The sequence below is a fragment of the Daktulosphaira vitifoliae genome, unplaced genomic scaffold (genome assembly GCF_025091365.1).
Source record: "Daktulosphaira vitifoliae isolate Bord-2020 unplaced genomic scaffold, ASM2509136v1 Scaffold_3, whole genome shotgun sequence".
Classification (NCBI taxonomy): Eukaryota; Metazoa; Arthropoda; class Insecta; order Hemiptera; family Phylloxeridae; genus Daktulosphaira; species Daktulosphaira vitifoliae.
The window spans coordinates 28621709-28765887 of record NW_026099574.1 but is presented as its reverse complement, the minus strand read 5'-3'; the positions used below and the strand labels follow the sequence as shown (position 1 = coordinate 28765887).

The following is a 144179-nucleotide window of genomic DNA, read 5'->3' as shown; positions in this document are numbered from 1 at the left end:
CCAGATAGACCAAGTTGTGGTGGTTGAAAAACTCAAACATAGTGTACAAGATGTAAAAAGCTACAGAGGGATGAGTAGTCATTCAGATCATTTTCTAGTCAAGGTAAAACTGCATATAAAACTACCCACAAAATGGAATCAAAAAAGAAAAACTTAAAACTATTTAAGTTTTAAAATTTAAAACATAAATTAAAGGAGGAATAGATAGCTTATGAATATAGAAAAAAATTAAAAGACAAGATGAACAACAACTTATACCTATAATATCAAGAACATTTGTCATAATTAAGAAAAACGATAAAAGATGTTACAGTCAAAAGACCAACAATAGTTCAATGAAAACTGTAAGAAAGAGATAAAGCAAAGTCCTTGGTGGTTATGGAGAGTAGTATAGAAAATAAAAAAATACTAGCCCAGGAACAAAGAAAAATGAAAAGAATAATAAGAAGAGAAAAAAGAGTGTGAGAACAACAACGGATCATAACGATGGAAGAATCTTACAAAGATTCTGTCGGCGAACAGAGAGGCAGGTAGTTCGGACCGGTTGACCAACTGCCTAGCGTTACAGAAGGGATCGGTACTACCTACCAGGCTGAAGGGTAATGAGGGTTGCTTGTAGTCTCAACGACGGTCAGTTTTCAGAACCAAGTAGAAGAAGAAGGACGCAGCTGATATTCCACTTTCTTATATTACATATTTATTTAGTTATTTTTGTTGAAAATTATTTTCTTAAATAAAGCAAATTTGTGTTTGATCATTAACTATAAGTAAGTTTGTTTTTATTTTATTGCATAGAATAAATTTGTCTACAATAGACAAATTTATACATAACACAATATTATTTAGAGTAACATTTAGAGCAATTCTAAATAAGTTAACTGCATAAGTTCACCTGCGCACAGCTACATTAGGCATAATTCACATAATCAGAAAGAAATAATTAGAGTATGGTGCCTTAACTATATTTTAATTATTTCTGTTTTATAGTCATCGTTGCCGGCGCACTGCGGTGGTCGATTGACGTCTAGGGCACTCGTGCAAGGCGGTACTCTACTCTTATGTGTCGATGGTACTCTGCGGGTACCACGACATGTTAAGGGCTATTTGCACAATATTCACAGATTCAGCTACACGACGTAACGCATATAGTATTACTGGTTAACCAGCGTAGGTTACTCATGCAGTTAGGTTATAACAACATTTGATATATATTACACATGGTAGAGCTTCATACTCTGTTTTTATTACTTGTGATAACAGTCCATTCACGATTATTAACAGATTCTAAAATATTTTTTAGAAAATCTAACGATATAAGAAAACCATATAAACGAAAAGTGTCAATAATGAAAAATGAGAATAATGAACTGATAACAGGCGAACAAGCCATTACTGAAGAATTCAAAAGAGTTTTCCAAGAAATGTTGGACCAACCAGAAGTAGAGGACCAAGGGTAGAATAACTCTGTACTTACAATTGTAAAACAATACCCATGCATACCAGGAAAGGAAGAAAATAAAGAAGCAATAGAAATGCTAAAGAAGCTAAAGTTCTAGGTGAAGACATGATAGGAGCCGAACTTATAAAAAAGGAAGGGGAAATAATTAAAAAAATATGGAAACAAGAACAGATACCAAAAGAATGGAAGGTAGCAGTAATATACTCCATATTTAAAAAAGGGGATCCAGAAGACTGTCATAATTATAGGTGTATATCGTTACTCAATGCGGCTTATAAAATATTATCAAATGTTATCTTAAATAGATTAAAACCATATACGAAAGAAATAGTAAGTGAATACCAATGCGGCTTTAAACTAGGAAAATATACAGTTGATCACGCACTAAGACAGCTAATAGAAAAACATTACGAGTATAATAAGCCATTACACTTACTGTTTATAGATTTTAAGCAGGTATACGATTCTATCAAGAGAAAATCACTGTGGAAAAGCATGGAACAGTTCGTTATACCAGCGAAATCAGTCACAAAAACAGAAATTTTGATATTGAAAATTATTGTTTCGAAAAAGTAGAAAGCTTTAAATATCTGGGAGTGGATAAAAGTAGTCACAATAAATACCACGAAGAAATAAACCTGAGATTAAAATATGGAAACAGATGTTATTGCGCGTCACAAAAACCTTCAAGTCCAATATATTATCAAAAAAATTAAAAAATCAGATTATACAAGGTATTAATTAGACCAATAATTTTATACGCGAAACGTAGCCAATGTCAAATGAGAACGAAAGAGAACTAGTATTTCTAGAAAGGAGATTCATACGACGCATTTTTGGTCCCCAAAAAATAATCAAACAAGTGAATAGGAAATAAGATCCAATAATGAAATTAAAGACCTGTTAGGAGAAGAGGACATTATACAAAAATTTAAAGGAAGAAAAATGAGCTGGCTTGGATACGTACGGAGATCGAATGGCATAATGAAGGATGCGCTAAATTGAAAACCAAAAGGCCAGAGACTATTGGGCAGACCGAAGGAAATGTGGATAGACATGCCCAACCAGAATTTTAGGATACTTGAAAACCCGGAAGAAATAGCAAATGAACGAGAGGAATCTCGAAACATCTGATCTGAGCGTAGAGGATGTGGGAGATCGTATCAAGTGGAAATTTAGGATAAGAGTGGCCGGCCCCAAGTGGTAGGGATTAAGGCAAAGAAGAAGAATATTGATGAACAATTTTGTTGTGGAGTAGGCAATGTAATAAAGTGCCATGTCTCTGTAAAATAACGAGTACATATCCTTAGGTCAATCTCAAAACCTAAAACAACCTTTAAAGTATCATAAAAATTAAGTTTTTTACATTCTTAAGTTATGAAATTATAAATAAAAGTAACATATAATGTACACTAATAATGATTATATAACAATATGATAACCTGAAGCAGACTGGAAAGGGACAAAATGCTTTTTGGGCCTCTATGATTAACACAATCTGGCTTGTATAACTGATTTTAAACCATTTTTTTTTTATGGAACATTGAAAATATTTGCTATATATCTAGAACATCACAATTATTGTGGCTCTGAGCCAATAGCCTTTTAGTCCACCAATAATACTGCAATATCATCTTATAATGTATATTCCTAATATAACAGATATGCAAGTTATATTTACTATAATTTCAAATATCGGATTTTTTAAATATAAATTAAACTTAAGTTAATTAAAATTATGGCTTTTTACTATCGATTTAATGTAATTATAATGCTGCCCTCGACAATACTTTTCCAAGTAAGCCTAATAAAAATGGCCTAAATCTCTTATCATAAATATTGCATTAATGTATTAGTGCAAAATACTATAATACTTAATCAAAAATTAGTATATTGTTAAGTTAGATTTATTGTCTAACAAATTACTATCCTTCTCAAATTTCTTAAAAAATAAAAAGAGTATATCATCGACCATCTCATGCTACTTGAATAAAAATATACCATAGCTTTTACACGACAAATATTTTATATCACAAATAACTTCGATTTCAGAGTTTAATATTTTAATGTAATTTTTACTATATATATAATAGTGTAATATACGTAGTTCCCGTATTGTTTATAACAAATTGTCTTAGTAATCAATCAAATAACTTTATTGTCTATCAATTTTCAGTTTTTTTAAAGTAAATTAATTTTTTATAAAAAATGTTTCCATAATCAAACTAAATAAATTAAAAAAAAAAAAAATTAATAAATAAGAACACATTATATTATTTAAAGATATAGAATAAATATTAATAGTTATTTGTAGAAAAAAATTTCCTATATCAAAACGCTATAATTTTAGTAAAAATCAAATAATTTTAGTAAAACTTTATACTACAACATTAAAATAAAAATAAACATCAAGTATCAAACAAAAAAAAATATTACTAATGTTATTACGAATAATATGCCATGCTCATTTTTATAAGTGGAATGTATACAGCTAATCATCAACATCAAGACAAAGCATTTCATTTATTAAATCGTTGTTTACGCCTGATAAAATAAAACTTAAATGTTTCAAAAATGTATCAACAATTTTATACAAGCGATAAGTATTATCTACAATAATAAATTCATCCTCATTATCGATAAGACTTGGCTTTTCAACTAATACAATATTCTTAACATTTTGATACAACTTATTCAGATCATCAAAATCAATAGAATTTGTTTCCAATGTTTTAGTTGCATTACATTCGTTTCCGAACATTAGACATAACTCTTTAAGCTGTATTTTTATTGTATTTATCTGGAAGTATTTTTGTTCACAAAATGTATACACATCAGAAGAAAAATAATTTTTTAAATTATTAAAATAATTATTTTTAGAATAACCAGTTAAATTTGTAAATAAAATAACCTTTTGTTTAATTTTATAGTTTGCATCTAATACAAAATCTTGCATACCGTCTTCAGTCATGAATTCGTTTCTTTTATTGGCTATTTTGTCACAAATCATTAAAATATGAGTCGCCATCAGCCGAGAGAATATAATATTCATTTGAGCATAAAATTGAGTGTGCAATATTTTTATACTTTCAAATCTATTTAATATTTTTTTGACACCTCTGGCTTCTTCCATTGATGTTTTGATCATGTTAATAGCATTTCCCCATTCTATATTGTTTCCATAATTGTTCTGTAAATAACCTACAGCATCATTTAGGTATATATTTAGATCATCATTATAACATAAGTATAAATTATTTCTATAAATTTTATGACTATTTTTTGAAATAATAGAAGACTCGTCATATATAGAGAAAGCATCTATAACTTCATTGAAAATTTCTCTCTCGATATCATAAACTTCTGTTAAATTTGTAATTGAACCTGAATTTAATTTTATATATTTATCATGCAACAAATGTTTTGGATTAGTGATGTCATGTATGCTTTCTACACTGCAAGTCATAGTTGATTTTTTAAGTTCTTGATGTATCAGATCTCTCGCTTTCTTTAAATCTGGTAAGGCTTTAGCATCAAAACTGTATGGTGATTCACAGTAAAACATTGCAAACATCCAAATATCCAAAAGATTTTTCAATCCCAAGTTATAAAGTATTCTTAACATATCGTAAACAGTTTTCCAAATTCTTGCTTCAATAAACATCATTATCAGTGGTTTATCATACCTTTTAAATTTTAGTTCAATGTAATTTATTTCTATTTCAGTCACTAATATTACAGAAAAACTCATTATTTTAATTCCACATTCTAAATCTTTTACTCTAGCTACAATTGCTTGTTTTAGTAAATTATTTCGTGTCAATTTTATTAAATTTTTTGGTGATGTTGCAATTTTTTTAAGGTGGTCTATTTTTGGAATTCCAAAATCAAATTGCATTAAATTATCATACACTATTTCCAAATTTTTTTCGTCACGCAAGTATTCTACGATAATGCTTTGACCAATATGAAGAAATATTAAAAGTGGTATGAAACAAATTATAGTCATATCGATAAATTTTCTTTACATTATTATGAAGTGTAATTTTATTTGCTGTTGTCTTAGATACTTAGATACTTATATAAAACGTTATATTTACATACAATTTATCGGATTTTAGTATTTTACTAAAAAGCAAATTTTAAACTGTTATCGAGTTATAAATTTGAACTACTCATTTAAAACTATATTTTATTTAACATGTGTTCCCAAGCGCTTAGATTTATACAGACTGTTATTTTAAGATAGGTGTTTATTTTAAAATATTTATTCTATTTATTTCTTTAGTTTAAAGTTCAATTATGATGTTTTATGACTACTTTTCATATATTTATTAAGAGGATAGTTGTTAAAAAGAATAATTTGAAATAATTTGTTTTTAATTATTATTACTGCCAGAAATTATATTCATTTATGGATTTTGTCAAGTAGTTCTGAACTTATTTTCTGTCCGTACAAATTGCTATTATTTGTCTAGAAATTTTAGTAATATGTTGTTACCGTGGTTATAGTTTAGGTATATTAAGGGGATTAATGTTACATTTTTATCTTAACTGCATATGAATTTGACACGGTACTGTATATTTTGCGATACGTTTAATACATAGTCACCTCGTCTCTTCCATCAGCCGCCTTATTACATCGCGAGTCCAGCCTGATTAGAGTACCTCCGCTATCTAACTAGGGTGCAAAGTCTATCTACTAGAGTGCGGACGACCACCAAGCATCGGTGGTGAACGCTCTGTCTTGCTTTTGGACATCCTACGTAAATGATCTGTATCCGTCAATGACACGTCGTACACTGACACATTTTTTTTATATCTAATATAAAAATACTTATTTATATTTTTCTTTTTTTTCTTCTGTTTAATTTTAAATAAATATATATATATTTGAGACGTCATTGTGCATTATTGTTACTTCAATTATATTTTTAATTTTTATTGACACTAAAATTATTCTAAAAACAAAATGTTATATTTGTATATATTCACATACATACGCACACACACACATATATATCTAAAAATCCCATATTAAACTGTATTTATAATAATCAAATATAATAAACACAGGAATAAACAACTCTAATTAAATTGTTTTTTTAAAAATGGGAATTTAATGAGAAACTATCTGACTATAGTATTTTTAAATTTAAAATTATAATTTTTGATGACTATTAGTTCAACTCAATTAAAAACCGGTTCTTTTGACTTATTATCAAATATGGTTCAGTGAGAGCTGAGAATTTCTATGGACAGACAAAAAACGCATAACATCACAACACTAATAACTTCTTAGTTTTGCATGGAAACTATAAAAATAAAACCCTGCTCAATAGGGTCGTGGCACAGTAGGGACGTGATATAGTTGGGTCCAGTATAGATGATATCCGACAGTGATTAAAATCACTATCATAAATAATTCTTCGATGCAAATTTGTAGATTATCATTAATTTTAAGAAATTGGTTGATTATTCTTAAAGAAAAATTAACTCCTATTACTATCATTAGTCCCTATTAGTAGTTGCTTTATAAGTATAATTTATGAATAAATATCTATTGAAGCAATTAAACGTAGTATGAAATAAATATTTAATAATTTAATATCTTTTCGGAGAATGACGCAAAACTTATTATAAGAAAAAGAGTTCTGAATATTTCAATTGTATCATCTATTTAAACACCAAGAGTTATAAAGAAATTATTAATATTTCTTTTGAAATGATTTATTACAATAAAAAAATAATTAAAAACGCAAAAAAATTATTTTTAAATTATTACAGATTTAGATTTTTAATATTTTAAAAATAATCAGTGCATAATATAATTTTTAATCTATTTTTTGGTATTTTGAAGTTGATTATTTTAAAGGTTATAATATAAAAAAAAAAATAAACGGTAGCACAGTGGGGTCGCGGCATAGTGGAGACATTGCATAGTAGGGTCCAGTATAGATTTAATCTGACAGTGATTAAAATCACTATCATAAGAAACGCTTCGATGCAAATCTGTAGATAGTGTTTAATTTTAAAAAATTGATGGATAATTGCAAAAGCAACATCAACTTCTATTAAAATAAAATACAAAACCCATAATTATCATACAAAAATAGTATATTTTTCAATATGGTAGCCATTTGCGTATAGAAGATAGATTGTCGGGACAAATTTTTTTTTTTCATTTGATAGTATATAACATAACCTTTGATTTGATATATGTTTAAAGGACGCAGTATTTCCGGAACATTTTCAAAAGTTCAGTTGAAAAAGATATGTTTTTTACAATATTTTAAGTTTTGAACGCCCCTTATATAAGGGGAAATTGTCCAATTTTAATAAAAAGTATGGCAAATGAAAAATTTACTTATAATGTATTTAGAAAAAAAAAATTTGTGCTGATATATACATTTTTCAAAAAGTTAGAGCATTTTTAAGTTGAAAATTTAAAATCGAAAATCGAAAATTTTAACACAAAAATAGTGTTTTTTTAACTACGGCAGCCGTTTAAATGTAGAAAAAAAAGTGTCGGGACAAATTTTTTTTTTTCATTTTGTAGTACATAAAATAAGCTTTAATTTGATATATGTTTAAAGGACGCAGTATTTCCGGAACATTTTCAAAAATTAAGTTGAAAAAATTAATTTTTGTAAAAAAGTTGCCATTTTAAATCCCCCCCAATGAGCAGGTTAAGTGATAGATTTTCAAAAAAATGATATCAAATGAAAGGTAAATATCTAAGGTTTTAGTATAAAAAAAAATTATGTTGATTTGTTGATTTTTCAAAAAGTTATGGAAGTTTTAAGAAAAAAAAGTGAAAAAATTTCGAAAATTAGCGATTTTTAAATTTGTAATTTTTTTGGATATTTCCCCCATTTGCGGGGAACGAGGGAATTTTTTTCAATTTTTAAGGGTAATGTCTTCAACTAGATACGATTTGTGATCTTTTGACGTATTTTTGAAAGAAATCGGTCCAGTGAGAGCTGAGAAAAAGTGGCAACAGACATAAAAAAAAAAAAAAACACATCATAGTAAAATTAATACCTTCTCCGCTTCGCATCGAAGCTAAAAGTTGAATTTGTTATCATAACTTTTAACTCAACTTCAAGTTTGAAATTTACATTATTAAATTGAAAATTTTTAGGGAATAAAAAAATAGTATTGTTAAGATTAATAAGCTGTCAGAAAATTGTATAATTACTATATTTTAAGAAGTCTTAGAAATGCATATAATTTTAGAAGCCTTAGAAATGTACATATTTAAGAAGCCTTAGAAATAGAAAATATAATAAGATTGTCTTAGATATACACTATCTAATTTAGTGAATGCAAATGTGTGAAATTATAATGACTTAAGGAGTCAGAGGTTTTTTTCATACCTTTGAATGTATTTAAACAGTATTGTACAAACGTTACCTCAAATCATATTTAACTATTATCGGTTTGATATTAACATTTTCCATTATCATTTTATACTAATCTTATTATATCATAATATTATATATACTATATTACATATCATATATATATCAGTATACCATTATCATAATTATTATATATAAGAAGTTTTTGTTAGTAATAGTCAAATTTTTGAAGTGATAGAGTGCCCTTATTGTGAAACTACTGTTGAACTAACATTTAAAATATTGGCCTTCGAAAGCGCCATTAAATATGTGTAAGATGTGTAAAATTGTATAAAAATGTGTAAATATATATAAAAATATATAACCTAATTTATCTAATTCTAACCAAAGTTTACTTATCTGCAATATGAAGAATGAAAAATGTGTTACACACTTGTGCTAACGGATATAGTTTTAAAATAAAAAAATCAAATTTGTATGATATTATTCTAATATAAATTATGAAAAAATCCTCTCAAAGAAAATTTATAGTGTTTACTGTTTGTTTCAATTAATTGAATTTTTTTATTGTTATGTTTTTAAAAAGGTGTTTAGTATAAATATCAATTATGATTGTATTGTTAAAATTTTTGTGTCACATTATCTGTACATAAAACTATATATATATATATACGACATACTATATATATATATATGTTAACTGTATTTATAGTTTTGTTGATTTATCAGTTATTAATTACTTTTAGCATACCTTTAATTTATAAGTGTATAAGTATAAGTTTTTTTTTTTTTTAATGGATTAATATCAAATTTAATTAAAGTAGTTCAAAGTTATAAGGATTTTATCATTAAAAACTGTGGAAATGACGTAGGTATTACTATTTCCATGATTTAACATTTCTCATGCATACTCCTCATCCATCAAGGTATAAAAATGTTAATAACTTCTAAACTACTGTTCACAAAGTTATTATCAATCCATTGTTACCCACCAATTCTTTGTCTAATAAATCCTCTTATATAAGTTAGTCAAATATGTAATATTATTGTCTTTGAAAAAATAAAACTGACACCCCTATAATTTATAAAGGATAATTCTAAAAACGGTAATACAGCGGCACAGTGTGGATATGGCATAGTTGGGATAAGTATATATGATATCTGAAAGTGATTAAAATCATTATCATAAGAAACACTTTGATGCAAATCTGTTGATAGTGTTTAAGTCTAAAAAAATGGTGGATAATTACAAAAGCAACACCAACTCCTTTTTCCTTAATTATATCCTGATTAGTAGTTTTTTGAATAAAAATAAAATATATGTATAAATATTTGTTATAGCAATTAAATTAGTATGAAATTGACATTTAATAAATTAGTATTGTAATTTTTACGGAGAAATTATAAACAATTATAAAGTAGTTATTACTTTTATGGTAAACGTATATATAAGTCGAATGTCTTAATGCAAAAAAAATTGTTTTTTATTCATAAATAAATTCACTGGTCTACAAGGAATTTTCATCCGAGATCAAGATATACTTTCCTAAACCTATTTTTGTGCGAAATTTGCAATTGCAGTGTCACATATGGCCTAAATAATAACAAAATCCTTCTAATTAATATAACAAATATTTATATTTTATTTTTAGGTTATATATAAATAAACAATAAAGATATTTAAATTAAAAATAAGTTGAAAAAGTTATATTTTCTATATGAATTTTTAAGTTTTGAACCCTCTGTATATAAGAAAATGATATGATTAAAAAAAAAAGTATTTTGAATGAGAGAAGTATATAATTATTATTTCTCATAAAAAAATTGTATTGATTCATATACTATTCAATAAGTTATAGCATTATAATTTTAAAAATTCAAAATATAAAATCGAGAATTTCAACACAAAAATAGCATACAGTAGCCATTTACACTGTGAAGACAAAATAAAGTCCGACAATTTTTTATTTCCATAATAAAGTATATTGCATATGCTTTTATTTAAGATATATATTAAAGTGACAGTATTTCCGGAACTATTTCAAAAGTTAAGTTGAAAAAATTAATCTTTTGTAAAAAAGTTGTCATTTTAAATCCCCCCCTGTAGGCAGGTAAAGGATCAAATTTATAAAAAAAAAAATATACCAAATGATAGCTAAATACCTCATGTATTTAAATAAAAAAACATTATATTGATTTGATCATTTTTAAAAAAGTTTTAAGTAAAAAAAAATAGAAAAAATGTAGAAAATTAGCGATTTTTAAATTTGTAACTTGTTTGGAGATTTCCTCCATATAATGATATCTGACAGTGATTAAAATCACTATCATAAAAAACGCTTCGATGCAAATCATAAGATAATGTTTAATTTTAAAAAATTGGTGAATTATTCCAAAAGCTATTTTATCTGCTATTTCCTTATTCATATCTTGATTAAGATAAAGTATGTCGAATGAAAGAGGGATATAAATATTATTTCTCATAAAAAAATTGTATTGATCCATACACTATTCAATAAGTTATAGCATTATAAATTTAAAAATATAAAATCGAGAATTTCCACACAAAAATAGTGTATGATACAGAACGCCTTTAGAAGGATCTAGTTGACCAGTTGTTACAAAGATCATTGGTTATATTATTTCGTGGGACAGCTGTTCACCTGCGTCTTGCTTTACTCACCCCCTTGCCCACCCAGCACGGCAAATCGATGCCTCCGTGTCGGTTTTCATCCGTGTACAGTTCATTGTCGTAAGTCAGTCAATCAATTGTTTTTGTGTCATAATTTTTCTGTAACAAGTGCTTCGCTTGAATGGTAAATTGTTCGACCATTGTACGCCGTTATTCTTTTATTTGTTTATTGTACTCTTGTGCTCAAAGTTTACATGCCCTTGCATGCCACTAGTGATTGGGCCCTGACCATCACTAAATATCTTCATTGGCTTAGTCGCTTTTTCGCGGTCTGTTCTCATCTGCCATTACGTACTTGGATTTACACTCTGACTGGTCATACTCAGATGTTCGACACCATTACCACAAGATCTCATACAGTTCACTCATCATTATCAACAACTTCATCTGTTCAGCTGATTTTATATTATTTTTAATGTTATTTATTGTTTGTTTTAATTGATATTAACTATTTTGTTTTATGGCGCTTCGCCGGCCACTAGTATTTAAGAGCCCCCCGTTACCCCTTAAATTTAAGATACTCTCTGAGGAATTTCTAATATATGTGTTCATTTGTGATTTAAATATTGTCTACTCTCGTTACTTATTGGATATATCGTTAGCCGTCATCCTTTAGGTGATCCACTCCCGCATCAATAATAACGATTTAAACAGGCTTAGCGTAAAACGGCATTTTAGAGCGATGAACAACTAGCCGTCCTACGGTCTAACTGCCTCGTACTAAACAAATAGCATTCGGTAACTATTTTCACCGTTAAGACAAAATAAAGTCCGAAATTTTTTTTTTCCATAATAAAGTATATTATATTATCTTTAATTTAAGATATATACAAAAGTGTCAGAGTTTCCGGAACACTTTCAAAAGTTAAGTTGAAAAAGTTGCAATTTTAAATCCCCCCTTTGGGCAGGTAAAAGGTCAAATTTATAAAAAAAATATACAAAATGATAGGTATCTATATAAAACAACATTATATTGATTTGATCATTTTTAAAAATGTTATGGCAGTTTTAAGAATAAAAAATTTAAAAAATTTCGAAAATTAGCCATTTTTAAATTTGTAATTTTTTTGGAGGTTTCTTCCATTTACGGGGAACGATAGAATTTTTTTTAATTTTTCAGGATAATGTCTTCGACTAGATACGATTTGTGATCTTTTGACTTATCATTGAAAGAAATCGTTTGGGTGAGATTTGAGAAAAAGTGGAAACAGATACAAAAAAAAACATCATAGTAAAACCAATATCTTCTTCGCTTCGCATCGAAGCTAAAAGTGAAAAAAATAACAAAATTTCCCCAAGTTACGAGCCACGATGGAATTTTTTTCAATTTTTAAGGGTAATGTTTTCAATTAGATACGATTTGTGATCTTTTGACATTTCGCTATGCTACTACTATGCTGGGTTTTTTAAATTTGTAACTTGTTTGGAGATTTCTTCCATTTACGAGGAATGAGAGAAATTATTTCAATTTTTGAGGGTAATGTCTTTGACTAGATACGATATATAATCTTTTATTGAACGTATTGTCCATCAAACTCAGTCCAGCGAGAGATGAGATTGAGCCTTCACAGGCACAAAAAAAAAACCCCAGCACAGGGTGGTCGCGGCACAGTGGTGACGTGGCATAGTTGGGTTAAGTATAATGATATGATAGTATTACGATACTTATAAATCTTTTACATGTATTCATTTTCATTGTAATATTTAGTGGTTTATTAGTAATGCAAGTGGGGATGCCCAAACATAACTTGATTATTAATTATATATTAATATTGTTGTTATATACAAATCCTCTTTTTTTTGGTTTCTATAACTAATAAAGTTATAGGACATTCTTTTACATTCCCTAAGTTAGTCAGGCCAACCGCGATTTTAGGAGTCTGTTTAGGAGAACATTGGTATCCAAAGCGTAGTTTGTTTAAATTCGGAGTAAATAATCCATTAGTCCTTATACTATTGAAGCGTAATTTAAATTAATATACTGAAATCAATTAAGTGCAATTTTGGGCCCAGTGAGCTTTAGCTACTTTAATGTCCTAGCACATATGATAAGTGTGTTTCTTTTCTGTTTTGGCCATACCTCCATGCTATAGATCAATATATTTATTCATTTTTAGCTAAGTTATTTTGTTATTAAAAATTAGATTTAATAATAATTCTAAGTATCGTAAGATTAATGGTTAATTCTGGTTATTAGAAGTAAGTATAAATAGAGTGATTGCGTGCGCAGATTATTTATTATTATATTATATTTAAGATTAGTTGTATTTTTAAACCTTATATTTATTTTCAATTTGTCTTATTTTTTTCACGGGTAATTTTATAACCGTTTAGGACGACTGATTATTAGAATACAATAGTGCTACAATAGTGGTTATACATTTCTTAAATGTATTGCATTTTATTATATTATTAATAGTGCTGCTAATAGCTGATTAATATTTCTACAGCGGTACATTGATGAGTGTGTGATTTAAATAAGCACAGCAATATAATATAATTTATTTTTTTTAATTATTGTTCGCGTGTTAATATTCATAAACTTAAAATATAAAAAAAATTATAAATAATATATATAAAAAGTTATTTTCTATTACTTCTTATTAGATTTGATTTAATTTTTAAGTAGTTATTGATGAACAATTTTGTTTGGAGTAGGCATGAAGAAAGTAGAGCAGAGATGAGAATGCGTAGATGGATGAGTGGAGTGACTAGAGAAGATAAGATAAAAAATGAGCATATAAGAGGGAGTATAGGTGTAGCGTCAATCATGGATAAGATGAGAGAAAATAGAATTAGATGGTTTGGTCATGTTATGAGAAGAGAAGAATCGGAAGCCGTAAGAACAGTTATAGAAATGAATGTTGAAGGAAGAAGAGTTAGAGGAAGACCAAAAAAGAGATGAAGAGATGTTATTGAATGCGATATGAGGACATCTGATCTGAGCGTAGAGGATGTGGGAGATCGTGTCAAGTGGAAATTTAGGATAAGACTGGCCGACCCCAAGTGGTAGGGATTAAGGCAAAGAAGAAGAATATTGATGAACAATTTTGTTGTGGAGTAGGCAATGTAATAAAGTGCCATGTCTCTGTAAAATAACGAGTACATATCCTTAGGTCAATCTCAAAACCTAAAACAACCTTTAAAGTATCATAAAAATTAAGTTTTTTACATTCTTAAGTTATGAAATTATAAATAAAAGTAACATATAATGTACACTAATAATGATTATATAACAATATGATAACCTGAAGCAGACTGGAAAGGGACAAAATGCTTTTTGGGCCTCTATGATTAACACAATCTGGCTTGTATAACTGATTTTAAACCATTTTTTTTTTATGGAACATTGAAAATATTTGCTATATATCTAGAACATCACAATTATTGTGGCTCTGAGCCAATAGCCTTTTAGTCCACCAATAATACTGCAATATCATCTTATAATGTATATTCCTAATATAACAGATATGCAAGTTATATTTACTATAATTTCAAATATCGGATTTTTTAAATATAAATTAAACTTAAGTTAATTAAAATTATGGCTTTTTACTATCGATTTAATGTAATTATAATGCTGCCCTCGACAATACTTTTCCAAGTAAGCCTAATAAAAATGGCCTAAATCTCTTATCATAAATATTGCATTAATGTATTAGTGCAAAATACTATAATACTTAATCAAAAATTAGTATATTGTTAAGTTAGATTTATTGTCTAACAAATTACTATCCTTCTCAAATTTCTTAAAAAATAAAAAGAGTATATCATCGACCATCTCATGCTACTTGAATAAAAATATACCATAGCTTTTACACGACAAATATTTTATATCACAAATAACTTCGATTTCAGAGTTTAATATTTTAATGTAATTTTTACTATATATATAATAGTGTAATATACGTAGTTCCCGTATTGTTTATAACAAATTGTCTTAGTAATCAATCAAATAACTTTATTGTCTATCAATTTTCAGTTTTTTTAAAGTAAATTAATTTTTTATAAAAAATGTTTCCATAATCAAACTAAATAAATTAAAAAAAAAAAAAATTAATAAATAAGAACACATTATATTATTTAAAGATATAGAATAAATATTAATAGTTATTTGTAGAAAAAAATTTCCTATATCAAAACGCTATAATTTTAGTAAAAATCAAATAATTTTAGTAAAACTTTATACTACAACATTAAAATAAAAATAAACATCAAGTATCAAACAAAAAAAAATATTACTAATGTTATTACGAATAATATGCCATGCTCATTTTTATAAGTGGAATGTATACAGCTAATCATCAACATCAAGACATAGCATTTCATTTATTAAATCGTTGTCTACGCCTGATAAAATAAAACTTAAATGTTTCAAAAATATATCAACAATTTTATACAAGCGATAAGTATTATCTACAAAAATAAATTCATCCTCATTATCGATAAGACTTGTCTTTTCTACTAATTCAATATTCTTAACATTTTGATACAACTTATTCAGATTCATCAAAATCAATAGAATTTGTTTCCAATGTTTTAGTTGCATTACATTCGTTTCCGAACATTAGACATAACTCTTTAAGCTGTATTTTTATTGTATTTATCTGGAAGTATTTTTGTTCACAAAATGTATACACATCAGAAGAAAAATAGTTTTTTAAATTATTAAAATAATTATTTTTAGAATAACCAGTTAAATTTGTAAATAAAATAATCTTTTGTTTAATTTTATAGTTTGCATCTAATACAAAATCTTGCATACCGTCTTCAGTCATGAATTCGTTTCTTTTATTAGCTATTTTGTCACAAATCATTAAAATATGAGTCGCCATCAGCCGAGAGAATATAATATTCATTTGAGCATAAAATTGAGTGTGCAATATTTTTATACTTTCAAATCTATTTAATATTTTTTTGACACTTCTGGCTTCTTCCATTGATGTCTTGATCATGTTAATAGCATTTCCCCATTCTATATTGTTTCCATAATTGTTCTGTAAATAACCTACAGCATCATTTAGGTATATATTTAGAACATCATTATAACATAAATATAAATTATTTCTATAAATTTTATGACTATTTTTTGAAATGATAGAAGACTCGTCATACATAGACAAAGCATTTATAACTTCATTGCAAATATCTCTCTCCATATGATAAACTTCTGTAAAATTTGTAATTGAACCTGAATTTAATTTTATGTATTTATCATGCATCAAATGTTGTGGATTTGTAATGTCATGTATGCTTTCTACACTGCAAGTCATAGTTGATTTTTTAAGTTTTTGATATATCAGATCTCTCGCTTTCTTTAAATCTTGTAAGGCATTATCAACAGTCCTGTATGGGGCTTCACAGAAAATCATTGCAAACATCCAAATATCCAAGAGATTTTTCAATCCCAAATTATAAAGTATTCTTAACATTTTGTAAGTAGTTTGACAAAATCTTGGTACATAATGCAACCGTATTACATCCATTCTATTTTTTAGTTCAATGTAATTTATTTCTATTTCAGTCACTAATATTACAGACAAACTCATTATTTTAATTCCACATTCTAAATCTTTTACTCTAGCTACAATTGCTTGTTTTAGTAAATTATTTCGTGTCAATTTTATTAAATTTTTTGGTGATGTTGCAATTTTTTTAAGGTGATCTATTTGTGGAATTCCAAAATCAAATTGCATTAAATTATTATACACTATTTCCAAATTTTTTTCGTCACGCAAGTATTCTACGATAATGCTTTTACCAATATGAAGACATATTAAAAGTGTTATGAAACAAAATATAGTCATATCGATAAATTTTCTTTACGTTAATATGAAGTTTAATTTTACTTACTGTTGTCTTAGATACTTATATAAAACGTTATATTTACATGCAATTCAGATTTAGTATTTTACTAAAAAGCAAATTTTAACTGTTATCGAGTTATAAATTTGAATTACCTATTTAAAACTATATTTTATTTAACATGTATTTATAAAATTATAACTTGTTATTAATTTTATAACTATTACTAATAGCCTTTTACTAATTTTTAATGTAAATACAAATAATGTGTTACATACCAGTAAGTATGTGTTTTTGAAATGAAAATTTGATAAATAATGTTAATTGTGATACTATAAAATACCAAATAAAAATGGCATAATAAATAATAAAAAAATTATGTCATATATAATATATTATAAGTAATATATTATTTATTAATTTAACTTTATACCATTTTACTGAATAATGTAAGTAAAATAATATTTCTATAATAGGTCGCTATGTGAGTTTATCGAATATAAGAATTTTAATAACACAAAATAATGTTTTTATGTATTTTAAAGTGTACTATAAATAAATTTAAATATAATATAATAATAATTGAATATAAACTAAAACTATTTTTTCTAGATAGTTGAAACAATGTTAAGTATCTGACATTCCATCATATTATGTGTTATTTATTAATTAATGGTTACACTATAAAATTTAAGATATTGGAAATTAAACACTTTGTATCATTAGCACGTAATTTTATCAATAAATGCTATGGTATAAACATATATATTATTTTATTTTAATATATCAACGTGTACATTACATTATATATCTATGTTTAAATTAAATCTAAGTAAAATCTAATAAACAAATAAAATAATGTTTTTGACAAGTTTTATAACATCATCCGGAATTGTGATGCTAAAACTAATAATACTTAGATTATAAACATACTTTTTGAACTTTCATATTTTGATAACTGTTTATTGAAAACGTTATTCGGAGATAATTAAACATTATGTTTTTGTAAGCTAATCCAACGATTTATAATGTAAATTTATTAAAAAGCCTATGTATAAGAGCAAGGTCTATGTTAAGAGCTAGTCGTGCTTTTTGATCCCTGAGTTGTATAGATCTAACTGTGTGTTATTCTAATAACTAGCAGTTACATATATTAGATTCAAAGATTGGATTCGACACTTTTTTGAATCATAAAAATGTAAATCAGCTAAACTAATATACATTTATGAATCCCTTGTAAAGTAACTAATATTTCACAAGAGATTCTTAAAAAATTAATTTCCATTAAATTAATTTCATAAAAAATTACAATGAATAGTAATTGTTATTAATGCATAACAATGATTAGCAAATTAAAAAATTGTACATTTTTTGACTTGACTTTATGCATTACTTGTAAATTAAATAATTTTCTTGTATAATTTAGTTTTTACAACGAAAAAAAATTGTTCTTTATTTAGTTAATTTATAATAGAGTATTATATTAATTTACATAATTTTTTTATTTATAGGTATAACTTAAATATTTTATACAAAATATAAAAATAAGTTAACAATTTATTGAAGGTTCTTATTTGCATAAATATTAAAATAACTAATTCTCAATAGTCTATTAGATTTACCACCAATTTTAGGAAAATCTATGGCATGTTTAAAAAATACATGAAAATATGATTTTTAATAAATAAAATATAATTATTATATTTATTATATTATTATAAATATAATTATTATATTATTATAAATATAATAAAACATGTAGTTTTTACTAGTTATAGTATAAACTACAAATTTTAAAATTCATAATTTTTTTTTTTTTTTAATTAATTTTTAATAAATTAAATTTTTAATTTATTTTAATAGTATATTAAAGATTTTTAAAAAATTTAAAATAGCTGCGACAAATTTAACCTGTTATTTTGAGCTTTTAAACTTAACTTAAAAAAATTAGACTAAACTTTTACATTAAAGTTAAATCAATAATCTTATATGAATATTAAAATTATTATTTTATTTGTTGTGTAATAATAAACCGACATAGTGTTTGATATGACAAAAAAAAAATTATCTCTAAATATCGAAAAAATTACTATTTTTGGTTATATAATATAATACTTTTCTATAATATTTATATTTAAATTAAGTAAATCTATATTTCACCAATTTTTTTTTACCTTGAACACGGTGGAATAATTTGAATTTGGTGAATGCAAATATAAACAGTTATTAGAACTAGATAAGTTTACATGAAACCAAATCTCAAAAGAAAATAGAAAAGGTTCAGATCTCCCCACGGGATTTATTGAAAATTGCAGGGACATATATTTTATGCTTCAAGACTTATGATGGTAAATGAGTAACAATATGAAACATACAGAGTGTTCAGTAAGTCAGGAAACGGGTATCTTGTTCTCATTGTTTGTAACAATGAGAACAAGATACCCGTTTCCTGACTTACTGAACACCCTGTATAATATTTTAGTGTAACAAGAATATATTTATGACGTCATTGTATATTTATAAGAAAAAGTGTAATCATTATGAAGTTGAAATTTATCAAAAGAAAATTAATTTGTTAAAACAGTAATAAACAATATATATATATATATATGTGTGTTATATGTATAAAAAATACTTGTGTTTAAATTTTAAAATATTTAACTCTAAAAGCCACAAAAATACGTATACATGATATTTTAGTATTTTTTTTTTTTAGTTGAATATTTTTATTTTTTAATTTTAAAAAGTATTAGTCAAGAGTAATCAATTCTTATTATATAAAAAGACCATAATTATTTAAACAAAAAAAAATGTATGGCATAATATTTGTTCAAAAAATGTACTTAATTATTACAAACTAGTGGAAATAACGTCATATTGTTTGTCTTCATTGCAAAACCGTCTACTTATATCGATATTTTGAGACTTTTTTTTTAAGAAATACTTATTCACATTATAATAGATTTTGGAATAATTAATTTCTATTACTTCTTAAGATAATATAGGTTTAAAACCTTATTTTTATTGTTAACTGTACGAAAATAGCGTATTCTTTTTTATCTCTAGAATAATTTCGTAAAATCGAGATACGCATTTATGTCATGCAGCGTACGCTATACTCTCCAAGTCCACAATATTTAATTATAATAATAATATTTCAAAAATTAGTCGATCTGTTAAAGAAATGTTTTTATCATGTTTAGAATTTTATTAAAAAGAGGTATTTAACAAAAAGTAAAATATGCATTGTCGTTAAATTAATAAAAGGGAAATTAAATTAACGTATAATTTTTATAACTCCGTTAAGCTAAAAAAATATAATTTAGTAATTAATGAATGACAATTGATCATTTTTCTCGTATAGTTATTCAATTTGTATATTATTTTACCAAACTAAAATTACATTGTATTGTTCGTAAGCTTTGTGTTGTTCTGTTTAATATAATGCGAGTTGAAGAAATAACGCTAACAGATGTCATACTCTTATTATATTCTAATATTATAATGTAGATTTTGTGAAAAAAAATAAAACAAAATTTAACTTTTTAACAAACAAACGTGAAAAAAATTATTTTCCGCATTTCAATTTGGAGGCGTTTAAATGCAAATTTGCTTGTTGTCGTTACGACAAGGTAACTCAAAAAATATGTAATGATAATAAACTAGTGGAAATATTTTGTCTGAAGTCTGTAGGATCCATTGTGAATCAGTTCACGAAAGTTCAGAATTTAACTTAGAAGTAAGCTGTGAGAGTGGGGAAGTTGACAACATTTGAATACTGCTATCAAGTACCCGTACTCCTGAGATGAATACTGTGAGGATAAAGAAAATATACAAGAAGGTGGGGTATCAAAAAAAAAAAAAACGTGCTTGGATCTTGATAAAAAGTTGGCACCAGTTTTTTTTCACGGACGTCACGTCTACACAACACATTGCTTATACAACTGGTATTTCTTCGTTCTTTCCGCATTCTCTTCGAAGGTAAAGAAAAAAAGAAAATAAAACGCTTGGATTATTTTTTCGTCCTTTTTGTGTACCTTTTGGCAGTCGGAGAGTATCATATTAAACCATTTTCACACGCTATGGGAATTCGTATCCATAGTATACAGTTGAAATTGATCACTTTGTTTGATTTTTTTCTTACCCATGAACCCATATTTCATTGACACTGTTACAAACTATTAAGATAAAATTACCATGAATATACAATGTTACTACATATGTTTGTTGAATGTCACGATAAGTACTAGCAAACGTATGTTTCTCAAATTTTATGGATGAAAAAAGATTAAATAATTTCCTAAGAAACAGATTTAATATTTTCAAAGATTTGATTAAAGGAAAAAAAATTTATAGAAAAAAAAATTTTAAAGATTTTTGTTAAATTGAATGTTTTAATTTAAAACGCACTCGCAAAAGATGCGATTAAAGGGCTAGTAATTTAAATTAAAGTAAAATAACTTATATTATACTTAACATTAAAACAAGAGTCTTCGTCATCGGCTCAGTACCTCTTTGAGTTATTAGGTTTGATTGTTTTAATATTAGATACTCGATTTCTCTTAAAGTAATAATTATGTTAAACAAATTATTTTTGGTATCTTTCGAATTAATAATTATTAAGTATTTTTTTAAATTTATCTCTTTAGCTTATAAGGGTTTGAACTTTTTTTAAATGGCAACATATATATTTAGCTAGATCATAAAAAAAATGATTGGTCGAAAACAACTATTTATCCATTAATTCGGAAGTTATAACTATTTTTAAACATACAATGGTGGTTTTTATCATTATTCTGTCGCACTCTTTATCTACTCTATACTTTAAGATGTTAATATCTTTCAGAATACTAGTTCAAAAGTTGTTATTAACCAGTCATTTTCTTAATAAAATCATACTTTTATTTAAGAGGTAGTAAATATGTATGTTGCAATTAAAAAAAATAAAGTTGATACCCTTATAAGTTATAAGGAATGATATAATAACATACTTAATTATTAATAAATCGAAAAATGTATAAGATTAGGCTTCGCCTAGCTGGGGTCCTACAAACCTCACGTACCTTCGGCACGTAAGCCTCTTTGGACCATCCTTGTAAGTAGGCCGATGATTCCAGTAGGAGACCCGGCTACGTCTGGCACAATAAGTGTTTTACAGGAAAAATATCACATCGGAAACAATGTAACAAAAATATGTATATGCTATAGAATATTTTTTGCTAAAAATTGCGATGATCATCAAAATGAAAGGTCATTAGGTCCATATTTCTTAGAAGTCACCTATAAAAATATTGATAGCGTTGGTTAAAGGAAAGCAATAACCCATGTCCCTGTTAACTACGCCCTTGACATACGCAATAATTATTAATATTCTAATTATAATAATTGTATTAATATTATAGAATAATTAAAAAAACCTAAAAACATATTTCAAAAAAATCGACAGAAGGAATCTGTACAATTAAGAAAATAAACATAATATATAAAAATAACAAACATAATATCAAAACAAAAATATAGTTAATAATCTGACCCAATCAATTCATATATGACAACAATAACATATCGCACCCCTAGATTTAAACTGTTGTAACTCAAAAAACCTCTTTTTTCACAATTCAAGAAAAACTGATGTGAAACTTGCATGCTGTCATTCAGTAAACTGTCTTCTAGCGCTTTCTATTGGAAACCAAACAAGATATAGTTACTACGGTTTTATTCTCATGCGGGTAATAGAATCAGAAATCCTAAAATGAACATTATCTCAAAAATCGCATTTTTGAGTTACAACAGTTTAGATCTAGGGGTGCGATATATTAAAAATTAATGTTATGCCACCGACTCGAAAACACTTCTAGGTGGGGACACTCAGTATCTTCGCCTGTTATGGACACGACTTGACTAACTAAAATTTAATGACAATACTCTTTGACAGAACAAATGTAAATTTTATTATTACTAAACACAATATTACATAAATTAATCTACCATTACTACACAATTATATATTTAAATTCCTTATATGCAACCTGGTTACTTCGTTTATTCGTATACTAGGACCAGACACGTTCTCCACAACATGAACCCGCGGATGGGCATCCAAAATTTCTTTTTGCTATTGAATTGGCGATCACGGAACTTAGCTGTGGGCTCTCAAGTTGAGGCGCTCCACTGTCCGTCATAGGATCGTTCTTAATAGCATAAGCGCCAAAACCAGACTCGCCGTACACACTCAACGAGCAAAAAAACTCGATCGCGTGAACCGGTGGTACGCAAGTGGCGCCATATCCGATCGGCGGACAAACAATTAATTCAATAAAAAAATTAACATCGGCATGAAAATTCAATTTCCACAATTTAAAGAACACGATATACATATGCGCAGAAATGAGTCAATACTCTTATTAAAACCTTGCTTGTGGACAAACATTTTCCGACCTTCGCCAATAATTATTCCAGAGTACCATGACAAAGTACTTTCGTTGGAAAAAAAATGTTCAAAAATCTAAGTACCCAAATTAATTTTCCCAGAATAACGCTTTTTTCTTTGTTTTATTATAATAATGAAATTAATAATTACTATATAGAATATTCTTAATATAATTATTATTTTAAAAGAAAACGAATGACTAATATTAAAAGAATTATCCTATACAACAATGACTCCTAGTAAATTTATCATGATAAATTTTATTCACTTCCAGTATTTATTAAATGCACATAATTAATTAAAGACTCCTATAAAAATACTTCACAGGGGTGCAATAATTATTAACAACAGTTAATGTATTGAAGGTAATTCCCAAACCCAATAGCTAGAAAGGTTTGCCCCACCCCTAAATTCTTAAGACAACCTAATTTTTTTACTGAAAATGGATTAAGAATTATAAGCAAAAAAAAAAATCAGGTCATAAAAAAAATGAATCATACATTTCTATGCGAATTTAAAAATACTTTTTAACCATCATCCTGAAAAAGATATTCTATATATGCACCTTCTACACCACATTATACCATAATATTAATAAATATATCTATTACATAACATATAACATATAAGAAAATTAATTACTGTATTGTTTACATTATTAATTATTTTGAATAGGTCTAAAAATAAATAGATAATACACTTTAATTCCCCAAAATAAGTTATTTAAAATAATGCTTCTAGTTTTTAGAATTTTTCTAGTAACAGTTGCCACAGAATCTATTTTCCATTGACAAAACTAAATTAAAATTAAAATATTTGGTAGGATTGCATGTTTTACAATATTTTGTTTTGTTACTGATAAAAAATATCCAAAGAGTTTACTGGCACCTCTTGGCCACCATCCCGACTTCCTGTATTTAATTTATGCCTTCGATTACAAAATATGATAATACTTCACAAATTTCGTTAATTTTTTTATTTGTAAGAAAGACACTTTATTTTGAAAAAATAAAAGTTTTATTAAAAATAATATATTACATTAAAATAATTATTATCTAATTAAATTTTTTCAGCTTAGTATTATAACAATTCAGTGTCATAAATAATTATTAAAGAAAAGTTAGAACAAAAAACAAAGCCAACTACAAGTAGTGTTCCTGTGAGAATACCTTAAGTTTAATTTTAAAAATATTAAAATAATATTTTATGCATTATTCTGTTAAAAATAATAAAAGCCAACGACACGTAGTGTTCCCAAGCGGTCACCCATCCAAGTACTAACTACGCCCGACGTTGCTTAACTTCAGTGATCGGACGAGAACTGGTGTATTCAACGTGGTATGGTCGTTGGCGAAAGCTTTTAAAGTTTTAACAAAATATAAATGTAGTTAAACCGTAACTTGGAGACTTTCTTTAGGTAAGCGAATAAAAAAAAATACAGGACCAATAGAATTTTAAAGACCAGTAGCTCATAAATAACGAGGGAAACCGTAGAGTGGCGAATGTTGACAAAAATAAAAATTTTTAAATTAATTATAAGATCATGATGATTGTGATATTTTATTTATTTATAAAATATATGGATATATTTTATGATATAATGTTATAACTTCTAAAAAACATTAATATTTGTTAATTAAGTTGGTAAAATTATTTAGGTTGTTTTAAAAATAAAAAAGTTAACATGTTAAAAAATTTATTTTAGATATCATTAAACAAATTAATATATTGATATAACTTTATTAACTATAAATTATCGATTTCTCATCAACAACTGGGTGTAACTTTAAGTACTTAAATCACCGCTAAATGTATTAACTAATGTTTTATGTATTTCAGTAGTATATTTATATAAGATTAATATAATGTAATCAATGTTTTATAAATTAATATTTGAGACAATTAAATTTTTTGCCTGAAAGGGGTCGGCCTGACCTAAAATTATTTTTGTGAGAATATCGTAAGTTTAATTAAAAGAATATTAAAATAATATTTTATGCATTATTCTGTTTAAAATAAAAAAAGCCAACGACACGTAGTGTTCCCAAGCGGTCACCCATCCAAGTACTAACTACGCCCGACGTTGCTTAACTTCAGTGATCGGACGAGAACTGGTGTATTCAACGTGGTATGGTCGTTGGCGAAAGCTTTTAAAGTTTTAACAAAATATAAATGTAGTTAAACCGTAACTTGGAGACTTTCTTTAGGTAAGCGAATAAAAAAAAATACAGGACCAATAGAATTTTAAAGACCAGTAGCTCATAAATAACGAGGGAAACCGTAGAGTGGCGAATGTTGACAAAAATAAAAATTTTTAAATTAATTATAAGATCATGATGATTGTGATATTTTATTTATTTATAAAATATATGGATATATTTTATGATATAATGTTATAACTTCTAAAAAACATTAATATTTGTTAATTAAGTTGGTAAAATTATTTAGGTTGTTTTAAAAATAAAAAAGTTAACATGTTAAAAAATTTATTTTAGATATCATTAAACAAATTAATATATTGATATAACTTTATTAACTATAAATTATCGATTTCTCATCAACAACTGGGTGTAACTTTAAGTACTTAAATCACCGCTAAATGTATTAACTAATGTTTTATGTATTTCAGTAGTATATTTATATAAGATTAATATAATGTAATCAATGTTTTATAAATTAATATTTGAGACAATTAAATTTTTTGCCTGAAAGGGGTCGGCCTGACCTAAAATTATTTTTGTGAGAATATCGTAAGTTTAATTAAAAGAATATTAAAATAATATTTTATGCATTATTCTGTTTAAAATAAAAAAAGCCAACGACACGTAGTGTTCCCAAGCGGTCACCCATCCAAGTACTAACTACGCTCGACGTTGCTTAACTTCAGTGATCGGACGAGAACTGGTGTATTCAACGTGGTATGGTCGTTGGCAAAGGAAAAAAGTTTTAAAAAAATGTTAACTGATCAAAATTATATAAGTATTTTATTATTAATTTATTTTGTGGACATAATTGTTTTATTATGTAAAAATTCATTTTTCTTCTAGTGATCTATCTCTTATTAAATGTAATAAATATCTTAAAAATTTTAAGAAATGTTATTAAATTAGTCACTTGTAAATAGAATATTGTTTTTATAAACAGTATGATTTATAAACAATGTTAACTAATAAAGTATGATATATATATATATATCTTTTTTTTAATTCTAATTAATTTTACAAATTATATGAAATGAAAATACAACGTGTATAATATAAGTGATAAGATCATAGTAATAAATATTCTTACAGAAGTCAATCGCCAATTAAAACATATTTATATAGAAAAAACTACACTACATTCATATTTTGTTAAAACTTTAAATGCTTTCGCCAACGACCATACCACGTTGAATACACCAGTTCTCGTCCGATCACTGAAGTTAAGCAACGTCGGGCGTAGTTAGTACTTGGATGGGTGACCGCTTGGGAACACTACGTGTCGTTGGCTTTGTTTTTTGTTCTATTTTTTAATAGTTATTTACTACACTGAACCGTTATAGTTTTAAATTATAATGTTTATTGTTGAAAATTGTTTTATTTATTTAAAAATTTTTATTGCGAGTGATTTTGTGTTTTAATATGTAGCTCAATGATTTATCATATGTAATAAAATGTTTAAGTGCATTTGTTAAATANTAGTTCAATGATTTATCATATGTAATAAAATGTTTAAGTGCAATTGTTAAATGCATCAGTAAAATTTTGATTCATATTTTCACCACTGCAAAGTTAAAATGTTTACTCAACCAACGTTATAATATACCCACTTTGTTTGAATATGTTGTAAATTCTTGAAATTTGTTTATTTTAAAATGTTGAAAATGTTTTATTTTTTTATTATTAAAAACAATAATAAATTTTCTTTTCGGTAGTTAGTAACACTTATCATGTGTATGATAATTTTGATTAGAAAGTTATTCTAATTTGTATGATAAATATGAGGTTTATGAAATCAGCGGTATTTACTACAAAATGGTTTTCTTTTAATGATTGATGTATTAGAATTTTTTTTAGAGTCTAAAATTACGGTTTTTTAATTTTTTTACTTTGAAATTACCAAAAAATAAAATTACTCACATAAAAATTTTCTAGAAATTCCTAATACAAATTATGACGTCAAGTCACAAAATAAAATTTTATGCATTTTCTACCAATAACAACTTGTTTTGAAAGCCTATAGTACAATATGGTTGAGAACTTTTTAATAATTTAATGTTTTAAATTATGTACATTTAAATTATTGTTACCATTAAAATAGTAACATTCATAGTTCAATGTCATTAAGTCATTTTATAGTTTAATTTTTTCTGATCATCTTCTCTCATTGGCCTAAGTATTTGAGGTACATTCTTTTATTTTATAGAATTAAGTCTTTTTTTGTTGGATTTTTTTTTAAATTTATATGATACGTTAATATAATTTTCCAACTAGTACATAAAATATGATGTACCTATTTTGGTGGATTATGAGGGTCACAATCCCCAGGTATCTGCCACTAGGACTACAGCGGTTCTAGGAATTCATAAAATGCGACGAGTAGTAATCAGTAGTATTCTAAACAATCATTACAAAAAAATCCTTGACTCATTGCAATCCGCGATCAGCTGTTTTAATGTTGGCAGCTACCTCAGTACCCACTTACTAACATATCGCAACATAATGTCAACTGCCAATGAATGTATTTGTTTTACTACGCAGTAGAAGTTATAATTTTATTTTAAAATCGCTCATTATATGTGTTTTAAATATGTTCAAAAGTTTTTAGACAATTTGATTAAAACATATTGCAACTAGATTTCATATTGAAAATGAATGCACCATTAAAATGTGAGTATAAGAAATTAATAAATTAAATTTGAATTATGTAATATGATATGATACGTAAAATAACAATGCAAGCAATATAAAATAATATATAATACAAAAACAAGTATGTATTTGTATGAGATATATTATTATATAATTGTATTTTTTTTTAACCAAAAATTATTAGTCTGGCAAAACAATACAATACTCATATGTTTTGTTAAGGAAAATGTTTTCGATTACTTTGCGTGAACTTTTACAAATTAATAATAAAAATATACTCGAATTAAAACATTGTACTTTTGTGTTTATCAAATTCACTATTCCGAATATATTAGAAAATGTCTTGCAATTCCATTGAAGACCAGTAAGTTTTCTTCGGCCTTCATAACTAAATAAGTTTATTCTTAATTAAAAAATCTTGATGATCGATTCAATTCTAAAAAGAATCATTCGCAACTTTCAATAAAACATTCTGTAGTACTTTTTACATAGTACGATTAGGTTTATTTATCGATTTATGTGAAAAGAAATAAAATGTTAAAGAAATCATTATTGGGAAATAAATATTCAAAATAAAGTATAATTTAAATTTTAAACTGATTTAACTTTTTTTTAGTAATATGTATAATTCACACAACAGTTAAGTTTAAAAAAAATATTCAAAAATGTCTTCTTTTTTGTAATTTTATTAATCATTAACTTAAATTTCTATTAAATAATAGGTGGACAGACTTACTAAAATTATTAAAAATTACAATTTTTTTTTAATCCCGGAAAAAATTTTCCGGGTTAAAATTAACTGAATCAATATAAAAATCACATGTCAAAAGCGGTGAGATGTTATATTATAATTTAAATTATATATTTTAAAATATTTTATATACAAAAAATATTAATTACAATAATATTAATAATTAAATGTAATGAGTAATTATTTACGAATCTTCAATACATTTCAAATTTAGTACTATCTTCAGTACATTTCTTTATGTTCCCATCATTTTATTTTTTTTATCTCTAAAAATTACTAAATTTGACATTATTAACGCGGTAATATTTAGGATGTGAGTAAAAAATCTTTTGATTAATAACAAATTCATCTGCTATGTTAAAAAATACTTTGGTCGGTGAAATTCTAAAAAAGTATTTCAATTTTAAGATTTTAAATTTATCTTTTATATGACAAATATCGAAAATGTTATCATTGACTACTCTTCAAAGATTTGTTAGCTATAATACCTTTAGTAGATTTAGAAAAACGGTTTCGTTTTATTTTCTATATGATTAGAATATTATTATCCTTTTTAAGATAGAATTTTTTTAAAAAATAAATGATCAAAAATTAATATAAACTTCTTTTTATGATTTATTTTTCTAATAAATAATAATTACCTAAGAATTACATAGCATATACTGCATAGCATTTAGGTAATTTTGAAAAGTATAAAAAAAAATTTTTAATTTTATGATTATATGTAATAAGATATAGGCTAAACTTTTAGTAGTTAGACCAGCTATAATTACTTACTTTTTCTTAATAAAAATAAAAATTTCTTTTTACGAGATTGTGAATTGTTTTAAAAAAATATTAAAATGTATATGTATTTCAGACGCTTTGATTACTGGTGATGTATTGGAAACCACCATAGGCGTAACAGGGTTGACAATTGCAGCTGCCGCTACAGGATGGGGCATTCCGTCAATGGCAGCCACAGGTGCAGTTATTAGTGCTTACAAAGTACTGAAACTCTTATTAAGAATTCGCAGGAGATTAGTATGATAAGCTTTTCATAAATTATTGGAGTAAAATATTCAATTTAACCGTATTTATTTAAAAACAACTAATACTTGTATATAACTAAATGATTTGCGTGAGTAATATTTCGTAAAGTATGTGTATAATTGAAAAACAAATGTTTGTTAATTTAAGTAATGATCTTTTATACTGAATTAATTTTGTAAATATCGTTACTGCTTATATTAAAGATCTTAAATTGAAGAATTAATATTGTGTTTTTCTATTCAGTCTGGATTTATCTATTGAGCATTTAAATTAGATAGGCGTGAATAAGTTAATACAGAAGAAAAATAAATAGTTCTTGATTTAAAAGGTGGTTTCGGTAGAAACTTTAACATACGCTATCTTTTCCTAGTTAGAATAACTATGTTCATTGTATATATATATGTGTGATTTGATTTTTAATTTAATCATGAAATTATCATAATTAATACTTAATTTACTTTTCTTTATTTATGAAATATGACATACAAAATTATGTTCAAGATAAATATTTTAAAATCAACATTGAATATTTACCAGAATATTCATGCTAAAATTGTATAGATATTTAATTATTTATCACTTAACATTATAACATGGTTAAAAAAAAAAGCCTTTCTTTCTAATTTAAATATTTTCGCTAGAACTTTTATATTCCAAGACAAAATTTATAATTTACAAAATGATCATTGAAGAAGATCTTGAATACTAGTCAAAAACCTAAAACAATTTTATAAATTAATTTTTTTATTATAAATAAACATTGTTTAAACGTTTTCAAACAAATATTAACAAAATGAATTTTTCGAATTTATTATTTATTAAGTCTTACTATAATAAAACAAAGTTACGTATTAGTTGTTTTTAAACTGTAATCACAAATCACCATCAAACAACAAAAAGTCATATCGAACCACTTAATGTTTACCGAGTAGACGTCACACATAGTTTAATGTGTTGTAAGTGTATGTTAACTTTTCGAAATGCACAACTTTCTATTGTCTTTAAGATTATGTGTACTTTCTGCGAAACAGTGTCATGCATTACAGGCAATGTGTTAATTAAACTTCCAACTAGCGACCAATAGTTGTAACTACCTCTAAATTTCGACATTATCAATCATGTAAGTCAGCAATTAATCAACCACCATACCTTTTGATATCAGTCCTAACCCCTAAAATAATGTACTAAGAGTTTGTTTACCAACGACGGCAAAACTTCCGGCCTTATTTGATCACAGAAATAAGTATAACCATATAGGTATAATGAATTTAGCTGTTAGAGTATATACACCGAATGTATATAATGCAGTGGCAATATCAAATAAAAAAAGTTAAGTATTATGCTGAAAAAACGTGTCTGGAACTGAAAAAAGGAATAAATAAAGGTTTCGACAAGGTTTTAAGTTATGGTAGAATTCTGTTAGTATAAATATACGAGTTGCGAGAGAGAAGACTATGAGATGGACTGGTGCAAGAAGAAAGAGCATCGATTCACATTGAAACGTTTTCTTTTAGGCGTTCATTCGCAAGGCGTCTGTAAATCCCACAGACGTCTACAAGCTAAGAGGTAATAATTCAAGATAAACTGGTTGACATTTTATTGAGCACCGATGCCACCACCGAACCACTTACGTCTACACGCAAAGCGCGACTGTGCGTAAGACAGAAAGAATAAAAAGGTACTAGAAAGATTTTCTGTCTCCCGTGTATAAATTTTACACTAGTGGTAGAACCAATATTGCTTTATATATTTTTTAGTAAAATTAGCGAGTAAAAAATTGAGAGTGAAGTAAAAATGATACGGCTAGTATATAATTAATAATATCCTACTAATTAAGACCGTATTTACGGCGGTTTAAAGAGTACGGACAAATACCGAACTTTGTTTAAAATAATAATGTGTATTATACATAATTTGTATACTAAATCCAATGTGACCTTTTACATGTATACATATATTGTGTAATTAGTTAATTTTTTAAATTATATAAAAATATAATAATAAAACGGTGGAATTAGTATGAAAAAAAAAATGATTACTATTTTGCCGAAATCTTAATTTTTTTTAAGCAATAAACAATGAAGTTCAAAAAGAAACATAAAATACTACGTCTCCAATTAAACAGCATTTTCGTCATTTTTAACTTCAAACAAATATTTGCATTTTTTAATACTAAAATAATAATATTTGATTGACTCTTAAAATAAATCTAAATTTCTATCTCTTATGACAGAAAATTATTTTTACATTGCGTTTTATAGTTGAAATTGCATTAATATTTATACAAATAGCATATAAAATCATTTTATTGTTCAGTATAACCATTGAAAAATTTAAATTATTGCTCCGAGATTCCCGTGACTTATTATCGTTTTTATTTTTTAGAATTGTCATTGTGGTCAAAGTAGTATACTATCCGAGTATCTAGCGGCTAAACTTTCAGTATTGCTCTAGTACAAAATAGATATAAATCCAGCTGTTATTGTGAGATAGAGAAAAAATTGCCCTCCAAATAATTTTGCCTATCCGACACCACGTTGACACTGTAGTCGGGTACCCTAAACGATTAGCAAAGCAATATTATATTCTCTTTGTCATTCCTATTTTAAACCCGTGTCCTTATTTTGATAAATAACAGTATGCAGATATTTTTAATACTTTTTAAGGTAGGCATACGTTTTATTCAAAGCAATATTTTTACGAAAATCGTTTTATGTGTATTTCATCGTTTGTATTAAAATGCTCTTCTTTGTATATTTTTTAAACGTGTTAAATATTTGTTTGTATGTCAACAACTAATATACTTTGTTATTAATGTGGAGAATGTGTAGATATTTTTACATCGATAAAAACCATAATAATCTTTTAGACATATGTATTGATATATTACAACACTAGAATTGAAAAAAAAAAATTGACAACGCCATTGTTTAGCTTTTTTAAATTATTTTTACTCCAAATATCACTTTTTGTTAACATGTAAGTTCGAATAGGACGAGAACGTGAACAAATTCTTAGTAAATTGCCAATAAATGATGAGAATATCATAAATTTATTGGCAGTTAACTTAGAATCTACAAATGTTTAGCGTATTATAGGACAAAAAACATTGAGTTAAAATATAAAAAAAACCATATTATTGTTTAACAAGATTGGTATATAATTATATTATTCGGATTGCCGATCGCTGCAGTGTTATCTCGTAAGTTTCGGTTTGAAAAATCAAATCAGCGTCTAGTCGACTGTATAATACAATGTGACTACGAATAACAATGCATAGGTATTATGTTACATGATTTTGTTAACCTACGCGTACAACAACGTATGTTTGATGAAAAACTTTATAATTTGTATATGTTGTTGTATTGTGATTGTTTTGAATGGGCTATCGAAGCTTAATGGATTATATTTTAATAGATTTCCCGTCAACACACAATTTCAGCTACGAAATGATGCATTGAAGATATTTTTATAATAATGTATTGTTTTGTGTCTGATCGTATAATTACTCTAATTAGTCGGATTTTAATGAATAATATGTTATAATTGGACGAAATTATTTCTTGTGGCAGTTGTGGCATAAGCATATAAATTCACGACTAACGAGAAAAACATTAATGCGCTCCTTCCAATTCGATTGAAAAAAAAATCAGTATCTTGAAAAGACAGAATGACCCTATAGATTTAAAGAACTTAGGGCCCTTAAGTCTACATTAGTGTAGCAGAATTCCTCACATTCTTCTACTTACGTCATTTTATAGCAGTTATTAACGTCAAACCGTAGAAAACCCTCAACATTTTAAACATACTCTGACCTCCATTCCCGAAATAACATTTTTTCGTGTGGCTCAAAATTCTAGTATTTATATCATAAGAATAATTACTACCCTCCAAATCCATATTTATTTAAAACACTAAAGATAAGGCATTTAGTTATATTAAAAATACCCTAAAAAAATCTTTGCCGAGGCCAAATTTTTAGTTAACAGTAAATAAAAGGATTTTTTTTTATTTACTTAAATATTTGTTATTTATTTTAAACGCAAAATATTTGATACGTTATTTTAAAAAATGTTGAGATTTTGAATTGAAAATGCAATTGACCTATATTTCTGTTAGTAAAAATTTAATTTTCAAGTCTTTATTATCGCTGAAATGTTATAGCTTAATTATAATATATTGTTTTTAGAACTGTATTACAAGATGAAATTTTTTACTTAAATGAAAATAAAATAAAGCATTCGTGTTTTTTTATAAATCAAAATAAATGAATAAAATTATTATAATGTATTGTTTATGTAACAAACGAGAACTACTAAAAATGTTTTTGTCCACCAAAGTCATTAAGGTTTTTTAAACTTTTTTCGCGTTCTGTTTTTTAATCGACCGTATTAAAGTAGTTTATTTTCAACTCTGTGTAAAAATTATGTATTTACTTGCAATTTATTTGAAAAACGTATTAAAACTTTACCAAACTTTCATTTACATACAACGACGATTTATTTCGTGAAAAAACTCTTAAAATATTAATTATACCACCCAAAGAAGTAACATTGGTGTTTTTATTTACCGGCGAAGTAGATTAATTTATTTCAACCAATTCACGCTGAAGTGTATACGACTGTCATATAATATGTGACGTTTGTATACAAATGCATGTGTTGATTGGTGTGCGGTAGTTTACTCACATTATGAGTAAGAAGTTGTACGGGTTATAATAATAACTTGGCTTCCGATAAACTAAGACGGTGTAATTGTATTAAGTAAAAAGTGCACGTCTTTCTTTTGCGCTTGCTAACAACTTGTAATTTGTAATTGAATTGTAAGATTACCCGAGGTCAATAAAGCTTCCGGTAAACATTTATACAAACTAGTGGGTTAAGTAAGAGGAGGAATAACTTTAGTCAATATTTTCCGTGAATACAGTAAAAGTCAGAAAATGCCATATTACCCACCAACAACAGTCTAACAATGGAAACAAGAACACGTGTAAGAGTATCTAGCCTTTCTTTGTTATTTGATTTATGTTTCTCCAGAAGAATTATACGTTCAATAAAATGTTATTTGAGTGAGAGTTGTTCTTCTGTTATAAAGTGGTCGATTCTATAAATCTATTTGTTGTTTTAAATTTGGTTCCGAACAGGAGTCCGGAACTCTATCGTGTTTTTATTTTTGAGAACTACTACAAGTTATACGGGCTAATTTGTACAAAATTAAACTTAAAACGAACCATTCTTCATGATCATAAACCTGCTTTAGTGATAAATAATGTATTTTCTTTAGGTTAGAGATTATTAGGCAGTATATTGTGATGTTTTTTTATGAGACCGCCCCGGACATTTTCTTACATAATTCTTAGAAGTTGATGCGTCAATCTTTACCAACTATTCATAGTGATTTATTTTTTGTTGGAAGCGTTTATAAGATTTTTAAGTCTCCGACTGATCCATTAATTTATAAAATATTCGTGATACAAAATTTTAAGTGGGTTTTTTAGTTCTAAATCGCACTAGATTTTTTTATTTTATATCGAGAATGATTAACGTTTTAAAAATAAAGAAACTGTTCACGGTCAGATAGATTTAAACTCATACTAAAATATATTTTCAAAGTTATAAAACATTTTTACTTTATTTTATTTAAAATAAACTTTTACACTGAGATTTTATTTTTAAAAAAGTTATCAGCATCCTATTTTTATAGTAGACATGAATATAGCAAACATAAAAATAAAATAATATAAATAATAATAATATAAAATATACAATATTTATAGTGACACATAATCTGAATTAGGCTTGTGCTGAGGAGGGTGATGAGCGATATGTCTCCCCTCTTGGGAGCAGCCGCTACTCAAAATAATATGGTGACTGAATTTGGTAGATTTTAGTTAAATTTGTATCAGTATAATTTAATTATATAAGCTAAAGTTTCTTGGTTTTCACTGATTTCGTTAATTTATTGTATGATCAAACGTATAATTAATAGACAATAATATGTGTATAAAAATTTGTGGTGTATTTGCAGGAGACTAGTAGGGCAGTTGCCTCCTCTCCGAATGACTATTCTGAAAGTATATTTTGCTTATATATATTTTTTATAATATAAGATGAATAAATATAATATTTGTAAAATTTTTTTACTTATCAACCACGCAAAAATTGTTATCAAATTATACTTAAAATGCTTTTTGTATTTAACTTTAATTTGAAGTTTGCCCCTTAATCCTAAAATCCTGGATACGCCACTGAATATAATTGTATATTATATATGCGATGTAGATAAAATAACTAAACATATAGATAGACCTGGTAGAAACACAGTTTCTTAAAAATGTGACACCATATCCATATTTTGATAAAATCTCCTCTGTTTAAAAATTGAGGTCACGGATTAATTTTATCTTTTATTCAGTTGTTTTTTTTTTTTAATAAAATAGTATAAAAGATTCCGTTATTATTTGTTAAATTTTTAATCGTTTATTTTTAATTATTTTGCATGTTCTCTTAAGTAACATGAAATTTAGGTCACCATGGAACCAAACTAAACTAACCACATAGTAATCTGCAATCGGAAATTATGTCCCAACATCAAAAATAGCAGAAAGAATATCAATCTTTAGCAAAAAAAAAGATTTTTTCGACGAACATACAAATCATTTATTTAGTAAACGTGCCCCCACAACAAATTCTCTGAAATTATTCCTTATAAATGAGTTTTCCATTAGACCGAGAAAAATCGCATGAATAGATACGTCTTTGTGCACAAGTATCATAAATATATGTTTATAAAATCAATTCACTATATTTACTCTATAGAATTTTGTTCATTTCAAAATGATTTTCTTTTCGGTTTTTGTGTTTATCCCAACAATTTATGATTCACTACTGTTATACTTGAGCAAAATACTTTTTAAAATCTTATCTAACCTAATACATTTATTATTGAATTTAAATCATTATATAGTCTTCAATATTTCACAATTTTGAGGAATTTACATTACAGTGTCCATTATTTTGGTCACTTTTTTTTTAATTGTCCTGTGGCTTGAAAAAATCACAAAAATATGAAACTTGCATCAATTCACAAAGAATTTTATGAATTTTAAGTAGAGTAATCAGAATTTAATTTAAACGGTAATTCACGAGACTAAATTTATCAAAATGTCACCAGTTTTAAACAAAATTTAATTTAATTTACCTTAAATTATCCTAACATCATACAAATTACTATTAAATAAATATTTTACACGTATTATCTATTAATTAAATATATTATTTTATAAAGGATTTATATATATATGTTCCTTGTATAACAACACTAAACGAGTTAATAAGACAATTATACAATCAAAGGGGTGCATGATTACACTAATAAAGATAACAATGGAATTACTAAAGAGCATAAAACTTACTATAAGTTTATGATTAATACTTTACTACACATCAATGATTGTCAAGAGTAATATATTTTTTTATTTTATTTTAGTAATTTAAAAACTTAATTGAAACAAAAATTTAACTTTAATTTGAATTAAATTTAGTTTAAGTTAAAAATTTAATGATACACAAATTTAAATTTAATGTGTTAATTGACAAAAGTTTTGAATATTCTGAAAACTTTTTTTTTTTTTTAATATATGAAAAACATACCTTTGTTTCACCCGGTTAAATTTGAAGATTTGACTACCCAGAAGTCATGATAAACTAATGTTTAAATTTAACGTATAACTTTCCTTATTCTGGCATACATTTACAATAATAATTATTAACATCTAACACAAACATGGTCTTTTGGTTGATTATAGTGTTTTCTTAAATGTTAAGTCTTTGTGTCGTGGATAGTGTATAAGCTGATACATGTCCTTAATTTTTACGCACCGTCTAGTTTCTAAACTATTTCACGTACATAACAATAAAGATAAGTGACTGGTTAATTCATTGCTGCTTAAAGTTTTCTGTTTAAGTTGGCGAACAGCAAGGTATAATGATTAACTTACTCTTTATTTCTAAGTAATGAATTGTAAAAGTATTTGAAATATTTCAAATAGTTATCAAATAATTATATTTGTCACATTAATTGGATTTTAAATGAATAATTTTAATGATAGAACTAACCGAATATATTTTAAAAACTAAAAATTGCGTTATACTTATGTAATAGTTACATCGGTCGCATAACTTAACAAGTCCATACTATGATATCGTTTGGCTTAGGTGAATAATAGTGCATCCTTATAGCGTTTCAATAAAATTTTACCGATAGTAATAATGAAAGAAATTATGTTGTTCAATATTGTTTATGTCATATCAAGTTTATTTATTAAAAATAAAACTTAGTTTTTTTTTATAATCGACGTTGTCAGACTAAACACTAAGCGATAGAAATAATTTTTCAATTTAAAATATAATACTTGAGTCGTTGAATGCTGATGTAAAACTATTATCTCGAAATAAGAGTTTAGACCGTAATTAGATGGTATGACCTCAGAAAAAACCGTTGCCTGTATAATAATATAAACTAGAGGAAAATAATTTTTGAAGTGTTAGAGAAAGAGATACACAAGACCGTTGAAGACGGAACACAAGAGATAAAGAGTGTTATGATTATACTAATTTAAAAGAAATTAATTAATAAAAAAAACAAATTAAACTAACAGGAACCAAAAAACCTTGTTTACAAATTAAAGGGAACAGAGAAAAAGAAAATAAACATGAAAGACATACATCGACAACTTTTGTAATTGAAGGTCTTCGGGTATTCACCGACCATCGTCCACAGCAGTACGGCTAAGTACAGCAAGTATGCGTCCCAAGTAATAGACTAGTTTTAAATAGTTGAACTCAATTTGCAACCCCAATCAGGGTTATCAAAAAAATGATTTTTTATTCTTTTTATATTTATTATTAGACTATGTTAAAATCATATTTTTTATAATTTTTAATTTCTTCAAATTTTTCACAAAAATAATTAATTGATCGATAATAACTTTACAACGAATACTTACTGAGTTACAAGCATTTCAATTCATGGAATACGCACAGTGTTGAGTAGCAACTTAACTTGAATTACAAATTACAATAACGAAACTACTTAATATGTCGTGACATAAAATGTAATTAAAAAGGGTGACGTTGAGTTACCAAACTTTTAATTATTAGATTTATGAATCTAATAATGAGATAGTAGGTTAGAAGAAGCGAAATAAAAGACTCGAGAGAGAGTTTAACTTGGGCTGTCCCCATTAGATTCTATTTATTTGTATTAGAATCACTATTTATTTATATTAATATTTATAGTGTTACCGTTATAATAATTTATTTATTATTTTCTATTGAATTCACAACCATTTCAATGTATTTTTTTTTAAGTGATTTATTTACATAAGGGTAATATTAGATTGGCCCTCTGTTATATATAAAGTAAAAACAATATATGTATTTTTTGTTTGCGAGACGCCCCAATTTTATTTATTACTATAAGCAACAAAATTTGAAGTTTTGTTGTGATTTCCTTGCAACAAGAGCGTTGAAAATTCAAGAATAGGAATAGGGTAGTTTTTTATTCATATTTAAAAAACAACATATTTTTAAAAAAAACCTAATTTGTTGATCTAAACATGTTTTATAATAAATGTATTTAAATAATTCCTTATAAGTTCTTTATTTTTTAATCGCTTTATACGACCAATTGAACGCGATTGCGATCCCCTCTAATAGGAAGTTTCTTAACTCTGTAAGTTCTTTATTTGACGTGTAAAATTCAAAATTATACAATAATTTACGCATTTAACAAACTATACAAATGTCTTTTTACCTGTTATTTTTGTATTTTACATATGAGTGATTTTATAATGAAAAGTGTTTTACAAAATATATTAAATATAAACAAAAGTATCTTGTAAAATTTTTAATTGACTCACCTTTATTTTTTAATAGGAATTTCTTCTCAGGAGTTGACATTAGTTATAAGAAATAAAAATGAAATTTGTATTATTTATATTGATTTTTTTTTATAGCATTAGTATTGATGATAAAAAAAAAAAGGGTAATTAAAAAAATATTTTCAATTAAATTATATAACAGTATAATGGTCAGTTAATGATAATAATTTTATTTGTTTACCAATGTTTGTAATATTTTCTTTGTACATTCGATATACGTTTTCTGTATTTCATGTGCAGTCCGTAGCATTGAACGCAAACAGCTCAACTATTGGCAACTCAACATAAGTATTAAATATAGAACGAAAAAATGAATGGGTATCATTTTGTCACTTTACACGTAATCTTTAGAATCGGGATGGAATATCATATAATCTTACCAATTAACTTCCAGGAAGTTACACGTTAGATCTCTGGCAATAGCTATGCAAATTTGTTGAAGCGAAGAAGAAACTTTTTTAACATTATTACGTGAAAAATCACAGATCGTTTGTATCTCCTTTAGGATTTAACCCGCTTTCCTACAACTCCTTGGGTGGGCGTGCAAAAACATTACACTTTGTTTTGTGTTTCATTTATTTTTTCCCAGATCGTCGTCGGTTTAATAAAAATAACCGAAATGTACTCAATCTATCAACGGCCGACAGCGCCATAACACAGTAAACGAATACACTATCTCATATACATTGTGCAGTATACGTATTCTATTAACCCGCGGCGACGGTGAGGTTCAATTTCGAAGTACCGATATACTATGAGTTTAGGAAAAAACTGAAATTGCAAAATCCTTTTTTAAACGCACAGTGAGCAATATTGTTGATCCCACAAATAAGAAAAAGCCAAAAAAAAAGAAGGCTACCAAAATATATTAAACGTAAATAGGTAAAATATTTAATAACTTATGATATATGATGCGAAACGTTAAATTTAATTTTCACTTTCTAAATTGGGTTGACATATTAATTGAATACATATATTTTCAACCTCAGTTATTTTGATTCGACAATATATATATATTTAACATTACATAATTTTATAAATTCACCATATGTTAATGAAGGATTGAAGTTTTTCCATTCTTAAAGTAAACTAAATATATAATAAAAATTGATTACTTGTGACTAATATAATTTAAAATGTTAATTTAAAACTAAAAAAACCCCAAAAATTACTGAAAAATTGCGGACCCGTTTTTCGGAAACAATGTTACCGTTATCAACGCTAAACACATACTGACACACGAACCGAAAAAAATTCCCTTACTTACCTCTAGGGACCTTATCACTTAGTGAGATTATCTCTAAGCGATGTTATCACCTAGTCGATTGTCACATTTTGCCAGTTTACACAAGTAAAACAATGCATTTCTAATCTCAAAAAATTTAATTATATTTATTTTTAAATACTTCTATTGCTTCCCTCATAATAAGTTCTTTGTAATTGTTTACGATTTCAATTAGTTTTATGGTTTTAATGGAATCGTTATGTGCCAATAAATGTTCAGCAACATGAGATTTAAACATGACCCCTATGTTTCTTTTTGTTTGTCCTACGTAACATTTAGTACAACTTTCACGTTGAGTTTTATAAATGCCTAATTTTCCCCTTCTTCTAGTTTTTTAGTGAATTAATATTTCAAATATATTTTTAATTATAAATAAGCTAAATAAGTTATTAAAACGAGATGATAACAAATTTAATAATAAAAAAATATATATTGTAAAATAATAACAAAGGTTGTCAGAGTTATTCATAACTTTTCAGAACTTCTTTTTAGCAAATTTCTAAGTCTTATACTGGGTTGATATGTTTTTCAAATTGAAGGGCTCGATGCAACAACCATATAAATCCAATTTCTGCGGAAAATAATTTTGTTATCAATTTTGAACAGATATGATTTTCCTGTAGAATTCATTACAGAAGCTATTTCTATTTTCCTATTATTTGTAAAGATATTTAATTTAAAAAAAAAACATTTTACTATCGCTTTTAAGGAAAATTTTTTTATAAAATTGTTTCACCCGAAAAATTAAATTAAATGGACTTACTTGGTTAATGCACCAAGCCCTTCAATTACAGGAAAAGAGATTAAACAATGTAATGTACTTTCATTAAGTACGTTTGTTTGTCAAAAGTTATCAATTTATAATAGATTTGATGTGATATAATATACCATATTGGTAATAAGAAAAAACTAATTAAAATAGTTTATATTAATACCTTAATTACTCACTATCTTACTGTCTATTGGTCAATTCAGTCAATTTGTTTCGATAGGCATCGCTATATGCAGATTAAGTGTTTCTCCCGGGAAACCATCCGCTGGTCCATCGAGATATACGATCCGATCGATAGAGTCTGACAGAGGCGATAAATTTTTAAAGAAACAGCTGTATACAGTTGCAATGAAAAATAGAGAGAGAAAGTAAATACACGTTGCACAAAGAACATTATATACGACTACGTGTAGTATGTTTATCCGTCTAGCTCAATACCTTTACTGACTTTTCACTGACTCATCTTACACCCACTTAAGCATACATTTCTCCAAATGTTTGATAACATGTTGTTATACTATGTGTCCACTGTAGACCCTCGGTAAACTCTTTCTCTATACAGGGTGATCCGTTTATCATAAACCACTCAATTACTCGCAAAGTATAAACAAGTTTGTAAATTTTGTTTCGTTTCTTTTAGTTAAATATTGTTTTTGAATTATTAGTCATACAAACTTTTGAAGTTCATATCTTATACCTTATAATAATGTCAAATTTATACTTTTTAATTGCAACGCCTATTTTGCATTTAATACAATTGTTTAAGTGTTTTTTAATCGCTTTTCAATTTTTAATACAACATCATCCGTTTATTAAATGCAATACTTAGATATAAAAGTTTTCAAACATTTTAAATACATATATAATATACGATAATTCCTCGAATGAACTCAAAAAGTACTAAATAGTTAATAGATCGAGAAAAATATATAACTAAAAGTAACCAAAAAAATGTTTTAAAAATTATTTATATTCTATGTTTAATTAAGTGGCTCATATAAACGGTTTACCCTGTAATTTAACCCAAATTTGCTGGGAATTAGTTGTTTCGATGGTTTAGCTTTTAATCTTACAAGTACTATAATAAACAAATTGGACAACACAATTGAAGTATAATTTTGGCAAAGATTTTGAACTACTCTCATTAAATAATAGTTTGTTTATTGTTAGATATAAATTTCATTCAGCTTTGAAAATTAAGCCGTTCAATTATTTGTTCTTATTACAAACTTTATTTTAGTTCATTAATATACCAAAAATAGTGAACGAAAAAATGGTTGTTCAGATTATGTAATATTATGAATTATCTGAGACAAAAGGATAAAAACAAAAAATTAAACTTTTTTCATCAATATTTTACATATACATTTTATTTTGAATAGTTCTATCATCTTATAAATAAAAAAAAATCAATCATATTTAAAAACATAAATGACTTATTTACAAATTTTATGATGCTACTTTACATTTATTTACATGATTTAAATGCAACATAAAATAACAATGTTTTACAAAGATATATAAATCGTTACTCTAAAAGTCAAGTGGAAAATATTTAAAAAAATAGAGCAAGATAATTGATATGCTTATAAAATATTGTCTTAAAATCCAACTAGAATAGGAATAGTTAAGGGAAAACGCTGAACTGGAAAAGTTGTTATCGGTCGGAAATGATAACAAAATTAAATCTGATGATGTGTTTTCTTCATAAATGCCTAAAAAAAATACACAAAGAAAATGAAATAATTCATAAAATTGACATGAAAATTAATCACCAATAATAATAATTAGATTATCATTTAAATAAAATATAATGATGAACAAGGGTTGGAACATTTGAGATTTTTAGGAACCAATTCTAAAGATATTCATAAAATAAAAAATAGGAGGTTCCGGTTCTATTAGAGTTCATAAACTTTTATTTTTTAAGGGATTCTGTTAAGAACTGGTTATAAAAGGGTACTGCCCAATAGGTGATCATATAAATAACCTTATTGTTATATACAGAGTTATATTTAGAAGTAATCATATTTATTCTTGACGGCCTAATTGAGGTAACTGTATATTATTACATATAAAGTCCTATATACATACAATTATTTTTCACTAAGAATTTTTTGGTTGCGTCTATAATAAAGCAATTTTTTAGGAAAGTTATATTTTTAGTCTTTGAACAACAAATGAACATGAGCCAAAGAAATGCAAAAGGCATTAAGAATCAGTATAGTCTTTTTTTGACTCGAATGTTTTTTCAAAAATATTTGATGTCATGCGACTTTCAACAAGTAAAAATTGATTATTTTTCCATCATAAATAATAATAATATTTATTTTCAATAAATATTATTTCTACCATTATGATTTCTACCGCTAAATATTATTGTAATAATAACATAATTTTTATTTTAAAATGGTAACGCGTTATTCATATAGATTATGGTAACATAGTTTATAATTGAACCTTTAAAAGAACCGTGTTTTTGTAGGGTTCCGTACTTCAAAGGACTCTATATAAAAAATAATTTGAGGTTCCAGTTGGGGATTCTTCATTATCTTCATCAGAAATTGTTTTGAACCGATTCTTTTTTGAAAGGTTCCAACCACTGATGACGATATTATCGCCATAATGTAAATTAATTGATTACAAATTGTATAATATAATTTAATTAAAATAATTAGAATTTGATTACAAAATATTATGATGATATGCGCAACGAATAATGATGTTGCGGGTGCAACATAGAGCTGTGCGTGTTTGCCACTACAATAAGACTGTGTACACTATACGTTGTGAATATCACTACTATCGGTCGATCAATTGTTACATCTATTTAAACACTTAATTAATAATAATCTGTTGATAAAAATGATCGTTTTTGTTAAAATTTATATTGAGAAAAGTTTATTTTGTTTTATAGAAACAGACATATAATTTAGTGAAACGAAAAAAATATTAACTTTTATGTAACTGCATCAATTGCGGCTAATTGGTAAATATAATTATCAGTTTTTTTCTTATTGTCGTTAATATAAATAATTTAAATTGAGTAGTATACATGTTGTTACATAAATTAAAATTTTTTTAAGGTATCAAAAATACATTAATTGTGGTCCATTGCTACTGCGAATTAGTAAATTTGTTCTAGTAAATTTTGATACGTACCAATTCAACTTACGATATTTATAATGATTTTAGTTACCAAAATTGTATTTATCTTATTATATTTGTTGTGTTATTATTATTATTATTTTGTTATTATTATTTATTCGTTATTGTCGTAGTCCGTGTATTATTATTTAGGATTAGGTAGCAGCCTTTGTATTTAAGATTAGCTGTTAAATTACACAAAAAAAAAAAAAAACTTAAAAGAAAATCCAAGAATTAGTCTACGCAAATTTAATTCGATTGATAAATAATTTATCAATCGAATAATTATTATTTATTCGTAAAATTTACTATCAATCTATTTTACACTACATACATTTTTAATTATACTTAATTTATTATAATAAGAAAAATGACTTTAATAAGATAGAGTAGTAGACTGCTAAAATATTGCATAACGATAAAAAAAAAACATAGGTCTAATATTCAACTAGTTAATTTTTGTTTGTGTATTATTAATTAAATAATCTAAGTCTAATCAGTTATCAAATATTTAAACTTCAGAGTGATTTAATTAGTTTAATTAAATATTTTTCTTTAATTCCTGTTCGACAGACCATATTAATTATAAGAGAAATAAAACTTAAATTCAAATACCTCATCTAATCATTTGCCTCAAAATCAAACCTTTTGAGATACAGCTTTATTTGTTGTGCATATCAATGTTTACATTTAAAATGGATTTATTTTACAAAATTGTTTTAATAAAAATAAAACTCTATTATCTAATTAACTAAATAATTGATTTAACCAGATAAAATAATTTTTTTTAGTGATAAATCAAGAATAGACGGATAGTATTTTAAACGTACCTTTTTCAATTTCATTATCAATGTCAATATCTTCAAAACTTATCATAGGTTTAGATGGCATTGGGATCTCTATTAAACAAAACATAATATTTAACATAATTACCATAATAAAAAAGATAATTACTCAAACTCAAGCATATAAATATAATTTTATCAAATTTCTAATTAATTTTTAGGTTCAAAAGGTTCTATGAAAACATTTTAATTTGGGCAATAAGTACATAAAATATATATTATTGTTTTGGCCCATTTTTATGGAGTCTAAAATTGTATAAATTATTATGAAAAGTTGTGCATATAACTAACAAAATAAAATGCTCATTGCTCGAAAATGAAAATTAATGTCACTTAATGTGTAGAATATCATATCTACGTGTTAAAATGTAATTTTCCTTAACTTTGAAAATTATAAAAATATAATATTTATTTAAATATATATATATATGTTACATAAAAGCTTCATTTTGTCAATAATAACTAAATTTACATAAAAAATATCTAAGTTTTTCTTAGTAAATTGAAAAGGAATATAAATTTAAAGAACTTATTTTTCAATTCTTCCTTTAATTTAAATTATGCTTGGGTTATTGTAAACAAATATTCATAATCAGTATCAGTTATACAAATTAACTATTGAGATTAATCGTCTGTAAGAGCTAATTAGTTTGACTATGTAATCCAACTATTTTGATGTCTCTCTTTATGTAAACAATATCATTTACTCATCTTTATTAATTCATTTATTAAAGACCATTGTTAATTGAATTACAGTATTCAATTTAATAAATTTGTTCATTACACAATACAGTATAGAACTTGCCGATCGATGCTAATCGAAAATAAAACTATGGACAAACACAAACATATATATTTACCATAGCTTTTAAAACTTCTATTTATTTATTAATATTTTAATTATCTATTTATGTTTTTATTTGCCATTTTTATTGTTATTCCTCAGACATATATCTTTTTAAATTATAAATTCCTGAAATTATAAGCTAAAATAATAGGAGTTAATATAAAAGTATTTAAAATTTATAAATATGCTATGTCACTACGTAATATGGTAAATAATATAATAATATATTTATAAGAACTAATATTAATCATTAAAATATTACTTTATACATCAAACATTATTATAACCGTAAATTATTTTTGAGGTAATACATAGCAAATATTGGACATAAACATTTATCAAATAACTTTTTAGTATAATTGTTACAGCAATATGGTGTTGCACCGAGTATGTAGAACTTGTAGAGTCCAAAAATAAATTAGAACAATTGGAAAATAAAATTATGAAATGTGAAAATGTAAAATGGAATGAATGTAGCTTCTTGTAAAGAAGATATAAAATAAACGTACTTAAACGAAACTACAGTGTTTGTTACACATTTGTTCATGTTTTTAGGACTAAAATTTATTGCTAAGTAAAAAACAAATTATTTTCGTGTAGAAATAGATTTAAGATGTACTCATTTTGTACACAATTTTTCAACATATTATAATGATCAGCATAAAAAATAAACATTTAAATGCCATACCTATGCCATAATATTTTAAGATTATTTTTAAGTTAAAATATCTAAATTCTGTACAAAATTAGCGAAACTGCAAGCATTCTTTAAAAAAATCATATCGGATATTATTTATGTAATTAATTAATGTATAAATCTAGCAGGTAATTATTTTTCACATTACTTTGTAATTAATTATAGTTTAACGTCTACTAGCATTTTTGTTGAAAATAAGTACACACAGTATGTAAAAATTAAAATTGACTTTTGTCATAACGATTGAAATCCTGCGAAATTTTCGCTTTCTCAAACTCACATCAAGGATAAATAAATAAAATATATCACATAGAATATGTCAGTTATGAACAAAATTAAGTACACAAACAAGTTCCCTAGTAACTATCTAAGCATTTTTTAGAATTCCATAAAGTTTTGAACCCTAGTTATGATAAATATATATACTTTTTTTTTGTTTTTAGTAACGCACTTACCTTAACTAACCATAACCAAAAGTGAAGTATCAATAATTGAAAACTAAAAAACTAATACATTTGATTTTGTCAAATTATTCTCGTTTTAGCTTTAAAATTTTATGGAAAATAGAAATGTATTATAATTTTCTATTAGTTTAAACTTTAATATTTTTGCAGTTTTTTTAAATGAATTTTTTATTAAAATATTGGAACGTATTATTTTAATGAAAAATAAAATGCATAAACCTATAAACCTATATATTAAATATTAGTTTTTCATGTAATAGGTAATTCAATTTCCAAAAGTCGATATTAGAAAATCACGAAAAACCTATTAAATATAATAATAACTTCCGTAAAACTATTTCTTAACATGTAAAACAGTATAATTTCATATATTTTTAATAAAAATATAATTAATGTTAATATTAATATTATTTAACTATATACAAATTGTATATCAATATTATTAATCAGTATTTTTTTTTAATTTTAAAAACTTACGATCAAGCTTGATGAATCCATCGGTTTCTCCAAGTGAGTTTTTTGCCACACACTTATAAGATCCAAAATCTTGTGGAGACAGTTTTCTAATTTTCAAAATCATGTATTTATTGTATCCATTGTCAGTAGAAACTGCCTCGTATTTTTCCCCTGAAACAGTCATATCTACTTTTGTTCAGTTTTTCACAAAATCACTTATTTGAACTTACCTGAAACAATCATATCCCCTTTTTCGGTCGTCCAAAAATTAATGGACGTTGGAAATGCTTCTGTGTGACATTCCAGTTTAATATCCTGGCCAATATATCCTCCAACTAATTGATTTGATATTGTCAACATTGGCGGAACTGTAATAAAATTCATTCAAAATATGTTTATAAATATTCAAAATTTTGATAAAAAAACACATTTATTCAAATACGTTAGGAAAAATGATATAAATANATAAAATTCATTCAAAATATGTTTATAAATATTCAAAATTTTGGTAAAAAAACACATTTATTCAAATACGTTAGGAAAAATGATATAAATATTAAAAAAATAGCAACAGAGTTGGTGAAAAAAACTCATCCAAAAAAATCCACTGGGCTAAATCCAGACAATTTTTTTAAAAATCCGTACTGTTAATTTGTAAATTTCATTAATCATAAAACAAATTTCTTCTGAAAAACTGTTTTCTTTTTTTATAAAAAATTATGCTTTTTATTTTTATTTTAATCAATATTTAAAAGTATAAAAATAAAAAATACAATATTTTAATTCCGATAGGGGGGCGTAGAGGATATTGTGATATTTTAATTTTGTTATTATTTGTTTGTGTCGGTCAATATAAAAAATTATTATTTGTATCATAAATATATTTATTATTGAAGACGGATTTTTTATAAAAGTAAAAACCTGCTAAAATGATCCGGGTAATAGGTTGATACAAAACCCGGTTGGTGTTTTAGATAAATCCCTAAAAAAACCGTGACGCCTTGGTCAAAGAAAAGCAAGGTTTTTTTCCAACCCTGCATAGTAAACTCAATGTTATAAAATTGATGTACTTACATTGGACTTTGAGCGTGACTCTTTTGCTAATGGACGGAGGTACACCGTTAGATGCTATACATAAATATGCGCCCATATGTAATCGGCTAACTCTTGTTATGTGAAAAACTTCACCATCGACAAAGTTAACTGAAACATTACAAAGGAAAAAATATTGAGAATTTTTTAAAGTATTAAATTATATTATTATATTAAATTAAAAATAAATTTCTTATAATTTTTCGATGATAGCTCATTAATTCATTAATTTATTTATCGTAGAACAATAATTATTTATTCAAATATACAATAAATTATTTATCGCCTTGCTATAATTCATTTTTATATTATTTTTATGACAGACTAAACTTTGAATTAAATTAACACCTTTTGTCACTTCTATTTTTGGAACAGCACCCACATAAATATGTTCTATCAATTCGAATACGATAATAATAACAATGTACTGTAGTCGAGCAATATGTCAATCAATGCGTGAAAATCCAATACATAAGTGATATCGTTATCATTTTGTTTGTCAGCACATCGATTTCATTCGGGACGTACCAATTTTTCATTGGCCAATAACAACGAATAAAATTATATTATTATTGATCAATGAAATGGTGTCATTTTACAAGATAATACTGATACCGTTTTTTATCAAATAATTTTACCTAGTTCGAATTTATTTTTTATAAAGAGCGTTGAGGCACCTTAATTGGACTCCATTATTATTATAAACTTAAATGTTTGCGTTACCTAAAAGCTAAAAAATAAAAAAATTCTTTACTCATTTGAACTTTTTTTAGATTTTTATTAGGTTAATTTTGACGACGATTGACCTACGTGATGAACTGATTGGATACCATAATTTCTATATTCATAACAATTGTGATTTTTTTAATACTTTTTTCAGGGTTTTAACGCCTATTCATTGAATCATCAAAATTCGTACAATGTTTTAAATACTGTGTATAAAATTAGATACACTAAATATTCAAATATCAAATTCTTGTAGAATGATGACTAAATATAACTAATAAAACTTTTGTACATTGAATTATTCTTCTACACATTTTTAATAATTTTATGATTATTAACGTAGGATACGGTAGCTGTAAATTTACATTTTTAAAATGGTACACCGTTTTAATACAAAATCAGTTTCCTACTTTTTCCAACTCATAATTACTTCCATTTTTCTTTAAAGACTAAACGGGTGTAGTATAACATTTAAAACGTAATAAAATATGTAAATATCTTGGTTGAGAAGTTTTGTTTTTCTTTAACTGCTTTTTACATTGCCTTTAGCTAGAAGGTAGTTGGAATAATGAATATTCAAATTTATGTTAAATGAAGTATAATACAGGTATTTTTATACTCATTGATATATCTATGAATGTTGATTTTTAATATTTAAATTAAATTTTTAATAGTCTGAAATATTCTTCAATTATCATTAAAAACGATTTTATATCAACTGTATGTATTATAAATGCTTACTTATAACTTATACAGTGTAATTAAAAGTGCAAAAATAATTATTTTTAAATTACTCGAGATATTAAAAATAGTTTTATGATCATTATTTTACATATTCTAAAAAATAAAATAAAATAAATAAGTCGTATACATTTATACAACTTAACCAAAATACGTATTTATTTCACTGTCTTGCATTACATTTTGAATCATTAAAAAATGTTTCTTAATTATAAAAAACGACGTGTATAATAAAGAAATATTTAAACATGATCAAAGTATATTTTATATGCCTGTAATGTGTATACGCATAAGTAGGAGGGGTTGCTTTTGCTAATTAGCTAAAAATTAATTCCTTATTGTTTAGTTAAAATTGTATTTAATAATAATATATTTTAATTTCGACAGTTATAGTTGAAAAAATTACATTTCCTACATTGATAGGAAAAAATAAATGTAGATAATGTTATACATAATTATTTATTTATAAATAAATAAAAAGAAGGTTGTGTACACTACTTTACAAGAAACGAAAAAAATTAATTTTTGTCTTTAAGACTTAAGCACCACAAAATTCAAAACATAATTGTACATCGTAACATGTAAAACGAAATAACATGTTAATGAAGAAGTAAAATGTAATAAATCATTGAATTAATAAGCAAACAATTAATACATACGAAATAACTATAATTTCATTATTAAAATTATGTCATAAAATAAAAGTTTATAGTCATTATTTTATTTTTGAATATGAGTGGTTCATATTTTTCAGTACTAAATAAGTTGTTAAAAATTGTCACTTTTATGTAACGTTTTCATTGAATGACGACCTTTTAATACAGAGTAACACTAAAATCATCTATAAAAAAATTAAATGTTTTTTAAGTTTATTATTTTAATTAGAATTTTTAATAGAGCGATGGAAGATTAATTATTTATTTGATAATACTTAGAACCTTTAATATATGAATATACACATAATGTATATTGGACAAATTACTAGATTTATTATTGTGAGAGCTTTCAATAAAAACTTCAACAATTATATTTCAAAGTTCATAGGCACTATATTTTATTATATTTAGGATTATAAAATTTCATGAAATTTATTATTGTGAATTATTTTATTTTAATGAAAAATATAATTTGTTAAATGTTTATATTAACTACTGAATGTATAAAGTTTGAATTTATTAAATGGTTATGTGTTAAAGTGCATATAACTCAATAAGTACTTATTCTAAAGTTGTTATAATCAACTCATCAAATAATTTTCTAAGAAAAGGACTAAAAAAAAGATGTTTTAAAATGTTGAAAGTTAGAAGTAAAAAAATATTGTGTTTAGAAACATATTTATTCTTATAGGAGACAATGAATAAAATATGCTTTTAATAGTAAAATTGTCCCAAATTGTTTAAATTATTTTTTTTAAATTACAAAAAATAATTGCTGGATATAAGTTATTAAAAATGTCAGAACATGGTTGAACACCTATTCAGTGTTTATGTTTCCCCATTTATATAACTTAAATTTTGCATTAAATCTATAAAATTAAATTATTTGAATCTATTGTGATACTGCGAAATTCATAGAACAGAACAAATCTGATGATTGTTCATAGTTGCAATATTTATAAATTGTTAACAATGGCCAAGCTATGATCATTTACGATATCCATTTTATTAACAAATACTAATTTCAGTTAAATTATCATTATAATTTACCTCTCTCGCAGAAGTATGGTCATATATAAGCATAAGTAATATATAAGCCTGAAACTCAACTGATTTCATTCGAAAAAACGTGGCACAATAACATATTAAAACTAAAAAGTCACCAGTACTATCTATATATATAACTCTAAGTAGGAAAGAAATATTTTTCAAATTTTCAATTTGAAATATTTTACGAAGAGTGAAATTTTCAATTCTAAAATATTTTAAATTTAAAACCCTAATTTTATTTTTATGTATAGATGCTTAGTAGTTTTTATACTATTTTCATTGATTAAGTAAAAAACTAGTGTTGAAAATATGAATCAAAATTTTACTGATGCATTTAACAATTGCACTTAAACATTTTATTACATATGATAAATCATTGAACTACATATTAAAACACAAAATCACTCGCAATAAAAAATTTTAAATAAATAAAACAATTTTCAACAATAAACTTTATAATTTAAAACCATAACGGTTCAGTGTTGTAAATAACTATTAAAAAATAGTTAAAACAAAAAACAAAGCCAATGACACGTAGTGTTCCCAAGCGGTCACCCATCCAAGTACTAACTACGCCCGACGTTGCTTAACGTCAGTGATCGGACGAGAACTGGTGTATTCAACGTGGTATGGTCGTTGGCGAGAGCTCATAATGTTTTAACGAAATATGAATGTACTGTAGTTTATTTCTATCTAAATATGTTTTAATTAATATTATAAATTATATGCAATGAAAATACAACGTGTATAATATAAGTAATAAGATCATAGTAATAAATATTCTTACAGAAGTCAATCACCAATTAAAACATATTTATATAGAAAAAAACTACACTACATTCATATTTTGTTAAAACTTTATTAGCTCTTGCCAACGACCATACCACGTTGAATACACCAGTTCTCGTCCGATCACTGAAGTTAAGCAACGTCGGGCGTAGTTAGTACTTGGATGGGTGACCGCTTGGGAACACTACGTGTTGTTGGCTATTTTTATTTTAAACAGAATAATGCATAAAATATTATTTTAATATTCTTTTAATTTAACTTACGATATTCTCACAAAAATAATTTTAGGTCAGGCCGACCCCTTTCAGGCAAAAAATTTAATTGTCTCAAATATTAATTTATAAAACATTGATTACATTATATTAATCTCATATAAATATACTACTGAAATACATAAAACATTAGTTAATACATTTAGCGGTGATTTAAGTACTTAAAGTTACACCCAGTTGTTGATGAGAAATCGATAATTTATAGTTAATAAGTTTATTTCAATATATTAATTTGTTTAATGATATCTAAAATAAATTTTTTAACATGTTAGCTTTTTTATTTTTAAAACAACCTAAATAATTTTACCAACTTAATTAACAAATATTAATGTTTTTTAGAAGTTATAACATCATATCATAAAAAATATTCATATATTTTATAAATAAATAAAATATCACAATCATCATGATCTTGTAATTAATTTAAAAATTTTAGATATGTCAGATATAATAGATATGGTATAACATTATTTTTGTCAACATTCGCCACTCTACGGTTTCCCTCTTTATTTATGAGTTGCTGGTCTTTAAAATTCTATTGGTCCTGTATTTTTTTTTTATTCGCTTACCTAAAGAAAGTCTCCAAGTTACGGTTTAACATGTAGGGTAACTTATTGATTACTTCAAAGTTTCTTTTATTGTTCAATATATTTATCATGGCAGTTTTAAAGTTGCCGTTAAATGACAAAGCTGGAGGCGATGATAAGGATTGGGGTATTTGACTTGAGTGTTCTTAAAAAGTTTAAAATTTGTTGCAAGGTTTGGTGATACAATGGACAAACATTTAGATGTTTTTATTTACGAACTGAAGAGTTTTATGTTTAGCTCAAATAATCATATTGAAAAAATCAATTAAGTTTCAAAAATGTTTATAGTACTGTGAAAATCTTTACAAATATTTTCATAATTTATCTGTAATACGAAACATAAGAGTTTAATTTCCAAGATTAAACTTAATTATTAAAAAATGTGTATATTCACAAGCACTAGAGAATATACAGAATTGTGTACGATTTACAATGCATTTGATATGTATTCATTTATTATTGACTAAGAAAATGATATTTTTCTTAGCTTTCGAAGTTGTGCACCCTCTTTAATATTTTATTGTAGGAACTTTATAACAACAAGTATACACTTAGATTCTTTGTTGGTAGTGACTCCATTTTTAAAAATCGTATTTTATCTTATCAAATAAAAAAGTTAAAACTTTATCAACATGTATGTATGATTTACCGTTATTCAAATAAAATGTAATTTATATTCGAATAACGGGAAATCATACATCATTATTTATTATTTTATATATGAACTTAAATTAAAATTCATGGCGCAATCATTTTCGTCGAAGATCAAAAATTTGGTTGCAGAGGTCATATTTTAGTAACATAATATTCTCCAGAAAACACGAAAAATATATATGATATACGAAATTACCCGCTGCGACTCATATATTTACCAAAGTAAGTATAAACAGGTGGGAAGTGCTTGTGAAGTTTATACGAGTAATATATGTATAAGGAAAGGATACGTAGGTCAGTGAATGTCTCCAGAGAGTTAGACGTACTATGGCATTCTGCAGAACAATGTGCCCGGGGGCTTTAGCAAAAATCTGTCCAGTCGAATATCTACCTTATCATGTACATGCGAGTACAGAACATCCGTTTCATTACTGCACGCAATAGACTATGTTGGTAAACTGACAATAGTTCAGCGGAATGTAGGTGGGCAATAGAAAAGGAAAACCGGATAAATTACACAGCTTTTCGATCGACGGACAAGTATTGAATGTATTTTGTGTACAGAACTTGGTTTTGTTTTCCCGAGCGGCCATCCGTCCGGATGTAATATATAAATTGCTTAGGGCAAACGGAATATTTCTACGATTGGCACGGAGGTGTGTCAAATTAAACTACAGTCAGTATGATGGACATACACACAATAAATGACCAGAAAATATATCTTATTAAGCTGTGACATTATTGGCAACTGTGGCCGATCAAAATGGGTGTTGATCACGTGAGTTATTAAGTATACAGTGATTATAATCACAAGCCTACACACTCTCTGCATAGAGTAATAAAAGTTACCATGACAAGTGTAAATCGATACGACCATAAGTGCATGTAAAAAAAGCTGGTTGGTCACCATGAGATACTGACGATACGGTCAATTAATGTTATACATTACTAAACAGCATGTGGGACGAATCCCTTGAGTTTACCACACGGCAACATTTTACTTAGGACCATTAGGCAATCCTATAATAGTGGCACAAATAAACCCTAAGTTCTAAGGTGAATAGTAAAGGCTGGAAGTTTTTTGATTTTCTAAGAGAATTCTTATTAGAAAAAAAGATAATATCTGATAATGATAATTATTCACAATAATTATATAGATAACATATCCTTCATTTTCGATATAGTCAAAAAATAAAATTTTAAGTTATTATATTCAAATGAAAAGCTAAGACTTATATTACACGAATAAATATTATTTTTAAACACGAAAAACTAAAATTTAAGTGAAAATTTTATTAATTAAATTTAAAGTAAAAAGAATTTGATAAATGAGTAACGCAAATGTTATGTTTACTATTAATATTACAGGGATTCCTAAATATTTATTCATTTGATGTCCTACACTAAAAAATAATTTTATACATTTTTAATAAATGCAATTTTTCTAAATAATATTACTATTTCCGATTGCAAGTCAGTTAATGTTGTTAATGTAACTAAAAAATTATTGAAATATAAATTCATGCTAAATCACTGAACAAAATTTAAAAATTTTTTGTAACATAAATAAATAAAATTGAATAAAATGATGTAAAACGGCATTAAAACAATAAACAAAAGTAATTCTTCAAAAATAATTGTTGATTCAATAACAATTATAAAAATTGTTATTAGTGCAATATCCTTTGAATATTTATCATTAATTTAAATTTATATTAATAGAATGTTAAATTATATGCTTGAAAAATTCTTCCCGTATTTGAATTTATATTATGACATCCAACTATTTCGTAAATTGCAAAAAAAGAGTTTTTCTGGTGCGCACAATTACAACACACGTATGTAAACTAAAAGAATTATAATTTTTCATCATAAAGCGCTCACGGCGAATAGATAGTACGTATGGAAAGCAATTCATTTTGCAGTAATCTTGAAACTCTGCAGTCGGTGACAGTAGAAAAAGGTAAAGAATAAGGTTTTATTTATGACCTTAAATAAACAACGGCGGTTTGACGTTATGGTTTATTAGGTAAGTTTTTATTGAATGTATGTAATCCAACGAAATTTTTAAATGAAAAAATATTCACATTATTTTACAAAAATAAAATGTTTTAGAAAACAGTTGATAGATGCGTTTTGTTGATGTAAAATGTGAAAAAGTGATTCTAGTATAACTTTTTAACTTTTGTAATAATTCAATTTAAACGAAAATTATATCCCGAGAAATTATTTATTATACATTGATTATATTATTCTCTAATATTCAAAGAATGTTACTCGATTTAGAAAGTGAACTATGTATTTAATTGCTCAAAACACTAAAAAACAACAATAAAAATTAAGCACTTTACTTAGAGTAAGTTGGCGTAAGAAGACGAGGTTAAGTTTCTAAGATTTTTCTTGACTTCAGTGAATGGATTTTAAATTTGAAATTTGTATAATACTGTAATTATGCATTATAGAATATTTAAGAAAGATAGTTGAAAAATTACCTTAGAGTACTAATGCCTAAAATTTTGATGTTCAAAAATTACATTAAATATGAATTTCTCACCATAATTAAAATTAACGTGGTTGTACATGTGTGTTAGTACTATTGAATAACAATGTATATCACAAAAGAATGTGTTGCTGTTTGATAAAAATATAGAACATTAACAAAATTCATGTTTTCCAATCTAAGTGTCTTCGCCGTATACTCAACGTCCCTCCTTACATATCATATAAAACAATCCGTAATGACCTCTAACTCCTTACCGTAAAATAAACTATCTTTAAATACAAAAAATTCCACAACCGACTTCAAAATCATTCAAATCCTATCATCCCAAAAAATTCCAGATAATCCTCCGGATCGCCAAGATCTTGGAGTAGGGATCTACTTCAATTATAAAATTAATTATATTATAATAACTTTTTAATTTACTAAATTACTAAGTCAGTTGGAGTTCCACCACTGGGTGGAATATCCACAAATTATTGTTTTTTTTTCCAAAGTTACATATGTACAATAATTTTTTTTTATCATAAGTACTTATTGTATATTTTATACAGACTCTATCTTTTTTCTACAATTAAAAACATAAATTTATTAATTAAAATTGCCTTAAACTATAAGTATGTAAGGTCAAGACATAATAATAGTAATAAATATAAGATATAATACAAAAAAATTACTTCAAGATAATATCTTATTTATACTCAACTTAACATTTTAAAGGTAGTAAAAATATACTTTATAACTTACGTTGGATACATTTTGTTCAGTAAATTATTATATCTTATTTAATTTTTTGTATGCACGATCACAAAACTATTTTTTTGTCTGTAACAATTTCATTTTTTTATTCCAAAAAGCCTCTGTATTATTTCAATTAGTACTACTGGTCTGCTATGCTTTTATCCATTTTTTTAGACGTGATCGTTACACTTGATTGCATTTAGTTCCTCTTTTTATACTCTTATTTCCTTGACTTTGTTAACAAAGAAAGAAAACAGATTTCGACTATCTATTGCCAAATCAATTAGTCTAAGTGGCATGTCTTCTATTTCAAAATAAAATATGGTGTTCTTTTTTTTTATGACTAGTCCACTAATATGAAGTAAAAATCTAATTACATTTTATGATTTTACTAAAATATCCACTGATATATGTTTGATACTATGAAAATTGAATTTTTATTAAATACAAACAAAACATAATTTTAAAAGCCTTTAAAAAGTTTATAAATAAAATAATTAATGCATTTTCGTGTTAGTGTAGTGAAACGATATGTTTTAGTAAATTAATCGCGTTAACTGTACTAAATTATATGATTAATATTTGACGAAATCGACTGGTTCATTTAATTTTCTAGGAATCGCTTACTCTTATGATTAATATGTTGTCTTTAATTCTTGGTAACTATTAAACATAGTTGTTGATATAGGCTGAATAACGCGCACCTAACGAAATTCATCGAGAAGTAATCTTGCAATTATTATTTTGATTTCGATGGTTACCGTACACTCAAACATAAAGCTTTATACTTCCCACCTTGTTATTGCGAAATATTACCATAGTACTTTCACACGAATTAAACACATGCACAGCTGTAATACGTGTAATCGTATATTTATTTTAAACGCGTGTAATCGTACCTGTTTCTCCGTTATAATTAATATCGTCTCCGTCCTCTCGTCGCCACATAACATACGGCTCCGGATACCCGGCCGCTTTGCATACTAAAGTAGCATTACTCGCCTCGCGTACTACCATGTCTGTGCTCGTCTCCTTGTCTACAATACTCGGAGGAACTGTAAAAAATATAAAAATATTTATCTGTTAATAATAAATTACAATATTAATGCCAGCTATTTTCACTAAACGATAACAATACGTACCAACAACTTGTAAGTATCCTTGTCTACTGCGCATGGGATCGGTGTTTACCTGACACATGTACCATCCTCGATCTTCTTCTTGAACGTCCTTGATGTGCAAATACCACGACCGATGGTCATTGTATGACAGAGTTAGTCTTGGATTTTGACTAATGACATTGTGGTGGATAGTTAGTATAGTTTGAGTGTCGACTCGAACCCACGCNATCCAAGTACTAACTACGCCCGACGTTGCTTAACTTCAGTGATCGGACGAGAACTGGTGTATTCAACGTGGTATGGTCGTTGGAGAGAGCTCATAATGTTTTAACGAAATATCACCTAAAAACATAATTGAAAAAATAAAAATCATTATTATTTGAAATGTGCACCTAATAAAATTGACTGTTTAAAAATAAAGGTACACATAAAACATTTTTAAGATGCAACATACAAAATTCCTATCTGTAAATAAAACTTCTAATGGCAATAAATATTTATCAAGATCATATAAACTAAAAATTATCTCAGTGCTTTAGTTCTTGTAATCTTTAATATTATGGTGCAATTAAATTTATATGTTATCATGGCTAATAGGGAAAACTGAACTAATAAATAAACTTAACAACATTTTTATCTAATATCATTAGTCACGTTCTTTGATAATTCTAAAATATTTTACTCTCAATTTTTTATCTATTTGAATGTTTTACATTTAAAAAAATGGAACCAAAATTCAGGATTCAAAGAAACTTGTGTACAACAGTGAAAGTTCATTATCAACTAATAACTAATACTTAATAAATATTTTACATCACTAATAAAATAAGAAAATTTGATATACCTCATCTTCATTTGATATTTAGTGAAATTTAAATTAGTTATCAAATTTATTAACTTTACTTTCGTGTAAATGCTCAAATTTTAATACTTTTTATTAATTAAAAACTTTTATCTATCTGTACTTCGAATACAATTTTATTAATACAATGAAATTTCCTTTCATCGGACCCTCTATTAGGCAAAACCCTTTTTTAAACAAAAAAATCTATGATACTGTTTTTTTTTATAGATTAAAATTAAACCCTGTTATACGGAAACATCCCCTTAATGGAAAAAGGTTGGTCTGCAGCGTTTTCGTTGAAAGGACGTTTCATTGTTACATTTTGTACATTTCAATAAAGCAATTTTAAAAGTTTATGAAATGTCACAATTGTTTTTCCCTATTCTACGAAAAATAATACATAATTAACTGATTCTATTTCAGGTTTTGTTTAATTTAGTAAATAAATATTTTTTGATAAATATTACTAGTTTTACAGGAACAAAAACCCTCGGAATAGCTCGTTTCTTCAATTTAAATTTAGATAAAATACTCTGTTAGAAAAATATGTTTCAATTTTATGTTCCCATATTTACCTTAAATTCTCGTAAGTTATCCACAACACAAGCCAGCAAAGCATCTCGTCCCACACTCACCGTGACATTGGGTATCGGTTCAGCGAACCTAGGCATTAAAGGATCTAAAAAATAATAGAAAGCAAAATATTTTGAACATTGTTCTGATTTGGAAATACTACTATTTTATATTGTAAGATATTTTAATAAAGCTAATAAATTATATTACTTTTATTTTTTTTTTTTTATAAAAATGTAATTCAATGAAAAATATTAAAGGATATTCTTCCAAAATAATATTTAATTTTATACTTATTTGCACTTATAATACTAATGAATATTACGTAATGAATAAAAATATTGATAATTAATGAATACAAGACTATATGATGTAAAAACTGTAAGACAGTACAAAAAGTACAAAAAATAAGACCATTATTTAAACCATTACACGATTTAAAATTAAAAGTTATTTAAAATAAATCTTAACCTTAGGTGAATGTTGGAGAAAATACCCATTTATATTTGGTTTATAAGTGATACGTTATTGAAAATATGTACGGATTGCCTATACTTTAAAATATTTTTTTATGAAAACTACTCCATATAAATTTAATATAAAAACAATAAATATGTAATCATTGTATTTAAACTTTGATATAATAAGTTATTACTAATAAAATATGTCAATTAATAATTAAACATAAATGACAATGAATATAATGAGATATATTTTTATTATTATTCGAAAAATTATGAGATTTTCAGGGATGATAGGAAATGTATATAGTCATATGACTTTGAATTATTGGACCTATTACATCATATTAGTTTTTTCTCGTTAAGTGAAAAAACTAACAAAGAGAGCAATATAATAAACTAAATAGTGAGCTATTTTTTTTTTAAATGTAAGTTGTCAATTTTTATATTTTGGACAATAATAAACGAAGCTAAAAAAAATTGTATTTATTATTGATTCAAAGCCGTTATTTAACAATTTTAATTTGTACATATATTACAAAAACATTTCTATAATACCATTTTTATTACATAGTTCTATAATACAATTATTCAAATAAGTTTATTTTTATATGATTCAAGTCAAATTATCGTTTAAATTTCTACATAAATAAATGGTGACCAAGTGTTCTATAAATGAAAATTCGCATTCGGTAAAAAATAATAGTTTTTCAAGAACGGTCATAATATTTTACAAAATAAAATAAAACATGGGAGCACACACCTGATACATGAAACTTTTTTAGAGGATTTTTGGCTTAAAGGCCAATTTAATTCGCAGTCGACACGTCCAAGCCTTTTGATACAAAGATGATAATAATTATAAAAATAATAATTAAAGTTAAAAAGAAAGAAAAAACAATAGCCAATGCCGTGGAACATTTTTAACACTTATTCACAAAATGTAAAAATAAGAATACATTTAAAACTAAAATCAATTTTTGGTTTTCCCAAAAAACACTAATGAGAATTTTTAGATGCAGATTTAAATTATTCCATATTGTAAGTATAATTTTATACTATATAACCGTAGTTCTATGTAGTTGTAAAATATGTTATACATTAAATGTGTCATGTTATGAACGTAAAAATAAAAGTTATTTTATTAATAGCTTATGATCAATGTACTGAAGCTTTAGATCAGTGGAAAAATTAAAATTTTTTTTTTTTTAATATATCTCTGTTTTAACAAAAATATATTTTTGATTACTATTATTAATGTAATAATATTTTATTGTTAAAGCTTTAAAATAACGAGAAATGCTTTTTAATTTTCATTAAAACTTCAAATTAAATAAAAAAAGTCTATAGCTATATTGTTAGTATAGATACACATTCAAATTGTAAACAATGGACATAAAACTACAGATTTGTTAAATTATAACCGGTATTTTTTTTTATGAATTTATTTTTTCTTGTGCTTTTTAAATTAAAAATAATAATAAATATTAATGATAATTTTTTCCTAGTTGACAAGTGTATTCATTTCTTATAATGAAATTATATTTCCAAACAGTTTGCAATCTTTCGCCTTCTTCTAAATAATCCTCATCAACCTTCTTGACGTTTGATGATTTCTTTTTTTTCTGCAGTTTTTGTTAACTTTTTTCATTAAACCTTGGTCAGCAAAACTTAAGGTGAAATAAATTGTCAAAAGAAACTCCTGGATTAAATTCACCGGGTTAGCTTAATCCATAAAACGAATGAATTTTTGCGAAAAAAATCATAGTGATAAAGTCAAAGTTTAAATCATATTTTTTGAAAACCAAGCTGTCAGAAAATTCATTAAACAAATTCCAATATTAAAATTAATTGCGTATACTATAATGCAATTAGTTTTAGTGTACTTTCCGTGTATAACTGTCACGTACAGGTTCATATGAACTCAGTTCCGAATTTAAGGACAAACCACATAATTTAAAGTAATTTTATAGTCTGTAATCGTTGTAAAAAGTTTTTCATTTATTTCACGTAAGTTAAATATTATTGAAGTTATTTAACTGATAAATGATATGTGTTACCTATTATGTATTTTATTAGGACCTAAAATTATTTTATCAGAATTTCAAAACTTATTTTATAAGCGTTGAATGATGTGTTATTTAAAAGATGTGATTTGTAGCTATTTAGAATTGCATTTGACAACAATGTACTATGTTACAACTCGGTTTTTTTATGTTTGGACAATAGATTTTGCGTTTATCGTTTAATGGGACACTATAAAATGGCAGGACATTGATATTATAATTGTTATTATTCGTACAATAAAACGATGGAATAACCAAACCGATTATCTTATTGGCGATCATAGTTGGCTTGTTGTTCTGGGTGAGGAAAATCATGAAGACAGAATAAGTGTTAGTCTAGAGAAATGCATTCATGCCAAATGACTTGTATGCGCCAAGAATAACTAAAGATGATATGACAATATAAATGAAAAGTACTGAATCAAACGACAATAGACGTTCAATGCAGTAAAAGCAAAATTATATTGTATTATATAATAACACTGAGAAAGCAAAAATATTGAAAAAGTCGAAAATTTATTTTAAATATTAAAATCTTTGCCACTTTCGTGAGTCTTTTATATTAAATATAAAAGACTATAAGTAATTCTATATAATTAGAAAAAAAATTTAATTATATTAGATAGACTTGATATAATATACAATAGTTTTGTATTTATAATATTGTATACCTTTTATGAAAAGATATAACATAATAAAAAGTAAAATGAGATTATTCATAAATTAAAATTCTCCATTTTTCTTTCATATATCTCTTAAAACTATTTTTTGTATAAATAACTTCTTGAGAAAAGAATTATGAAGATTTAATTATTTTAAGCAATTAGATTTGATTAATTAAACCGATCAAACTTATATTACTATATTTTCAATTATAATTGTAAATATATCATATAAATTAATCATTACTAAATACTATTTAAGTCAAGAATACTAAAAATAGGGATATTAATATCAACAACGCATTTATTTTAAATTTTGATTAATCTACAGTCATTGAAAAGTAAATAGGGATACTTTCCTATCAATTAATTAATCAGATTAAAAAAAATCTACAAAAATTAATTATCATTCGAATAAATACAGTAACAAAAACAAATAGCTGTGTTCCCAATAACTATTAAAATAAATTTTTTAAATTAAATTTGTTTAATCTGTATGCATATATATTTAAGCAGAGCATTTATTCATTTAAATCAATCACAGGTAAAGCAATACGTCAACCACACAAAATCCTGGTAGCTAAATGTGGCGAGGACGAAAAAAATATAAAGAATAGGCTACGTGGAGGGTAAATTGAGAGGAGGAGACTTGATGTCGCGCCGGTACATACGACAGGCGTCACCGGTCATTAATCATCCAAAGCGGAAGTTACGATCTCATAGTTTTATCTTTTATGCAACTAAAGTCATACAGCCGTTGTTGTGTCAAAATTCAGAAAAAGTAATAATATTATACATCGACAGACAGGCGGCCCAGGTGGACAAAAAAAAAATATTTATAAAAAAAATTCCCGACGTGACGGGAGTACTTTATCTATAATTTGAATATTTCTTTTTTTTATAATATCATTGCAAACTTTTTTTGGCGTTTAAAAAATACTTCAATGAATGGCTTATCCAATTATATAGAAAACTTTTCACAGTTACAGTAGTTATTTATAATTTTCACCTTAACTTATACAAAATCGTCTATGATCATCTTAAAAAAATGCAAAAACCATGTTTATTTTTGAAATAAAATTTTCCATTTCTTTAAAAAAAACTTTTAATAATTTGTTATAATATCTGATAATAAAGAGGTAAAGCTTAATTAACCGTTTAATTAACGGTATCACAAAAAGTACCTTCTCAACTTAACATCAAATGTAAAACTAATAGTTGGTGTATTATACTATTATAGTAGTTGAATAATTATTTAAAGTAAAACTTTCATACTTTTAAGTAGTTTATTAATAAATTATATTTGGGAATATATTGTATTATAATCAGAATAACAAACATATAAAAACGTAATTAATATTACTCTGAATATTAAATACATTAAAAGCTTGTAACAGATTTTGTGAAGACCAAGCACTAACACGTTAAAGTTAAAATTTAGAAATTTAGTTACTTTATCTTATTAACTAGAACGAAAAATTATAGAAAATAATCATATGAACTCAGAACAATATGTAACTATAGTTATGCAACTACACTTATATATAGGTGATATATATAATATACAAGTTGATTCATTCAAGATAAGACACTCGTTTACTCAGTAACTATTGAAAATTAAAAATTTTTGGTAAGAAAAATATTGTTTGATTCAAAAAACACTACAATAATATGTAGTAAAAACATAATATTTTTCATCCCTTCAAGGTTAAAAAACATTAAGTTCAGTTTTTTAAATGAGAACACATATTTTGAATTTAATAAAATGTTTGAGTTTTTAATTTAATAGTAAATGGCATTTGAAGTTTCAATATAACTTTATTCGTTTATTAGATATAAACATTTAAAGTTTCAAATTTTTGAGTTAATATACATGTATAATACACTAGGGATTACAAATACAGGTAGCTAATTGGTTTCTATGACATTGCTGTTACAGTCATGGATTTTTTATTATCAATTATGATTATGATTAGATATAATTTCTGTAATGTCAATTAGTGTATTTATTAACTCACAACAATGTGCCTTACTACCATTGATAATAACAATGCAGTGTATCTGCTAATATCTATGTCATAAAAAACCAATTTGCTACCTGTATTTGTAATCCCTAGTGTATTAGACATGTATATTAACTCAAAAATTTGAAACTTTAAGTGTTTATATCTAATTAACGAATAAAGTTATATCAAAAAAGTCAAATGTCATTTGTTATTAAATTAAAATCTCAAACATTTTATTAAATTCAAAATATGTGTTCTCATTTAAAAAATTCAACTTAATGTTTTTTAACCTTAAATGGATGAAAAATATCATGTTTTTACTACATATTATTATAGTGTTTTTTGAATCAAACAATATTTTTCTTACCAAAAATTTTAAACGTTCAATAGTTACTCAGTAAACGAGTGTCTTATCCTTAATGAATCACCTGTATAGGTGGTCAATAAGTGAGGAAACGGGTTCTTATTGTTCTCATTTTTTATAACAATTGACCTGTTTCCTGACTTACTGAACACCCTGTATATTACAATTTTAAACATATTTAATAAATTTGTCAACATACGATAGAAAAAAACTTTATAATTTAACCTTTTACCGTTGTCATTAAAACTAGTAATACTAATAAAATCCTAGTAAAATCAACAAATTTATTGTTAATATATACAACCGATAATAATTTTTTGTTAGTTAAACAAAAATATTTATTAGGATAAAAAATTGATCAAGGAATCAAATATTTTGTTCAAGTTACAATAGTATATTCGATTTAGCATTTAAAAAAAATGTAAGCTATATTTTTTTTATCTTAGAAACACAAATGAATTTTACAGTAATTATTATTAAGTGTTTTTAATTACGACGAGAATATAATCAATACTTGTAAAAATAACAAATGTAATTAATTATGACAAAGAACTAAACAAAACCTTCAAGTAAAAAAATGTATAAATAAATATAAAGTAATTATAATTTGATGCACACTGCTACTTAGTATTAAACTGAGCTTAATGAAAATTTTATCGTTTTTTCTAATATAAATCATAGTATTCAATACTATTGTCTTCTATACATATCATACATTATTAGTATCATACAATGTCTTTACATAATAATTATTATAATAAAAACAAATATTTCTGTAATACTAAAAATTATTATAAGACTTTCCAAATTTTTTTAGTAACTTAAAAGTATTAAATCTACTAAGGAGCTTATAAAGATATTTTTTCTCGAAAGTCAAAGTAAATGTTAATAAATCTTTCATGCTTTGTAATTCATAAAAATATGGTCTTTGTTCTATTTGTAAATGCTATTTCACAGAATAAATGTTAACTTATTGCAAATCCGCTGACATAAGTTAACACTATTAAAAGTCCCGGTGGATAATTTTAACGTATACTAAGAGTACCGTTAAAGGGCCACCGAATACTTCTTGTCTACAAAAATACCCACACGTGTTATCCTCTTTTCCTAGACATTGATTTATTACCAGCTATATTTTAATTATCCACGACAAATCTCGTGCATAAATTACACTACTAGAGTTATATAAGTTATTTTGCACACACCTACATAAAAACAGTTAATCTGTTAATTTAATTGTTGATGAAAACAATAATAATTTACCTACATGATAATACTTGAACAATTTGTGATATAATCTTTTATTTTTTTTTAATTAAAATAATTGTGTTCAATTTTAATGTACAATATCAAATATAAAATTCTTTAATATTTTCATGATGTACGGTCTAAATTTTCTTGTGTAATTATCGTCGAACTAATATTATTGAACATACATTTATTAAAAAGTAAATAATAATTATAACCTACGATTAATAAATTGATATAACATTGATGATTTTTTTTTTTAAGAGAGCGAAAAGAGTGATAAAAAGTAAAAAATAACAATTAAAGAAAATTTCTTTTGAAAAACTGTGATTACAAGGATTTTTAGTGCTTGTACGAATAAACTAATCCCTAGAGACATAAAAGTATAATTTTACTACTTTATAATCATTATACTAACTTTTTTGCTAATTGGTCTGTGGTTTACTAAAGTATAAAGACCAAAAATTTTAAATCATGTTCTTTTATTTAGTCACTTTTTCTCATTTTCTCAAAGTTGTGACATCTTTGGTAAAAGCAATATTTTTATCTAGATTTTTTTAAGGAAATATTTTATTATTTTTTGAATTGAAACTTTAGCTATAGCACAACTATTGTTTTAAGAGTTTATTTATTGATACTAAATAATATTTACTATTAAATGGTACCAACTGCTACAATACAGAGAAATAAATATCAGAATAGAACACCACTATAATAATGGTGTCATGAAAGAATGGTGTCATCAAAATAAATTTTATTTAGAATATATCCTTGTTTTAAGATTAAAAATAAACTACTTCAGCTTATCTCAGATTCATCTATTTTAAAAAAGTACTCAAACATTTATAAACTATATACTTATTAATAAATGAAATTTTGACATTGTTAAAAATGTTTTGATATATTTATTATGATCAAAATATTAGGTATTTTTAAAGTAATAAATGACACGTGGCCACGAAAAAAACACAAAATTTATTTTGGTGATAATACTCAAGTGAATAAATTAAAAAAGTTGTTTAATTAAAATTGACCATATTTATAATGAACTTCATGCTAGTCTTACACTTCTCTATAATCTGCGCAAAAGATTTATTGAGTTTCTGTACAATCTGACTCAGAATAAAAGGTACATAGATCATTCTATTAATAAAGATTCAATAAAATTTGTTTTCTAATTTTCTTTTTAACGTCAATATAAAAAATAAATAAGTTATAGTGAGTGAAAAAAATATAAATTTCTTAATATCTTAAAAGTAATTTGAATCCAGAAGAAATTTTTAGTGATAATTCACTGTTCTGTTAAAGTGAAAGCTATTCTTTAATATAGGGATACTTTTTTTTTATAAAATATTTTTGTTTTGGGGGGACATTGCTCCTTGTATCGACGTCTGTGTATGAAACAATAGTAATAAAATATACTGATAATATAAAATATATTTATAAATATTTAAAAAATTGAAGAAAATTTTACTCCTGCTTTAACAAATTCTAATTTACAATTTTTTTGTTTAAAACAAAATTTGTCAGATGTTATTATTTATATAACTTACATTTGTCAATTATTATTTTGTTTAACTTTATTTTACTGGCGCTTTCCGAACAAAAGATGATTTGAACAATGAGATCTATTTAATAGAATAAAATATTTGAAAAGTAACTTAGAAAAGTATTCAATCAACAAATTTGTATATGTCATATTTACTTTATTTATTGCGCAATATAAAAATATAAAATTTCTAATTTACCAAGTGTTTCATTTAAACTCACGGTTAAGAATATATACTTAGAATTAGAAATACATAAACATACACATATATCATAATTTACGTGTACTTTAAAAATTCAGAATTTAAAAATTAAGTTATATATAAAAATAGTTTTTGTTCGAAAATTGTCTATAATTTTCTAAAATAAGTTTATACATAAATATACCCACCTCAGAAGTACAGCAAAACGAAAAACACCTAGTATGAGATTTAAATTGTGTAAAACTGTTCTCGGAAATAGGGAAAACACAAATTTTACCAATTAATAACAGCATCATAAGAAGCCTTAAGATATTATTAACTAATATGTATAAAGATAGAATATTCTAATTACTAGAATAAAACCATGATTATTTATTAAAATACTTACAATGTTACCATAGTAATTTAATTAATTGATTTTTTATTTTGCAACTAAAATAATAAATTGAATAATATAACATATATAATAATTATATTGAATCGTTATATATTACTTATACAATAATATATAAAACAATTACAAAAATGTAGTTTGAAACAACAAAAAATTATCATTAAATTATTTGATTTTGAGAGGATTTTTACTGATTCTTTAATGCTGAATTTTACATGTTACACTAATATCCTTATATAACATTTCATTTTCGTAAAAGTGTTGATTCTTGAGAACTAATTCCATAATACTTTATAGTCATTTTTCAGAGAAAGCAAATCATTCATTGTGATATTATTTAAATCAATAACTTATATCAATTTGATTTTGTGAATAAAAAAAAAGAATTAAGTTTTTTTTAACATATTATTAAACGATGAAAGTTTTCAATAATTTTTAAATTTACAGTAGCTCTTCTACTAAAATGAAATAGTTTTGAAATTAATTATTTACTAACTAAATATAATAAAATATATAATATCATTCGATTGAGTATTATATATTCATTACTAGAAGTGATGTCAATCCATGCCTAGTCATCCAGAAGTACGAAAACCTCATTATTTTCTTAAATTTTCAGGGCCTATTCTTTATGCTATAATTAGATTATAACAATTTTTTATTTTATGATCTTTCCACTTTTATGGCTATTTCAATGTAAAAAAAGTTTAAAATAGCCAGAACGTTAAAAAACACACAGGTTATTCAATATTGACTTAATCGAATTAAAATTTTACACTTAATTATAATCTTATTATAACTTAAAGTTTACATAAAAAAAAAATTATGTGAAATTCTAAATTTTAATGACTTTCTAGAAATGGCGTTTTTTTTTGTGAAAACTGGCGTTTTTGAGCTCAATTAAAACTATTAAGAAGTTATTATTTTATATTGATTTTCAAATGTGGTATTGTTAGTGTATAAACTATGTTTCAACTAAATTTCAAATATTTAAAAAAATTTTCTTGGGATTTACAAAATTAGAATTTTTATAAAAATACACATATTTTAGGTGTATTATTTCTGTTGGAGGACCTAATTTCAACAATTTTTTTCTTCAAAATTTTTTTTAAATTGTTTAGTTATATTTTTGCAAAATACACCATAAAAATTTCAATATACTTTTGAATGAGAGTGATAAGTAATAATTTCCTTATCTAATTTCTTATTATGGTATTAATGCAAAGTTTGAATACGTATTTCATTGTTTAATACCGTAAAATAATACATGAAAATTCAAATTTTCACAAACTTCAAAACGCTACAGAATATTTACTACTGAATATTAATAAGATATTTTTTTACTAAAATTTTTCTTAAATTCTACTCTACAAAATAGCTATCTTAGATTTTTTTTTTACATTTTATTTAAAATTTAAAAATAATTAATATTTTTAATAAAATGTAAAAAAATTAATTATTGAGATATAGCTATAGACCTAACGTATAACTATTATTTAAAAAAAAAATCAGCTAAAAATATTAACTGGATCAAAAGTTATTTAAGTTGTCAGTGAGTGGTGGGCCACCCTGTATACAGGATGTTCAGTTTATCATAAACCACTCAATTATATCAAAATAATTACAATATTAAACAAAATTTTTATTTCTTTTAGTTGTAGCTTTCCATATGATAAAGCCAAATAAGTATTAATCTTTACAGCTTTGATACATACAATATGATATAACCTCAATTGAATAATGAAATCCTAAACAGAAATATCTTTGGACCAATCTACTGATAGAATCACGTTATCTTTGCGTAAAAGAATCATTCCCATCTTCATTTCTCTTAGTGTATACAATTATTTACTTGCCGTATTGAACTCTACGTGACTATTTGCCGTCGTTATATTGTTGTTAGTATAACGGTAGCCAAACCTATTGTGTAATCCCAATGTATAAATACTGTCATTCCTCTTTCTCTTGCGTCTGTTTTACAGCAGTAACGTCGGCGGTGCTATGTGTTAAATTATTACTTAATTAAACCGTTATCTCTGAAAGGTAGTTATGGTGGCCCAAAGTAGATATTCATTGGGCTCGAGGGTCGGAAGCGGAAGAATCGACTTAAGTCTTAAGGGACCAGAAGCTCAGAGTGTGTGACGGTTAAAAGGAGGTTGGCAACGAGGGGATTTCGCAAAGGTAAAATATACCAGCACTTCCCCTTACATCATCCAAGTCTTACTAGATTTATCGTATTTTAAGTTCTCTCCACTTCTCCATTTCTCACACGTTCAACATTTGTTCGGCCTTCTTAAACACTCATAAAGTTTTTCGGACATCTTAAATTTACCACAATTCGCAACTTAAACTTGTAATTTGTCTATTTTATATGATCAGTTGACCATGAAATTAAAAAACCATATTGTCTAAAATATGAAACGACATACTTCCAAAAACATATTACACTCAATATAACAAAAAGTTAGCCCTCTAAGTACCACACATCAAAAAGTTGAACAATTTTTAAAGTTTTTCTATTTATTTATATCCGTAGCATTTGATTTTAAAAATTATCTGAGTAAGATTAAATATTTCTTAGTGCTACTATACAAAACTAGTAAAACTTTTGTATTCAATATATATCAACGTATAATTTTCTTTAGTTTTTTGATTATTAAATTGAGATTTCTAAATCTCCCAAATTTAAACACCCGCATCAACGATTATACTCTTTATTATACTATACATAATAAAAATGAAAAACTTAAAATATAAATTAAATATACCACACTTACCATGAAGTGATTGACTAACAGAATTAGCTAATTGTTCGTTATCTTTGAAAGGATGCATTTGAGTGAGTGTTCCATCTAAAATCAAAAGAATATATTAATTATGACGTTATGATAAATAAGATTTATTAATGTTATAAACAATTATTTTATTTGGATATCAAATATTGACTTAAATTTAATGATAATACAAGATCGACGTATTTTAATTTTTATATATAAAAAGCTGTTTATATATAAAATCATGATTTTATCAGTTATATAACGTCATATAATCAATTAAGATTAAGTAAAATAAAAACCTAACTTTTATAGATATTATTTTCCAAATATTTACTACCATACGTCTAAGTAGGTATTTGATTTAAAGTAGTGAACAAACAATATCACAAGAATAAGTAAACAGTAAATACAAAAATCAAATTCATATAAATATTCAAATTCTAGTACTTGACTAGCAGATAAAACATACAAAAAAAAATGTATACCTAATAATTAGAGAACTATTGATGATGTAACTGTCATTGTTAGGGTGATACACCTCAGGAAGTAGAGTTAAAGGAATAATAAAACAAAAAGGAGTTTATGTTGTATAATAATGATCACAGGAATAATTTTGAGAAAACTTTTTAACAAATTTAAAGTAATTTTTTTTTAATTATTACTAACTCGATTGGAGTTTGTTTTCAATCAAAAAATAAAGTGACTGAAATAACTGTTCAGAAAAGTACAAAAATATGATTTATTCTATTACATCCAAGTACTAATTTTGCATACACAATACGCCTCACAAACACTATTAAACAATTTTTTTCGTATTCTGAACACAAATGTAAAATATCAAAATTATTATAATCAATATAAAGATTTATCAGTATTAAATGATAAAATATAGATTTTTAACTCATTTTCAATAAAGCAAATGTATTTTCAAAACGACTAGTATGGGTTTAAAAAAAAAAATCATTTTTTTAAACCCATACTAGTGTGTGCTATCACACTACGCGTTTTGCGTTGATAATAGTAACATAGTTCCCGAAAACGTATCCTCGAATTTTCAGTAATTTTTGTGGCTTGTTTAGTTAAAGGTTTTTTAGTTTTAATTTAATATTATTGATATAATTTTAATTTTAAGTAATATTAGCTACAAGTTATTAATTTTTATTATATTTGTATGATATTATTGATGAAATTGTAACGAGTATATTTTATTTAAATACAATTAAATTTTTTCAAAATTACTTGTATTGGAATTAATATAACTAGAAAATTTGTTTGTGCCAACTAATATGGCCGCCAGGGATCGACGGTTGGTCATAGAAAATGTGCCGGAAATCGTGTGAAAAAAAGAGACACGGTACTGGATTAGAATCTCGTGACCCAAGGCGTCATAGAGATAAACTTTACCACTAGGCCACCATGCACTTATCATTCAGATCTCGATATACTTTTATATAAATTGATAACGTGATGTGCGGCTGAGGGAAACATGGTACCGTGTCACGACTCAATAAAATAGCAATACTAAGCTACCTTGAGCATTTAGTTTTGAAACGAACCACATTTTATAAACATTTATTATCAACGTCTTCCTAAAATTGATCTCGGCGCATTCAAACACTAGTAATAGACAATTCAAAATGTATGCAACGACTACGCACTTCGTAGAAGATATAGTTATAATTACCAAAACTATGGTATGATTTAAAAACTTAACATTTCTCTACAATAAAATTGATAAATTTACTTGAAGTTGATAAATGATAAAGTACAGTCACTAAAGAGTTCTTTTTGATTTTGTAAGTAATATTACATCAGCATCTTCATAGCGAATTTTTCTAATCGTTTTAACGTATTCATTTAATAATAACATGAGATTTTTATGTAATCAATTTACTTCATTTTTCCATGTAGTATATTCACTTGTATATAAACAGTATGTAACTCGACGTTTATTACAATACTTCGATCAAATTTTAATGTATTATGCATCACGCATACACTTGTTTACCATTATTATCTGCTGTACGTGTACAGTATAAATATGATAGTCGGTGTGGTCTATTTCACACGCGCTTTCAATAACTATCAACACTATGTGGCTCTATCTATTGCGGATCAGATAAACTTATACATAGAAATATTAGTATAAACTTTTATGAAATATGTACGCACCTATCGCGGTAAAAGAAAACCGGTAAATATATTCGTTCGCCATCTCCATCGTATTGATATGTTAAAGTAAACCCATAATAATAATAATATGATCAAATGTATTCTGTTATATTATGTGAACGCACTTAGAGTATACACATTATATCCGCCTTAGCAATGTACTGCATAATACATACATTATTACTTGTTGTTACAATGGTCTCCTAATGGAATACGTACACCAAATCTAACCAAAAACCCTGTCTACAGTCTATCGACGGGGGTCTAAAAAAAGCTCGTGGAGTTCCTATGGAACATCATTCGTCAATCGGTCGTGGTAAAAATCAGTAGCTGATGAGGAAAAACAATGTATTAAATGGAAAAAGAGGAGACGACGTCAACAAAAAATACGGATCGAACATTAACGTGACCAGAAATCAGTGGAAGTAATGATTTAAAGTAAAAAAAAAAGTTAACATTGTTACAACAAGGGGAATAGATTTGTTGGAAATCTGTATTCTTACCAAATAATGTACTTAAGTTGAGTGCACTTATGCCGTAAGAATATATAAATTTAATATCGCATCAGTGTACATAGATGTGCGCACGAACTTATGAAGACGTAATGCAGTTATGATAATAAGTTTACATACAGATAAAATTAAAGCTAAGAAGTGTTTAATTTTTACAATGCTTAACTGTAAAATTGTTTACCTAGCGTTTCGGAGAAAAACTGGGAATATTTTACATATATTAAAATGAATCATTAAACAGATAGTGAAAAAACATGAATAGATTTACTTTAAACAGAGTATAACGAATTTTCTACGTTAAACACTTAATACCTTAATCACAATAGACTTTAATTATATGTATGGTTGTATAGCAAGAGATTGTTAAAAAAATGAACACGCATAAGTTCAATCAATTGACAATTATTAATTTTGTTTTGAATTAAAATTGAACCCAGCCTTAAAAATAAACCAAAATGACATCATTCCTATTATATTTTAACAAAATAGTAGCGCCGAGTCCTATGACTATCAGTCCAGCTGAACAACTGTAAAAGCTATAAAACTGAGCACTAAATAACACAGGACAACAAATAATAAAACATTTTTATTGTTAACAATTTTTATATCAATTCGATAATAATTTTGACGCTAATACCGAATCTGGCTTCAGTTTTTTTCTATCACTAGTTATTCATCTAGTTTTTGAGATCATTACTAATTAGTAGTCGAACGATAATTACACAGTAAAATAGTCATACAAAATATAAATTTTAAAACTATCCTAAAATTATTTTTTGATGTTTAATAAGAATTGTGCAAAATTTGGATTGTTAATCAAGCCTAACCGATTTTTAAATAGTTGAAAGTTCAGTTTCAGTGTCATTTTTCAAAAAAACCTGAACTTTCAAATATAACTTTTTTTGTATAACTTACAGTTATAAAACTTTAACTAACAAATAAATAATTTTATTTTGAAGTAATATAATTAATAATAATTAAGAAAAAAGATTTAAAGTGATTTTCTGAATATGTATGCTTTAATATTTAAATTATACTTTATCTTTATAAAAATAATTCATTATTTTTCGTTAAATTTATTTAATTGTATAAAAGATTTTACGTATAACAATTATTGTCATACGCAAATTCTAAATACATTATCACATTTATTAATTAAAAAACTATAAGATTGTGTTGTAACAATACTCAATGAATTCAAAATAAAATTATCTATTTGTTGGTTAAAGTTTCATAATTATAAGTTTAACTAAAAAAAAATTATACTCGAAAATTCAGTTTTTTACTAATTACTACTAACAAGTAACTAGTAATTATCTTAAAAACTAGGTATGATGTACAATAACAAAATTTACCGTCTTGAGATGGTAGACAAAAGTGAAAACTGCTACAAATAAATATTGATTGTTGGTTCAATTTTCTACTTTTGGCAACTTCTTAATTTGCAATCCCTTGTTTTTATAAAAAATAATTAAACTAATATTTTTTTCGTGTCAGCCTAACATTCGTATAATTAAATTTGCATTATTTTTAAGAAAAATAAAATTTATTTCAAGCAAACAAGAATGTATTTTACAAACATGTTTAACGTGTTGAATTATGTATTTTAACTGCGTTTTAAAATAATGATATCTAAGCATAAAGGTTTTGGTAAACCCTGAGTACATAGAAAAAAAAAGATCATTGAATAATAGTTTTCAAACATTTTCTAATCTATTATTATGCTGCATTTAAAAAATTCTAAATTCACACCTTGGTTAGACAAATTTTATATTTTAATAGTGTCAAGTACTACAATTTGTCTGACTTTTGATAAAAACTACAACATTTTACAGTTAATAAACTCCATTACAGTGTAGACAATTTTTTTGTATTTTGAATAAATAAAATAATAAAAACAGGAATTACAATGTTTTTATATTAATATTAATATGATACGAGATATTATTTTTTATGATTTTATATAAAAATTTTATCTAATATTTTACTATAAGTTGGCATACATATATAAATTAATTTAAAAAATATAATAACTAACAATAAATCTATATCACTGTTATCATCTTAAAATAATTATATATAAATAAAAATGTCAAAATCAATATATTAATAACTATTTACAGTCATAGACAATGTTTTAGTATAAAATAACTTTTTGAACTTTGTCTTATTTTTCCTCAATGTCACAAATATATTTAATAACACCTATCATAATAGATGACTCAGAATTTAAGACATTATTATTTTAATAATATAGAAAAATATTATTTGACCTTTTTGTTCCCTAAACATAAATCCTTTGTATGTGATGATTTATTCTAGCTTTTGAGCCATTCTATGAGGGTGAAAAGAGTACTTCATTAGCTAATAGTTTGTGGGAACTGTTATTTTTTATAGTTGGTTTTTTTACCGAACTTTTTCGATTGGGGTACTATTTTACTACCGACTCGAGAGAAAATGATTCTGTTATGCATAATATACTACTGCACGTGTCAGGTAAATATGTATGTCCATGAGTCAAGTGTATTTTAAAATACATTATTCACTGTTTTTACTTAATAAAATGTAAAAACCTTATGTAATCATACGATTTAGATAAATATGTAAAAACAAAATATAATCTAAGTTAAAATTAAAGGAACACAAAAGACATAGCACCACTTGAAAAGACAACTGACACAAACTACAAGTGTAATTTTAAATTTAACATATAACACTAGATATTGTTACTTAATAAGTTCATCAATAATTTGTTTTAGCTAATACTAGGAAAAAATTAATTTTTAATTTTAAGTATTTTAAATTAAAACGAGTTCTTCTTGAAATAAATGTTAATAAATACATTCTCTCGACTGTAATATAACTGAGTGTCTGAAAGAGTTTCAAAATAGATCATAACTAAGATATATTTTTTTTCTAGAATTTTTCAAAACCATTAAAACACATTATCGATATCTGTTTTACCTATCCAAAGAACATTAGTCTAAGTGGATCAAATATACAAAGGTGACGCTCTAAAAGCTTTTTCAAATTGTGACTTAATAAATCATGTATAGTTTTTTACGTATAGTAAAAATGGTTTCAAAATATAATGATTTCTATGCACACTTCACTTCACTCATTTTTTTAATGCGTTTACGCTACACATGTCTGAATATAAAATAAATATCAATACATTATTATTTTTTGCAGCGATGCTTAAATTTTGTATCAAATTNAAATCATGTATAGTTTTTTACGTATAGTAAAAATGGTTTCAAAATATAATGATTTCTATGCACACTTCACTTCACTCATTTTTTTAATGCGTTTACGCTACACATGTCTGAATATAAAATAAATATCAATACATTATTATTTTTTGCAGCGATGCTTAAATTTTGTATCAAATTTTAAGTTAAAAAAAAACCCAGCACAGTGGGATCGCGGCATAGTTGGAGGACGTGACATAGTTGGGTCAAGTATAATGATATCTGACAATGATTAAAATCATTATCATAAAAAACGCTTTGATGCAAATCTATAGATAATGTTTAATTTTAAAAAATGAATGGATTATTCCAAAAGCTACATGATCTATTTCCTTGTTTATATCCTGATTACAAATTTTATGATTTATAAGTGTAATATATGAATGAAAAAAGAATATAAATAGTACTTATCTTAAACAAATTATAATGATCCCTACATTTTTCAAAAATTATAGCGTTATAAAGTTAAAAATATAAAAAAGAATTTTTAAAATCGTATTTTTTTATTAACTTTGATGTTCGTTTTCATCATGAAAACAAACTAAAGTCTGAAATTTTTCTTTTTTATATTAAATTATATTACATAAGTTTTAATTTAATATATATATATATATATAAGTCTCAGTATTTTCGGAACACTTTCAAAAATTAAGTGGAAATAAGATCTACTTTCTATTTAAATTTTTAAGTTATGAAACCCCCTATTCAAGGGAAATAGTCAGGTTTGAAAAAAATTATTCCCCCATTTGCTGGGAACGAGGGATATTTTTTCAATTTTTGAGAGTAATGTCTTCAACTAGATACGATTTGTGATCTTATGACGTATCGTTGAAAGAAAACAGTTCGTTGAGAGTTGAGAAAAGTGGTAACAGCACAAAAAAAACACATCATAGTAAAATTTGTATCGAAGCTACAGTAAACAGTAATTGTATAATTTCCTGACTGCATATTAATCATAACAATACCATTTTTTTAATTCACATAAACATTTTTATTTAATGATATCAATTTCAAATTTGTAAGTTGAGTTAAATAAAAATATGATTTAAAAATTCAACATTTTTTTATTATAAAGTTTCACAAAAATCAACTTTAAAGGATTAAAAATGATGGGTTAAAAATTATATTTTGCACGGATTATTTTTAACATATTATAAATCAATAAAAATTTTAAAACAATAATTGTTTTAAAATTTTTAAATATGTTTTAAAAATAACCAAAAAAGAAATTATTTCTTTTTTGGTTATTATTTTTTTATATTTAAATAATTGTTTTTCACTAATTCCTAATAATATCAACATAAAAATATAACTAGAGATGATAGAAAAAATATAATTGCAGATTTGAAATCGGCACAAAAATTTATTAGAAAATTTTATTCTAGTCTCCGATTAAAATTCCTTGTATTTATTCATAATTAATAAATAATCTATTAGACATCATTTATAATAATTATTATTATATTCATAGTAATAATATATTTATATTTATTATAATAATTTAAATATCTTGATTAATTTTAAAAAATAACCTGTAACCACAATTTCAAAATAATAATTATAATGAATTTTGTACAACTATTATTCAAAACATTTTTTTGTTACATAAATTATTGTAATTTTGAGTGTTTAAGAAATAAATAACGTACAAATAAAGCAAATAAAACTATTTTTAGCAGCTAAAATATTTTAAAATACTCTGCACTAGTCGGTCACGTACAGTATTGTGTCTAAATTGGATACATCGAAAACGTATTTTTTAAAAAATAAAACGTATATAGAGATTTTAGAGGTAGTTTACAATAAGCTAAAATTTTATAAAGTATTCAGGAGAATATTTTACTGATCGTATACTCCCAAATTTTATTGGCTAAATTAGTTTGAAATATAATTATAATCTATAAAAGTCAAAGTAATTCATTAATAAATACATATTTTTAAATTTATATTTATAAATATATTATATTTTACAATAATACAAAAAATTGATCTAATTTATAAATGCACTGACCAAATAATGGTCACTAAATTTTTTAGATATAGATAAGGCAAAATAAGTTTAAATAATATTTTATTGCTCTTTTAACTAATTATTACTAGTGAAATATTATTTTTAAGTTTATATGTTATATTTATCCTAAAGTGAAGATATAGAGTTCTTCATTTATGTTTAAAATAGCTTTTCTAGATTTTTTATCTCCAAAATAGATATTATTCATCGTTGTCTTAAAGTCATAAATCTTTATTATGACAATATCCAAAAAATCAAAAAAATCAATGATTTTGACTTTAGTGTTAATAACATTACTCTATTCAAACGTTACTGAAAATTTTTTTTGAAAAGAAAATGTTATTTATAATTATATTTGAACTTATAATTATATTTTTGGCTAACTGAATGAACTTAAAAAATATAAAAGCATTTTTTTAAATTTCTTGTTTTATATTAATGGTATTGAATTATTCTTTTATATTTATTAAAAAAAATATGGTCTCCAATTGATAATTTGGAACATTCTATATTTAAATTTTGTTACACTCATCAATATCTTTCTAGTTTATTGTCCTCTTATTTTTTTGCATTTGCTAAGCATTTTATATAAATCATATATTCAATTTTCAATACTGCGGCAGATTTAAAACATTTAGCCGGGTCATTCGCCGTATATTACCTGTGTATTCGAGTTCTTTTGCAGACATTGGCATTTTAGATTTTATAAAGAAGTAAAATGGTAACAAATCATGCAGAACTCGATTTTTTATGGTCATAGCTATATTTATAGTAAACAAAATAAACATTTTGATGTATATTTTAATACAAATGACTAGTTTTCTTTCGCTCTACCAATCTGAACAGTCGCTCACGCTACTTTTTGGTAGGGAAATATATTATTCTGACAATAATAAAAACAATAGTCCTAGAAAAACATAGAAAAAATGTTTTCCTTTCATCAAAAAATGAAAGGAAAATGTACAGTAATAAAGAAAAAATTATCAAAAAATTACATCTTCATTCATCTCTTTTTCTTAGTCTTGTTCATTACGTAAGAGCTGTCTATCGCATACATTACGTTATCATGAAATTTGTAACCAACTTTAAGGCGAAGTTATGGTTTAATATGATTTATCCTTTAAAAAACAATGTATTACAAAAAAAGTCTGATGTCACTAATATTTTCTTTTGGAATGATCTATTTTTTTCAAATTTATTTATGGTATTGCATCAAATATGGCATACAGTTAACATATTTTCAAACTAGTTATTTCAACTGCACTTTTAAAAAAAATGTCCGAATTTTTACATACATATATTGAAAGTTTATAACGCATACAATGTAAGAGAAAAATTGGATAAGTAGTATATATAATAGATATAAATGCTATATTTGTGTACGAATTTTCAATACTATATGTCAAAATTGCATTACTTGTATGTAAAATAAAATGAATATTAATAATATACTGACGTATGGAATTTTCGGTTTATTTCTTACAGTGTGTATTTGACAGATAAAAGAGAAAAATAATAATATTTTGTAATTTTCTCAGATTATAAAATAATATAATACATATTTTTGTAATTTGAGAAAACCTTAATTTCAATTTCAAAACGTAACATAAAAGTTCAAAATTAAATGAATTAGAGAAATAAACATATTCATATTATTAAAATCATAAATTGAAAATGGAATTTCCGAGCTAACTCAGTGTCTTAATTTTAATAGTTAAATAATACTCTTATCAATATTGTTCACTACAAATTTTCACTATTCTATCTCATAATTTAAGTAATTTTCATTTAACTATCTTAATCAAGTATTTTTTTTTTTTTGGTTTCAATATATCTATTTAATTTTGCTCAAATTGAATAAATTTTAGTATAGACATAAGTATATCAATAAACCAACGGAAATTGATACTATTCCAATCATCTATATTAGAGTTTTATTAATGAAACAATTATAGAAATAATTCATTAATTAAGGAAATAAATCATACTTTTCGCACCAGATTTTCAATAGTCATTCATTTAATGTCGAAATTCATCTTATCAAAAATTAATTTACTAAAAAATTCAAATAGCAAATGGCAAGATTATTTTTGAATATATAGCATATTTTATTAATATTATTTTGAAAATTTCACATAGAATACTATAATGTAAAACCATTAATCTAAAAATCTATACACAAAATATATTGGGTTTAGATTTTTGAATAAAACAAACACCTTGTAAATAAATGTTATAAAAAACCAGGTTGATGTACTGAAATCCTTTTTGCTTTAGTTACCATATGTACATACTAATATTAGACATTGGCATCATAGTACATGATTGATGTCTACATATTCTCCTCGACAAACCACTTGCTACAATATTGCCCAAAACAAATAGTAATATTGTTTTTGAAACAACAAAAAAATATAAACATACTTTATCCATAACTTATTGTTTTAAACAGCGGCTACTTTTGAAATCACTTAAACCTAATTTATTACCACAACTAAAATTATAAATTAAAAATAATTAGCAAAACACAGTTTAAACAATTGAAAAGTATCAAGATAGAAATACCCAAATCTATATCAATATTTTTGTAAAGTACAATTCACTTGGCATAATTTTGATTAGAAAATTTAATGGAAGCAAAATATTAAATAATGAAATAGTGAAAAAAAGAATAAGGATATTTATTAAAATAAAATACATGTATAACACTGTTTTATTTTATGAGTCCTATACAAATTACAAAAGGCAGAAAAATCGACGGGACTAAACATTTGTTAGGTTTTAAAGTCGATATTAAATATATAATATTATTAAAATACTATCCAATCAATTGGTTCTACAAATAACCGTCAAGATCTGATAAAATGAATTGTGTATAAACTAGTTGGATTTTATCACAACGGCCTTTTGCATTCATTATATTAAACTTATACAAACGTTTATAAGTAATTTAATCGAATATACACGGCCAATAGGAATCTGAAAACACTATTTAATATTTAATTTATATTTGTAAATATACGTATTTGTGTTCTTTAGTATCGCTTCTGACTAACGTAGAACGGACTTAACTGTCATCGAGTAAGTATTTTTTGTCTTCCCTCGTTTCGATAAACAAACGTCATAATCGTCTTACGTTTCCCCTAGATGTTTACATTTTCTATATTACATTTTCAAATTGTCTTTCCTATAAGTACGGTATAACTGAGATTACTAGTAAACTGATAGCGATAGATGATGAAATATGACATATAAGGCTTATAATATTTTTAATTTTTATTAAAATACTCCCCTCGATGAGACTAAGAAAACATCTTATATATCTTATATAATAATAAAACAATCTTGACGATGTATGGACTCTAACATGTGCCCGAAAGTATAAACTCAAAAATAGTTTTTCTAAAAAAAACATCACCTAGTTGTAAAATACAATCTCACAGATATTAAAATTAAATGCATTTTTGTACTATGTGCACTTAATGCTACTAAATAATGTACGAATTAAGGATAACATTAAACAATTAGTTGCAATGAAAAATATTCTTTGACCCTTATATTATTGTATTCCAATGAGATATTTTTAGTTAGTTCTACACAATAATTGAAAAAATACGAAAACAATATAATTTTTATATAATTTTATTAAATAGTTTTTAATGAAATCAATGAATAAACTCCTAGTATCATCTTGAACAACCCATTTCAATGTTAAGTTAATGATTATAACAATCTATAGACTGTTATAAAATTTTATTTCTTGTATCGATTTGTAATTATTAGATTATATATAGTTAATCTACTATAAATATTATAATTATCAGTTCGGTGTTTTTTTATTTATGCATTTTTATGTATAGAATTTTCAAAATAAAATGATACAGTACATATTACAAGCTAATTGATGTATTACATGAACTTTTATTTATAATATGTTAAAAAAATGTCTTCTATGTTAAGTTTTGAAATCTCGACACCTGTATACATGTTTTTTTATGAAAAATAATTCAAATTACAAAATATTATACAGTTAAAATTTTCAGTCTAGAATTCAATTTATTTTAATCTTAAATTCCTTATACTTTACAAGACTATAATTTCTCAAATTACTCAGCCCAATGGATTCAGAATGGTAATGTGGTTTGTGACGGCTGTTAAAAACAAAATATTCTATTTTAATGTGACAAACTGTACAGATAAATCATTTATTATACTCATATTGTTATTCGAATGGAAAAGTTTAAAAATGATACCAAACGAAAACTAAAACGATTACTTCCATCTCAGTTTTTCTGTAAAACGAACAGGTTATTTAAAGGAATTGTCTTAGAACAAATTTTTCTATATACTATGAAATTTAGACCTACAAGATTATATCCGTAGTATTTTGTCAAAAGTGGTTAAAATATTATAAAGTTCACATTAAGAGCATAAACAGAATTCAATTAAACATCTGTCTCCAATACCGTAAAAATTGATAAGCGTGAGTCACAAGCATTACAATACATCTTGTGCACGTCTTAAATTCAATAAATGCCTTGGATAGAGATAATCATCTCCAGTGTTGTAGTAAAAATAGTATCATAATATGCTTCACCTAAACTTTAGACGGAAGATTATTTTCTATAAAATAAAAGTTATAGTTATATATTTCAATCCAAATGATTTTAAAAAAATTATTTGCTCAAAGAAATAGATATAATTTCACTCTTCTTAAATGTGTTATTTTACTTCAATATTTTTCTAACTGAAAAAAATTTAATTTTCCTGTTTCAAAGAGATTGTTTCGTATTAACTGTAACATTGAGAATTTTTTAACAGTTAAATTATGTCAATATGAACTAACTAAATGTATTAAATGCAAATATATATTTACAATTTATATTATATTATATATATGATTACAATAATTTAACAATTTATATGATGACTTGGTAATGGGCCAATTTAAATAGTGTATTTATGAAATAAGAATATATCTTTTCACAATTATTACGAACGAAAGCATCAGCTCCGTATTATATTATTCATTATATAGTGTTAAACAATAAATTTTATTGATTATGCAAACAGTTCACACAAAATACAATCATGACATCCCCCAAAATAAACAATATAAATTTTGAAAACCATTTTATTATTATTATTCAATAAACTATGGACCCACACATTTCATTGAATAGAATTTTTGTGGGAATTAGTGCATATATTTTTACACAACACATAACATGACGATTTTATTACTAAAATACGTTTTTTATTAATTAACGAAAAAAGTATTTTTAGTTTTTAAAACAAAAAAATACCTCATACAGTTATTACAAACTATAAAATAGCTTTCAAATGATAATTGCATTATAATTAATTTAATGAAACATTCAGTTATTGAAACTGTCATACTTAAATAAACCATTCAAATCTTCTTAATGGAAATATAAATGTAATATCAGACACAAGATACAACAAATAATTGCTATTATATTTCGTTTATAGCTGAAGTATGGAAGTATGTAATTAAAAACATTATCAACGTCTAGACGTATTCAATAAAGAATATTGAATGTTATAATTATGTATACAATTTTAATTTATACTAATATTGTGTTTTATATTTATTGTAAATATGAATAATTATTATCATTTTGTTAAGTTTTAAACTATTTTATCAATACAATGACAGTCCAATTCATCTATAATGTACAACTAATGCTTAACAGTTAAATCTTCTTTTATTTTCCTATCATATTAATACTTATCATAATTAATTCTTCTGTAAGATTGAATTTTATTCCATATCTTAAATTCTTAAATCTTAGATTCTTATTTTTACAATTATAAAAATATTTATGTCAAATTTTCATTTATATGCACTTAATTCTAATCTTGAATAGTTAAATTTACATTAGAAACATACTAAATGAGAAATTGCTATTCACTAAGTAAATTTTAAAAATAAATAACATTTAATAAATGTATTTATAAATGACATTTATAAATACAATCAGTCAGAACTGATAATGTAGAAAACATGCTTTACCCTCAGTTTAAACGAGACCATTTTGGTGTTATCTGTCTGACTGCTATTAAGGGTGCGCGTCATTCACCCCACAGTGTCTCACTCTAAACAAAATTTCATCTACAAGAAAAGAACTATCGACAAATATTTTTGCACAGTGATTCATCCGTGATTATGGGAACATGTACAAACGTATACACTGAAATGTGTGACAGTGGAGGGTAGAGAATACGAAGGGAGAGAGACGTCGCCGTCATCGTCGTTTTAATGCTCGTCTTGGCGTCTGTCTGCGTAGTTTTCCACCCTATATAACTTTATACGATCTCGACCTCTACCCCAATGTAGCCGACGACCAGCCTCCGATCTCTCTTAACTACCGCCACTATTTATAGCCGACGAGTTTTAAACAAAAAAAATTATTTAGCTAAGTCCAACTCCACCAACGCATCTTTTTGTATTAAAAAAAAAAAAACGGTTCAAATATTTTATAAAAGTATTGTAAAGAACAAGGAGGAGGATACAAAAGATAAAATATAAAATTTTGAATTGATAATAACTATATAATAATCAACTAAATGGATAAATTAAATTAAGCTCTATAATTTAGCTAGTGGCAAAAAATGTTCATATTTCATTTAATCAAAATTTAATTAAACTTATTAAATAATATTTTATTTCTGGATATCAAGAAAAAAGTTTTGTCAGAATATATTCTATATAGAATAATTGTTTTGAACTGTTTACTTTTTAGTTAATAATCTAAGCTTACCTAAGAGATACCTAAATGTTTTGTATTTTTGAGACGTTAAACGCATTATTAAAATTATTATTAAAACCTAAAATATTTTATCAGAAAAAGAACAACAAATCAAAATTAATTTACTATTTTTTCGAAAACAATTAATTATAATTTTCAAAGAAATTTTCAATAAAATTTAAACTTATATGATTATAACCATAGAACATTATAAAGTATACTAAATTAGTTTAACAAAACTTTTATAATTCTTATTGCCTCGCAACCATAAACTCACAAAATCTATAAATTTAAGTCTACAAATTTGAACACAAATCTATTCAACCTCTTAAATTAAGCGACTATTCACTTGAAAACATTAGCTTAAGATTTAGGTTATTGAATGTATTTAAACCTTAATAAATAACTATTTATTTTGATCATAAACTATTATTATTATTATTATAAAAATGTTTTATTAATTAAAGACAAAAAATTATGTTAATATAAGAATTTGACTACTTTGTATCCTGTAAAACACGTTAAAGATAAATAAATTAATAAGCTATGATATTTTAAATTATTTATGAAATTTTGGCGTAAACGTTTTAAAGTCTTTAATAATTATGATTGTTTAAAAACTTAATAAAAAAATAAGAACGCTAAATTTAACGCGTTTTTTTAATGTTCACTTTACTTTGTACCAACCTACTAAATTATGATAACTATATTTATTTTTAATTTCAAAAAAAAAAATTAAGTTAAATACTCACTATTTGTTACTCAGCAAAGCTAATCTGCATTATGTTTTATATTTTCATATTAATTATGCCATTTTGTCTTATTTACATGATTACTATTTAATTTATATTTTTCATTATAGTTCCGAAAATATTTTATTTTCTATAATATATAGTAGTATTTATGATATGCCCGTTATATTTATTAATTTATTATTTAATAAATAAATATTATTATTAAAAGTATTAAAAATTATATTTTGAATCATATTCCTATAATTTTAATTAAATTATAACACACACGTTAAATATCTTCATGGTTAATATAAAAAAAGAAATATACAGAAATGTTTGATATTTGCATTCAGCACGGTATATTTATTGAACACTAGAAATGTAAACTAGGATTGTGTTGTTGTCGATTTTTCAATTTAAGGCAGTAAAATGACCTGAACAAAATACAACCCAAATTATTACTTCATGTGGCTTGCCAAGTATTGCAATGATTATAAATAAAAAATGTTAACTTTTGTTGCCCTGTTCAAATAGAATGAAAATGCAAATTTTGAATTAGAAACAAATTTATACAGTCAACATTTTTTCATTTTTGGAATGATAAAATTTAAAATTATACAATATTATTCAAACATTGCTAATCAAACAAAGTAAGTATTTAGTGATATTGTAGTACTATTTATATAAAAAGTTCGTCATCTCATGATGAAATATTTTAACGCAATGTTTTTAAACGTAATTTTATTAGACATTATTTTTGAAAATAATTACGCGTCTTTTAAACTTTAAACGAAATCATTTCAGTGAATTGGCAAAATAACTTAGATAAAAAAATAAAAGTTCCATACAACTATATGATAACTATGTTTTTAAGAACGGTCTATTGAAAATCATGGAATTGGCGATAAAAACTTTTCATTCTCAGGCGACAAATTATTAACAGAAATGTGTTTTTTATTTATGGAAAGTAATTAAACAGTATCAATATCTATACATGCTGATTTTTTAATTTAATTATTTGTTTTTGAAAGCAAAATCATAATTATAGATACATTATACAAAATCCCAGAAAGATTAAAACACTAAAATTAAAAGTAAATAGCAGTGAAGAGTTTGCGTAAAATTCGCTTATGGAAACTCAAAGATACAATCAGTAACGTATTTGAAAAATACACCTACTGTTTGGTTGTAAATTTACAATACACATTGCTGGTTAGTTGTAGACAGTAAACGGGGAAATTGATGATTTGTTAGTACCCCTCAGTTGACATGTAAATACGATCGTTTTCAAATACTACGGGGAGAGGATAATGCGATTTTGGGTTAATTGTCGCGAAAGACTAAGCCACCACAACGCCCTTCACATCCATAGCACTCAAACATCGCCAATGCGACGCGGCGGCTAAATTATTACCCTTATGTCGCCTGACGACAGCGCCTCCATGTTTGACGTCTTTTGTAATGTTCATTTTCAAACTATTCATTAATAATGCCGACTTAAAAGTATTTATATTCCTATATTTTTGTTTCCAATATAGTTAGCTACCAATATCTAAGTGGTATGTGTAGAACTTTTATTACTATGATAAAAGTTAAATTTATGTTGTATTTATTGAGTTATTTAATGTATATGATACAGCAGTAATGAAATTGCTATGGTTAAAAATGGCTTCTCTTTGCTGTGCTAAGTATAAACCACAAGACTTACTTATAATGTATAGGTAACACTTATTAATTACATGCCCTAAGATATTATACTATTATGCGTGCCTAAAACTTCTCGTGGGAAATAAATTTTAAAAAATTGATTATTTTTTCAATTTTAAATGAAAATGACACTTGATAATATAGTGATGAAAGATTTTGAAATAAGAATAACGTTGTGTTAATATGTTTTAAAATAAGTTTTAACTTCTTACAAAAAAGCAAGAGTACGATAAATAAAAACGTGTTTACATATAGATTATGAAATCGATGTAAACGAGAACTTATAAGGGCTCTGTCAAAAACACCCTGACATTGTAATATATGTTTTGTATTTTTATTATTTGTGTCACTGATTATTATTTCATTTAGGGGCAGAAATGTTAAATAAGTTTATGATTTTATATTATATTCTTCCGATCAAATTTATCAGAAATCTTTAAGATAAATGCATTTATATGACCAATAAAATAGTTTTGAACTATAAACTGTTTAAGTACTAACGACTGTTATAAAACTGTTGAAGAACTTTGATATTGATGATATTAAAAAATCAATTTTCAATTTTTGTGAGAGAAAATAAAAATATAATTTTTAACTTCATTCTTTTAAAGTCTTGTTATTTTGAAAAATAATGTAATTCTTTTAGAGATTCTTTGTTGTCTTAATAACATTTTTTCATTAAATAACATGTTATTTAAAATTGGTGAAAATAATAATAACAATTAAATATAATCTAAGAAATGTGATTTCATATTTTTCAAAAATATTATATTATATTGTTATAACTTGAACATTTGATTAATTATCTATTCCCTTTATTAAAACGAAGGGAGCCATTGTTAATATTAAAGTCTACTATTATAACGTACAATATGAACATTACTGGTATATGTTATTCTTTATTTCACCCCAATATATAACAGTATTATCAAGTCTTTAAGACTATTTTATTTGTAATACTTAAATTGGCGTATTTATTATTTTTTTGCTTTAAACGCAATTATAGTAATGCAAAAACTGAAAGGTCAAATGTTGCAATATTTATGAATATATGCTAAAATTACAATGACTTTTTTAACAATTTTCGAAAATCGTCGAATAAAATAAAAGGTGGTATAAAAATAAATTATCACGGTATGTTTAGATGATTCTAATTCATGTACCTAGAAATGATTTTAACAGAAAACGATGAAATAGTAAAGAAAATAGAAGCAAGAATTCAGTCCAGAAACAAATGCTTTTTCGAAAAAGCGAAACTGTTTGGTGCTCGATCTTCGTCAAGGAAATTATAAGTACAATTATATACTACCTTGGTAAGACTAATTGTAACGTATGGAGAAGAGACTTAGGCATTTCGAAAAACTGATGAGTGTAAATTCTTTGCTTTTGAAAGGAAAATCCTGAGAACAATTTTCGGATCTGTGGAAGACAGTTTGCAATGACTAGTGGACAAGGTAGAATGAAGAATTAGGTTCACAATACCAAAAACTGAACATCGTTTTAGTAATCAAAAATAAGAGGCTACAATGGACAGGCACGATTAGAGAAGCCAAAACCCATTCATCCGAATAATGCTAGAGAATAATCCGACATGTAAAAAACTCATTGGAAGACCTAAAATGAGGTGGGAATATTTAGTTAAGAATGACGTGGAAGAACTAGGAAGAGCCACAAATGGGAAAGCGCGAACATCTGATGGATAGAAGACTGGATATATGGCAGGTTAGACCTAGAGGTCAGTAATACCCAGAAGAAATAATATGTTTAGACAGCAAAGGCTTTTATGATCAAATAATCGAATTCAAACTGCTGATTTCTATATCACGTTCTAGTATTATATGCGATCAATAAACGAAACACTTCAAGATAAATAGATTTTAATAACTTCATAATTTAAATCCTAGCATCGTGTCTAGTTATTCAATTGACGTTTCATCAATGATCTCAACATTCTTCCTATCACTTGACAAAGTTCGCCAAAATGTTCGCATTTCCGCTACTTCTGGTTTTATTCGTACTAAATATGCACGATAAGCTGACTATATATTTGCACATGAAAATAATAAAGTGCAGGCTACAATTTAACAATTATAGTTAAGACTATTAATCGATTGATTAAACATAACATTGTAATACAATAACAATGAAATTAATACTAATTATAACATATCCTAACCTTTTGTACACAGGGTACCTAATTAACTAGAACTCATGCAATAAAATTAAAAATATAAATCTTAATAACACTTTGTCTTTTCAAATGCTTATAGTATCTTACGTTCTATAATGAAAAAATGAAAATATATATGTCTAATCAGATGAAAATAAGAATCTAACTAAAAAATGACTGGTAGATAACAACTTTTGAACTAGTATTTTAAAAGAATTAGCATTTTTATACCATGGTACGAAGTAGTACGATTCACAAATGCTTAGAGATAAAAATAAACAGACGCGAGTTCACCTCCAGTTATTACTTAAAATTATTAATAAATTCTTTACTTTATATTAAAGTGTTAATAATTTCCAATACTAATTTAAAAATAGTTAATGAACAGTCATTTTCTTATTTAAACATATACATATCGCATGTTTCCATTTAAAAAACAAAAGTTGACACAATTTTAAAGGGGTAGGGGCGGAATTGGGAGAAATTTTTTTTTTAATTATAGAACGTAGGATACTATCAGTTTGTAAAAAAAAAAATTACATTATGGTTTATAGATATTATTAGTTAGTCTATAATTAAAGTTTAGTTATTTCAAGTTATTGCATGACTCATAATTGAAACAATCATCCTGTATGTATCGATTTCGTCAAATATTTTACGTGATTCGTTATTTAACTAATAATTAAAAACAAAAAAGTGATATTTATCACGCTAAATGAAGTTTTTTTTAAATTTGAACTCAAGAAGGAACCAAAAGAGTAACCTCAAAAAGAAATAACATTTCATTGGATAATATTATTTGACATAATTTACAGAAAATGGATGAATATAAATTGAATGCAACTAATGGAACATTAGACATACTTGAATAATAGTAGCAGCATAATTTCTAGTCCAGTCCCAAGAAACAGGATAAAGTAAACGCATAGGTATTCCCTCATTAACGTCATCAGCTGAAACAAAAGGTAAAGCACATATGGTTGTGCCCTGGCGTTCCGGATGCAACGGATTATTGTACCATAGTTCTTCAACTAATCTATCCATAAGTCGATAACGACACAATCGACTGTGTCCAATTGCATCAACCTCGATGGCCTCAATAAGAACCTTTACTAAAGCAGGATATAAAGTTGGTTGCAAGAGTTCAATAATTGGATGAATTTTATTCTCTTCCATTTTTATATGATATTAATAAAAAATAATCATTTTTATTGTTTTTGTGTTGCATAGAGATGCGGTATATTATAATAAACATAACTCACGCAGTAATATAATAAATTTTATTATATAACTATGTATTTTTGAGTATTAATAGTATCGCTGTATTGTTTAATGAACTTATTACATGTTATATTAAAGCTATTCATTAAAATTTTATTTGTCGAATAATTTTAAATACATCATATTGAGCATAAAGTAAATTTTATTTTAATCTGAACATCAGTATTTATCTAGTAATGCTGTTTACAAAATGTAAAATAAGTAAAGAAATATTGATAATTCAAGTGAATATATATCAGCTAATTAGCGTATGGTTGTTAAAACATTCGAGTCTGTAGCCTTCTGTTTTTTGGTATTACCAATATTATTTATTTATTATTCAAAAATGTGTAAATCTTGCAAAAAAAAATCTAGGATATATGTCACTAGGGTTACATTTTAAACATATTACCCAAAATATCTAGTCTTGTTGAAAAGCAACAAGCCAAATGTTTTGGCGATATCGCAGAAAGGTCATATATGTTTTATTATAGAATAAACGTGAGGTGTTCGGTTTTTTTAACTTATTTATTTTATTACCATTTTTTACCCTGGATTTCTATCAAACTTATAGACTCGTTTATGCGTCTTTCAATGTAAGTTAGTGAATTAATAGTGACAAGGTGGATTATATGATTGGTTGCCATCACGCAGTAGTTGCACACAAGACATCATGCAAACACATAATTTTCCAAACGAATATAAGCGAACCGTGTCATGTGTTTTAAAGCAATATATTATATTTAAAATTATTCTCAGTGTTTTCCTAGTGCTTAATGGAAGCATTTAAAAGTTGAAATAATAACTGTAATCACATTTAGATAACTTAATATTTTCAAGTAAAATAAATTGTGTACATACATAGTCTAAACTAATGCATTAGTACTAATATAATATAACATGTTATACAATAATACACTATAATATTTATGTATGTTAATAATTAATATTAATAAACATATTTTTATATTAAAGTTCTACAAAAATATTTTTAAAAAGAAGTAATTACACTGAATTCTTAAGAATTTAATAAAAAAAATTTCTAATTTTAAAATTCAAAATTGACATTTGTTAATATTTTATTCTAAATAATACTCCATGTTCACCTTGATTAATTTACAGTAGAATAGCAAGTAATTTCAGGCAAATTATTATACTAATTTGCGACTAATAGTTTTGCAATAAATAATTCATAGAAATTTATAGAAAAATTTTAAACAAAAAGAAAACAAAGCATTTTGTTTTTAAACCTAACAAGTTATTTAGATAGAACGTTAAAATTAAATTTTTTTTGCATGCGCGCTGTCATATGACTTGTAAGCTCTTTTTTACGAGTACCTAGTCGATGGACATAGTTATAACACGCATGGCAGAGAATAAAAAAACAAAAGAAGATATTGCACCCATTTTAAGGAACGATATGGCTAAATAATAAATAAATCACCTCTATCGTCTCATGCATTAAATGGAACTACTTTCTTTTAATATATTATACTACCAAAAAGACTTTTAAAGGAAAAAACGATGTAGCCTTTTATTTTTATTACTATTGTTTTTACTTTGTTATATTTTGTTTGACGTTAATACAAACCAGAGTTTTTTAAGTAAAGACGTGGAAAGAAAATTTACGTCTTGGTAAAAAGATCGTAAAATTTTAACGAGTTGACGTGAAACGGGTTAAATTTGGCTACCTCAAATTGCTTTTATAAAAATAATATGAAATAAACACAAACATCACGTGAAAATAATTATCGTCATACTATTTTATCTTCTTAGTGAAATCATTGAGCAAAAAAAATATTTTATAAATTAATCATGATTCTATACTTATTAACACATAATAAAATACATAAATTATTAACTACTGTACATAACATAGAAAAATATCAAGGAGATATTGAAGCTTGATTATAAATTCAATTAATTCAAACTATTTTCTCACAAATAAACTTTTTAATTTTAGACCATAAGTTAGTTATGTAAGTTAAAATTATTATAATTCTTTCAGTTAATGTTTTAATAAATATATTATACTTGTAACAATTACTCTTGTATTTTTGCATTCACAAATTTATTTTTTTAATAAAAAACTTCAATTCTAGATACTTAAATTACTGAATTAAAATTGTTTACAAGTAAAACTCATTATAATAAAAGATCCTCAATAAAAAACATACTTTTCTATTTTTAAGAAAATTATTTTCTTAAAAATGGAAAATTATTATCATCATTGAATTTTTTAGGATTAAGTAAAAATAAATGTTTTTGCAATCAAATATTCTTGTTTCACTAGTAATATATATATATTGAAACTTACCGATATCAATGATTCGACAGCCAATAACAAAGATACAAAATACATTAATAACCATCGCTTTCATTTCTGATATCCAATCAACAGTATAAAACAACTGAAACTATAAATAATACATAAAATAACAAAGTATAATATCAATAATTCAAAGTCGTATAACTTTTTAAGTATTTAAAACATTACTTGGGAGGGGTAAGGTAAGTCAATCTCCTATCACTAAAAGATATAGTGAAATAAATATATGTTGGAGTAGATTAACATTATCACCCCCATTCAATTAAGACACTTGAAACGATTAAATAAGACATATAGTAAGATTTATACAATAAAAATTGATAATTTGTGGCTAACATTATTTAAAATTAATAATATGTTTCAATTAATATTTTAAATATATTTTTATTTATAATGGTAAGATTTATATAGACAGAAATGACTTAAATAATTCACCAAAAAGTTTAAAAAAAGTTTTGTTTTTATTATGACAATAATTTTTTCTTAGTTACTCTTATATAAAATTTAATAACAGTGTTATTAAGGGGCACCTTGGGCATTACTAATTTAAATTTGTTAAATTTCCATTTATCTTTAAAACATAGTAAAAATTCATAATTTAATTTATTTTAAATTGTCATTTTATAATAAAATGTATTTTTCATATTTTATTTTTTTTTGATAATTTTTAATTTGACACTTAATGGTCAATTTACAAACTTAATTTTGAAAATTTTATAATAAGTACAGTTAATTTTTCTCTATTATTAGTTATCACGTTTTAATTTTTAGATAAATTAATAAATAAATTATATCTTTTTAATAATAACTTTTTTTAATTATAAGACCTCATTTTAGAACTGACATAATTTTTAATAAAATACAATTTATTTAATTTTAAGTTATAGAATAAAAAAAAAATTACGAAAATATTAAATGAAAAATTAAAAGGCATAAATCTAGTATAATCTGATATGATGCCACTGTTGTTTGTCCTAAAAATAAAAAAAATATTATAACAAAAGTATTAATTTATCTATGTCAATAGGTTACAATTCCTTAATTATTTAAATGGATAAAACTTTTTAAAAACAATTTTAATTTAATTTAATTAACGAAAAATTAATCAATTTCAATAAATCAAAATATTTCATTGCAGAAATGTTTTATGAGAATGTAAATATCAAAAGTTAATTATCTAACTTGGATATATTTTTAATATGTATGCTTCAAAAATCTAAAATGACTAATATAGAATATGACATTTATATAAGAAAAATATCCTAAGATCTTTAAATAATAAAATGCTTAATAAGAATTAATGATAATACATCTAACATAATTCTAAAAATAATATAATACATTTAAAAATATTTATTGAAATAACACATTTTCAAGTATGGCATTTAGTGGATTAAAATACTATTTTTTATTTCAGCGTGTAAAAACTTTATTTGAGTACATAGAATTATTTGAACATGTTTTTTATAATTATTTTTATTTATTAATAAAATATTATTTTTAATTCTTATTTGTTTTCAAATTACAAAAATATATATTTTCTCATAAAATTTATAATTTTTTGTTGTTACTAAAAGAAAATGTATATAAGAACACTTGATCTATAAATAAAAATAATACTAACCTAATTGTAAATTACAAGTTAGAATATATGTCGTGATCATCGAAACAATATTTTAGTACTACATAGTGTTCAAAGTTATGACTTTTTTATAAAACATTTTTTTTTCCATAAACTTATTACTCAGTTAACTTGAGGTTAACATGAATCTTATTCACTCGCGAACTGTACATGAAAATTAATAAATAATACGGAGAGTCGGTGAATCTTTAGCAACGGCGTGCAGCACACTGCCGGCCGGCTGATACTAGCGAAGATTTCGGTACTGTGCAAATGATGACACGCCGACCGGCACGCGCTTTCTGATGAGCTCTGGTGGTAAAGGCGGCCGTATGCACCAAAATATTTACAACATATGTAATTTGCACCAAAACTCTTCATAATTTTCACTAAAATATAGATATTGACACCATCTCATTTAGTTAAAAACATGAAATTTAATTTGCACTAGAGTTTAAAATTACAAGAAATTTTGGTGAAAAAAATTGGAAAACCAGTTTGTTTCCTGGCATCTAAGAAAAATTGGAAATTTATAAAAACTTAAACTAAATCAACATAAATATTTCAAACTATTATAGCATAAATAAACACTATTCTTTTAGGTTGGTTATTATACACTAACCTCTTATTTTCATAATTACTAATATTGAGTAAACTATACTCAATAAATAAAACTATTTCTCAAATAGTTTTAATACCTTTACTATCTATACTTAATAATAAAATGAAACGACTGAACACTGTCCTGATATTATGTGTTAAGGATTGTCAACTAGTGAACTATTATATCCAATTGCCACCGGGTTACTAAGTTAACCTTATTCTTCATCAGCAACATGTGAAAGAAATTGGTCTGCTATTAGCAGAGTACATACTAAATCTAGAAATACACTTAAAGTGATAAACAGAAACTAGTAGCAATAAATAATAACCTCAATATACTTCAAGAAAACTGTTCAAGTGAACCAAAAAAGAAAAGTTGAAGATATTCAAGCTTAATAGTAATATTAACCAAAATAATATTAGTATTCATTCAGTATCTACTAATTACACAGATTCTGGGATGATTTCCAGTTGCAATTTCAATACATTGCATAGTATTAATAAATAAATGTTGTTCTAATAATTTATATTATGAAAAAAATAGTAGTAGTATTAACAAAATATTATGAGCTAATATTGCAGTTGGAACTAGAAGTAATTGAATAGGAACATTATATACACATAATAATATAGAAGTATATTATTATGTGTATATTATATTCCTATGTTTTTTTGTCAATTTCAAATTTTCCTATTTTTCTCAAAAAAAAATAATTTTTATTCGATCTTCAATTTTTTGGGATATTCGATTATTCTTTCGATATTACGTCCATGGTTCGACAGAAATAAATAATATTCGCACTTCTGAAAAATATTGACACAGCTCAACAACTGAAATATTAGGAAATCAATTATATTACGCTAGTGAAATTGTGTTAATAGTGGTTCAACTATTATTATTTTAGCTTCGATACGAAGCTGAGAAGGTATTAATTTTACTATGATGTGCTCTTTTTTGTGTTTGTTACCACTTTTTCTCAGCTCTCACCGATTTGTATTCTTTCAGCGATACGTCAAAAGATCACAAATCGTATCTAGCCGAAGAGATTACCCTCAAAAATTGAAATAATTTCCTTCGTTCCCAGTAAATGGAGGAAATCTCCAAAAAAAATACAATTTTAAAAATCGCTAATTTTCAACATTTTTTTTTTCTTAAAACTGCCATAACTTTATCATAAATAACCAAATCAATATAATTTTTTTTTAAATAGATGCATAATATCTTTACCTATCATTTGGTATATATTTTTTATAAATCTGACCTTTTATCTGCCTACAGGAGGGATTCCAAATGACAACTTTTTCACAAAAAATTAACTTTTGAAAGTGTTCCGGAAATACTGACACTTTTATATATATCTTAAATTAAAGCTAATGTAATATACTTTGTTATGGAAAAAAAAATGTCGGATGTTATTTTTGTATTAAAATTCTCAATTTTATATTTTACATTTTTAACTTTATATTTCTCTAACTTTTTTAAAAAATGTATGGATCAACACAATTTTTTTATGAGAAATACTATTTATAGACCTCTTTCATTCGTCATACTTTTTTTAGGAAATAAAGGGATCATGTCCCTTTATAAAGGGGGGTTCAAAACTTAAAAATGCATATAGAAAAGAGAACTTTTTCAACTTATTTTTTGAAAGTGTTCAAAATATACTGTCACTTTTATATAAATATCTTAAACTAAAGCTCATGTAATATACTTTATTATGGAAAAAAAATTTCGGACTTTATTTTGTTTTCATGGTTGAAACGGACATCAAAGTTAATAAAAAAATACGATTTTTCTAAAAAATTATAATATTAAATTATTAAATATCAATTTCATACTATATTTAATGCTATACTAAATATTTATACATATATTACACTTATAAATCATAAAACTTGTAATCAAAATATAAATAAGGAAATGTTGCTTTTGGAATAATCCATAAATTTTTTAAAACTAAACACTATTTACAGATTTGCATTGAAGCGTTTTTTATAATAGTGATTTTAATCACTGTCAATATCATATATACTGATCCAACTTATACGTCCCCATTGCGCTGGGTTTTTATTATTATTATTTTTTTTTGTGTCTATTACCACATTTTCTCAGCTCTCACTGGACCGATTTTCTTAACAATACGTCAAAAGATCACAAATCGTATCTAGTTGTTTTATATTAAGACCGCTACATGCTACCAACTTAATCAGTAGATATTTAAGCAGAAATAGTGACACAACTAACTAAAGTGTTACTATTTACGCCGTAAAATGTATTATTTTCGACTCAAGAATAAAGACTTTACTGTCTTAAATTTTGTCATCATGAAAAAATGTTTAAAATCTAAATAAAAATAATAAAATTATGAAGAACTTGATATCATTACTTGAAATTCAATTTTTATTAGTTGTGTCAATATTATTTCAGGAGTAGAATATATTGAGGAAAATCTACATAATCTAGAACTTCTAAAAGATAAAGTATAATACTAATATATCATAAATATATATATTTTGTTGTAAATTCCTGAAACATTTTAAAAAACATCAAAAAAATGTTTGTACACTCGCACTTATAATTTATTCTACTTTTCATATATAACAAATGTTGGTTTAGAAATTTTTTTTTTCAATAATTTCTACTGTAGTTTTTTATTTTCATACCTACTCATCACTTTAAAAATGAACATATATTCTTTAAATTTCAAGAATTACTACTAACTTATTATTAATGTTTATCAAATATTAATAAAAGATAATCTTTAATATTTTACATTAATTTTGTTTTAAAAAAAAATGTTAATTTAATGGCACACTAATGCGCAAAAGAAGATTAAACTCATCATATGTATTCTATATTAATAATAGTGTATTTAAGTACCTAATACTAGGTTATCTATATTATTCATTTTTCTCTCCATAACTATTGCCATAACATTTTTTCTCTTTTTGTACTAGTCGACTTACGACACAACTGCTACTATTTTCAGAATTCTCAAAATATCATGGGTTTAATAAAAGCTATCTTAACATTTGTCAAGCAAATATAATATGTTTTTAAGAAACTGCTTTTCTAACATGTTACATTATAATAAAAAGAGTTTAAATTACTAGTATAAATATGTAATGTTTTGAAGCGATTGTTTATGAAGATAATACGACGTTAATCGGCTAAACTCAGATTCGTATATGACAAAACTTTAATTAAGTAAATGTGTATATGTTAGTAACAAATTAATATTAAATCAAGAGCTTAGTAGAGTGTGTAAATTTTCAGACGGAAACTATGAAGATTTAAAGATAATAATAAAGAAATTGCTTCTAATGAAAAATGTTTGTTGATTGTCTGTAGTTAAATTTCTAGAGCATTTTAAAATTTGAAAAAATTTTTAATTTTTAGTGTTTATATTATGATGACAAACGTTGGTCTAAACTCATCAGAGAAGGACAGAATTAGCACAATCCTTAAACACTAAATAATGGTTATATGTATTGAATTTTTTTCCTTAAAAATTTGAAGTTGAATGAACATCGATAATTTTATTGAATAAAATTGATGAATTAATTAGATAAAAACTTGTTATTTTTGTACAATACGTATTTTTAAGTTCGATTATACATTATTAATGCAATTTTAAATTTTTACAAATTTTAAAATGCTCTAGAAATTCAATTTCAAAATATCAAGAAGATATTTTGCTACCAAATTATTTCTAATTATCTATTCTATATAATGACTATTTTATTTTTTTTTATTACTTCCATATAATTTTTTCAAAATTAATTATTTTTATAAAAAAAAAATAATAATAATTTATATTTTATGGTATTATTATAATTTTATTCTCTATCAAGGTTTTAAAAAATAAAGTAACAAAATATGTTCAAAGTGGATCGAAAGTCACAGAATTTTCAGAACAAGTTGGGACACTTGTACTTAATCAATTTATCTTTCAATTAATAATTATCAAAATAATATAAAATGTTTTTGCTAAAAACATATTCATCTAATTAATAAGCTAATATTATGAACAAATATCAAGTGAAAAGTGTTTGTTTTGGGCATATGATACCTTCAGTTACAACGAGAAAAATTTAGTAGAGAATACGTTTTTTTTTTCAACATAAATATATTATGTACATAGTTTTACACGCCAATTTTCTTCGTTCTAAACAACATAAGTAAACCGTATAACTCATATGGATGTATGTAACGAGAATAACCTCGTATTGTATGAAGGAAGATGTATTCCGTAGGACTTTATCATACAGCGCATTTGTTTTATAATACCCCCAGCGGCACAACCTTCCAACCAATAATTCGATTTCAAATCCAAACGTACAAATTTAATTTAATTTGTTTTGCGAACATTTCGAGCAGTAAACTAGGGTTTGTGCGAATACAGCCCAAGGGTTAAATAGTTCTGCGCTAACCTTGAAATTTTGTACTTTTTTCAATTATGTATCTGATTAACCATCACACTACATCAAAAGAAAGTAAGTAAATTTTACAATTAAAGACTACTTAACTAGTTTTAAATATTCCAGAATTTTTCATTGCAATAACATAACGCAACTATGCAAACTTTGATACAGTTTCAAAAGTTTTCCAACAGATAACAAAATTTTAATTGTTGATTTATGTATAAATGCATATAATAACAAATAACTTAGTTTTGGTTAACTATAGATAGTTCCTTTCGTGAAAATGTTTCCAATAAAAACAAGTTTTTTTTTATGTTGATGACAATAAGTCACATTAAATTATTTTCGGAACTTTGGGATTTGTTGAGGGATAAAAAGAATTTCGTGATTTTGAAAAAGATTAAAAAAGAGAAGTATAGTAAAATAAATGAAAAACGGTTATATACCTCTTGGGATTTAAGAGGCTCGTCTAAAGAGAAAATTTACTTTGGTAACTTTAAGGTTGTTTATTAAAGGTAAATGAACAGCCGTTTATTTTATGGTTTCTGGGTGTCATTAGCATAATGATTCCCGCGATAGTGAGAAACAAAAAAAAAACAACTATGGAGAAAATAACATAAAAAGTATTTAAATCCCTGGAATATTCTAAGATCTTCTTTTACAAAAAAAAACAGTACAGAGAATATACACTAGGGAGTGCTTCAAGACAATAAGAATAATTTTTGGAATAAACAAATGTGTAATTTTATTTTGACGCATCTAAAGTTTTCTCATTAGATTTTTGGTAATCACTCTTATTGAACTTTATTATAATTAGTATGAGAATGACATTGAGTCAAAGGTTTGGTTTAAACATAATAAAAAATAAATGGCTCCGGTCTTAGCTTACACCCTGTTGGTGACACCTCCGTACAACCAGTCATCCATATTATTACGCCATACAGATAATAATTGTAGAAAGTATTTTCCAACTCGATAAGGCACAAAAAATTATATTTTTACTACGTAGTTTGTACTAGACCTCGTAAAAAATTTATTTCAGGACAGTATAAAAAAGGGTAGCATAGTGGGGCCGATGCACATTATGGACGTGGGATAGTTGAAACAAGTATAGATGATATCATACATTTTAATCACTGTCATAAGAAACGCTTCGATGCAAATCTGTAGATAGGTTTTAATTCTAAGAAAGTGGTGCATAATTACAAAAGTAACATCAACTCCTATAACTCTTTAATTATATCCTGATATCCAAACTAATTCTTAGATTTAAAAGTATAATTTATAAATAAATATTTATTATAGAAATTAAATATAGTATGAAATTAATGTTTAATATTGCAATTTTTACGAAAAATAGTTCATTTTATTACTTTTATGACAAACAAATACAAAAATTAAAGGACTTTATAAAAATATTTTATAAATAAATTTTTTTTTTTACAAAATTTTGATTGGTTATTTTAGTTAAAGTAAATCATAAAAAATTAATTAAGATCAAAATATTTCTATTGTAGAATCTATTTGAAGACCAAAAGATACTGATACTGATCAATTATTTCTATTTAAGTGATTATTACGATAAAAAAAATGTATTGAGCTTTTCTGAAAAATTTACTGTAAATAGTAATTATAAAATTTCCTGCGCATTAATCTTAACAGTATTATTTTTTTAATTCTAATAGAGTTTTCTATTTAATGATGTCAATTTCAAACTTGCCAGTTGAACTAAAAGTTGGGACACTGTACCAATTTCAGGTTATTTTAAGAGTACTAAAATTAAAGTAATAAATTAAGTTCTTTAAATTGAATTGAAAAAATAGATTATTCATTAATTATATTTTAATTATTATCGTTGAAATTATATTTATATACATGTGTGTATGTGTAAGTGTATAGAAGATAACTTAATAAATGTCAATCATATGTAATTTCAATAAAAGCAAAAAATAATTTTAAAACTAAGGAGTTTGTAGAAGTAAAACATAGATTTTTTCTCTCAAGTTGCTACAAAAACATTTTATTATGAACTGTGAGGCATTAATTACATTTACTATTTTAATTTGATAAGACAGTCTCGCAATAAGATATAGTAAAAAGCCCTTCTAATTTTCGTAGATTCGCGTTAAGGTGAATGATGAAAATTATCTTTTTTTTTTGTGGAACTCATGGAATAATCTGTAAACGGAATACCTTTATATTTAATAGTAAACTGAACAAAACAAACCTTTTGACTGATGTTCAGTACATTTTCTTGTCTACATCCGTCACTTTAGTCTATTAACATTTTGTCATTCTATTTTCATCTTTTTTACACTTTCACTGTAGGATGGTTTGCGCAATACTAACAGCTGTTAATATTTAATAGAAATTAAACTATTTTTTCTTCCATGAATACAATTTTAAATTATTCTATAATTCAATTTTCAAATAATAAGTTTAGTCTATTTCCAACAAAATAAATACAATAATTTCCAAAAATTCAAAATTTTCTCTATTTTAATATATTTCATTTTGGACTACAAATTTAATATTTTTAATAACAAAAATCTACGCAGAGACTTTTTCTCTGCCATACCTTATCACGTGACCAGCCACCGGTGACGCCTGTGTCTTGTACTTGGAATATTACATCACTTTACGAGATTAATTTTCTTCGATTTGTCCGGATTTTATAATTGTTCACTTATTTATTGTTTTGCTGTAAGCATCACCTGTCTTACTTTTAATAACACTCATGTAAGTTATTTTATTATTAAATACTGTAAGTTTGTGACAATGATTCGATTTATTTTTACTTTTATTAATTGATATAATACAACCATGCTTTTTCCTGAAATATTATAAAACCAAATTAATTTTACAGATTAAACTCTAAAATCGAAAATGACTCCACCATCTTTCAGCGACCTCGGCAAGGATGCCCGAAATGTATTCAATAATGGTTACGTTTTTGATGTACTCAAATTAGATTTAAAAACTAACCAAAATGTTGAAATCAAAGCCGGAGGTACACAACACTTGGCATCTGGTGCTGTAAATGCTAATTTAGAAACCAAATATGTGATCAACAAAAATAAGTATCGTAAGTTAACTTTTATTAAAAATTTCAATTAAAATTCACAGCAAGGACAGATTAGAAGTATATTCATAATAACTTGTTCTAAGTACAGTGCTAAGATATGAACTTTGGATATTACTACTTATGATAAGACGTAAAATATATTAACAAGTGTTTAGTACCTAGAAAGCAACTATTGTGTAACTAATTGAATTATGTATAATGTATTTATATATCATTTATGATTAATTTTAAAAATTAATTTTTTGTTGTCTATTGAAATTATAAACAAAAATAATTTTTTTTCCCAAGTCGAGGATGCTGAAAACATTTACGTTTTTTTAGGCTTTATCAGAATAGATTTAGAACTTTCTTTTTCCTAAAATATAGTAATCAATTCAGAACTAATGTCACAATCAGGATTTATTTTTGTGGGGTATTTTAATTTTAAAAATATTGTGAATATTTCATAATATTATTTTAAATTTAGGTTTATGATAAAAAAAAAGTGCTTAATTTAATAATTTAACAATTGTTATATTTCAAGATTAACAAACTATTTTAGTGGGTTATAAACCACTCATCCCTTCCTGGTTGCACCATTATTTAGAATACATTTAATATGTAAAAAATTAAGTATAGATTTTTTATATACCCTTGTTTTTAGAATTGAATCATTAGAAATTTCCAATTTTTTTCAGTTCTCACTTTTGTTGAAAAATGGAATACAAATGATGTGATGACAACTGAAGCATCAATTAGCGGATTATTACCCGGAGTTAAACTAGTAGCTGATGGCACGTTTGATCGCAAAAAACAGTGAGTTAAAATTTTAATTATATTAAAATATAAAACACATTATAATTTTAACTTTTATTATGTAGATCCAAAGCAGTTAAAGTGAAATCAGAGTTTAAAAATGATTATGTTTCAGTTAACTTAGACACTGAATTCCGTGGATTAAAACCTTTAATTAATGCATCAGGGGTTGCTGCCTACAATGGTATACAATATCAAAATTATTTTTTTAATAAGTTACAAATAAAGGAAAATTATATTTTTACATAACATAGGTTGGTTGGCTGGTTATAATGTAAAATATAATACTAATGATAATGAACTGCAATCTAATAATCTGGCTCTCAGCTATATTGCCAAAAAATTTGTCTTTACTACAACTGTGTAAGTAAAATATATTTTTCTGTTAGTACTTAAATTTATTTTATATTACTAAATTACAGAAATGATTGCAAAGTTTTTGGTGGCTCAATATTCCAAAAATTATGTGACAAGACAGATTTAGGTTTGCAAGTATCATGGTCTTCTGAGAGTAATGACTCATCTCTTGCAATAGGAACTCAATATCAACTGAATAGTGATGTTAAATTACGTGCTAAGATTAACAATAAAAGTCAATTGTGTTTGGGGAGTGGAATTAAAGTGAAAGAAGGTTAGGCATTATTTTTTAATGATTTTTACAACAAAAAAAAACTCATATTTTTTTGTTGTAGGTGTTACATTAACATTAGCAAGTATGTTCGAGTGTCGTACATTCAACCAAGGTGGTCACAAATTTGGAATCGGATTAGAACTTGCATTATAAAGAACTAAATATTTGTTCAACTTGTAGACAAAATTAATTGTCAGTAAAATTAGGAATTCAATTTAATCATAAGAATATTTTTTATTATAAAATAGAAAAAATCAGTGTATTTATTTATATTAGGACATGGTTATATTTAAAAAAAATTAAAATTTTTCTGTTAAATTAAAAAGCCATTTGATCATTCAAGTGTTTATTCATCCAGTCACGAATTGCTGGGTCTGCTGACATCAGTTCAATAATATGATTAACATGGTAACACAATGCTTCAATTTTTTTATCCCATGTTGGAAGTAATTTTTGAGCTACACAGAAATAAAAGAATAATTTCAAAGCAATTTGTCATGCAATTTAAAACTTACATTTAAAATGTACATAACACTCAATTTGATCTATAGATCCTTCCATACGTCCTTCGGATATCATTTGCCCTGCAATTTTTTCTGCTTTAATAGGTTCTATGCCTAATAGTCGACCTAGTTCTTCAATTTTCATGTTTTTATAAAGTTTACTAGCAGATAATAAATTATGTTCTATTATGGCCCTATCCAATATAGTGGATCCTAGAAAAAAAAATTATTTAATAATCTTAATTGTTCTATTAAAAACTACTTGTTTACCATCAACAGTTTTAGCTTTTTGATGAGGTTGAAGCATTGCATCAAGTTGAATGATTTCAGAATGCCTAATAATGCGATCCAAGTACATTTTTTCAAGTATGGAAAATTCTGGTAAACTCTGGCATCTTTCATCTTTAAATAATGTAGCTAACATACGGCTACGCTGTTGACCTAAAGTATTGATGCATCATTAATTTCCTTTTTTAATATAAATACTGATTATATGATCATACCAGCAGATGCTAATACTGTACAAATAAGTGCATTTTTTAAAGCAGACATGCGTTCCTCTTCTGATATTATAGTCTTATAAGATAATTCATTGTATCTTTGAGCAGCTTCAATGAATTTTCGTCTATAGTCTAAGACTCTAGCATAACATACTTTATAGCATATTTGTAATTTTTCATTTTTTGATTCAGTCTACAATTAAAAATTAACTTAATAGGTTATAAAGATATTAAATTATTAATTACTCTACTTGTAATAATGATGCCCTATTGATGTAGGATTCTGCTAACATCGGATCATCATCTTCTAAATATAAACGAGCAATTTTCATATAAGTTTCTAACTTGTAATCAACTGTATATTTTCTAAATAAAATAATTAGAATAGTTATAAAAATTACATTAAAAGGCTTATATTTATTAATACTTTTGACCAGTTTCTAAAGGAATACCAACAAGTACAGATGCTGCTTCTTTCCAGTTGTTTTCTCTTTCATAAATAGAAGCTAAATGTTGACGAACATTAGCAACTTGCTCTTCAAAAGAAATAACTCTAGGTTGAATCTAAAAATAAAAAACTATAAAACATATAGAGAAAATGATTACACAGTAAACCACCGAGTAATCATGCAATGACTACCAAAATTGAAGACTGCGGTGTTTTACAAAACATTAAAATTGAGAAAATTATCAAGATTAGTAATAGTATTAAGCATGTCAGTCTTACATAGTAATTCAATCAAAATATTATGTAGCTTGTATTTTTAGTAATTATTCTGCAGTAAAATAAAAATTGAAAGAATTTTAAATAAAAGAAAATAAGTTGCACAATTTTAGATAAAAAATAAAACATCTCAATCTAATTTATAATATCTAGTTATATAAGTTATATAATACTTGTACTAAGAAAGATAACCTAACAATTTTAAAGGCATAATATAAACCTTTTTAGTAACAAAAAAATACAAAATCTGATCAGCAATCAAATAAATGATTACCTATTAATTCTAATAAAAGCAGTATACATTTTTATTATAAAACAAAATAAAGTTTAAAAGTAAGACTATGACTAGAATTCCTTTAAAAACTATTATATTTATATACTATTCAATTAACTTCTATATCCCTCATACAAAAATACAAATTTGTTACTTATAACAAAAATACATATACATAAATATAAATGGATATTGAAAATAATTTACTTTTTCTAAGGTAAAATGAGCTAGTTGTTTAGATTGTCCATCAGGTAAATCAGGTAATAATTGAGTACTGACATCAGACAATATTTGACGAGATATAACCAAACTCACATTTTCATTAACAACTATTAACAGTACAATATTCAATTTTATAATCTATCAATATTAAAATTATTTCAACAATATAAATACTAAATTTGAAGTATATACTCACTGGCTTCTACAAATACTTTTAATGCTTCAATTATGTTATCACCAGTGTTTGACAGTACATTATTCAATAAACTTCTATATCTATAATACAATAATTAACATGATTTTTACATAGGAAATTGTTAATTCACTCATATTTCATCACATACTTATCTACTTGATCTTTATGGGAAGCTTGTGCATTAGACAAATGACTAAGGTGTTGGCGTATTTGAGCAATAGTAAGAGACATAATAATAAAACAAACACTTATGACACCAGAAATAGAAATTAAAACTTAAAATTTTTATTTTTTATGTCTTCAAATTAATTTTTCAAAGAATGTATTAATTAACGCAATTATAATGCATTGGAAATAGGCCGGTACAACATATACGGTATCAGAATTTATAAAAGTAATCAGACAAACGATAAAAATTATTATCAAAATATATTTATCAAATCGGTATCTATATCTTGAAAATGTTCAATTTTAATTAAATTAAAAATTTTAATTTTAATTTAAATTACATAAAAATCTGTCTAAAAGTGCTAAAAATTATTATTTTTATTCTTTTTTAATTATTAATAATTAAATTTAATTCTATTGTTAATTCTAAAATATTTATATTTACAAATTTTGAGATAATTTTAATTTTGGCATTAGGTTGATTAATAAACTTTTACTATGGTACATATTATTTATATTTTGTTTATTCTTAAAATTTTAGATTTTCATTAAATTTATTTTCAGCTTTTGAATGTTTGCGATCCAATTTTCAATTCTAAAATTCAATTGGATGGCAGCTGTATATCACATGAAGATTATTCTGTGGAAAATCTTATTTCTTCAGATATTCAATTACAAAAAAAAGGATTCCTTTGTGAAACTTTCATAAGGCCTCCAGTTAGCTTAACCATTACATTTCCTTATACTTTTGATATTAAATCCGTAATAATTAACACAAGAGTTGGGGGACAAAAATCTACTGGAATTCAATTAATGTCTAATCGTAAAGACAGTTTACTAAGTATTTGTTCAAAAATTACTGATAAAGATCTTTTAGTATTTCATGATATCAAAACTGATCTTAGTTCTTATGGAAATAATTGTGATTTTTGCTGCTTTAATATATCAGCTAGTAGACTCCTCAGATCTACCAAAAAGTTAACTTTACGTATTTTTAAAACAGCCAATTCTATTCCAGCTATTGGTAAACTTGAAATTTGGGGTATTTTTTCAACTTCTGTGCCAACAAATATTAAACAAGAATTAATAAAAAAATGGGAAACTTGTAAAATTATCCAAACTCCTAACAAATTATTAACTCAAAGTAATCTTGTACTCTCATGTAGATCAGAAAAAAATGTTGAACATTTTTCAATACCTGAAGATTTTCTGGACTCAATTACTTATGAAGTAATGATGTATCCAATGGTGTTGCCTTCAGGAAAGTATGTTGACCAATCTACAATAGATAAGTGCATACAAAATGATATAATGTTTGGACGGAAACCTAGTGACCCATTTACTGGAATACCATTTTCAGACATACTTAAGCCTAAACCTGTACCAGAACTAAAAGGACGAATGGATGCTTTTATACTAAAACACTCGGACGAGGAAATTATTAAAAGTCTTCCACGAATTTTGGGTAAACATAGTATTAATTTTTATACTGAGAGGTGTACAAAATTTCCTAAAGTTCAATGTAGTAAATGTCATAATGAAGAATATCTGTATCATTTATTATGTCAGCATATTTTATGTAAAAATTGTTTACAAGAAAAAATTGAATGCAATGTGTGTTGCAAAATATTTGATAAAAGTCAAATAAAAAAGTACAATTTTCAGCCATAGATATATAATGATAATTCATGGTATTTAATAATTAAAAATGAATGCTTTACAAATGAATTATATTAACTTAGTGGAATGTTCTCTGAAAAAATTGTTTGAATATTTTATCATGTAAGAGGGTGACATGATTTCAACTTCACTAATTATATGACAGTTCAAGGATTCATTAAGAAAATACTAAGATTATGACTTTATCATATAGTTTTTCAACAGAAATATTTTAAAAAGTAGATAAAACATTTGTAAAATACACATTTTTCACGGGGGTAATAAATTAACGACCCGTTAAAATATATGAGAAATTTTATTAATATAAATAAAAATTTAATTTATTGCTCTACCTTAAAGATTATGTATTTTATAATTATAAAAGTAAAAAATATTTTTTTATCATGTATGTGTTGATTACTTTAGATAAACTATTTAACAATAATAAAAGTACATACACTTTTGAGTGAATTTATGTCATGAAAAATGTTTTGTTGTATACAATTTTTTTATTTAATATCAATTTTAGAATCTTATTTAAGGAATTGACAATTTATTTTACTTTTTAGATTATATGTTAAGCGAAAGCTATACGTTTTACTATGATGTTTTTATTTTTTTATTAAAACTTTTTTTTTTTGTCAGATTTACTAACATAATCTGAGTGGATATTGTTGTATTATCCCCTATTACAAAAATAATTATACAGCAAGGATACAATTTTTTTTGTTCTAAGAGGGAAATGCAAATTTTTCTTGTGCAATTCCTTCACCTACAAGTGCAAAACCATAATTACGACACTGGTCTGTTATTGTAAATCTTACTGTAAAAAAATTTTCAATTATCATTTCATCAAAAGATTTGAAATATTTAAAATTAAAAAATATTAAAAATATTTAACTGTTAGTACTTATCAGGGTTGTTACATTTTAAACACCAAAAATTTCAAAATTTAAATAAGTCTTATTTAAAATGGTTTAAACTGCTTATTTTTGGTTTAAACAGGTCTTTTTTAAAAAAATTTTTTTTTATCAATCCTTATATTTTTGTTTAGTAGGAAACATTGCCCTCAAAAATTTAAAAACTATTATAAATTTGATTCGTTAACAAAAAAATATAAAAAAATTACTCTTACAATCCCAGCTGATTTGAGCTTTTTTTTATATAATTTTAATATAACGTTCTGAAGAATAAGTATTGTAAGTCAAACTTTTTATTGTAAAAACTAGAACACTATATATACAATAATATGCGAGATGGTTACAGTGGTGTAGCCAGAATTATTGCTTAGATGATGAGGACGTTTTCTTTTGATTCTTGATTTATCACATATTACTTGTCTTATTAATGTCAAAATATTATACTGTTAATCGTAATAATTAGCCAAAAAGAAGACCATTAGTTACTCCACTGTCACTTACATAATTTAATTAAATAAAAATAAAAAATTAACTTTTAAGATAGAAACATACTTTTTTGTAAAAATTATCAATTTTTATATCATAAAATATGTTCTTTTTAATTTTTTATACTAAGAAGTGCTCTTATAGTATGGTCTATTTAAAAATCTTGATTTCCTTTTAGTTTAAATGTAACCCAAACTTCAACTAATTTTCATGCAACTTTCTTGATGTATATTTGCATCAAAACGTTTTATAATATTGATTTAAATGATTAAAGTTTAATCATAAACAACATAACGGTCTACAATTTAATTTTGAATTAAATTCCACAGTTTCAAGCATATATGTCATCTATTATATACTTAAATGCACATAATTATAAAGAAAAAAAAAGTAAGAGATATTGTTGTTTATAGATATTTTAAACAAATACACATATCTGTCTTCTTTATTTCTTAATTAATAATACAGTATATTTTGATAAATAATATTTATTCAATAATAACATAAATCTATATTTTAAGAAAGATAATTTATTATAATAAAATCATCTTATGGCACAATAGCCTGATATACATCAAATTCGGTTGTATTCAATAAAACTTTTTGGTAGACAATAGTCAACTACAAACAAAACTAGCATTAAAATTTTAATTCAAAATATTTGAGTGTATTAATATTAATAAATATACATTTATTTAATACCTATTTTTATTTACTACAAATGTCTAAGATATAACAAAAAAACAAACACGACTATTTTGACGTTGAGATTCGATCAACAAAAAAATGTAATTAAAGCCCTTAAAAATCATCTGTTTTAAGGTTCTTAAGTACTTATAAAAATCTTAAAAAAAAACTTATTTTTAATAAATATCAATATTTATACACGCCATTTCAAGTTCATAAATATATTTATAAATATAGATTAATAAATTTATCTATTACTAACAAAATAAATTTTGTAAATTATTTTATCTTATTCTTTAATATTTCATAACAAAAACAAACATATTATTTAAACTAATGTAGAACAAACTGGCATGGGTCGGTTTTGGCACCTGGCATGGTATAAATATATTATACTTTTATTTTATTTAATACTGAACACTTCCGTCTAAATAATTTTTAATAAAACATTTATTGCACGCTACATTAAATAGATCTTATAAATATTAATAATATCAATAAAAAATGTTTTCTTCATTATATTGTATTCAATTCTAACTAGATGAACTTGATAAGTAGAGTGATAAAAAAAGTTTGTTCAACATAATATACTATTAATTGTCGTACACTTGCATTATTAAATCATAACACAATTTTGAAATATAAATAAAAATGCTAAGACTAGTGACAAAGTAAACATATAACATACCTATGTCAACTGAATGCAGAAATTATTAATAATTATTTAATAATTATTTCAAAGGCAAATGACTCAACGAAAAAAATATCCATTTACTATTTAGTCTTTAAACTGAAGTATTTCTCAACAATATTAAATACTATAATAATAATAAAAATAATAATATAAATAAAAACAAATATTATTATACGAAAATTATTAGACAGACAGAATAAATGGTTAGAAAATAATTCTATGTGCAACATTGCGATTTTATTTTAAAGTGTATATGAGTGCAGAATGATATTTGTTTAGTTGTTAATTATAGTTCCGTCCGGCAATCGTCGCACTTCGGCTGCAGGCTGCATTTTGTGGTGTTAAAATAAAGGTCCAGTATGTTAGATCTCCGCAAGCCTTTTTGAGGTTAAATAAAAAATAAAAATAAAACATGTTAGTACTGAAATATTTTTATTTAAATAGCAGCTATAGTATTATGTTCTATTATTGTATTAGTATAAGTACGCTGGTGTCAAACATAAAAATTGTTTTTGCCATGTATAGTTTCTGACATTTTATTAGTGTGTAATTTTACTACCATGAGTGTAAAAAGCGTTAAGTGAGTAAAATAAATAATAAAAGAATTTTGCTTGCGCACAAGATATTTATTACTAATAATAGTTGTATGCAATTATACTAGTGCAAACTCAAGAAATACACATTAAAATATATTACTGCATCTTTGATACACAACTACCTTCACCAAAAATTTAGACATTATAATATAGTAATTTATCTGCAATAAAACTGTTAAATACAATATTAGAACACAATACATGAAATTATACTTAAATTAGGTTATATCTACAAAAACTAAACATTTTAAGTAGCACCTAAACCTGAATCATTGATTAAAGAAAAATTATTTTATCAAAGTCTGCGTTTATTATATTATAGTATGAATAATTTGTAAAAAAGTTAATGCTCAAAATAAGGAAGATATGTGACATTGGCATGTGTGTATGTATTATTTACAGTCAATAATATATACCCACATACACAGAAATACATACATAAATTACACAAGTAATAATAAAAATATCACAACCAAGAGAAAATTAAACAAGAAATAAATTTTTAAACGAGGTAATTGAAATAGTGAGAAATTCATGGACTGAAACTCGAGTAAACACTTAAATGCCCCCATTGATCTATAACCTAAATAAAAAAACTAATAGCAACTGACCTTAAGAATTCAAAGAATTTTTTAAAATTTTGTATATAATTTTTTAATTGACAATCGAAGTGCCAACCCTCTGATATGGATGATCCCTGATCTGAGTCAAATGCCTTCTTTGTTTAGCGACCTGAGCCGCTGCCGCAACTGCGGCTGCTGCACCTGCTATAAACACATTATTTTTGTTTATTGAAAAAGTCAAAAATGTAGAATAATAATATTAAGAAATCCAGGTTCCATTTACAGCAATTGACACACCATACAATGCATACAAATTAAAAACAATAAACATAATTATAATGATATAAATACATAAATATTTATACATAGAATATATCTATAACCATTTATAAACATAGATGTGTACTAAATAATCACAAAATTTAACATAAATAAAAATAATCAGCCTGTGTCAGGTTTTTTAATGACTTTTAAAGTAACAGTACAATATAATATAAAAACAATAAAATTAATTCTTAAAAACTGATTTGTCATGGTATTTCATTCTTATAACAATAAGGAACTTTAGGTGTCATAAGTGTATGTCCTTCTTAATAAGTAAAACAACCTAAATGGTGTTTTTGTGGTCCCTCAAGTAATGTGTTAATATTGATCCTTAAAGGTGTAATTTTTTATAATAGTTAGAAATGTATTATTTATGTTAGAGTCACACTTATTTTCTATTTTGCTATAAATTCAAAAATATGTAGTTCATCGGTTAGTTGACGATATTTAAGAATAAAAATGATGCACATTACATGGAATAAAGTTAATTTACTAAATAAGTAAAAGTGGTCATTAACACTATTAGAATAGTTTCAACGGTTAATTTCTTTGCATTAGCAAGTACTTGAGGAGTGTTACTAAGTGAAAAAAATTTAATTATTATATTAAAATTTATTAGTACACACCTAGTTTTATATGAAAAATTTATTTAGTTGAGTTAGACAAACATCTACCTAAACGCAAAAGAACAGAGGTAAAGAAGGGATACAACTTAACTTAATAAAGATATAAACTAAGAATTAACTTAAAAGTATATATAAAAATATTAAAGCTATATAATAAAATTGATTTAAAAGCGCGCAAAAAGAATGAAGTAAAAAACAAAACAAAAAATAAATAATTGTAATAATAAATAATAAGGAATACCAAAATAAAATAAATTCCTAAGATTATACAAATAATAAATAAGATAGCACCTCACAAAAAAATAAAAAGGGTTGGATGGCCAAATATTAAGAATGATAGGCTAACGTTGATTTGGCCAGTGGCGGTAGGTGAGCCCTTGTAGTTCTGGAACCATTAGCATGTATCTGGTCGAACATTCTTTTAATATAATCATAAAAATAAATTAAAATTAAAAAAAATACCTCATGAACATAATTCTTTAAGTAAAAAAAACAACAAATGATTACTGATATTTTTTCTTCTAAATATTGTTTGAAAGTTAATATATTTTTTCAGTCTTATTAAGAAAAAAATAATTATTTGTTCAGTGGTATTCTGATTGAGGATTTTTATTAATTATAATTTTGAATACTGTCCTGAATAATGAACCTCAGTCTCTCAAGTGCATTCAACCTTTATTTATCTTAATTGTTATTATTATTTTTTGTTAACAAACAAACAATAACGCACCGGAGTGATCGGTAGGAGTATATTCTGTAATCAGTGGAGAGCCTGCTAACGCATAGTTTGCATAATCAGCATAGGGAGTATAGATAAGACCAGCAGCAGCAGCAGCTGCTGCTGCATGATGATGATGGTCAGCAGGAGATAAAAGTTGAGGTGCACCTGGATTTCCAGCAGTAGTTGTTATGGCAGTAGGTATACGGGGAGATAATATAAGAGGTGCAGCTAATGGAGTAGCTGCTTGAGGACGTAGAGTAGTTGCTAAACCACCCATTCCATGAGGCGACAATAATCGCTGTGTTTCAGCTGCTGCTGCAACAGCCATTCTTCGCCATTCCTCATCACAAGCTAAAAATAAAAATCAAGCATTATTTAATAAAAAACAAAAAGTAGTTTTCAAATTTAATATTTACCAGCTGCAGCTAAAGCTTTGGCGTTTGAATCTCTGTATGTTCCATTAATTATGGCAAGTTCCATGAGTTGTCGTTTTTTCAATTCATCTTCACCATCAGCCTAAAACACAATAAAAACGTTTTAAGGCAAATTTATTTAAATATTGAACAAACAGATTAATGAACTTACTGGTATCAATAGCCTTTTAACTTCATCAATAGCTCTTTTTAATTTGAGCTTAGCGCGATTTTCAGTATCTTCAACAGAAATTAAAACATGCAGCTCTTCACTGAGATGTTCCCAGTTGGGTTTACCTCGATTTTGTTCCTCCTTAAAGAAAAAATTCAATTTAAATAAATGCAACAAACATAACAATCAATTATTTTCTTACTAATAGTGAGTACTTACAGCTCTGTTACAAAATAGCCCAATTGTTAGCAATTAAAAAAAATTGTTTTATACAAAAAATAATAAGTTTAATTTAACTATTTAACAGTGGATGTTAATTATTTAACCGTTGAATACCTTTTTTTTGTCGCGCATGGAACCTTTTCCACGAACCATGATTTTGCATCCTGTTTCTAACTCGAGCTGTTTAGCGGTCATACCACGCGGTCCCAAAATTCTTCCCACAAAATTGAACTAAAAAATATAAAAATTTATTTAAAAAATTGCTATGAACATATTACACTCTCAATTGAATAACAAAAACGAATTCGCCATAATAATATATTATCAAAATCATCGCGCACACGAGGTTTGAATTTGGTAATTAACCTTTATTTAAAAATCTCTTGTTTTTATTACACACATTTTGTAAAACGACATTTATTACAATTGATTTCAGTTTATAAGAGAAACACAAATATATTCGAGTCCGTGTAATATAAGCTTTCCATATCGCTGATAAAACTAATCATTTCAACAATACCCGACATTCTCGAGTGATCATTATATATATATATATGTATGTATTATATAAAGTAAAGAAAATATTTTTGAGTTTTATTTTACAATTTGAATTATAAACAAAATGCTCAGCACGTGCGAACACCACTTATATATTATACATATATATTTTAAATGGACGTGTATTAGTAATTTTTTTACAAAATTTAAACAAATCATCATATGATTATACTGATAATCATATTTACAGGTTATTTTTCGTCAAGATAATTAGAAAAAATTAATAATTATATTCTGAAATGACTATTTTCCAATAAAAGGTTTGTAAACTAAAAAAAGTTCACCTGTCAAAATTTGTTTGAATATTTTATATAAAATGTTTAAAAATAATGTTGATTAAATTTTAATTATTAAAAGAACTATATACAAAGAAATATTATATAAATATATATATAAAAATAAGAGTAACTGAATAATCATTCTATAAAAACAAGGCTGTTTGGTTGGTCACCAAAAAAAAAAACAAACACCTAAATAGCTTTTTTTTTTTTAGCGACGACCTACTTGTCTCATCGAGTTCAAATTTTAATTAGTATAATCATAATAATTCACAATAACGAGCAAAAGCAGCAAGAAATAAATCATAACAGCTGCACATAACAGGCTAATAGCGACAGAGTTAATGAATGGTCGACTATTAAGTTGGTCCAAGTAAAACGCCCAACCAAGAACAACAGTAAACACGACGATTCCAGAAAAGGATTAATCGCAGTCACTCTTACACTCACGAGTCATGCATGCGGTCTGTCATATATTAATAACAACATGCAAATTAAGAACGAACACAGATTCTGTCGCCATATGCGATGAATGTTTATGCGTTTTATATGAAATATTCGTCTCATTACGGAAAAAGGCGGTGAAAAAATGAAATGATAACAAAAGATGAAAAAAACGGCACCGATTGCGCGTTGTAAATACATCGGTGAGCAAAGGAAACGGTAGAGAGTGCGAGGGCGCCGCCATTTGCCATAGCCGGTTGGCCATATTCAGCGTTGTCACGATCCTAAAAAAGAACCCGCGCAACCATATGGTCTATCCTCCGGTGGCCGCCGCTGTCGCGTTTTCTCTGGCACGTTCTTTAACATTTCTGTACAATATTCATATGTGGGGACAGCGATGATTTTTTACACGACCAAAATAATATTCGTTATTATAAAACATGATATACAAATGTGTATTTGATAGCACTGTCAGTGGTATGGAAATCTAATAGCGTGGGATCTCTGGTTTTGGAAACGCCATCGCACATTCTGTCGACGATATTTTCTAGAGCGACAATTTCGTAAAATATAATCGGCACCTCTCTCTTTCTTCCTTAATTAATAACACTTTTTTTCCTGACTATATTCGTGCACGTAACAGCTACGATTGGTCACCTCACCCGTGTGGGTAATCATTAAAAATGGTAGATTTCGATTAGTATGAAAAAAAGTTGTATCCCCTAGTGTCCATTAATGGGCATACACGGTCGTCCGGATGCGTAAACGACTTCTTTTGCCACACCGATAAGACCATCCCATTCAATTACAATTATACAGACTGCGTTACTGTTATTTTACGTTAGACTTTCGATTAAACAGCAATAATTTTTAATTTACCCAAAAGTCAAACACATTTATGGACTGTTAAAATGCTTTGTTAGTTGTTTTCATCTCGTTACAATAAATCAACAAGAGGAGGAAAAGCGCCAAATGATTAAATCATTTAAGAAATATTTCATCAAACTCCGCCATAGTCGATAAATTGGCACATACGGGTATGACTCACATCAACAACTCTGCGGATTTAACAACAACGTAACCTTCAAAGATGTCAGAATAAAAATTTATCAACGCTTTTTTGCCGACGATTAACAACCAAAAAAATGTCATCTCTATTTCGCCTTAAACAACTGAGACTCATAAACGATTTCTATCATGAATATGTATTGCGAGTACTCGAAGAAGAGCCGTGTCGTTAAATAAGCACTAAAACCATGGGACAAATTCACATTGACAAAATAAAAGTACCATTGTTCGAGTAAAAAAGTTAAGTGGTCGTGAGGCAACCATTAATTTATATCAATAAACTATTACGCTTTACGAACGAGAAACCGTTTCAGTATTGAATGAGCAAATAGTGGAGGGGGGCAAAATTTATAGGCTTCGACATTTCGTCATATACATGGAAATAATATTTCTCCAAGGACAATATTTTCAAAATGAAGTGTAAACAAATAATTCTCGACATTTCGTTTAAGCCCTAAAAATGTAAGGCCAACTCCTCGAACAACATCGCTCTTCCAGATTTGTACACAAACACACACATGTTTAAGGGCCTTACGATTCGGTTAACAGGTACCGACGAGGGGTAGTTCAGTAACTATTAACGACTTGCTGGGGGGGATAAGGGTCTGCATCGTTGATCGTCGACAGGAAATACACACATGCGGTGTACATGCATTACGTGTATGTGTGCGTACGAGAGGATCGCTGTGGAACGGCATGTGTGTTAAATTAAACTCACACGCGGAGAACGAAAATTATTATGTTTCCTTAGCCAAGGTCTCAACACTTAACAGATACACGAGAAGGCATTCAAAAAAAGCCAGAAAACCAATACGGTCAGCACAACGTCCTCCTCATGCGATATTGCATACGCAACGGTATCTCAGTAGCAATACTCGTTCGACGACAAGGTTGCTGCTGGTTTTAATAGTGTTACACACGTTTGAACAATGTCCACTATAATGGCACGGTATCCTAGTGCGCGCGACAGTTGATCCCTCCGTTTAAAATGTTTACGTGACATGCACCACATTTAAATGCGCTACGCCCAAAACCAAACTACACGATATTTACTGTAGCGCACCCGAAAGTGTTGGATCGGATCCACGAGGGACATGCGATACTCGCAGAGAAGGAAACACGGCATTTGGCACGACCGCGGGACGTGTGGGAGGCAGCGGGACAAGTTTTTTCTATTTTTAACGCGTGTCATTCATTTCCTCACACGACCGTACGTATTACTGTATGAAACGGATTATTTTTAAAAACGTCTTTCGGATGCGACTTACCTCTGGATGATCCTTAACCGGCACGAACACTTTTTCGGTAATGGTAACAGGCGTGCCATCCGGTTCCGGTAATACCAGTGGTTCTTTTTTGACGCCGTTCACTTCGAACAGGCTGGCTCGGACTTTGGTAATTTCTGAAAAAAATATTTTGATAAATTGTTATTTAAAAATATCTGTGTAAATTAATAAATTCGAAAGACTTTTCTTTCAAAAAACAACAATATGCGCACAAAAAGTGTCATCGTCGTCGGACGATTATCTAGACACGACGCCTTTTACTCGTCACCGAAAAACACATGGTCAGTGTAAACGATTTTTGAGCGGTAAATGACAAAGCTCCAACTAATTGTGCAGTCGTCGTTACTTATTAAATAAATATGACTAATTCGAAATTTTGAAACAATCGAAAAAAACGTTTCATTCCGTTCCATAAAAGGCGAAATTTCGTCTCAAAACGACGTTATTCCTGTAGTACATATCGAATTATTTACTAGCCGACGTTTCCAGCATAAATGCTCTGGCCCGCATGCAAAGGATTCACAATAGTCGAATGACCTAATCGCCAACCGGTAAATATTGGTCACATCAAATTGATGGCACTCGTAATTGTTTTTTAATAATAAAACTTCTTTCGAAACCGATACGACCGAGGCGTGGAGAATTTAGTTTGGGCGTAGAGAGAGGGTACACTCTAGTGGGCGTATTGAGAAGAGCAACGGCGGCGGCGACGCTGATGCGCCACCGACCGTAACGCAACCGCCGCTCCTCTTTCTCCTCCACGTGTAAGCGACAAAACGCCGCTATAATAATCCTCGAATCACACAAAGGCTCGACTTCCTTTCCGTACGCATTACCCATACACGGGTGCGGTCCCACGCACAAATATAACATTATTATTAATACTACACATCATTACACTGCTGTAATGCAATATCGAATTGTTTTAGTCGAAACAACAACGACTTGGTTAGAGGCCACAGATTGACGGACTACAAGCACACCCACGTGCTCAATGGCATCAAAATTGTAAATCGAGTTTGACTTTTTCAAACAACAGTGCGCGTCTAGTCGACGACGTGCTTTATTATCGCGGCGATGGCAATAGCAGAACAGCACTCGGGGAGATTCCATCACTGAAAGAATTGATTTTACAAACCGGTTTCACCGTAACCCGGACGGTGCGCGAGAGGGGCGAGACGCGTCCAAGGTCCTTTCTTATAAAACCCTTTTTTTCTTAAAAATAAACAATAACAGGAGAAAATCAAAACGCCCGCGGGGACGACGAGTACAAACGAGTTATTTTTGAAAAATAACTTCGGCGGAGTCTATATGTAACTCTTTAATAAACAGAATCCACACGAAACCAGACAACCTACAAAACCAACACGAATGCATTGTTTTTCCACCTCTAGCAATAGTAGTCGGCTTGACGACGACGCTCGTGTCAGATGAGTCGCATATTTCACATTAGTAGATTCGCGTTAGTTTTTTAAAGGTTTAATCGTTGACTTTAGCAGTTATTTCGGTACCGCCGCGATAAATGATATCGTCGTAATTCATAGTATAATTTTTGATGCATCGACACTGTTTAATCATATTTTCATTTGTGCAGAAAATCTACTGCAGAAAGAAGAGGTCAACAACGGTAATTTCTTCAAACTAGAGGGGACATCGGATCAGACAACTATTACCGGTAAAACAATACGCGCAGACGACAGTAACCAACAAGTCATATATTATTTTAGTCGGAATGACACGAGATCTTCTATTATATTACATGTAGTACGATATACATACGTACACCGTACTCTGTACGGTTCACCACATCGTTCTCTTCGGTGTGTCTGCAATAACCAATTCGAGCGTAACTCCTATCAGTCATCGCTTATTAGCGATACTACTAGCCCGTCGAGAAAATTGGCCGACACGAATTACCTAATTACGAGATAATGTGAAATTGATTCGACGACTACACGCATTGTCCCGCACGCATCGGCGACGAACATCAACCCTCATCCCTTAATCGATCTTCATAAGAGCATAATTTCTACAAATTCCGTATGCGGGCGGCAATAACGTTTGATGGCTGCACAAATAATTGTTATCTTTGGTCGGGGCGAGCAATATTTACTCGAGTAAAAAATAAATCTACAAACCATAGCGTTAATCCTTTGAAGGGGAGCGAAAAAACACGCGCTTATTGCAGACGCCAGGTCCAAGAATAGACCCGATGCACTTGGCATCTGCTTCGTGACGGCCATTTTGACTTCTTTCTATATTTGTACACCACGTAGCTATACACAATTTCTCCCGTTCCTTCAAACTGAAGATTGTTTTTATTTCTGTGTTACGAAACTAACCCATAGATAGAATATAATGTAAAAATAATTCGAGTAACATAAGACGTGGAAGTCCTCTGACACGGGATACAGTCCACGATCTTAATACGATTATGAATATTACTATTTTTACACAACCTTGTGCCGTTCGAAAAACGATTGTCGTCAGGGCCAGAGTTTTTACAAATCCATTTTCCACCCGCCGCCAATTGTCACGTGAAACAACGTCCATTAAAAAATATTGAGGCCGACGCCTGTTGGTGGGGACTCTAAAGACGACGTTTGTCTCCCGAAACCACATGACCCGACGATTAATTAACTATTACGATACTGTTAGCTGGCCGCTATTGACAAATTGCACGAACAAAATATAGTTGTAGTAATTTATTAGACACGAGTGAGAACAAATATGTCGGACACAAAAATAGTACCTAATAATAAAATACCAACCAAATATATATATATATATATATTATTTTAACACTACGTCAGTTTTTTAAATAATTTTTTTTTTTTTTTATATATAATTTGGACTATAACTCAATTAATTATTGTTTATATGTCAACTTAATTACATCATTCCAGTTTTTCCAACACAAAGGATAAAGTCTCTAGTGTTTTCGTTGTAAAGTAAACAGGAACTAGTAAATAAAATTCTCATTTGCCAAAATATCGAGTAGTTTTCGCTATAATAACAAAACGCAAATTTCAACTCTAAGATAAAATATATGTTGGACACACATAATATCCGAGTTTTGTTTCTCGTCGTTAGTTAAAAAAAAGAGGGAGAACTATAGACCCGATACAACGTATTCCGGTTTTGTAGAGGCGATTTCCAATGGCGACAACAACGGCCTGCCACTACAATACGTTTTTCATAAACTCTAAACGACCAGCCCCTTATTAGGCATGAGAGTCACGATATTAAGCCCAGACGAGTTTATCCTAAGTAAAATAATCATATACCCGTAAAACCCATTACAATCCAACATTTTCAAATAAATAAATAATATCAGTACTTCGCTTGAACTTATACGCATAACTTGCAAATACAACAGAAAAAAGACGGACATCGTCATGTCCAAAGAGATGATTAGTTAAAAATTTAGCAAATGTGAAAACTGGAGCCCCTTCAGTACTCCGTTTAACATATTCCCCTTCTCTTTTACAAACACACGAACAATGTGAAAGCATCAATGATCTGTCGGTGGCGGACGACAGGAACTTTCAAACCGCATCCATACATAGTAATACAGGTCAGTTAGACGGCGACCGCACTAACAACGATGGACGAATACATGCAGTTGCAATAACCATGTAATTTTTCACAGTAATATCATTTTGAATGTTTATGACAAACGGTCCTTAAGTAGAATCATAACTATTTAATGTAAAACAATATGAATTGACGTAACCAGCTGTTGTTATTAGTGTACCGGAGTATTCCGCTGCGGGTGCTAAACATTGACGACGACAAACAACAGTAATTAGAGTAGGGTTTAATTTCTCTGGTACATAACGGCCAAGGGCGAATGAATTACTTGCAATGGGCTAGCGGAAAAGAGGAGGATCGGATCGACGGTTTCCATGTAGGTCGGCGCCAAAGGGTTTAGGCATGTTAAGTATAACATCATAGTAAAATTATATCAACTATGGCAGGCGGCGCTTTCGCAACTTCCGACACCGCACACCTGTTGAGTTTGACACGATTGCACTCCTTGAGGTCAGTGCGATGACCCATAACGAAACGAACATCCATTAGTACACAGTTAACATACTGGGAGAAGGAAACCACGAGGAAAGTACCTGCTGCTACCCGTACAAGACATTTTCACAGAGATTTGGTCGAAATGAAAAAATATATATTATAAAATGTGGTAGTAAATGGTCATCAGGACAAATCGTTTTTTAACAGATGTAGTAGCCGCTTTCGCTCCATACACAACCGGCGAAAACACGAACAACCAGTATTGGTGTTTTGCTAATTACTTTTTAACTGCACTAAAAGTAACGCAAAATCAGTCAATAGATTTTCTCACAATATTTGCCGAGCCCAAAAAAAAAGACTTTTGACAGCAGAATAATTATCAAAAACATGTCATTAACAACGTTGTTTTAAGTATTAAATCTGAAATCGAATAAGGTCTTATGTAAGAAAAAATAAATACTACCACACAAGTTCAATACCAAAACACCTGAATATAAGTACACACACTAGTTAGACTTTACAATATTTTTTTTTAGTTATAAATGAAATAATATGAAACACGACGTATCATATACACGTGCTAACATTTTATCACTGTAAAGGGGATAAACTCTCTTTATTAATACAAGTACAAATAGTTTGCTTTTATATGACTAAAAATATGACACGGAGAATATTTTTCTACTTAGAATTAGGAANCTAAAAATATGACACGAAGAATATTTTTCTACTTAAAATTCGGATATGAAACAAATATTAACATTGATAATAATTTTTGTCGAGAAAATAATGATGAGTGTAAATGTTATACAATAACGATTAAATGCCGAAGGGTTTTAATTAATTGATATGCATTGGGATGCACTGAAACACAGCACTGAAGTATATAAAGAAAGAACAATTATGAGCGACTTTCTACATAAAAATAACAGTAAAAACTAACAAAGCAAATTAATCATGAAAATAATCGCCAATAACGAGACGTGATTCGACTAGAATTAGTTGGGCATATGATTAATAAACGCAACATTGTAAAAAATAAACGTCGAAAATTAAATAATAGAAGAAGTTAGGAAACAGGCCCATGAAAAAATTATTTTCCTTATCACGGTTTCCGCGTTTAGGTGCCGGCGTGGCAAAGGCGTTTTGGTTCCGCCCCATCGTATCATTGCATTGTAATGTAATATTATGCAAGACAATAGTAAACAACGGGCATTAACTTTGCAGTGATTAAAAAAATATTCCGTACTCGCTATTTTTATTTAACATATACTAATTTGTTACAACAATTTCAATATCTATAACATTATTGTATTTTATGCGGTCGTTTACTTCCTTATCGCCAGTACGTTTAGTTTTCTCACGGCTGATGATGCACAGGAAAAAAAGTTACGAATATACATTGACGACGGCCTAAGCCTATCGCTTTTTTTTTTTTTTTCTAATAAAAATGCACACATGACGCGAACGCCGGCGACGGTGACGACGAAGCGCAAGTCGCAGCCAACAAGGACAAACATGTTGATTAGATCATCGAAAATGATTGTTACTTTCAACAGTAAAATGTTACTTTAGACAAACTGCTTGTTTTATTATTTGTCTACGCAACAATTTTGAAGAAGCCGACCGTAAAAATAAAACAATAATAATACAACTAGTGTGTGTTAAAAAAAAAAAACACGCGCATTCCCGTCGGTTTTTTTTTATTTAACCGCAACAATGGTGATTACCAGTAAGCGTGGGGTGGGTGCGCCGACATCCACTTGTTGCGCAACACCGTACACATGTGTGCAGAAAACCCTACAGGGAATGACTCGAGAACGTTGGTATAAAGTCCAGGGGGATGGATTAAGGGACGGGCCAAGGCAACTATCTGACTGCGCCGACTCTGAGCGGGTTCTCGCGACGCCCAAGCCCTCCGCAATGAACCCTGCGCACAGGTGCACAGGCGGCGGCACCTGTAGAGCACGTGGGATGGCGGCGACGGTCACATTCCGGTCGTGAAACCAAACCCGTGAGCACATACACACTCGTTACAATCAAAATACTCAACTTGAACACAGTACATTTATACATAGTGTTAAATGGCAACGTCTTTGGCTCGGCCTTCAAACGCGCGCGCACTATACTTAAAACATTCAACATACTTCATATCATCGTCGACGACAAACCCTTTCCATAATCGGTTAACAACGAGTATTTGAAATGTTTAAATTTTCGTTTTTATAAAATTGAGAGTACACAAGATCGTCGACATAATTGATAATAACTAAACAAGTTAACGAGCACATACAGTGTGGGGAACGGGTTTTGACCAGCAACGGGCGCTACATCGCATGCACAATTACGAACGGTTGTGGAAATCCGACCTAGAAATGAGTTTAGGCGAAAACCGACTGAAATCAGCTGAGGATCGCCTTATCATGGACGCGCACGCGTCTAGTAATACAGTGATAAAATAAATACACTTAAATTCGTATTATTTACCACGAATTTAGGTTGAATGACATTTTAGATTTTACGTTGCTCCAAGACCAAAAAAACCGACAAAATCGACCATTAACAACAAACGAGTAATCGACAATAATTGATTTTTTCAAACAATACATAATTACTATTTTATTAACATCGTACCTTCGTCAATTAGCCTCTCCACGTGCATAAACATGTTGGGGAACGCCGCGATCTGCTTGCGATCTTTGAGCAACTGCGCCAAGTAGTCGGCGATGCTTTGCGTGTTCACCGCAGTCATTTCCGTCATTTTCATTAGTAAGCAGTCGCCTCTTCTGTAAGACAACAACTATGTTTGGTACCCACTTCGCGTTCAAAGACTACGTTGGAGCTTGAGCCGCACGTCCTTGCGAGTAATTTCTTTTGTTTACAATTAATACCGTAAAATTATAATACTGCAAGACTCGAGATTAACATTTTTGTTGGTATATATTCAAATTACGATTGTTAAATTCACAAATGAATATGCTGTAGACACGTACAAAATTAGCTAGTTGTTAAATGAAAAACTATTGTTATTACTAAAGTTAACACTGTTATCGGCCGAACAACGCGTCGCACTCGTTGACACCGTGTAAACGGTCGATCAGGACGACGAAAGGAAGCAGATTGTATGTTGGTTATTTTTTATTACATAAATTATTAACTAAAAAAATACTATGAATTTTTCTTATACGAACTGCGGACGCGTATTGGACTGCGCACACGATGACGAGTGCTCTTTTAAACTAACCTCGGCGCGGCTCGTAGGTCGGTAGACGTTTATCAGTGCGCGCATGCGTCAAAAAGTCACTACTGCCGCGACCAGCGCATCGGAGAAAAACAGAACCACCAGACAAGAATAGCCGCACTTGTTCGTATTTTATAATAATAAGAATAATAATATCGATAATAAATAATTAATAATAATATATTGTAATAAATTATTATTCTTTCGACGGACAATACAAACGCCATTTGTAATCTTGTGGGGCGGCTGCTATTGCTGGACTAAGTCGTAAGGGGAGGGGATACCGATTACGTCTTTCCTGTATATCTGTTCTAAAAGACAAAGACCAACAAAAACGCGAGGAAACCAAGCCCAAAGAAAATTGTATACGAGTTTAATCCACCGTGGATAAAATTAATAGGATGAGTCAATTGTAGTTATTATGAATATTGTACATACTCCGTACATGGGCATAAAACAGTTAACGGTGTTGGTGGTTTAATAAGCTGGACGCACATTGAATTGGACTAATTATTAATACCGCTCTAAAATTAAAAAAAAACCTAAATGATATGAGTTAAAAACATATTTCAGAATTGTTGATCGTTCAATTTCGATTCAAGAAACTTACCTATAACATGTTCCCTGATAATTATTATGAAGTCTGAACACTTTCACGTATTCCAGTTAATTTACTAGTAAATAACAACAACGCTGTTCTTACTATTATTGTAGCTGTTATTGTTATAGTTTTTTTATTGCTTATTCTAACAAAGATATGGCCCTAGCGGTATAAACTATCAGTAAAGCCAAGTAATTTTTTATGCCTTTACATTGCCGTCCCTAAAGCGTAGTGTATAATACGCAAAACTACATTTGTTTTACTCTTCGAGTATCGACAATTTTTTTGTCATTTATATTGTTGTTGAGATATTTAGGNATACGCAAAACTACATTTGTTTTACTCTTCGAGTATCGACAATTTTTTTGTCATTTATATTGTTGTTGAAATAATTATTTCCATTTGTTAATTTGATGAAAGTTATATAAAGGATTGGAATACGGTGTAGATTTTTTAGTAGAAACGATTTTCAAGATAATCACTTTCTATTTAAAATCGTAAAACATTTTCGAGAATAAAGTTTTATAATAAAGTTTTTTAACAATAGTAAATTGGATTTTTCTTGAGTTAATGTTTCAAAAATTATTATTACTAAATAATACTATGTCACGGTTTATTTTTTTGTTTGATTCAAGATTCATAGTACGTTTGTTTTTAATTTTTCCGTTAAATATCTTTAATTGAAATTCCTCTAATTGGATTTAATTGTTTAATTAAATTAAAATAATGTTTTATTTTACAAATATGTGAACATTTTTTATTTTTCAGTTGCCATCAGCTAGTTTGTGGATTTATTAAATTAAATATAAACAAATTAAAAAATGGTTTTCAAATAAACACTTAAAGTGTATGTCTGTGGAAATATAATTTATTTAATTTCCAGCGGAACATACTTGGGCCTACTAAATTCAAGGCAAAGAAAGAAAACATTTTTAATTGACTCAAAAGAGTAGCCATGATATTATTGCTCGAGTGAATTACGTCCAAGTTCACTTAAATAATTTTTGTTGACTGGCCTATTCCCATTGATGAATAATTTAGTAATATCCACAAACATAACTTGAAATATTCACGTACAATCATCGTAGAAGACATGGTAAAAAGATTACAGCGTGGGTCGCAATCCTGTACCTGAAGTGTATAATGGCACCTCCGCAACCGCCTTCGCGCACAACCCACTGGCGAAACCAGAGTTGCCCACTTGGCGCCCTCCAAAAACAGCATCTGCTCAATAAAATAACTAACAAAAACAACGGCCCGCGATGTGAACGAACTTGTGGAGGTGTTTATCCCACACATCACCTGACTCGTACTGTTTGATAAGTTTCAAATATATTTTTTCCGGTGAAAAGGAAATAAAATATGTAACAATACAACATTTCTTGTATTCTACTAAGAATAAAATTTAGCCATCAGTATTAATTTAATACAGATATAACTGAAAAATTACAAAAGTAAATGCTTGAATTTATACAGATGACAGTGTATCATTAACGAAGTAACTGTAAGCAACAACTAAGGACTGAAGTAGAATCTAAAAAAAATGGTTCTTAAAATAAACTCTTTAAAGTATTTACAACAAGAAAAAAAATCAAACCAAAACTTATAAAAATTAATATTTCTAACAATTTTGTTCAAAGGCGCTATTGAAAGTACTATTAAATGTTTTACTATCACAATCCAGAAATTAAACATAATTTTGTAATTTTTATTAGTGACTTCCTTCCTTTTCATAAAAGCAGGATTGGTTTTTATTATGACATGAGGGGTAAATTTCGCTTTCTTTCCTCCAAAACAAATATCATAAAGAAGTAATATAAATGGATGTTCGAAGAGCACCAAGTCTCTTTCCCAATTTACATTTAAGAACTCCCCAAATAAAATGTCTAGGATATGAACGTTTTCATAAGAATATTCCGGGATAGTACTCCACTATGAACAAAGTAATTAATTGTAAAATGTTTGAGGACTTTATGTAAATTCGAGAACGTATTTGACTAAATTAATTTTTATTTATTACTTTACGGTTGGACTTTGTTTGGTTATCCTAGGGATGTTGGTCTTGTCATAGTATGTTATTTTTTTATTTTTCATATAAATTGCTGTATTTTAAGTTAATTTGTGTGCTCCTGATCTTTTGTAAATTCAGTATGGATTCGCAAACTGTTAGTACACAAATTGTTTTAATACTAAGAAGTATCAAATTTGAGTTTGATAGTTTTTAGGCATGTAAAAACATATTTTTCAACTTGATTTTTTAAAATGTTTAGAAACAACTGCGATCTTAAACCCATATCAAATAAATGCTTTTGAAATGTGTTACAACATTAAAATAACAATAATATGTTCCAACGATTGTTCTACAATGAGAAATAGGCCGTTAAAATAAAAAAATAGCAATTAAAAACAAACTTTATTTTCAAATAATTTAACAATTATTAAAAATTTGAGAAAAATTAAAAAAAACATAGACATTTTAAAATTACAAGGATAAAAAATATTGCAAAATTATCAGATTCGCATCGAAGCGTTTTAATATAACTTACGGATATAATTATGCTGCTACTATCGTACTTCAATGCAAGAGAAAAATGAAAATTCAATAACACACAATGAAACTTATGTGAGGACGAAACATTTAAGTTATTTATTTTGAAATGTCTTTTTTAGAGATAATCTACACTCTCGGTGCGATATTTTGATTCAAATCTCACATTCTTTTTAACAACTGTCAAGCCAGTTAAGAAAATTATATTCATTGTTACATGAAAATATATTTTAGATAGAGGCAAAAATTAAAATAATTGATTAGCCATGCAAAATGTTTATCTTTTTACCGTCTTAGTAAATAAATAGATTTTTTAAACTAACTATTGAAACGAAAATAATAAATCATGAATCGTTCAATGTAAGTAAGTTATTGTACACCTATTAAATTAATATCATACGTTGCATAAAGCTTAAAACAACAATACATCTAATATCTTGATTACTTAAGACTATAGTGTAATAGAAAATCATCCTACACAAAATATTTAAAACGAAGTAACCATATGTTTCGCGTTTACCAAATTTGTTCAACCATTTACTGAATTATTATATACCTAGTAATAAAATAAACGTGTATTTTTCTCTTAAATAATGTAGAATGATAAACGAAAATACATGTATACAGGATACATATAAATATCAAGAAGCATTTATTACAATGAGTATTTTATTTCAGTTATCCTTAAAGTAAGGGTCAGGGGCGAAATATAAACCGAAGAACATATGTCAAGTTTTTGTAAGTTCTCTTTACCAGCTTGAAGACCACTTTTTTTTCTACTGTTCGTATTAATATTTAGTTGTTTCAATGAAAACAAAATTACTAAAAGCCTACGATATGCGCAATGAATAAGGCAGTAACTCATATTTTTAATTTCAGGAGATTAAAAATAAAATTTATTCTCTGATTACACTCTATATGTTTATCAATTTTCTAAGTAATTTAATTCCAATTCTAACTAAATTTTCGATATTTTGATGAAAGTTATTATAAGAAGAGTAAAACAAATCCAAATACTTCATAATCTCAAAGTTGAATTTTTTTAGTTACTGCCTTATTTTTTGCCACTGCGATTAAAAAGGTTTTTTTTTGAGGTTTACCCTAATTTTTATCAAAATAAAGCAGCATCATACTTGCATTCAAAAAAATAATGTTCCACTCAGAAGAGTAAATACAGGAGGTTAAGGAGGCTTAATAATTCTTTCTCAAATGACACAAAAGCATTTGTAAACAAAATAATAATTTCTGATATCAATAGAAGTAAATTTGTAAACGTGGCAAAACAAAATTTTTTTGTTCTAGTGAAAGATTTACAAAAATTTAAACTTCAACTAAGTAACACAATTTGACGACATTCAATATTAAATGTTGATAATCGATATTCTATTTAAATTTAATAAACCACCCCTACCTAAAATACTTTATTATTTTTTTCATGCGCTTTATTGCACATTTAAAAACCCAGTATAATCGGAATCTGATATAGTGGGGAAATGGCATAGTTGAATCAAGTATAATTTTTATCTCTCACAGTTACTCAGTCGCTATCATAAAACGCTTAGAAGTATATGTGCCAGTAGGATATCAAGTACAATTTTCGGGAAAGTTATTTTTTAAGTAGATAATACAATACTTTGACCCTCTTTAATATCCCTATCCTATAGAAATAAAATATATTTGATACAAAAACATTAAAATGTTGATACTGAAGTAAGTTTTACACCAAATGTTGACTTTTACGGCGGTATTTCAATGAAAACTAGCCGTGAAAAGTTTTATTTAAATAAATAAAGAAAATAGCCTTATCTTCCTTCAAATACAAAAAGTATCTGAATACTTTTATTCAAGTAATTTACAGGCTGAGAGCACAAGGCTACAGGAAAAAAAATGAGCATAATATGTTCACTTTTTTAATTTTTCAATGATTTCATATTGTTAAAATTAATATTTTCTCAGTTTCACATCAAAGTTAAAAATAATTTTAACAATAAAATTATTTTTGTCCTATACAAAATGATGAGTACTAATTTTAGTTTTTAATTTCAATGCGAAGCTAAGAAGGTATTAATTTTACTAAAACAAAGAACTGATTTCATTCAACCATACGTCAAAATATCACAAATCGTATCTCGTTAAAGACATTGACCTCAAAAACTGAACATTTTTCCTCGTTCCCTGGAAATGGAAAGTCCCCAAAAAAATTCCAATTTCAAAATCGGTAAATTTTGACATTTTTTCTCTTAAAACTGCCATAACTTTTGAAAAAATGAACGTACAAAAATAATTTTTTTAGTTATTAAAAAGTCACCAAAGTAATTTCCTTTCATTTGATATCATTTTTTTGAAATTCTGATTCGTTACCTATCTACAGGGGGAGATTCAAAATAGCAATATTTTTACCAAACTCAACTTTTTCAACTTAACTTTTGAAAATGTTCTAGAAATACTGCTTAGTTTAAACATAAGTCAAATTAAAGCTTATGTTACAAACTATAAATTAAAAAAACAAAATATGTCCCGACGATCTATCTTCTATGTGCAAATGGCAGTCGAAGTTTAACAAAAATAGGAGTTTATTTTGCTTTTGGAATAATCCGCCAATTTTTTAAAATTAAACAATATCTATAGACTCTCATCAAAGCGTTTTTTATGATAGTGATTTTAATCACTGTCAGATATCATCTATACTTGACGAACTATGCCACGATTTCACTGTTCAACTGTTTTTTTAGAATATTTTTTATTTTTCTATCTGTTTTTTTTCTGATTACATTAATATAAAAGTATGATTTTTGAGAATTCTACAAAGAAATTAATTTACAATGAACTCCAACTAAAATGGAAAGATCCTCCTTACCTCTGGGTGGCATATACTAGATATTTTGAAAATTAACGTATACTATTAATTAAAAAATACTATTACCCACCTTCAATTTGTGTATTTGATACGCAATTACTATTGAATTTTTTAACAACATTCCTCTTTTTTAATATAGAAACCTATAAAAAAAAGTCATAAGTATCTCCGATTTAGAACTCACAATTCATAATATAGCGTATACCTTTTAGTTTTTTACAATAAAATCACTGACTTTTAAATTACCAATAATAACTACTTACAAACCAACTGAAATAAAAAATTATAATATTCATTAACTTTAAGAGAATCAAGAATTTCTGTTTAATAGAAATGATTTCAAGTTTTTTTTTTTTTAATATTAAAATAACTTTATTAGAATAAACTATAACCACAACTTAACATCATTATAAAACAAAGATTTTAACCAATCAAGTGAAGAAAATACGCTTAAATAAACAACAATCTGGGGTCAATTCCATCAGATTTTAATAGGGTGAAGTTATTAGGCATCTTTCAAATAATAAATCGCCATTCTGAAATCACTATTGAAAAAAATAAACAGTATTTAAACATTTACAAAATGTAATACAAAACGTTAAGAGAAAGAAAAATTTACAAAAAAAGACGTCGAGGCAACATGAAATTTGCCGCTCTTCATCATTTCTACCTTAATAAATCGTTTATTTATATTTTATTCTCTACACAATATTAAAAAATAGTAACATGAACAATTTGATGACATATTATTGTCTGAATATTTATGATAATAAAAGTATATATATATATAGTGTTCAAAAACTAATAGAGTACTTATACCCGTATAGAATTATTTATCAATAGGTTAACAGCAGCTATATATAGTTAAAAATCAATACAACTTGTTTTAAGTAATAATGATTTACCGATATTTAATGTTACTCATTTTTTATTAATTTTTTGTTTTTATACTTTATTATTATATTGCTATTATTGACTTTTAAAACTACAAAATATTGGGTTTTTTTATCAACATCAATATTTTTTTATGTATAATTAAATATATATGTAATTTGGTATGATACCAAATTACATATTATAAGGCAAAATTATTGTTCGAACGATTACCTAATTGTGTTTTTAAACCTGATAAACATTTTTAGCTTCGATGCGAAGCTCAGAAGGTATTGGTTTTACTAAGATGTGTTTTTTTTTTGTGTCTGTTACCACTTTTTCTCAGCTCTCACCAAACAGATTTCTTTCAACGATACGTCAAAAGATCACAAATCGTATCTAGTCAAAGACATTACCCTTAAAAATTGAAAAAATTTCCCTCGTTCCCCGTAAATGGGGGAAACCTCCAAAAAAATTACAAATTTAAAAATCGCTAATTATCAAAATTTTTTCAATTTTTTTTACTAAAAACTGCCGTAACTTTTTCAAAAATGAACATATCAATATAATTTTTTTTTATATAGATGCTTGATGTCTTTACCTATCATTTGGTATATTTTTTTTGTAAATTTGACCCTTAACCTGCCCACAGGGGGGGATTTAAAATGACAACTTTTTCACAAAAAATTAACTTTTTCAACTTAACTTTTGAAAATGTTCCGGAAGGTCTGACACTTTTATATATATCTTAAATTAAAGCTAATGTAATGTACTTTAATTTGAAAAAAAAAAATTTGACCTCTGGACTTGTCTTCATGGTGAAAACGGCTACCGAATGCTATTTTTGTGTGAAAATTCTCGATTTTAAAATTTACATTTTTTAATTTAAAGTGCTATAACTTTTTGAAAAATATTTGGATTAATACAATTTTTTATGAGAAATAATATTTTTTAATTATCTCTTTTTCATTTTACATACTATATCTTAATCAGGATACGAATAAGGAACTAGCAGATCATGTAGCTTTTGGAATAATACACCAATATTTTAAAATTAAACATCGAAGCGTTTTTTTTTTATAGTGATTTTAATCACTGTCAGATATCATTATACTTGATCCAACTATGCAACGTCACCACTGTGCCGCGACCCCCCTGTGCTGGGTTTTTTTTTTGCTCATTCCTATTATTTATACGACCAACACATCCTGAGTAGTTAAGTAATGAAATGATTTCGGTTTCTATGAAATATTTACCATATCTAGTAAGTTAATTGATTTATATCAAATTTTTTTAAGAAATTGTAAAGTTATTAATTATAGAAACCAAAAGTAATATTAGCGATCTATGCGATTGATAAGTAATCCCTCACAAGATTGTCTGTGAAAGTTTAATTAAAAGTATATATTTATAATTTGTACATCATTAAAGATTATGTTTTATTGCTATGTGTCCCACTTAATGACCCAAAATATTTATTGTTTATGAAAAATAATATAAATAAAATACTTATATTTCATTATGTCCTAAAACAAAAATTTATTTTGATTGGATGTGTATTATTCATACAATGAGTCAGATTCATTTGCCCAAAGTCTAGGTCGGATGAAAGGATTAAAAAACTACATCTTACGTACATAAATGTAGGTGTAAGATAGTTGTGTAGGCGTTGGTATTAGATTATAATTTAAGTATATGATATAAATATTGAATTTTTTATGTTATTACAACACGAATCTAAAATGAATTTCCGTTTAAAGAATTGAATTATTCTATACCGTTAAGTACATATAAGTAGGTACATAATCGTATCCAAGATAATTGAAAGAATTCAATTCAAAATTTTTACTTTAAAATTTGAGGAAATCAAAGTAAATATTTAATATTATAATAATAATATAACAAAAAATGAAAAATTATCGATAATTACGTGTTGTTAATACAAAAAACTTGTTTAAAAATAGTCTTTAACTTACCTAATGTAATTTACTTTTTAAATTACATACAAAACTATATAAAAAAGTAAAAATAAAACAATAGTCATACCCCATACAGAGACGAGGCATAATGGACACCAGTATAGCATTGATATATGACGGTGATTAAAATCACTATCATAAAATACACTTCAACTTGAATTTGTAGATAGTATTTTATTTTTAGTGGGCATTTTTGGATTCTAACCAATACAGCATGAACTATCTTTTTTAAATATATTTCAGTCATGTTACAAAAAAAAAACATTTTTTTTTGTTTTAAACAGTTTATAATATTAAAAAATTCGACTTTTTAAATTTTTTTTTTTAAATCATTAATTTGTAAATATTAAATATAGATAATATATGCAGGGTGATTGATTTATTGTTTAGTAGTTTGAGTATTTATGTATAAATAGTTAAATATTTTTAAGTACAAACCTTATCTCTTTTATGGGTACCAATTAAATTTTTTAAACTTTCATAAAAAAACTTGTTTATATAGTAAAGACTAAGAAAATGAGTGGTCATTATCAATTTTGGAGACAGTATATTTGACTGAGGCGTGATACAGGATATGTTATTTTTATCATTATTCAACACTTCCTCCCATTCTGGTAAAAATTGTTTATAAATTAAAAACTTCACCTCCAGTCTATACAAGTTTTAATAATTTCTAAAATACTAGTTCAAAACTTGGTTCCTATCGACAAGTTATTTTGTTAGTTGGATCAATTTATAAATATCATCTATTTATTTATTTATATATATATAACAATTTATAAAAAATTGGTACTCTTATAAAGATCAAAAAATATTTAATCACTTATAGATTGAGAAATAAATACTACATAACAAAGGCATAAATATTTTTTCAAAATTATTATTATTTAAGGATAAATTTAGTGATAAATCAATAACCCTTTATATGACAAGGAAATCTAATAAATTAAAATAAAATAAATTTATTTATTTAAATAGTTATAGTTTTAAATAATCATTATGAACATATAAAACATAATAATAACAAACTTTTAAAACATAACTTTGTAGTCACTAAACTTATTATAGTAAATGTGACTATTTATATATATATATATATATATTAGTAACTATTTCATTTATTTTTGATTAAATATTATTTCGTTTAACAAGATTTTTAAAAATAATAAATTATTATCGTGGTAATAGTTATTCTGTGCTTGAACTATAGACAAAATTTTTAAAACATTTTCAAAAATTTTACTTTTTATATGTATATATCAAGTTTTGAACCCTTATGAATAAGAAAAATAGTCATATTTAAAATGAAAATATGTTGGGTGAAGAGATATAGAGTATTTATAAAAAATATATTGTATTGATCGATACATTTTATCATAAAGTTCTAGCAATATAAAATTGACTCTTTTAAACACAGAAAAAGCATGTTTTTTAATTAAAAGATAAGGTGATGGAAAGTATTTTTATTTTAACTTATATTATATAACATAAGCTTTAATTTAAAACATATTATAAAGAAAAAAAAGTTTTTTTATATACAGTAAAACCTTGTTAATCTAAACTTTATTATGTACAATTATTATGACATTAAATTATATATTAAGTATTATGATGAGACAGGGTTATATTGAAGAGCATTGCCCAAGCGTCTAAAGTTGTTTAATGTTTTGGTTCTCCAATATAACCCTGTCTTGTTATAATTATGCATAAATGGGTTCTATTAACAAGATTTTACTGTACCTCATATTAATACATTTTTCTCATGTAGTAAAAATATTATAGTATTATCATTCTATACATGTAATTAATGAAATTCATTTCTTACTTTGATTTCTATGATATACACACTTCTAAAATGATAAATCTGTTTTTTATGTTAAACAGTTCAAGATCAAATGTTATGCAACTTCATATCATTAAAAAAAATCTTATTATCCTGCATTAAGATAATACATACAGTTTAAAATAAAACATTTTTAACTTACTCATACTGTTTTTAAAATAACTATCTTTCCAAAACAAAATAAATATCAAAAATTACTAAAAATTGAACTACTTCCATTTAAACATAAAAAAAATTGGAATAAATTATGAAAATATTAAAAAAACTTAATGTGACTTTTACAATCTTGAACTAGAATTTGAGTATATTAGTAAACTACATTTTTCAATAATTTAGTTAATTTATAATATTTTTAATTTTAGCTAAATTATATTTCTTTTAATTTAATGATCCCTTAATTTTAAAGTGAAATTTAGTATTACTAATAAAAAATAATTGTACCTATGATAATGAAACTGAAAATTTTTTTTAAAAATTGTAGTAAAAGGTAGACCTTAAAATGGCTTACTTAAATTTAACATGTACATTTTTATTATTTTCAATATTATAATTTAAAAAAAACATGAAACTATGGCTTTTCTTTATTTTGTTGTATTTTAACAAAGTACAACCAACTTTTATGTACACACTCATATGTAAATAATATATACATTTTTATTATTATGAATTCATTTTTATTATTAAACATACTATACACAATTAAGCATATTAAAAATATTTTTACCATTTTATGAAAAATTAATTAGAATATTTTATATTATTACTAAGAATTATTGAAATAATAAAATTATAAAAACAATCACATTATCAACCCAAATACGGTAAACCTTCTAGAATCTATGTTACCACATTTGCCAACAGTATTTTTAAATAATCGTAAATATAAAAACAAAAAAAAAATGCTTTATTCATTGGGCAATTTGAAAATTTATATATCTTTAAACACCTCTTACAAACCAAATATTTATTATTGTTTACATAGGTGGTTCTTGTCCATTAGCTTCTTGATTTTTCATAACATAAGGTAATTCAGGGGGTGATGAGTATGGTACCATATCTAAAGCTTCAAAATCACCATCTTCCGTTCTACAAAAATATACAAATATTATTTATCATAATTATCTATTAATATAAAACTAATTTACCTTAATGCCAAGCCAATAATAGCAGGACTTTGTGCTTTAGCAATACTAGAACTAAGACCACATTCTGATAATGATTTAGTATCATCCATAACTTCGTCTTTATAGTACAACTGTTGATTTTGTGGAGGTACTTTTATAATACCTATAAAATAAGATTATTGTTATTATTAATTAGTAAAATGTAATTTTTAAATATTACTGTTAAATTAATAATGCAATTTGAGAAAACATTTTGATGATTACTTTTTTAACAAACAAAATAAAATTATTTAAATATTATTTAAAGAAAAATTGAATTTTATCTAATATTTTCTTATATAAAACTACAATACAATACAATATTAAGAAAATAAATTAAATTCAAACAGATTACACTTTCTACCCCAAATAAAATAAAAATACAAACCTATAATATATATATATATACATGTATATATGAATAATTTAATAAAATAAAATATTTTTTTGTTGATATAAATGTTAAATAATAAGTCTTAGAAATTATAGTTTGTTTAAATTATTTGACATACATGAAATGATTTTTTTTAGTTCATGAACTGGTATATTATCCTTGGCGTCCGTAAATATAGTCAGCTTTTTTCGCTGAATCATCATAAAAGCGTCCTAAAATGAAAGCACATTAGGTTCGATTGAAATCAAATCCAACATATATTATACGTTACCATTATGAACGGCGAAAAAATAGTTTACGGATTTTAAATAATTATCTTGTAATATTAAACAATCATAATCAATATTAACTGAAAATAACAGCTAATAAAAAAATTATCTTTAAAATTAATCGGTTATAATTTAATGAGTACCTATACTTAAGAATAGAAGTCTAAATTAAATTTTACAAGGTCCGGAATGCTTTCATAGTATCAGTCATTGGCGTTATATTTGTTTTTGGTTATCAATTCATTTTATGCTGTCATCTGGTTTTGTCAGGTTGTGCAACGTACATCAAGTAATTTAAAACGTTTTATTATTTTGAATTTAACACGGTAATAAAAATTTTCTAAATACAAATAGTTTCAGCTAACCTAAGATAAAATTAGTCCTTTATGAAGTAGGCGATTTTTCAAGTGATAGAATTTTTCGAATTAATTAAATCTATAGGAATATATCAAATCATGAAAAAATTGAATATATTCAATAATTGATTCCAATAAGGTCAATAGTAATGTTTCGATATCATAAGTGACCTTTGTTCACATAAATGGTTGCATTTTAATTTTATGTTAAACGACATTTTCTCTTAACGTATTTTCTAGAAATATAAATAAGATGTAAATAAATGATTCAAAAGGGTTGAACAACGTCTAGATTTCAAGAATCTAGTCTATAATTTAAATTTTGTTCATTTATAATGTTATCTATTAAAGATTAAAAAAAATTAAATTTATATACTACAAAAATTTAACATCCAGTATTATAATTATGGACTAAATGAATATAAAAACTATTATGATAAAAAAGAATTATTAAATTATGATTTCTTTTGATATTTTAAAAAATGAACTATTATAGTTTATTATTTAATATTTTACATGTGATATGTTTATTTACATAATAAAGGTTATTGATATAAACGAAACTTTTAATGATACTTTTTTAGTTTTTTATTATTGATGGAGTAATTCATACACGTAATATTGAAGTTGTGAATTACAGTTATATTGATATAGAATAGTATGTCATTTTAGTAATAGAGTGCGTAAGTGGTATAACCTTATCAATAAATACTTTGTTTTCCAAGAGTATTCGGGTGGTATCTATGTAATATGGCGTAATGCTACAAGGAATAACATAACAATAAGGAGTCGTGAGCGGTCAGATTAGCTAGCCTGTGGGTTTGTTGTTACCTGTCGCTGTGTTGATCGACCATAATTGTACACATTTAAAACTATTAAAAAGATCCTTAAATCTACTGTTGGTGGTCTAACTCCATAACCATTACACCTCCTATCACACCTACAAAGAAATTGAAGAAATTCTTGTAGTTAGTACGTTAGGAAATTAATTGCCGGCATAACAGTGATGTATAACGTCGTCTGACAACAAGTAAAATCACCGAACATCATGGTTTCAAAGATAACTAAAATTTAAGCTGTAAAGATAGGTAAGTACTCTTTAAAGTAAAATATTTTACTAATAAGTTTAGAGCATAGATCTTATGCAAATTAACAATATTTTTTTTCGTTCTTGTTACATATTTTTTCTTTTGAGAAGGGATAGCGGGAAATGAGAAATAGTGGTTGGAGGGAAAATGTTCTGCTTTGATATGTATAATTTTTCTTTTGATAATAATTTTGGTTTATAAATTTTTCCTTAATTTTATCTTGTATTAGACATATAAACAAAAACTAAACCTATATTTTTTATTTAATATTTAAAACCTTATTTAATCAAAATATATACATTTTTTTCTATACCATTTCAAAATTTTATATCACTCAGCAAGTTTTAAAACCTGTTTAACTCATAGATTGGTTCATTTATCCATTATAACAAATATATTTAAATTAAAGTGTATGTTTTATGACCTAAAAGTTTCTCATTGTTTTTATTTCTTATTTCTGTGCTATATATACATAGAAAGAGATCTTAAGTCCTTTTTAAGTTGTTATTTTTTTGTAATACATAGTGTATTTTATGTAGAAAATTTAAATTTTCCAGTGAATAAACAATTAGTAATGTAATTTGTACCAAAAATTTTGTTAATACAGTAGGATTGAATTTAGTTTTTGTTGTGAAAAATATTAATTACAACTTGTTATAATCAGATAAGAAAATGTTTTAGTTACAAACTCACTGATGTTCATTCATTAGTAGTTCATTATTCACTGATGATGTTATCCTATATCAATTAATTTATTTTCTTAAGAAAATCAAATTAAATTCAAATATTTAAAGTATTTTGTTTTCAATACTCATATGATTTCCGTTATGCTATGCAATTTGAAATATCCTAGAAAAAAATGACAAGAAATTTATTATGAGAAGTTTTTAGTCGAAAACAACTATTATTTTAACCTTTTGATAAACTCTTGAATAAGGATCCCTTTATATCAAAAATTACTGAGTTCACATTAAAATGTTCTGAGCAGGATTGTTATTTCAACCTACACAAGCAAGACAGCTGCCTTGGACTAAAATTTTTGGGAACTATTAAAATACTCAAAGTGCAGCCTTAATTTTGTGTTTAAAGTACAAAGAAAAATTAAAAAATACTTTATTTGAATTTGGTGAATGAATAAAACTACAATTATAATTTTTTTTTAAATGGTTAGCATTTGTTGGTATGCTCAATGCAATTTATATTTTATGTTAGATATATAGACATTTTTTTATTAAGTTTTTATAATTTATTTTATAATGAAAATATTATGACACAAAGTAATTTTGTAATTATTATCAAAATTATTTTAATGAAAAATTTTAGGCGAAAATATAACTTATTAAAATTATGTAAAATAGTATGATTTCAGGTTCCTCTAATTGAGTTCATTATGTCTTGTTCAAAAATAACTGAGAAAGGTGATGAGGAACCAGAGGAAGAGGCTGATGATACTTTAGTTGTCGTCGTAAAACCTGATGGTACAGTTGCAATAGATCAGGCAACTTTTAATAGAGTGATGGGTAAATTTATTAATTCATATTCTAAATAATAATCTTTTCATTTTGTTTATATATTTTACATATTTTTTAGAAAGTAAAAAAGAAACTATGAATATCATTCATTTTGAGAATAGTAGTA

The 144179-nt window shown here is 26.0% G+C and overlaps 7 protein-coding genes, 1 long non-coding RNA gene and 6 other non-coding genes across 24 annotated transcripts in view; 6 read left to right on the top strand and 8 right to left on the bottom strand.

Moving 5' to 3' along the window:
* Positions 1 to 24983: 24983 nt before the first annotated feature.
* On the bottom strand, positions 24984 to 25102 carry LOC126903398 (5S ribosomal RNA). The gene has a single exon (XR_007703494.1). It is a non-coding gene; the product is annotated as a 5S ribosomal RNA (ribosomal RNA).
* A 671-nt stretch (positions 25103 to 25773) lies between these two features.
* Positions 25774 to 25892, bottom strand: LOC126903386 (5S ribosomal RNA). Its single transcript, XR_007703484.1, has one exon. It is a non-coding gene; the product is annotated as a 5S ribosomal RNA (ribosomal RNA).
* Positions 25893 to 26563: 671 nt separating this feature from the next.
* LOC126903382 (5S ribosomal RNA) lies at positions 26564 to 26682 on the bottom strand. Its single transcript, XR_007703480.1, has one exon. It is a non-coding gene; the product is annotated as a 5S ribosomal RNA (ribosomal RNA).
* Positions 26683 to 27123: 441 nt separating this feature from the next.
* LOC126903376 (5S ribosomal RNA) lies at positions 27124 to 27242 on the top strand. The gene has a single exon (XR_007703475.1). It is a non-coding gene; the product is annotated as a 5S ribosomal RNA (ribosomal RNA).
* Positions 27243 to 28055: 813 nt separating this feature from the next.
* On the top strand, positions 28056 to 30609 carry LOC126900855 (uncharacterized). The gene is made up of 2 exons (XR_007702925.1): positions 28056 to 28621; positions 30214 to 30609. It is a non-coding gene; the product is annotated as an uncharacterized LOC126900855 (long non-coding RNA).
* A 13153-nt stretch (positions 30610 to 43762) lies between these two features.
* LOC126900822 (lachesin-like) lies at positions 43763 to 104834 on the bottom strand. Of its 4 annotated transcripts, none has more exons than XM_050676792.1 (11): positions 104713 to 104834; positions 95825 to 95924; positions 72918 to 72992; positions 61190 to 61294; positions 59793 to 59999; positions 59550 to 59705; positions 49917 to 50045; positions 49073 to 49210; positions 48864 to 49028; positions 46364 to 46432; positions 43763 to 44101 (listed from the first exon to the last, which is right to left on the bottom strand). In XM_050676792.1, the coding sequence occupies exons 2-11, from the start codon at positions 95886 to 95888 to the stop codon at positions 43920 to 43922; spliced, it is 1290 nt and encodes a 429-aa protein (XP_050532749.1). In that variant the 5' UTR covers positions 95889 to 95924; positions 104713 to 104834; the 3' UTR covers positions 43763 to 43919. The 4 variants fall into 4 exon arrangements, with proteins under 4 accessions (XP_050532749.1, XP_050532748.1, XP_050532751.1 ...); XM_050676791.1 differs by lacking the exon at positions 104713 to 104834 and adding an exon at positions 97461 to 97735; XM_050676793.1 differs by lacking the exon at positions 104713 to 104834 and adding an exon at positions 97461 to 97733 and having other exon boundaries at positions 43764 to 44101; positions 48864 to 49013.
* LOC126903383 (5S ribosomal RNA) lies at positions 53630 to 53748 on the bottom strand. Its single transcript, XR_007703481.1, has one exon. It is a non-coding gene; the product is annotated as a 5S ribosomal RNA (ribosomal RNA).
* On the top strand, positions 53978 to 54096 carry LOC126903410 (5S ribosomal RNA). Its single transcript, XR_007703505.1, has one exon. It is a non-coding gene; the product is annotated as a 5S ribosomal RNA (ribosomal RNA).
* Positions 104835 to 105058: 224 nt separating the features above from the next.
* LOC126900833 (voltage-dependent anion-selective channel-like) lies at positions 105059 to 107333 on the top strand. 2 transcript variants are annotated; one of them, XM_050676808.1, is made up of 7 exons: positions 105059 to 105224; positions 105352 to 105570; positions 106248 to 106365; positions 106431 to 106549; positions 106620 to 106728; positions 106788 to 106996; positions 107058 to 107333. In XM_050676808.1, the coding sequence occupies exons 2-7, from the start codon at positions 105372 to 105374 to the stop codon at positions 107147 to 107149; spliced, it is 846 nt and encodes a 281-aa protein (XP_050532765.1). In that variant the 5' UTR covers positions 105059 to 105224; positions 105352 to 105371; the 3' UTR covers positions 107150 to 107333. The 2 variants fall into 2 exon arrangements, with proteins under 2 accessions (XP_050532765.1, XP_050532766.1); XM_050676809.1 differs by having other exon boundaries at positions 105128 to 105249.
* LOC126900824 (COP9 signalosome complex subunit 4) lies at positions 107211 to 109806 on the bottom strand. The gene is made up of 9 exons (XM_050676796.1): positions 109564 to 109806; positions 109416 to 109495; positions 109205 to 109326; positions 108427 to 108563; positions 108251 to 108365; positions 108003 to 108192; positions 107770 to 107940; positions 107512 to 107712; positions 107211 to 107454 (listed from the first exon to the last, which is right to left on the bottom strand). The coding sequence occupies exons 1-9, from the start codon at positions 109644 to 109646 to the stop codon at positions 107315 to 107317; spliced, it is 1239 nt and encodes a 412-aa protein (XP_050532753.1). The 5' UTR covers positions 109647 to 109806; the 3' UTR covers positions 107211 to 107314.
* Positions 109807 to 109912: 106 nt separating this feature from the next.
* LOC126900828 (RING finger protein 37) lies at positions 109913 to 111845 on the top strand. The gene is made up of 2 exons (XM_050676801.1): positions 109913 to 110084; positions 110148 to 111845. The coding sequence occupies exons 1-2, from the start codon at positions 110082 to 110084 to the stop codon at positions 111252 to 111254; spliced, it is 1110 nt and encodes a 369-aa protein (XP_050532758.1). The 5' UTR covers positions 109913 to 110081; the 3' UTR covers positions 111255 to 111845.
* Positions 111846 to 113158: 1313 nt separating this feature from the next.
* On the bottom strand, positions 113159 to 128575 carry LOC126900829 (protein held out wings). 4 transcript variants are annotated; one of them, XM_050676802.1, is made up of 8 exons: positions 127964 to 128575; positions 121283 to 121416; positions 117781 to 117897; positions 117445 to 117585; positions 117276 to 117375; positions 116869 to 117210; positions 115237 to 115392; positions 113159 to 114407 (listed from the first exon to the last, which is right to left on the bottom strand). In XM_050676802.1, the coding sequence occupies exons 1-7, from the start codon at positions 128094 to 128096 to the stop codon at positions 115280 to 115282; spliced, it is 1080 nt and encodes a 359-aa protein (XP_050532759.1). In that variant the 5' UTR covers positions 128097 to 128575; the 3' UTR covers positions 113159 to 114407; positions 115237 to 115279. The 4 variants fall into 4 exon arrangements, with proteins under 4 accessions (XP_050532759.1, XP_050532760.1, XP_050532762.1 ...); XM_050676803.1 differs by having other exon boundaries at positions 115237 to 115389; XM_050676805.1 differs by having other exon boundaries at positions 113159 to 116556.
* An 11579-nt stretch (positions 128576 to 140154) lies between these two features.
* On the bottom strand, positions 140155 to 141300 carry LOC126900845 (elongin-B). The gene is made up of 5 exons (XM_050676825.1): positions 141241 to 141300; positions 141100 to 141177; positions 140947 to 141040; positions 140417 to 140558; positions 140155 to 140357 (listed from the first exon to the last, which is right to left on the bottom strand). The coding sequence occupies exons 2-5, from the start codon at positions 141100 to 141102 to the stop codon at positions 140246 to 140248; spliced, it is 351 nt and encodes a 116-aa protein (XP_050532782.1). The 5' UTR covers positions 141103 to 141177; positions 141241 to 141300; the 3' UTR covers positions 140155 to 140245.
* A 912-nt stretch (positions 141301 to 142212) lies between these two features.
* The window catches only part of LOC126900799 (death-inducer obliterator 1), a 13968-nt gene continuing 12001 nt past the window's right edge, over positions 142213 to 144179 (top strand). The window contains exons 1-4 of one of the 4 annotated variants that reach the window (XM_050676742.1): positions 142213 to 142541; positions 143530 to 143707; positions 143911 to 144061; positions 144132 to 144179. The exon at positions 144132 to 144179 is cut by the window's right edge and continues 102 nt beyond it. In XM_050676742.1, coding sequence (XP_050532699.1) covers positions 143705 to 143707; positions 143911 to 144061; positions 144132 to 144179 — 202 coding nt within the window. In that variant the 5' untranslated portion in view covers positions 142213 to 142541; positions 143530 to 143704. Of the gene's footprint in view, positions 142542 to 143529; positions 143708 to 143899; positions 144062 to 144131 lie in introns of all 4 variants that reach the window. The other 3 variants (XM_050676745.1, XM_050676744.1, XM_050676743.1) reach the window with 3 other exon arrangements.

What these genes read in the sequence shown, in the direction of transcription:
- LOC126900833 (XM_050676808.1), top strand. Translation starts at nt 105,372, where the DNA reads ATGACTCCACCATCTTTCAGCGACCTCGGCAAGGATGCCCGAAATGTA. An exon ending in AGGGGTTGCTGCCTACAATG is followed by an intron (nt 106,550 to 106,619) that starts GTATACAATATC and finishes TACATAACATAG; the next exon opens with GTTGGTTGGCTGGTTATAAT. An exon ending in TTTGTCTTTACTACAACTGT is followed by an intron (nt 106,729 to 106,787) that starts GTAAGTAAAATA and finishes ACTAAATTACAG; the next exon opens with AAATGATTGCAAAGTTTTTG.
- LOC126900829 (XM_050676802.1), bottom strand. Translation starts at nt 128,096, where the DNA reads ATGAAAATGACGGAAATGACTGCGGTGAACACGCAAAGCATCGCCGAC. An exon ending in CGGTTAAGGATCATCCAGAG is followed by an intron (nt 117,898 to 121,282) that starts GTAAGTCGCATC and finishes TATATTTTTTAG; the next exon opens with TTCAATTTTGTGGGAAGAAT. An exon ending in TACTCCTACCGATCACTCCG is followed by an intron (nt 115,393 to 116,868) that starts GTGCGTTATTGT and finishes ATGTGTTTATAG; the next exon opens with CAGGTGCAGCAGCCGCAGTT.
- LOC126900824 (XM_050676796.1), bottom strand. Translation starts at nt 109,646, where the DNA reads ATGTCTCTTACTATTGCTCAAATACGCCAACACCTTAGTCATTTGTCT. An exon ending in CATAAAGATCAAGTAGATAA is followed by an intron (nt 109,496 to 109,563) that starts GTATGTGATGAA and finishes ATTGTATTATAG; the next exon opens with ATATAGAAGTTTATTGAATA. An exon ending in TACAGTATTAGCATCTGCTG is followed by an intron (nt 107,941 to 108,002) that starts GTATGATCATAT and finishes TCAATACTTTAG; the next exon opens with GTCAACAGCGTAGCCGTATG.
- LOC126900845 (XM_050676825.1), bottom strand. An exon ending in ACTAAAAAAAATCATTTCAT is followed by an intron (nt 140,559 to 140,946) that starts GTATGTCAAATA and finishes CTTATTTTATAG; the next exon opens with GTATTATAAAAGTACCTCCA. An exon ending in ATTATTGGCTTGGCATTAAG is followed by an intron (nt 140,358 to 140,416) that starts GTAAATTAGTTT and finishes ATATTTTTGTAG; the next exon opens with AACGGAAGATGGTGATTTTG.